The sequence below is a fragment of the Pleurodeles waltl genome, chromosome 10 (genome assembly GCF_031143425.1).
Source record: "Pleurodeles waltl isolate 20211129_DDA chromosome 10, aPleWal1.hap1.20221129, whole genome shotgun sequence".
NCBI lineage: Eukaryota > Metazoa > Chordata > Amphibia > Caudata > Salamandridae > Pleurodeles > Pleurodeles waltl.
In genome coordinates this window covers 307,996,542-308,140,720 of record NC_090449.1, presented here as the reverse complement: position 1 = coordinate 308,140,720, position 144,179 = coordinate 307,996,542, and positions in this window count along the sequence as shown.

Below are 144,179 nucleotides of genomic sequence, written 5' to 3'. Positions count from 1 at the left end.
TTTGGTGCCCCCCTGGGATCACTTGAGGCCCCCCAGTTTGAAGACCTCTGTGTTAGACACACAGTAATCCTTAGGGACAACCCCAGACAACTAGTCACACTGTATAGGGTCCATGTCCTCACCTAATAGCCACACACTGTGCCTCTGGAGTTTCCCCATCACATAAGCTATTCCTCAGAATGTTAGCGTCATGCACTGAGCCAGGAAACTTGGCATTCACATGGGAGATGTACTGGTCGGCCAAACACACCATCTGCACATTCATAGAATGGTAACTCTTCCGGTTTCTGTACACCTGTTCACTCCTGTGTGGGGGGGGACCAAGGCCACATGTGTCCCATCAATGGCACCTATGATGTTGGGGATGTGTCCCAGACAATGGAAGTCACCTTTCACTGTAGGCAAATCCTCCACCCGAGGGAACACGAGGTAGCTGCGCATGTGTTTCAGCAGGGCAGACAACACTCTGGACAACACGTTTGAGAACATAGGCTGGGGCATCCCTGATGCAATGGCCACTGTACTTTGAAAAGACCCACTTGCCAGGAAATGGAGTACTGACAGGACCTGCACTAGAGGGGGATACCTGTGGGATGGCAGATAGCTGACATCAGGTCTGGCTCCAACTGGGCACACAGTTCATGGATTGTGGCACGATCAAGTCTGTAGGTCACAATTACATGTCGCTCTTCCATTGTTGACAGGTCCACCAACAGTCTGTACACCGGAGGATGCCGCCATCTCCTCACCTGCCCCGGCGGACGTGCTCTATGGATAAGAACAGCGAGCAGAGGGTCATCCAACTCTGAGGTACGAAAACACAACTTTATTGCTCACATTTGTCAATCTGCTATGTGCCTGTCTTAGTGTGTATGTAAGGCCTAGATATGTGTGACGCATTTAAAAATAATGGCATGTGGTCCCCTGAAATGGCGGCTGCCTGACCTGTAAGGTGGGACAATGGGATATGAGGTAACTGTGCTGGCGTTGTACACCGTCGCGGTAGGTGGTCAAAGACTGCGGCGCAATCCTGCTTTGGTTAACATTGGACCCTATGGGTCCCAGGAGCCAAGGACGCCATTTTCTCTTTGTTCACTCACTTGATACCTGATTTTTGACAGGAGAGGACCTACACTGCAAGTGCTGCTGTGACCTCAGTCTGGAAGCAACAATGGCTCATCTGCCTGGGGAAAGGGCCCCTGCCTGCACATCGGAGGAGTTGGACAAACTAGTGGATGGGGTCTTTCCCCAGTACACGCTCACCTGTGAGCATGCTGTATTGGCAATGCCTGTTTGGAGTGGTGTGGATCCGATGGGAGATAGGGTGGGGGGAATAGGCGTGCATGAAACGACGGTGAGTGTATGTGCGTCAGGGCAAGGATGGGAATGTGGGCCAATGACTGTGATGGTCCGGACGGTTATAGTTTCTCCTTTTCCCCTGAACTATTCCTGTAGGTCAGCGCCCACCAGAAGAAGCATATTTGGCATGCCATCGCTAAGGAAGTACAGACCCTGGGGGTCCACCACAGATGGAGCACCCACTGCCGTAACCGATGGGAGGACATTCGCCGCTGGAGCAAGAAGTTGGCGGAGGCCCAGCCGGGGATGGCCTCCCAACGTGGGAGGGATGCCCGTCGCACCCTGATGTTCCGGATCCTGGCAGTGGCGTATCCAGAGTTGGATGGGCTCTTGAGGGCATCACAGCAGCCACAAGGAGGTGAGTACACACTCATTCAGCTGATTCTGCGCGCATGGGAGGTGTCTGGGTGGGGGCGGTGGGCAGTGGGTTACCCTAGGCCAGGGCGAGTTTTGCAGGCAAGGTCCCTTCGTGAGGCAGGCTATGTGGCACTCCACCACACAAGTGTTAAGAGCCATCTACCCCTACTCAGGCTCCTGTGACTTCCATGTGTGCAGCAATCGGGCATAGGCCTTGTACCCCATGTCCCTGTGATTAATTAGGGAACTCTAAGTGCATGGCGTAGTGTAGAGGGCTGCTGTGTCTGTAGTGTCCGCCAATGGTAGCGGTATAGCATGTCCTGAACATGTCCTTCTACTTTCTTTCCCCCCCTTTTTGTGGTCTCCCTGTTCTTGTGTGCATTAGCATCATCAGGCGTAGGAGCTGTGCCACCGGAGCAGGAGGGAGCTGCATCCCACATTGCCCTGGAGGGCGAGACTACAGACTCCAAATTCACCAGTGCGACGGAGGGCGAGGGGAGCTCCACGGCGGGGACAGGAGCTGAGACCAGCAATACTGACTCCTCCTCTGATGGGAGCTCCCTTATGGTGGCAGGCCCCTCTGTGCCCACCACATCTACAGGTACAGCCACCACTCCCCCTACCAGCACCGCCCTCCCAGCAGCCCCTCAGCGTATGTCCTTTGGCTGCTCACCCAGGAGGGTGGCATCTCCTTCGCCCCAGGCACCTCAGCCCCTGCCCCTGTCAGCCCTGCTGCCCTCCTTGAGGAGGCCATTGACCTCCTCAGATCCCTCACTGTTGGGCAGTCTGCCATTCTGAATGCCATCCAGGGTGTAGAGTGGCAGTTGCAACAGACAAATGCATACCTGGAGGGCATTCATTCTGGTCAGGCAGCCCAACAGCAAGCTTTTCAGACTCTGGCCTCAGCACTGATGGAAGCCATTGTCCCTGTGTCCAGCCTCCCCCCCCAACTTCCTCTACCCAGACCCAATCCCCCGTACCTCAGCCTATCCCAAGCACACCATCAGACCAGCATGCACACACCTCAACACACAAGGGTAGCTCTGGTAAACATAAGCACCACATATCCCACAGGCACTCACACAAGCATCATACCCATGCACACATACCAACAGCCACTTCCTCCACTGTGTCCCCCTCCTCCACGTCTCCTTCCTCCCTCCCTGTCACGTCTCCACTCACACCTGCATGCACTACATCTTCAGCCACTACGTCCATCACCAGCACACCCATCACCACACACCGCTCATGTGCACTCACCACCCCAACACCATTCACACATCCCCTGTGTCCTCTCCCAGTGTGTCTGTGAGCTTACCTCCCAAACTACACACACTCAGTCCCACACCCACCCAGCAGCCATCCACCTCACGACAGCCTCCAGCCCATGCACCTTCACCCAAAGTCAGCAAATGAACACTTCCTACAACCACTACCTCTTCCTCCACTCCCAAACCCCCCCATCTACCCATCCCAGTGTGTTTAAAAAACTTTTCCTGTCCAACCTTGACCTCCTCCCTACACCTCCCCCACCCCTTCCATCCCATAGGGCCCACCTTTCCAGGTCCCAACCCGGCACCTCAGCCACCACATCACCGGGAACAGTGGTGCCAGCAGTAACCAGCTTCTGGAGTGCGCCAAGCAGCAGATCAGCCAGTGTGCCCAGGAGCCAGCCCAAGGACATTCCCCCACCTCAAAAACTAAAGAAGTTGGCCACAGCCTGGAGGGAGAAGGCCAAAACACCTGCCACCAAGGGCTCTCCCAGCACTACAGTAGTGAGTGGCAAGACAGCTGCACCACCATCCAAGGTGGGGAAGGGCCAGAGGAAGAAAGGGAAGTCGCCGCCAACCTGCACGACAGAGAAGACCGCCACCGGCACCCCTGCCCAGGACACCGCCGCTAGCAGCACGCTCACTGAGCCACCCACCAACACCGTTGCCCAGTACACCACCACCAGTAGCACACTCACTGAGCCACCCACCAACACCTCTGCCCAGGACACCGCCGCCAGCACCACGCTCACTGAGTCACCCACCAGCACTGCTGCCCAATGAGCGCCGCAAGCACCGCCGCTACTGAGGCCGCTGCCAGCACCGCCAGCGGCCACACCACATCCTGTGCCAGTGGCACCACAGCAGACATGGCTGCCCTCCCCAGTGGTCATTCGTAGCTGGCTGGTGGTAAGTTCCAGGGGCCTCGACAGCTTCCATGTTGGCCCACCATCAGTGGAGTATCACATCCACTACCTCAGTCCTTGGCAGGATGAAGCACTCTGGGCACAAAGCACCCTCCAGAACCAGTGGAGAAAGGCATCCACTACCTCAGTCCTTGGCAGGATGAAGCACTCTGGGCACAAAGCACCCTCTAGAACCAGTGGAGACTGTTATCCACTTGAGAGACTGTGGCTTTGCACTCCCCAGGATGCAGCAGTGGGCAAACCACCCACTGGAGAGACTTGAGAGACTGTGGCTTTGCACTCCCCATGATGCAGCAGTGGGCAAACCACCCACTGGAAACACTTGAGAGACTGTGGCTTTGCACTCCCCAGGATGCAGCAGTGGGCAAACCACCCACTGGAGAGACTTGAGAGACTGTGGCTTTGCACTCCCCAGGATACATCAATGGGCATGGAGCCCCCTCGTGGAGCTGGCGTTGTGCACTCATCCGGCTGAGGTGCCCCCCCTTCCCTTCCCCCTGAGATGCCTATTTTTTTTCGATCTGATGCCCCAGCAGTGTTCTCTCCGTTTGGATCGGGTATCTTGTGTGGGCCTCGCCCATGCATTTTGAGCCCAGTGATCCACGAACTATGTAGGTGCAGTACATGGACTTGAAATCTTGGTGTATATATTTGTTAATATGTAGATATATTTTTGACTAATGGATTTTTCCTGATTACAATTGTTCAAATCATTTCCTTTTGTCCTTGCGTTCTTCCAGGGGGGTGGAGGGGTGTAAATGTAATGTTGCTGCATGTATTTGTGTGTATGGTGTTGTGGGTGAGGCTGGGGGTGGGGGTGTTGCGTGTTGCGTGGGGGTGTCACTCTCTTTTCCCTCCCCCCTGTGTCGTAGGTGCAGTACTCACGTTGGTGGTCACCGCCGTCAGTCGTGCTCCTGGTAGAGGAGCAGGAAGAGAATGGCAGGTAGAATTTGGAGTTCCAGCTCCATGGGGTCCTGGTTCCTTGTGGGGTGTGTAGAGGTGAGCATTTTCCCTTCCAAGTCCAGTTTCCGCTGGGTTTTTGTTCGCATTGAATCCGCCCTGGAAAAGGTGGCGGGTTGGCCTCTCATAATGGTGTGGGCAGTACATTGTCTTCCGCCTGTCTGTTGGCGGTGACCGCCATGCTGTTTGTTTGTACTGCCGTGGCGGTCGGAGTGTTAAAGTGGCTGTCTATGTTGGCGGTTTCCGCCATGGTCGTGATTCCATTTTTTTTCCACCGCCTGTTGGCGGTCTTACCGCCGCTTTACCACCGACCACCAGGGTTGTAATGAGGGCCTTAATCTTATTTGGCATCACTAAGTGACCCAGTATGGATGTCAATAACATAGCTTAAAAGATAAATAGCCAAATAAATAGTCTATTTTAACCTCTTCTTTATTTATGACGTCTTAGAGCTGTCCTCAGCTACCATGCCCATGTTCTTATGATGGCACCCGGCTGTTCTTGGATGACCCAGGTCTGGAGCACTGGCGATCCTTGCAAAACCCCTCACAACATTTCTCCATTAGGGGTGGCAGCGGAAGCGCTTCCACTGCCACCCGCCCCCCCCCTCAATGACCTGATGACATCAGTGCATGTATGGCGTGCCGACATCATCAAAAACTGCCAGGGATCCTCTGGAAGCCATTTGCTTCCAGTGTTTTGGTAGAGAAGGTGAGTCCTTCTCAGGGTGGGAGGTGGGGAGCGCAGGAGGACAGAGACAGGGGAGAGGAATTCGTTTTTCCTTTCCCCGTGTTTGTCTTTAATGGATTCCTGCTCCACGATTGCGGGTGGGGCCACGATCATGGAGCAGGAATCCAGAACCCTAGACCACTAGGGCATTTTCTTTGTTGGGGGAATGGCCCTTAGAGCAAGGGTTACACCCCTTTGGAGGGCACTTTGATTTGTGTTTCACTCCCCCCACCCCGCTCACCCCCACCACCAGGCTAGTTTGGTTGTTTTTTTGCTGATCTGCCCCAGGGGGGTTAAAACCCATTAGTTGCCAATTTAATTGTGGGAATCGGCCACTTGGGCAAGGGTCGCTCCCTTTGGGGATAATTATTTTTGGGGAATTCCACCCTCCGGGAGGTCAGATCAGCCATTTGTGGGCTGATCTGCCCCCTGGGTTAAGGAAGCCACTAGACACCAGGGTAGTTTGTTTTGAAGGGGTTGGACCTCAATGGCAAGGATAGCTCCCCTAGGGGGCATTATTTTATGTATTCCGCCCACCCGGAGGGCAGATCAAGCATTTTTAGGACGGACTGCCCTCTAAGGGTGGAAGGCTCCTTGGCGGCCACTTTTTTTCATTCTACCCCACCCCGTGGGCAGATCAGCCTGTGCCAAGCGGGGGGCCCAAGTCGGGCCCTCTGGTGGCACTTTAATAAAAAAAATAATTACTTACCTATACTTACCCTACTTACCGGGGATGGGGTCCCCCATCCTCTGGTGTCCTTCTGGTGTGGGTGGGGTTGTTCCTGGGGCTTGAGAAGGGCACCTGTGAACCCATTCCATGGTGTTTAACCATGGAAATGGGTCCACAGGTCCCTTAACGCCTTGTGTGACCCAGGCGTTAAATAATGGTGAAAAGCAAGCTTTGCACCATTATTTAGCTCCTCTTCCCATCCGTGCATCATTTTAGCACAGGGATAAATATGGGTCTATGGGATTAGCACTATTTTTTTGATAGAATGCCTAACTTGCATCTCATTACGCAAGGTAGGGACACCCGTCTAAAAAATGGTGCAAACTTTTTTGACGTTAGATGGGTCTAATTTCAAAATATAAATATGGAGTTGGTTTTGCACCAAATTTGGCCCAAAAAAATGATGCGAATCAGAACAAATGGGGTATAAATATGCCCCTTAGAATGGTAGCATACCCTTGGGGGCCATATTTTTAGTTTTTTTGTTTTTTGGTCTTTTTTGAGTGGATTGGGCCTTAGGGTGGGTGATAACACTTGAGTCACTTGGGAATATGGTTATGCATGTGGGGGGAATCTGCTTTTGGGGCAAGGTTTGCTTCCATCTGGTAGTGTCTTTTTTGCCCTTACATTGCCTCCTTTCAGGGAAGTATCAGTGACTTTTGATTGATATTTTGTTATCATTTTTATTTGTGTTTTAATTTCTTTTTTTTATTGTAGAGCCAATAGTTTCTATTGTCTTGAATATAAATCTTGTTTGCGAGTGCAGCTTTGGCAGGTCTGTTTGTGGTGTTGTGGTTGATAAGCAACTCGTTTGTAATCTTTTCATCTAATGTGTATCCTTGGCCTGTTTATATAATTGACTGCTGTACCAATGTTTGAATCTTTTGCTTTTTGTGTGAGTCTTTCAAAGTAACATATTAATGTTTTTTTTTTAACTTTCCAGTGGGACTTATTTGGTGTTTCCTGTGTAGGTGCAGTTGATCCTCCACCTTGCTGTATCTGGCAAGTAAAATTATACTGTTTTTCAGTATATAGACGTTTGTGTGCTTTGTATTGATTGCCTTTTCCTTCCATATCACTTAGTTTTACTTTCTGTTTGATAAAGCCGCAGTTTGTTATAACTTATTTTGCATGGTGTTTGTTATTGTTGACTTATTTGTTGTATTACTTTCATTAGTAGGGATTATAGTTAACCACAGGATTACCACTCAAAAGATTGTTGGTTTGTTTTTTTAATCTTCATCTGACCATAGTTCTGAAACTGACTCTACATCTGAGGCAAAGGAGGAAGTTCAAGATTCTGGAAGTGAATTTTCTGTCTGTGAGGAACCATCTGATTATGAAGCCACTATCAGTGCAGAGGAAGTACTTCTTTTAGAGGACGACACTGATATGCTGATAGTGCAGCAAAAGGTATCTGGTTGGCAGCCTGTGGTTGAACTCTAGGTTGCCTCAAACACGGTGCAGTTTGTGTTGCCTGCCTTAAGTGGTATTGCAGGGTGTAGAGTCTAGACTGAAACGTTTTTACTTATAAATTGCTTTTTAGTTGGACAACGTATTTTTGGATGAGACTGCTAACCAGACTAATTTGTGTGCTGAACAATACTTGAAGGACAACAGTGCCAGATTAAAGCCCCACTCTAGAGCTAGTGGGTGGGCTCCCACAAATCTGGATGAGTTGAAGAAGTTCTTGGGTTAAGATTTTTTGATGGGATTGATATGGAGGCTGTTGCTGTTTTCATATTAGTCTACTGGTCCCTTGATGGCAACAGCTATATTTACTGCAACCAGGAGTCGTGATTTGTATTTGTTTCTGCTTTGGATACTGCATTTGGTAGATAATGCTTCAGCATTGTCACTGGACTACCCAGATTGTGACTGCCTTTTAAGAGTTTACCAGTCCTTAATCATTTTGTAGATCGTTTTTTAGAGATGTATGTTCCAGGGAAAGAAATAGCTGTGGACGAGTCTTTGGGCCTGTTCAATGCAATACATTCCTAGCAAGAAGGCAGGTTATGGAATTAAGATGTATGTGCTATCTGAGAGAAGTACTGGGTATTTCTGTAATTTAAAGGTGTACATAGGTAGGAATTGTTCTATTGACCCTCCTGGTTTGTCCATCCACTTTTGAAGTCAGTGAGAAGATTGCGTCTGAAATTGTTAGAGGACTTTTTAACAATGGTCACCATTTCTAAGTAGATAACTTCTACACTGGTATGCAATTTTCAAGGAATTGTTCAAAGTGAACTCTGTTGCATGTGGTACAATCCACCCAACCATAAAGGTTACCCTAAAGAGATTGTATGCAAAACACGACAAAGAGAAAAGTGCAATGCTGTGCATAGTGATGAACTTCTAGCTGTGAAATTTTCAGACAGGAGTGATGTCCACATACTGACAACAATTTAGGATGAAAGTATTTAATCTGTGACTGTTTGAGGTCAGGTTGCTGAAGTAGTACGCAACACTGTGTGCATTGTAGACTACAATAAGCACACGGGTGGTGTAGATTGAGTAGGTCAAAGGTTGGTGTCTTACAGTGCTGTTCATAAGGCATTCATTTGGTTTAAGAAGTTGGCTGTACAATATTTTCATTTGGCAAACCTTCAATATTTATTTTTGTATTCAATGAATTTTCTCCAGATTAAAAAATGCCTTTTGTTCAGTTTCAGCAGACTGTAAGAGACAGTCTTGTTGTAGTTGATAAGGTACATTTTCCTAGAGTTGGAGTGGTGGAGGATGTGGCTAGATTGAAAGATCACAGCTTCCCTGATTACATTCCTCCCACAATCCAAAACAAATTTTGCCTGTATGAGATGTAGAGTCTGTGTACGAAGTGGCGTGCAACAGGAAAGTTATATGTACTGCCCTGAGTGGCCTTCTAATCCTGAGCTATGTATGTCCAAATGTTTTAAATCGTACCACATGCAACGGATTTATTAGGAGCAACTGTGAGATTAAAAATAAACTGACTGGTCTGTATCATTTAATATTTTTTGGTTAGTTTCACGGTTGGCAGTAGCTTTATGTAATTAGTTAGACCTATTGTATTTGTAGTCATAGTTGGTTTTAGTCTCCTTCAAATTTGTTGTGTTTTCTTTTTTGTTAAAAAATTGTGATGGCTATGTGTGTGGATTGGCAGTTGGCTAGTGGTGTGTGTAGACTGGTGCTTGGCTGGTGGTGTGTGTAAACTGGCAGTGTGTGGATTGATGCTTTTCTTGTGGTGTGTGTGGACTGGCGCTTTTCATGTGGTATGTATGGACTGATGCTTGGCTAGCAGTGTGCATAGACTAGCACTTGGCTGGTGGTGTGTTTGAGCTGGCACTCACTCCGTCAGCTGCCATGTGGTGTGATTGCTGTGTCAGCCTTGTAGGCATATGATAGACAGATAGATATAGATAGATAGATAGATAGATAGATAGATAGATAGATAGATAGATAGATAGATAGATAGATAGATAGATAGATAGATAGATAGATAACTTACCATAATTATACTTAGCTTGCATGGTAAAGGCACGCTTTGTAAAGTCATCCATACTATAAACAGCCAGGGAATGGAGGGCATGGAGAGAGGTGAAGGTGCAAATGGCTTCGGCCGTAGTTCACTGGGGGTCTTCATTGCCACTCAAAGGAAAAAATAAAGAGAACATTGCCTGGGAGCCTCAAATTTCTTGCCAGACAGATTTCCCATATATCTCCCGATACAAATTCTACTTCACCTGTGTGGGTGGTCCAACTGCCCGCAAAAATGTGGGGTCCGAAGCGCAATGTGCCAACATCAACAAAATCAGTAGCTGCAGGCTTTGGGCCTTGGTTCGCCAGCCACACAGGAAAATCTACCAAGCCCTGGCATTTCTGAAAGCTAGACACCCAGGGCAGTACATGGTGGTGTGCCTGCAGTTGATCCCACAAATTTTCTTACCCACGATGCCCTGCAAACCACAAAATGTGAAACAAATCGCATATTTCATTTTCCTTGCCTATCTGTGACAAATTCTTCCAGAATCAAAAGGAATCCAGAAACTCCCAGAGAATCCAGTGAATCCCCACTTGTCCAAACAAAAATGCAGCCCCACTTGTGTGGTTGGGCCTAGTGCTCCAGGGAGGAATGGATTAAACTAACATCTATGAGAGTCCTCGAAAAGAGACACTCATTGACCTTAGTTTGATTTGCTCCTGTCGCGGGCCCTATGTCCAGCTTCATAAGTGAGGTACCATTTTTATCAGGAGACTTGGAGTAATTGTATGTGGTAGAAATATAGTTGCTACCTGCAGAATCCAGGGCTTTCCATCACAGAAATTTGAAGAAAATTTGATTTTTAGTCAAAGTTTGAGGTTTGGCAGGACTTCTAGGTAAGAAAACTTGGTGAGAGCCACACAAGTCACCCCACCCTGGATTTCCCTATATGTCTAGTTTTCAAACATGTGCAGGTTTTCTAGAATTCCCTTGGTGCTGGCTAAGCAAGGGTCTAAAATCAACAGCTAGCCACATTGCAAAAAAAGGGTCAGATTTCAGTGGAAAAATGAGATGTGTCCCTGTTGCGTTTTTGCGCCTTTCTGGTTGCGGCCACTAGCCCTACCCACACAAGTGAGGTCCAATTTTTATTGGGGGACATAGAGGGAAGATGGTGGCAGGAAATTAGTTGCTACCTGCAGATTCCATGACAGAAAGATGAGGGAGGTGTGTTTTTTCAGTCAAAGTTTGAGGTTTGCTAGGGCTTCTGGGTAAAAAAACATGATGACAGCCACACATGTCACCCCTTCCTTGATTTCTCAAGGTGTCTAGTATTCAAAAATGTGCAGTTTGCTAGGTTTCCCTAGCTAAGCTAGTGCCCAAAGGTCCACAGCTAGCCACATTGCAAAAAAATGGTCAGTTGTCAGTGGAAAAAGTGACGTGGCCATGTCGCGTTTTGGTGCCTTTCCTGTTATGGCATTAGCCCTACAGACAGAAGCGAGGTACCATTTTTATCGTAGGACTTGGGGGAATGGAGATTGGTAGGAAATTAGTTGCTCTCTGCAGAGTCCAGAACTTTCAATCACAGAAATGTGAGGAAAATGTGTTTTTTAGTCAAAGTTTGAGGTTTGCCAGGGCTTCTGGGTAAGAAAACCTGGAGAGAGCCAATAAATTCACTTCCCCCATATTCCTCCGGGTCTCTAATTTTCAAAAATGTGCAGGCTTGCTTGTTCTCCCTAGGTGCTGCCTGAGCGAGGGCCCAAAATACACAGCTAGACACATTGAAAAATAGGGTCTATTTTTTATGAAAAAATGTGATGTGTCCATGTTTCCTGTCACGGCCACTAGCTCTACACACTTAAGTGAGGTACCACTTTTATCGGGAGACATAGAGAAACATAGAATAGTACTAATTGTATCTCTCTACATTTGTGCCTTTGAAATCTAAGCCAGTGTGTAAGAAAGAAGATATTTTGAGAAGTGCCTGTGCCTGTTCATATAACCACTGCTTCTAAACTCCATATCTTGTGCCCGTTTCAGAAATATGTAGGTTTCCTTGATACCTATTTTTCAGTGTTTATATTTTACCCTAAGTATTGCTCTATACTTGGATTAAAAAGGAAAAACTATTTCAAGGTGCAGCTCAGTTATTGGCTATGGTATCTTGAGTTCTTAGAAAACACATACTCCCTATACATCTCCACAACCAGAAGGGTATAGCAGATGTAATGGTATATGTTAGACCAGGCATCTTTGGCGTAGTCTCCCCTGTCTTTTTGCCTCTGCTTCCTGTATTTTTGACTGTGTGCTGGACTTTGTTTTTGTTGGTTTTGGTATTCTGGGCACTTTACCACTGCTGACCAGTGGTAAAGTGCAAGTGCTCCCTGTATAAATTGTGATTATGATTGGTTATCCATGATTGGCATGTTTGATTTACTAGTAAGTCTCTAGTAAGGTGCACTAGAGGTTTCCCTGGCCTGTAAATCAACTGCTACGAGTGGGCCTGCAACACTGCTTGTGCCACCCACATGAGTAGCCCTGGAAACATGTCTCAGACCTGCCACTACTGTGTCTGTGTGTTCAGTTTTGCACTGCCAATTTGACCTGGCAAGTGTTCCCACTTGCCAGCCCAAACCTTCCCTTTTACTATATGTGAGTCACCCCTAAGGCAGGCCCTTGGTAGCTCCATGGGCAGGGTACAGTGTATCTAAAAGGTAGGACATGAACTGATGTGTTTTACATGTCCTGATAGTGAAATACTGCCAAATTCAGTTTTCAATATTGCAAGGCCTATCCCTCCCATAGGTTAACATGGGGACTGCCTTTTAATATCTTTTTATCTTGTATTATCTTTTAAGTGCAGTTTCCAGTTGGGAGCAGATAGGTATGGGGAGTTTGGGGTCTCTGAATTCACAATTTAAAAATACATCTTTTGGTAGAGTTGGTTTTTAAATTGTCTGTTTGAAAATGCCACTTTTAGAAAGTGGGCCTTTTCTAGCTTAACCCTTCTGTGTCCATGTCTGCCTGTGGAATCCACGTCTGGGTCAGACTGACAGTTGGGCTGTTTGTGAATTCCCTCGACACAGTAACACAGAGGGAGCTGAGGCATGTCATGCATGTCCTGATGAGTCTCCTGGGCTAGATTGGGGAGGGAGGAGCTGACACCTGCACCTGAAAGGGCAGTGCCTGTCCTCCCACATGCAAACTCCAACCCCCTGTAGTTTGTCTGGGGCCATACCTGGGCAAGGCAGGCTCTTTTGAACCACAGAAACGTTCCTTTGAAGTATGTCTACTTCAAAGGCAGAAATGAGTATAAGTAGTGGACCCAAAACCCCTTACTTTCAGAATACTTCCGGATCAAGAGGAACCTCTGCCAAGGAGAAGAGCTGAAGAGGAGGAGGAGTACTGCCCCTTTGCTGTGTGTGCTTTGCTGGGTTGGCCTGCAGTTGCTGCTTCTGACTTAAAGAGGACAGGTGGGAAAATTGACATAGTGCCTGCACCAGGGCTGAAAAATCAATATATTGTCGGTAAAATCAACGCATCGCGAGCTCAGCATGGATTTATCGCAGCTGTGCGTCAGGATGATTTTCTACACATCATCCCTGTTCATCAAAACCTGCAACATCGACGCACAGACCTGAGGCTGCTTGTCCGGAAATCAATGCATCTCTTCCCTGTGAGGAAAGAATTGATGCATCGCTTGCCGGGCGGAGAAAAAATTGCCGCACGGCCCTACTTGCGAGTAAAAAATCAACACGCCGCTTGCTTTTCCGACACACACTTGCCAGTGCGGCTTTATTTTTGACGCGTACCAGGTACTTTGTGCTAAAACAACGCATTCATTGATTTCTATGGATTAAGACTGTTTTTACTTTAAAAATACATATCCTTGCTTGTGAATGTTGGATTTTTGTTGTTTTGGTCTTGTTTTATTTAGATAAATTTAGGCTATTTTTCTAAACTGGTGTAGAGTCCTTTTGCAGTGTTTACGCAGTGTTACTGTGTGTGTTGGTACAAATACTTTACACATTGCCTCTGAGATAAGACTGACTGCTTGTACCAAGCTATCAAGAGGGTGAGCAGGGGTTATCCTAGGTGTGTAGCTCCCTGCCCTGAATAGAGTGAGGGTCCCTGCTTGGACAGAGAGCAAACTGACTGCCAACAAGAGACCTCATTTCTAACAGTATATTTGCTCTTATTACTTGGCCATCGTGATGTAATATTACAAAATAAAATGTCTTCACTGATTAAAAAAATTTCCTACTAATTTTCAATATTTTTTAATTTCAACACATAGGCCTGATTTAGAATTTGGTGGACGGGTTACTCTGCATCAAATTTGATGGTATTACGGTTACATAGGATATAATGGGATTGTAATACGACATACAGGATATCCATCACGCTTGTGACGGAATAACCCCATCCGCCAGGCTCTACACACAAATGACTAATTGCTGAATTTAAAATGTTATCTAGTTGTCAGAAATGTAGTGCCTTCAGGGATCCACCATGGTTTTCACACCTGTTTCCACCACAAACTGAAAGAAGGGTGAAAGCGCAAAAAAAGGAAAAATGGGCTATACCCCAGTAAAATGACAAAACTCTGGTTAAAAAAATTTGCTGTCTGAATCAGTCCTGCCTGTTCCTGAAAGCTGGGAAGATGGTGACTTTCGCACTGCAAGCCTTTCATTAATGTTATTTGCAGGAAAAAAAAAACACTTGCTTGTACAGCACTTTCTCCCACTTTCCCCCAAAAAACAAAATAGGCCTATATTTTGGCCAATTTCTTGGTCCTCACCAGAGGAATTCACAAACCCTGGGTACCATTAGGATGCTCAGAATGTTGGAAAAAAGGCCGCAAATTTGGCCTGGTGTGCTTATGTGGGGAAAACATTATGGATGCCTAAGCACAAACCATCCAAAAAGGCTAAGCACATGGTGGAGGGTTAAAGCTGTGCTAAGGTGATTACATTAGTCATATTGAACAGAAGAGATAGGTAAAGGTCTCACAAATATTGATTTCCTTGCTCATTGTTAGCTGATTGTTTCCAGATTAGCACATGATAAAAATTCCAGAACACTGCAGAAAATGAATTTAATGGCATCACTGTAGTGAAAAGTATGCAACATGGTATAGCAAAATAAAGTTTAGTTCAAGTACATATAGCATTTCATTTTTATTTGAAAGCTTTATAAATCACAGGTCAGAACTCAAAAAGAGAACAGTGTTCTGCAGAAACAGAGCAAAGCATGTATTGTAGACAAGCAAATTTGCCTCCGTGTGAGGCTTAATCAAAGAAGGGTTAAAATCACCTCTGCACTGAAATGGCTGCATAAATTGGGTTTTTAGAGGCCTCAAACGTATACATCATTTGATTTATTCCTTTCATTTGGATCTTGAAGTGCTGCTTTTATGAAGGAAAAAATGAAAAGTCATGTTCCAAAATGCAAGGAAATAACAGCAGGATGAACTACTTACATGTGGTTTAAAGAAGCAACTTGAAAGTTCCTCTGGTGAAAGTCTGGGCAGGTAAACGTTACAATTGTTACATTAATCCCTTTTATTGTGACTGGAAATGAAAGTTTGATGATGCACTTATTTTAGAACTGTTAATGAAGCCATTTGTCAGGTTAACACTGTGGACAGCTATGGTGTAATTGTGTTCACACAAGAGCGTTTGTTGTTGTTATTGCAGTATTCCAGTGCTGTTTATTCCTGCCACTTCAATGAGGGTTCAGACCTTTGCATCATCTGAGCAGAGAAACAACATCAGCAATTAGGCTTTGCTTAACCCCTTGTAAGCCACGGACGTAATGGTTACGTCTGTGGCTGCACCGCTCAGGCGCCATGGACGATACCATCACATCTGTGTACCGGCCCTCGAGGGAAGCGCTAGCGCTCCCCCCGAGGTCCACCTCAACCCCTCCAGGTCAGGGTTGGAAGGGGAATCGCTTCCCCTTCCACCCTCGACCCCCACCCCCTGTGGCGTCTGATGACGTCAACGCACATGATCGCGCACTGACCTCATCAGAGGTCTGCCCCTCAGCGCGGATCGGAAGAGAAATGCTTTTGCATTTCTCTTCTGATCACTGGAGGGCCCAAGAAAGTCATGAAAGAAGAGGAAAGGCCTTTCCTCTCCTTTAATGTCTCTCTCAGCATTTCTGCTGCCCAATCGCGATGCGATTGGGCAGCAGAAATGCCCACTAGACACCCGGGAATTTCTTTTTTGTATGGGAATTGTCATGAGGGGAGCGGCCCCTTGGAGGCCCCTCTCCAGGGGCCAATTTTTTTTAGGCCATTTCGGCCAATTAGGCCGATCTTTTCCTCGGTGGAGGCACAAAAGCGCTAGACACCAGGGATACATTTTTTTTTTTTTATGTGTGGGGAGTGACTCCTTAGGCAAGGACGCTCCCCAGGGGGGCAAATTATTTTTAGGCCACTTCTTCCCCCGCAGGGGCAGATCGGCCTAATATAATTAGGCCGACACCAGGGATTTTTTAAAATCATAATTACGCCTAAAGGGAGCAGGGTCTTCGGCCAAATTATTTTAAGCCCATTTCTGTCCCCCTGGGGGCAGAAAACCCCTAGACACCAGGGATCATTTTTTTGTTCATTTTTATTTTGTTTTGTTATGTGGGGAGCAACCACTCAGGCAAGGGTCGCTCCCCGGGGGGCCAAATTATTTTTAAGCCATTTCTGCACCCCCGAGGAGCAGATCGACCTAATAGAATTTTTTTTTTATCATAATTACGCATAAAGGGAGCAGCCCCTTGGGCCAAATTATTTTAAGCCCACTTCTGCCCCCCTGGGGGCAGAAACCACTAGACACCAGGGAATTTTTAATTTTTTCATACTTACTCATAAGGGGAGAGGCAAGGACCATTTCCCAGGAGTGGCAAAATATGTTTAGGCCATTTCTGCCCCCCTGGAGGGGGCATACCCCCACCCCAAATAAATGGGGCCAAAGTTGTTCGGCCCACCAGTGGGCAGATTGGGCAATTACCCCTGATCCACACCCCGGGTGGTCAGAAAGTCTACTAGATGCCGGGAAATAAAAAAAATAAAAAAAAATAGTGGTGGCTACCAACCAGTATGGGCCTGGTTGTGCCCCCACCCCAACTGAATGGGGTAACAGTCTCTCAGCTCTCCCCCGCACACTAAAACATCTTATCCTACGGCAAGTAATAGGACATTTGATTATTTTGGGTTTTGGTTTTACATTTGGGCCATGAGAGCTTAGCTAACTCTCAAACTTGTCCCACTTGGAATGGTGAGGGCTGCACTTTTTGGACATTGGGATGCTGCCATGTAGAAAAATCCACAAGACCTAGACACATCTGAAAACTAAACATCTGGCTGATTCCAGGGTGGTGTGCGTCACATGCATCTTGCACCATTTTCTTACCCACAATGCCCTGCAAACCTCTAACTTTGCTAGAAAGCACACATTTTTCCCACATTTTTGTGATGGAACCTTCCGGAATCTGCAGGAATGCACAAAATTCCTACCACCCAACATTGTCTCATCTATACCAATAAAAACTCTGTTGCACTTGTCAGCCTAAAAATGTTTTTTTTCAAACTGCCCTTTGTACCCTCTTTGGTTCCCCCTCAATTTCAACGTGTTATTGGCTCTTCCATGTCACAGGCACTTGGCCCACCTACACAAGTGAGGTATCATTTTTACCAGGAGACTGAGGAGAATGTGGGTGGTAGGAAATTTGGCCCGATACGGTGATCCCACCCAGAAATGTGGGAAAAATTTGATTTATTGGCTAAATTTGAGGTTTGCTGAGGATTCTGGGTAAGAAAAGATTGGGGAATTCACGCTCCCTGGACTCCCTCGGGTGTCTAGTTTTCAGAAATGTCTGGATTTGGTAGGCTTCCCTTGATGGCTGCTGAGCCGAGTACCAAAAATGCAGGTCCCCCCCTCAAAAACAGGTAGTTTTGTATTTCATAATTTTGATGTGTCCAGATAGTGTTTTGGGGCATTTCCTGTCGTGAGTGCTAGGCCTACCCACACAAGTGAGGTACCATTTTTATCAGGAGACTTGGGGGAACACTGGGTGGAAGGAACTTTGTGGCTCCTCTCAGATGTTTTTTGGCCAAATTTTGAGGTTTGCAAAGGATTCTGGGTAACAGAACCTGGTGAGAGCCACACAAGTCACCCCATCCTGGATTCCCCTAGGTGTCTAGTTTTCAAAAATGCGCAGGTTTGGTAGGTTTCCCTAGGTGCCGGCTGAGCTAGAGGCCAAAATCCACAGCTAGGCACCTTGCAAAAAGCAAAGCAGATAGCAGATATCAGGTCAGGCTCCAATTGGGCACACAGCGCTGTAATTGTGGCCCTGTCCAGTCTATAGGTAAGGATAATGTGCCTGTCCCCATTCCTGCCAAGCCCACCGGGGGTCTGTACACGGGGGATGTCTCCATCTTCTATTCATCTGCAGCGTTTGCATTCTATGGGGTAGAAGTGTGAGCAGCTGGTCAATATCTGTACATTGTAACCACTGCAGTTCAATGCATATTGTGATTGTTACAATATTTTGGTGACATATGTCCAGATTGTATAATTGTGAACTGTGATGCAGTTAGGATCCATGGCCTGCCCCGCCCCCCCCCCCCAAAATGGCGTCCGCCTGTCCAGAATGGAGGGACAGGTGGAAATGAGGTAATTCCGCTGACGTTGTGCGCCGTTGCTGGAGGCGGTCGAGAACCACAGTGCAAATCCTCATTGGTTATCATTGGGCCCTGTGGTGTACAGTGGCCAATAGTGATGTACGCCGATGGTGGCGGTACGCACCTCCGCGGACGTGACCGCCATTTCTATCTGTTCCCTCACTTGCAACCTGACCTTCAACTGGAGAGGACCTACACTGCGTGTGCTGGTGTGACCTGTGTCTGGAACCTATTATGGCGTTTGTGACTTGAGAAGGGCCCCTGCCTTCACCTCGGCGGAGTTAGAGAGATTAGTGGATGGGGTCCTACCCCAGTACTGACTGCTGTATGGGCCTCCAGACCAACAGGTGAGTACACTGTGAGTACGATGCATGGGGCATAAATGCATGGAGTGCTGTGTGTGAAGGTCTTGTGTGGGGGGTTGGTGGATGGGCCCTGGGTAGTGTGCAGCATGTATGCTGGACCATGTCTGTGCTAATGGGGATGGGAAGGGGCATGGTGGGCCACGTGTGTAACAGGCAGGACGGTCAGACTAATACCTTTCCCTGTGTGTATTTCTCTGCAGGTCAGCACCCATCAAAAGAAGGGTATATGGCGTGCCATCGCCAAGGACATTCAGACCCTGGGGGTCTACATCAGGAGGGGCACCCACTGTTGGAAACGGTGGGAGGGCCTGAGATGCTGGGCACAGAAGATGACGGAGGCCCAGCTGGGGATGGCCTCCCAACAAAGAAGGGGTGCCCGTCGAACCCTGACCCCCCTGATGGCCCACATACTGGTGGTGGCCTATCCAGAGCTGGATGGCCGCTTGGGGGCATCACAGCAGCAACAAGGGGGAGAGTACAGTGCCCTTCATTACTACTTATGCCTGGTGGGGTGGTATCCGGGTGGGGGATCTGGGCCTGTGGGTGCCCCTATGCCAGGCCTGACATTGCAGAGTAGGTCCCATGTTGGGCAGGGTTCTGATGTGAAATTCCTCCTACCTAGCTAGTAGGCATCCACTACTGGACAGGGGAGTGTGGGTCTCAGGTAAGCTGCAGTTGGCGGTATGTGTCCCTACCCATGGCCTAGTGACTAGCATTGTCACTGGTAGTGCATTGCCTAGTGTGTAGGTCTGTTTTCTGTGTGTAAGTGTGTTATGTACGTCAGCCGTGGTGTTGGTGCCGCCATTGACCACGTGTATCCTTTGTATCTTCCTCCCCATTTTGTTTTGTCATCCTGTCCTTATGTGAATTAGCATCATCTGGCAGAGGAGCAGGGGCACCGGCGACGGAGGGAGCTGCATCCCACAGGACCCATCAGGTCGAGTCCACCGATGGTCCACCGACGGACCACCGTCCAGAGGACGAGGGGAGCACCGCGGCGGAGCCTGGAGGGGACAGTTCGGACATGGATACCTCGACCGATGGAAGCTCCCTGGTGGTGGTGGATACCTCTGTGCCCAACCCAGATACAGGTACAGCCGCCACCCCGTACCAGCACCGCCCTCCCAGCAGCCCCTCAGCGAGTTTCCCATGCCTGCTCACCCACGAGGGTGGGCATCTCCCCTATGCCCCAGGCACCTGAGGCCCTGCCCCAGCTAGCCCTGCTGCCCTGAGTGAGGAGGCTATCGACCTCCTGCGATCCATCTTTGTTGGGCAGTCAACCATTGTGAATGCAATCAAGGGGCTGGCAGCCCAAATGCAACAGTCCAATCCATTTCTGGAGGGCATTCACACTGGCTTGGTGGCCCAACAGAGATCAATCCAGGCTCTGGCCTCCTCTCTGATGGCAGCCATTGTCTCTGTTACCACCCTCCAACTTCCTCTACCCAATCCCATTCCCCTCAACCCCAACCTATCCCAAGCACACAGGCAGACGAGCATGCACACAGGCCAACACACAAGAGTGGACATGGCAAACACAAGCACCACACTTCATCTCACAGGCACTCACACAAACACCATCCAGATGCAGACACACCAACATCCACTTCCTCTACTGTGGCCCCCTCCACCTTGTCGTCCACCTCCCTCCCAGTTGTGTCTCCACTCACACATCCATACACTACATCCTCATCCACTACTACCATCACCAGCACACCTCTCAGAACACACACCTCACTGGCTGTCACCACCCCACATCCATGCCTACGTCCCATGTTTCCTCACCCACTGTGTCTGTGCCCCCTCCTCAGAAAGGACACAAATGCAAGCACTCAGACACCCAACAGCCATCCACCTTACAACAGCACCCAGCCCATGCACCTGCTTCCAAACACAGCAGACTGACACCTCCTACAACCACTCCCTCTTTCTCCACTCCCAAACCATCTCCCACTTCTCACCCCAATGTCCATAAGAAGCTTTTCCTCTCCACCATTGACTTCTTCCCTACCCCTCCCCCCAAAATCCTTCACGTAAGGCCAAGGTTGCCAAAACCCAGGCAAGCACCTCAGCCACCCAGTCCACCGGCACAGTAGTGTCCCCAGCAACTCCAGGTGGGAAAGGATCCCGGCCACCAGCCAGGCAGATGGAAAGGGTGCCTGCCCCAAGTGCTGCAGGAAGGAAGGGCAAGGACCCAGCTCCAAGTGCTGCAGGAAGGAAGGGCAAGGAGCCATCCCCAGCTGCTGGCAGGAAGGGCAAGGGGCCTGCACCAGCAGGCAGTAAGGACAAGGGCCCTGGTGCTGGGACTCGTTTGGAGCCCCCACCACCAACCATGGTGGTGCAGCCATCCGATGCTGTAGGGAATGGGCTGGAGCCTCCGCCCACCACCACCAGCTCCACCAGCAGCACCGCCACCAGCAGAAGCAGCAGCAGCAGCACCACCAGTGGACAGCCATCCAAGGCTGCAGGGAATGGGCAGGAGCTTCCCCTCACCACCAGCACCACCAGCAGCACCAGTGGGCAGCCGTCCGAGTGTGCAGGAGGCTGGAGCTTTCCCCCACCACCAGCAGCAGCACTGCCACCACTGAACAGCTGTCACCTCCGGCAGACATTCTGTAGACCTGCGCCCATGGGCTGCTGTGCGGCCTACTCCCTGCAGATCCTGTGGGAATGACACCCAGCTGAGAGACTGTGACCTTGCACTCCCTAAGATCTGCATCACAGGGCACGATGTCCCCTCCTGAACCAGTGAAGATGCCATCCACTCACCCCATCCTCCCCAGGATGAAGATCACTGGGCACGATTCCCCCTCCAGAACCAGTGGAGATGCCATCCACTCACCCCATCCTCCCCAGGATGAAGATCACAGGGCACGATGGCCCCTCCAGAACCAGTGGGCAAGACACCCACTTGAGAGACTGTGGCCATGCACTCCCCAGGACAAAGGGTACAGGGCATGTTGCCCCCTCCAGGACCAGTGGCATTATACCATCTTCCAGCTGAGGTGCCCACCCGTTCCCTTTTCGACCTGATGCCCCTGCAGTGTTCTCTCCGTGTTGTTGCAGGTGTAAAGTGGGGCCTTGGACATTGTAACGTGGCCCTGTGGCCCATGGACATTGAGGACTGGGCTATGTCCCTACATTTGTAAATATGTATATACTGTTTGATTTGGATGCAAGTATTGCTACTATTTTAATTTATTACACCCTTTTTACTCTATTGTAGTTGTGCTTGTACTATTCCTGAAGGGTATGGGCTAAATCCGTTTTATTGCTGCAGCTGTATGTGTGTATGGTGTTGGGGTGGGGGTGTTGCGTGTTGTGTCACTCTCCTTTTCCTTCCTCCCTCCCCTGTGTGCTAGGCGGCTGTACTCACCATCGTCGTCTTTGCTGTTGTTCGCAGTGGAGCAGCACGTAGAAGAGCATGGGGAAGACTTGCAGCTTGGGCTCCATGGCGGCGTGGTTAATCCCTGAGTCTCCCCAGGTGAGTCATTACCCTTCTGTGCAGTGTTTCTGCCAGACTTTTCCCCCCTGGTCATAATTTGGTGGTATTTACCGCCAGCCTGTTGACAGTATTACCACCACTTTATCACCAACTGCCAGGGTTGTAATGAGGGCCTATGTGTGTGTCAGCAAGTGGGACTTAAAATAGGGAGTTAGACTTTGTTTATGGGGTCTTTGCAGAGAGCTACACTGACTGAGGTCACAATGGAGCTTTACCCTACAGCTGTCTTGAAAAGGGCACTGGGGATGCACTAATACACAAATTATTTTGGACACCTTGCCTATTGCTACGAAAATATAAATCTGAAGCACAGCTCATAGCACTATAAGATTCTCTCTAGAGCCTTACACTTAAAACAAACCATATTACAATTTACAATTTCTGGTGCACCATTCGAATAGCAATTGGGTGTCACTCAAAATGTCATAAGTATGATGTAGAGCTGCCGCACTTAAACACAGCAATCACAGAAATGTCACACATAGGCATGAGAGTAGACAGAAAATAAAAATACCCCCCACTTTAAACCAAAGCTCTTATAGCAGCAGGCAAGCGAAGCAAGTCATTGCAACCCTCCCCAGAAAAACTCTCTTGCCTCTTCTATCCAACGATCTATCTTTCTTTCATCCTTCCATCCACCCATTGATATCTAGCATTTCACCGTTACATTTTGTCATCTATTCATCTTTCATCCATCATTCAAACTTTCACCATTCTGTCTGTCCATCCGTACGACCATTCATATCTTAAACTCATCCATCATTTCACTCATCCATCCCTCTATCCACCCTTTCACTCATCCATCCAGCCATAAATTCAATCATCCCTCCATCCTATCACTCACCCACCAACATTTTCACTTTACCCTTTGTCTAATCCATCCATCCATTTACCTTTTTACCCTTCTATCTATCCTTTCACTTACTCATCCGTTCATTCAACTGTCAATACATCCACCCTTTCACTCATCCATCCATACTGTTTTCCATGCCTCCACCCTCCCTTTCACTCATCTACCCATTCTCTCACTCATCCACCTTACATCCATCATTTCACTCATCCATGCATCCACCGTTTTACTCCGCCCATTCACCCTTTCACCTAAACATCCATCCTCCTTTTCACTCATCAATTCATCCTTTCATACAGCCATTCATCCTCTCACTATTCCTTCTGCACTTCCATCCATCCAACCATTCATCCACTCACCCTTCCATTTACCCTTTCACTCATCCACCCTTTCATTCACCCATCAATCCAACCATTCTCTCATCATCCATCCACTATTTCACTCATCCATCCATCCATTCACCCTTAAACTCATCCATCCATCCTTTCACCCCTCCGCCCTCCCTCTCCCTCATACATCCATTCTTTCACTCATCCATCCTTACATCCATCCTTTCACCCAGCCATCCACCCTTCCACACATCCATTCAGCAGGGGGTTCATGAGACATGCATGGTGCACAGTGCCAGGGTATGAGGTGACGTGACTGTGACATGGCATTGTGGTTACTTTTTTGAAGTTTTACAAGGCACACATTCCGCCCAAGGTCGTTGGAGCGCTTCCCACGAGTAGCAATAACATTACAAAAGGTCAGGGTTTTTTTAGATTTGGGGAGGTATATTGATTTGCTGAGAATCAGATTGATTTGCTCAGGATGAAGAGCTAACTCCAAGAATTGTAGCTGGTTCCCCACGTTCATCCCCTGGATTTCACAGCACTAGTGTTCCGCTGAAGCAAAGGAGAGAGCACCCATTGCCCTGAGCCTCGCAGCACTGGATAATGGTTGCAAGGCCCAGGGTAGTGGGCACCATACATGGACCTTGCAGTATGATGCAGCGCTTCATGGTTCATGGGAGTGCACGTAGCTAAACATTGCCATGCCATTCCAGTCTTTTCTGGCTGCTCCCTCCCCACCTGCTAATGTGTGGCTGGTCCTTGGAACAAAGGGGCCCTTCTGTTGCCTAGCAACGCAAAGCAGAAAGGGCAGAAAAGTCTTCAGGGCCGGTTTTTAAGAGCGGTGCTGCCCCACCCCTGACGCAGTGAGCCAACATAATTGTGGCTTTGCTGCTGCCTACTTCCCGACTCACTGTGTTCCTTCCCCCACCCCTGCAACTCCAGAAATGCCACCATGCTCATCGATCAGGGTGGTCAAGACATCTCATTTCAAAAAAAATAATTGTAATGTGATCGGATGGTGGAGGGGGCACTGGTGGTGCAGGTTGGCTGTCAGTGTGGCATTTCACAAAGAATCGGTGCTCCATGTTTTCTACCTAAGCCCGGGGCCCTGGCCAGCTGCCCAGACTTCCCATGACTGGCGCCGACCCTAAAGAGAAAAGTGGAGGAACCTCTCCACAACAAGAGTAGTTTTTGAAGTTGTAGTGAAGTAAGAGCAGAGCCAAGTGCAGCTGAACCGCACAGTGCAACGTCCCAACTGACTCTATAAGAGTGCCACATTCCACCTAGAATGGTCCTATGTTTTGTTATCATTGAAGTAAACTCTCCACCAGAATTCAACTAAAAGCTTAATAAACAAATAGTGACTGGTGACAGTAGGGAATATATAATATCCTCCCATTGCATAGCATTGAGGTCGCAGATTATATTTTTATGTGCCTCTCAGAATACTAAAACTTTGCCTAGCACCCAACATCGGTTAGTTAGCTCTACTGGTCAGAAGGGAGAGAGACATTATGGTATTACAGTGCGCCTGCGAAAATGTTTTTGTAGGTATAACAGTTACTGGAGGGCATTGATGAATGGAGGGTATGAACAACCCAGTGCATACCATTTGTTACCAGGGCGGAGGGGAGTCAGTATGACATGCCCCCGTGAGTTTTTGGGCAAGTGGCACAGCTGAGAATAGACCAGGTAGGGATAGGCCAAACGGAATTGGAGCAGGGCTCGAATATATTTAGGTTCATGTTGGGACGAGGATTGGCCTTTTCCTGACAATCATTATTTGGTAGTGTTGGGTTGGATGTACTAGTCAGCATGCAGCTTAGTGTAGTTTAGCATTCAGTGGATTAGGTGGTAAAATCATAACACTGATAGTAACATGACTGTGAGTGAGGCATTGTGCATTTTGTGCCATGCTCATTGAGAGGAGCTCATTAAAAATGGGGTCCTGGCACAAACCTCCGTTGGCCTCGCCAAAAGTGTTCTTTTAAAGATTTTTGGGGCCCAGGCCAGAAATAATTTGGGGGCCCTGAATGTAACAACTTTGAATTTTATGATCCACGTTTTGTCCTAATTGGAGCCCACATGATGGCAGACAAAGTTCTGGAAACTGGTTTTGCCCAAAAACAGTTCAAATATATCTTTCCATGAGCCCCCAAAATCCTTAAGCTGACAAAGGGAGACAGTGGTAGTGTTAAACAGAGAGAACTACAGAGGTTCAGACATTGAAATAGGCAGAGGTGAGCTAAAGAGAAAGAGAAAATGTTTCTTCCCATGGGGCACCTTGGAAGGGTGGGCCCTGGACATTTGCCCACTTTGCCGATGCCTTAAAACGTCTCTGTTGGCCAGGTCTAAGAGAGATGCGGTGGTGGAATGATTAGGTCATGAGGTGCCATTGGTAGGAAGTGAGTAGTGAAGGTGTGCCATCGCATGTCACTGTTGGCTGAATGGGGAGGTGCGGACTGTGCCTTGCCTGATGGTGCACTGCTGCATGAGGCCCGAGGGCCCTGTCAGCGGGCCAAAGAAGATGGTAGAGGTGGTAAGGGGGTGATGAGGGTCATCCAGTACTGCCTTGGTGCCACCCAGGGTGAGGGTGACTTCCCTGATTGTGTGTGTTTGGTGCGGGCAGCAGCGTTGCGACTTTTAGTTTAAAAAAAAGTGTGGGCCTAATCAACGCGAGTCCACAACAAAGCAGTGTGACAGGCTGGCCAGTAGAGGGTGCCAGAGTGCACGCTTGGTAAAGATTCTGATTTGATTTTACTGTTGCTCTGCTGGCACTACAAGAAGGCATATGAGACTGAAAAGAGGGGATGTTTTCTAATGGTGTCACAAAATGTTAGATGCTAGGCTAGTATGCAGCTGATATGGATAAAATTAGTGAAGCTCCATTAAGAAAACCAGCTGAGCGAGTGACGTCTGCCAGATATACAGGAACGTGTTAAGGAGGGAGTTGGCTAGACTGGGACCCAGGCAGGAAATGGAACTGTTGGTAGTAGACTGGGCTGTCTGGTGTTCCCTAAACCACTGGATTTAGGTTAGTCTGGCTGATGAGAGTTAATACCCCAAAACTGGTCTCAGGATGGTTGTTTCTGGTCACAAAAGGACCTGGCTTAGCAGTTCAGTTGGACTGTTCCCATTGGGAGCAGGGTCAAGACTGATGTTCCTATGGCTGGGTCTAAACTAGGGTGGCATTGTGGGCAAAAAAACAATGGATTAAACCCAGATCTTTGTGAATGGGGGTGAATGTTTGCATTGTTCAGCATTGCGTCCACCATCTTTCTATTTGTAGTTGTCTAGATTACAACACTATTTTTAAGGGCAACCATGTGCTAGGTCTGGACAATAACATTGCTGTTGCTTTATGTTGTTTACAGTAGTCAATAATATTTTATGGGGCTGGCACCGAGAGCTGATATGGAGAAGACCAAGGTTCCTCAGAATGTGTAGTCAATGGGTTCTGGGTTTGGTTAAAAAGTCACTGGTAGTGTTGCCCAAGAAAGCATATAAGCTAACCTCGGGTGAGTTTTTGGAGAGTGGTACTGTAAAGCGTAGGTGTGCAGGGAAAGACCTAGAGAACAGATAGGAAGATTTTGTGCATTTCATCATGGGTATTGTAGAAATGGGGTCTTTAGTAGGCAGTCAGGTTACGCCCTGTCCAAGCAAGGACCCTCACTCTAGTCAGGGTAAAGGAGAATCACCCTGAGTGAACCCCCACTCTCCCCCTTGGTAGCTTGGCCCAAGCAGACAGGCTTAACTTCAGAGGCTAGGTTTAAAGTATTTGTGCCAACACATACAGTAACTCAGTGAAAACACTACAAAATGACACAACACAGGTTTAAAAAAATAGGAAATATTTATCTGAACAAAACAAGACCAAAATGACATAAATCCAACATACACAAGTCAAGTTATTAATTTTAAAAGCAAAAAGAGTCTTAAATCCTTTTGTAAACAGGAAAAACACTGTTAGCATTGAAAAGTACCTCAGTAGGGTTAAAATAACACACACGGGCGAGTGTGCGTCGAAAAAGGTTAGCGATGCTTCGATTTCTCACCCGCAAGCGAGCCAATGCGTCGTTTCTCCTTCTACGGGAGGGTCAGCGTGCTTCGTGTCGATCCTCGCAAGCACTTGGGTCCGGGCAGGCGTTGCGTTGTTTTTCCGTGCCCAGCAAGGTTTGCGTCAAAATTCCTGCCACATGGTATCAGCAGAACCGCGCAATTTGGGTTGCGACGTTATCAGCCTTCGTCAGCGGGTGTTGCGTGTCGTTTCTCCAGCTGCTTGCATCGATCTTCCAGCTGCGATGCCGGTGGAACGTCAATTTCTGCTGCGAAGCCGGCAGCGCGTTGTTTATCAGCCACGTCTCAGAAGGGGTGTCGATATTTTCCCTGCATGACGATCTGTGCGTGACTTTTCAGTCTTGGTCTGCCAGCTTCACCTTCCAAGGTCCCAGGAACTGGATAGGGCAGCACTTGGCATGGGAGGAGTCTCAGCAGAGAGTACAGGTGCTGGCAGGAGAAGTCTTTGATGGCCCTGAGACTTCAACAACAGGAGGCAAGCTCAGGACAAGACCTTGGAGATTTCTTCTCAAGCAGGCACAACAAAGTCCAGTCTCTATCCCCTTGCACAGGCAGAAGCAGTAACTGCAGGAAAGCTCCACAAAGCACAGTCACAGGCAGGGCAGCACTTCTCCTCAGCTCTTCAGCTCTTCTCCAGGCAGAGGTTCCTCTTGATGCCCAGAAGTGATCTAAAGTCTGTGGTTTTGGGGGCCTTTCTTATACCCGTTTTGGCCTTTGAAGTAGGCTTACTTCAAAGGAAAGTCTCTCTTGTTTGTGAAATCCTGCCTTGCCCAGGCCCCAGACACACACCAGGGGGTTGGAGACTGCATTGTGTGACGGCAGGCACAGCCCTTTCAGGTGTGAGTGACCACTCCTCCCCTCCCTCCTAGCACAGATGGCTCATCAGGATATGGAGGCTACACCACAACTCCCTTTGTGTCAGTGTCTAGAGAGAGGTGCAAACAGCCCAACTGTCAAACTGACCCAGACAGGGAATCCACAAACAGGCAGATTCACAGAATGGTTTAAGAAAGAAAATGCCCACTTTCTAAGAGGCATTTTCAAACACACAATCTTAAAACCAACTTTACTAAAAGATATATTTTTAAATTGTGAGCTCAGAGACCCCAAACTCCACATGTGTATCTGCTCCCAAAGGAAAGCTACGCTTTACTCATATTTAAAAGTAGCCCCCATGTTAACCTATGAGAGAGATAGGCCTTGCAACAGTGAAAACCGAATTTGGCAGTATTTCACTGTCAGGACATATAAAACACATTAGTATATATCCTACCTTAAACATACACTGCACCTTCCCTATGGGTCTACCTAGGCCTACCTTAGGGGTGTCTTACATGTAAGAAAAGGGAAGGTTTTGGTCTGGCTTATGGGTACACTTGCCAAGTCGAATTGACAGTTAAAACCTGCAAACACAGACACTGCAGTGGCAAGTCTGAGCCATGTTTACAAGGCTACTAATGTGGGTGGCACAACCAGTGCTGCAGGCCGAGTAGCAGCATTTGATTTACTGGCCCTGGTCACCTCTAGTGCACTGTAAAAGGGGCTTACCAGTAAATCAAATATGCCAATCATGGAAAGTCAATTACATACACATTTTACACAGGAGCACTTGCACTTTAGCACTGGATAGCAGTGGTAAAGTGCCCAAAGTAACAAAAACAGCAAAAACAGAGTCCAACACACATCAACAACCTGGGGAACAGAGGCAAGAAGTTAGGGGAGACCACACCAAGGATGAAAAGTTTAACAGGTATGATTGAGAAAAACACATTGGCAATCACCATAGCTTATAAATTGGCCAATGTGCTTTTTATGGGAAGTATTTTTGGGGTTAGGAACCTTCGGCAGGAGAATTGGTTAGGAGAAATTTGAGAGGGTCGGTGGGAGAGAGCGGGTTTGTGAGATTTCAGAGGAGGCTTGTAATGGATGGTTTGTTAGTAGACATAGAAGGTCAACTTTGGAACATATATTTGTCAATGACTAATGTAGAAATTATTCTGATATGACTTTTTTGGGGAGCTTTCCGAGTGTTAGATTGAAGTGTAGAAGGGGATTTTGTTCAAGAAAGTTCTTGTTACCACATTCAGGGGCATGGCCAAAAAGATAACCGACTCACAACAATTTCTGCGAGCTCCGATAGCTCGATAATAATCGCTTATGTAGCCTGCTCTTCACAGGCCATCCTGCCTAGAACATGACACCCCCAGAGGTGGAGGGGGGCGGTGAAAGTTAGGGGACCCACTTCTTCAGATGAAGAGATGCCCAACTTCATTGAAGAGGCAGCGGCGGTTGGATCTGCTCTTGTAAAGATGGCAGCAGCAGGCTGGCGCAACAGAAAGTGATCCACACCAGTGCTAAGGTGGAGCAAAGGCAGTTGCAGCGGCAGCCAATGGAGAGGTTTGGGGCTGCATTGAGGCCAACCCTGCTGCCTGTGCTGTCAATGGTGCAGCGATGAGCTGTGCATGACCGGAGTGATGCTGGGTGAAGACTTGTCTGCTGGAGCCAGGGCCCTCTCGGCACCATGGCCAGAACACATGCATGTACGGTCGACAGGCACCTGCGGTGTCACTGTTTGGGACATACCTTAACTAAGAGAGGGGTCCCTCTCTCTTCCCCTACACGTACGATCCCATAAGACAAGGCATGCTCAGAGCCTGAGGGAGAGCCCTGGTCCACCCAAGAAAGAGACTGCTCAGACTAAGGACAACAGCAGTGCCTGGGGTGGCCAGGGGGATGCAGATTGGGGTCCCATTTCTCTCCTTTACCACATCTGCTCCAGAGACTGTGGAGAAGAGCTTGGGCTTCACAAGGCCTACAGCAGGTAGGACCGGGAGGTCCTGGTGGGGAACTTCCCTGCTCACCAGCAGGCACAACTTTGTGGTGCTTGCAGGTACCCACAACACTAGACTCCACCACCACACCTGACAAGATGGGGGAGCTGTGGTCCCTCAGATCATTCCCCCCCACGGCCCTGAGAAGGTTCCATATGTACGAGAGGGGGCTTTGGTTTTGGCAGCATTAAGTCCTTCAAGAAGAATACACCCCAACATCACTCGGTCTTGTGCGTCTGGCCTCCTAGTGGAGTTACAGATATTGTGAAGGAGAGCCTGATTAGTGGGTGCTCACAAGAGAGATCGGCACAAGTGGGCTTTAAGACTGCCTTGGAAATAACAAAGGGGCAAAGGACTACTCTGGAGGCGATGGCCTATACCTGGTGTCATCTGCCTTGCTGTGCCTCCTCATGCTTACCCAGTGCAACTAAAGCCTGCATTATGGCCAAGTACAAGGATCCCAAACCCCTCAAACAGGGGAAAATGGACCGCTACCCAAGGACATTGACTGAACAGGCCGTGGCAGAGGTGGACACACTGGCTATGCCAGAAAGCGTAGCATTCCTGATGGCAAGCTTGTCCTCCCAGGAGGCTCTAGAGAGAAGGATTGGAGAGGTGCACTCAAAGGTCTACCTTCTGAGGCAAGACCTTTGGAATGTGTCTGAGAGGGTTACGACTGCAGAGAACAGAATCTCTGAGGTGGAGGCCACTGTCCAGAGTCATTGAAAAGAAATGACAGACCTCGCAGCTATGATGAAAGAGCCAATCTAGAGAGTAGAGGACTCAGAAAACCATGCATGAAGACATAATTTGCGCTTTGTGGGCTTTCTGGAGGGGTTTGAGGGTTTAACATGGGCACCATCCTTGACAAATGGCTGGGGACCGCTCTCCAAATGGACCAATTATCATATTTTTGTCATAGAATGAAAGCAGCTGGTTCTGAGTACAAAGCCGCATGGGGGGGCCCCTCCATAACCAGGATTGCATCATTCCTGAGCTTCCTAGGTAGGGATGTGATATTGAGGGAAGTCTGCTGCATGTGTGGAATCTGTCATAAAAACTCGAAAATAACTGTGTCCCCGGACTACACAAGCAAGGTGAAAAAGCAGAAACGGACCTTCGGTTCTGAAAAAACGGAACTGTGAGCCCTCCAACTACAGTATATGTTGTTTCTGGTGAAGATCAGGGTCCTTTACGAGGGCAAGAAACTGTTTTTCCACTCACCCGAGAAGGCCTGGCCTTGGCGGGAGGAGGGTCCGCCTCAGAGGACAGATGGTTAGTATGCTCTGGCCTGAGTGCTTCCTTGATGGAGAGAGCAAGATCCAAGACCTAGTGGCTTTGGAAGAAAGATCCAATTCACTCTCTTGTGCAGTGGCACAGGAGTGCCCCACAGAAAGCCCAGAGGTAAGAACAAAAGCCAGGGAACTCCCTGGACGTAGAAAACGAGTTACAATCAGTGTCCAAAATGACTAAACACAACCAAACAGAGGATGATGTAGCCTCGGACATGTTGGAGAGGGACGTGTCATCAGACTCCAACACTACACTCCCATTAAAGGTGGAAATAGCTAACCTGGGAAACAAGCAAACAGGTAGTGTCCCTCCTGAGAATGCTTTGAATCGGAAACAGGAATGATCTGGCAGCTGAAGGGTGATGGTGACCCATGACAGTTGAGCAGAGAATAACTAGATATTATTTTTCCTACCCTCCCACCTCCCTGAGACTCTCAGAGACTACTGAGAGTGTGTTTTCTTTTTTTGTTCTCTTTGCAGTTTTCTATTTTGTTATTTTCATCATTTGGGGTTACTGAATACAGGTGGGTGGGGGCTATAGACCGCTCATCCTCTCTTTATGCATAGTTTGGATCAGGTAATGTGGGTCAGTGCTATGGGAAGACACTGGGGTGGGTTAGGGGACTGTCATTGGAGGGAAGGGGGGTTGTTGAGTTTTATTGTTGCTTATTTTGGTGTTCACGGAGGCACACAGTCAAGATTATGGTTTTGTAGGCACACAGACAGTCACTCGGATATCTGACTAATGTATCATATGGGATGGCACATTCAAGTTTGTTAGAAGAGCCACCCCTTAAGATATTAACGTGGAAGGTAAATGGCCTTGGCAAAAAAATTAGGAGGGGCCTGTTGGTGCAATACATTAAATGGCTACAACCTGACATAGTTCTCTTCCAAGAAACATACCTCAAGGGGACCCATTGTCGATTCCTAGGCAAGGGAGCATATTCCACATTGGCACATGCAGAATTCACGAGTATGGCCAGATGGTGGTCATACTGGGGACAAAAAGCCCCCCACATGGGGAAGTAAAACTTAGAAAGACTCCGATGGCACACTGATACATTGATGTGCAGGGTTACTGGGGATGAACTGAAATCACCATAATGAGTGTTTACACCCCCCGACTGCAGGCACTACCCTGGCCAAAGTAACAGATTTTCCTTCTGGAGTCTACCTCCACACTGCACATGGTGAGAGGGATTACAGTGACGTTATGGCCACAGGTCCATTTTGGGACCCAAACATCAACCCCTCAGGTGACAACACTCACACAGTTCGCTGAGAGGCTTTGTCTAACTGATCTATGGCGCTGCTTACACCCCACTGAGAGAATAAATATTCATACTGTTCAGGAGCCCAAAGAGTCTACTCGAGGCTCGACTATGTCTTTGCACTCCCAGGGTGAAATAGGAGAGATTGCCCAAGCGGACTGTCATGCAAGAACTATCTGATTGCTCACCCCTACTGGTCCAAGTGGGAAGACTATGGGACAGGTGGACCACAGGTGAAAGGTAAATGCATGGGACCTGAAGTTTCAGGAGGTGGTACGAGGTCTTGGTGTGGACACCGAGCTATATTTTAGCAAAAATGAGGGATCAGTGGCATCTAGGTAGTGCTGTGGGAAGCGTTTAAGACTGTGCACCATGATATGGCCCAGAAATAGATTGCACAGAAGAGAAGGGAAGTGGTGGAGCTCTAAGAGCTGGAGAATAAAATTCTGCAGCTGAAAGGGTCTCCAGGATATGTGTCAGACCCCCTGGTGCATAGACAGATCGCAACACATCAGGCATTATACAAGGACTTTGCGTAGGAAGGGGCCAAAAAAACAGATGATTTCCACACTGCACCATTTATACAGGTTTAGGGACACAGCTAGTAGATTACTTGCGTGGGTGAGAAGACAGGAACAGGAAGCTCGATGAGTGCATAATATTAGCAACCAACCAGGGGCCAACTATGACACGGCTTCCTCAATTGTAAACAAATTTGCTCGTTACTACAAGCAGATCTACAAGACTAAACCACTCTCTGATCTAGATACCAAAGCAAAATATTTGGACGCAGTCTCCACTCCGGTGTTAGGCGGGGGATGCGCAGGAGACTGTGGAGGAAGACTTAACTCTGACTGAGATTTACGCTCCCCTAGTCAAGTTGAGACTGGGGAAAACCCCCAGGCCAATGGCATTCATGCCTAGTTCTATACGTTTTATGTGAACTTAGTGGACCCCATCCACTGAATCTGTTCCAAGAGGTGGGGGAACAGGGAGAACTACTCCCACACCATCGGAAAGCAACTATTACAGTACTCCCTAAGGAAAGGAAACCCAGAGATCGGTGTGACAATTATTGCCCCATCTCGTTACTTGAAGTCGAGACTAAACTGGTGGCCACTATCATGGCCACGCATCTCCTACAAGTTATCACACCTCTAATACACCCTGACCAGGTGGGTTTTATATCCGACAGATCAACCCGCCTGAATCTGAGACGCACTTACAACTGGCTGACAACAGTGGAGGCCCGCTCGATGCCACATGTCTTCCTCTCCCTAGACGTCAAAAAGGCGTTTGACGCAGTCCATTGGTCTTTTCTTGAGCAGATGCTGCAAAAATCTGGCTTTGGCCCACGATTCAGAAAGTGGGTTGAGGTGCTGCATAGAAACCCGACTACAGTGGTTAGGGTAAATGGAAAGCTGTCAGCTGAGTTCCTGATATGATGAGGAACTAAACAGAGCTGCCCCCTGTCCCCGCTCCTGTTTGTCCTCCCGGTAGAATCTTTAACAATTAAGGTGAGGCTAACCCTGGAGTGGATGGGTTCCAATTCTCAACAGTGGATGAGACAGAGGAAAAAATATTTTTATATGATGCCGATATACTCCTTTATATCACAAACCCGGTGACCACCTTTCAGGAACATTTACAGATACTGGGGGAATATGGAGCCCACTCTGGATACAGGATTAATTGGGATAAATCGGTCCTCTATACTCCGCAGGGGTTGTAAGACCTACCTCTGCTACCACAGGGACTTCAGGTAACTGAGGGTGGCTTTATGCACACAATCTGGGATTGAGCCCAGATACAAAACCACTACAATGCAATTATGCAAGAACTTTCCACTATACTGGAGGGCGCCCACCCACTTGAACCAAGATAGTTTCTGTTAGGAATCCCATATGACATTTATATCCCACACTTTAAGTGCTCTGGCCTAGTGGAGGCCCAAAGAGATGTGGCCAGGGACTGGGGAGTGGCAGAAACATCCACCATACACGAGGGGAGACTACTGTAGTAAAGGCTGTCCCTGCAAATTCTACCTGATCTTGAGGTGTGGAGGGCATAAAATGGATTTGAGTCTGCTGAGGGTGGCCTTGACACAAGAATTGGATAGACTACTAGATAGATTTGAGAGACTGGAGGGTGCAATAAAATGCCTTTTTTATACCACTGCATATCAACTGAATGTCTTTGGGCCTGATTCTAACTTTGGAGGACGGTGTTAAACCGTCCCAAAAGTGGCGGATATACCACCTACCGTATTACGAGTCCATTATATCCTATGGAACTCGTAATACGGTAGGTGGTATATCCGCCACTTTTGGGACGGTTTAACACCGTCCTCCAAAGTTAGAATCAGGCCCTTTGTGTCTTAAGCTGTGTAATGCACATTCTTTCCATGAAACTGTGCACTTTCATCTTGTATGCGTGGGTGATGGCACACTTTGCACATGACTGTTTGACCTCTCTATGGTCTATGATTAAACATGAAATTAAAATACGTTTAAAAAAAGAAAGTTCTTGTGAGAAGTGGAAATTTGTGGTTGTGTTTGAGAAAGGCGGATAATTGCAGAAAAGGCAAGCAAAACTGAAAGGAGTTAAGGACAGTCTTTTTGCCTGATTGTGGCTTGGAAGCAATTGTTGCTGCTATGCGCAAGGCATCAACGTTGTTGGATTTAGTGGTGGAGCCGTTTGGCTCACATTCTTTTTGGATGAATACAGTCCCTAAAGCAGACAGACTTGGTGTATCTAGAGCAAACATTTGGAGATTCAGCAGGTGGGGCTTTTATTGCTCTGATTGCTGCAAAATGTAATCTAAACCCAAGGCACCAGTGATGCAGCACTGCTTTAATTAGTAATTAGAGTTAATTTGCAGGTTATGTTTGCAGGCCACTTTTGGCTCTTACGACAATAAGGATGATTGGTCATTTTCTGGTTAACTGGGCAGCCAATCAAGCAGAGATGAGTCACTTCAGGAGATCCTTAGAACTGAAGAACAATGCGTTTGCAGTTCATTAGTGTGAAAAAGTGGTGTGAGGTGGGAATAGTTGTTGCTGTGGTTGGCTAAGTTGGCATTGGGCAGATGTTGCCAAGATTTGTTACTGTTTCGAGTATATGATCAGGTTTGTCGTTGAATGTCATGAAAGAGGATCCTGTTTTTAGTTTTTCTTTGAAAACTGTACAGTTTTATTATTTCATGAATTTTAATTGTATTATGGGTTTAGCTTGTGGGATGTTGCATGCCTTTAATGTTACTGTCGTTGAATTCGTATGATCTAATATTGTTTTATTAAGATGATTGCGCTTTTGTCACTCTGTGAATTGATTTATTCATTGTGCTTTTACAGCCTTTTCTAGGCCAAATAAAGTTTGTTTGACTGACTGAGTGCCTTCTGTAAATCTCAGAGCAAAAGGGTCATGCACTCTGGATACATTACGCAGGACGATTTGAGCAGTTTTGGAGCTTTGGGGGAATTAAGAGAGATTAGGGAATTTTAGCCAAAGATTCCTGCTGTAATGGTATTAGTAATTAGTAATATGGTTAACAGTCTGTTTAAGTGACTGCCTGGTGTAAGCCTTTGAAGTATTAGCGGTGAGGTGTATATATATTTATGCATTCGTAGTGTGAAGTTGGCTTACGCACTTGTTTTAATAAAACAGCCTTTTACACTTTGGCCCTCATTCTGACCTTGGCGGTCTTTTCGCGAGACCGCCGAGTTACCGCCGCGGTGAAGACCGCCGACCGCGGCGGTATGCCGCTGTGCGCATTCCGACCGCTGGGAGCGTTCCGCCGGGAAACCGCCAGCAGCCACACTGGCGGTCGGCGGAAAAGTGGAGACTGGTCAACCTCCACCGCCACGCCAGCAGAACACCGCCCACAGAATTACGACCCACATATCTGTGTGGCGGTCTTCTGTTGGCGGTGTTCTGTTGGCGGTCACCTCCCCATGGCTCCCGTCGCCTCCCGGAGGACCAACGCACAAGGTAAGATGACCGTCCGTGAGGGGAGGGGGAGGGGGTGTGTTGTGTGATGTGGGCGTGCATGGGGGTGTGCGTGTGAGTGTGTAGAGGGGGTGTGTGAGTGCGTGTATGCGGGCGGGGGGTGCTGCTGTGTCTATGGGTAATGTGTGCTGTTCGGCAGGTGCGCATGTCTGCATGTATGTGTGCGGGTATGTGTCCCCGTTGTGTATGTGTGTGTAGGGGGTGTGTATATGTGCATGTTGGGGGTGTGTGCATGTCGGGGTGCATGTATGTGCATGTCGGGGTGGGGGTGGGGAGGGGGTTCGTACCACCTCTGGGGGGTAGCAGGGGGGTGGAGGGTGTGGGGGGAGGACTCGGTGGGTAGTGGGGGGTGGGGGAGACCCCTATCAGTGCCAGGGAAGGAATTCCCTGGCCCCGATAGTGCCTACCGCCATGGTTCGCATGGCGGTTCCCGACCGCAAGAAACCGCGGCGGTAGGCAGGGTCATGATACCGTTGGCGGTCTTGGGACGACCGCCGGGCCGGAGTGCGCAAACTCCAGCCCGGCGGTCATGACCGCCGTGGCGGTCGGAGTGGGGAAGTGGCGGTCGATCGCGGCGGTGACCGCCGCGGTCAGAATGCCATTTTTCTGACCGCCGGTCTGTTCGCGGTCCGACCGCCGCCTCTCCGCCGACCGCCAAGGTCAGAATGAGGGCCTTTATCTGTTGGTCTATATTCTGTGCGCTGTCTCGCCCGAAGATGCTTGTACGATCGACTTGTTAATGAGATGCTTTCAGCAAATAGGAACATTCGAGACCTCTGTGTAGTCAGTTACTAAAGTGAAAAGGATAATTTCATTCCAAGATATGTAAGAAGTCAGGCGATGAGGTCATTGAGAAACTCAGAGAAAGGAGTTAGTCACCCAGTGTTTTACATGAATCTTTACATATGGCTAATCAAAAGATGAAGGTTTCTTATTGTGTATATTACAAAGAATGAATCCAACTGACAAGGTATTTTTGTTAAAATATGCTCTTCAGAGATATAAAACTAATTGATCACGATCCAGGCCATAGTGAACCATCTCCTGCTGTAGCCGATTTAGCACACAATAAAAGACATGATATCAGAGCTGTACTAAAGCTGGTTTCCTAAAAAAGACATAGGGGGTCATTACAACCCTGGCGGACGGTGTTAAAGGTGCAGAAATACCGCAAACAGGCCGGCGGATAAAAAAAGGGAATTACGACCCTGGCGGAAACTGCCAACAAAGACAGCCATTTTAACACACCGCCCGCCACGGCGGTACAGACAAACAGCCTGGCGGTCACGGCCAACAGACAGGCAGGAGACAATGTACCGCCCACACTATGACAACACACCAATCCGCCACCTTTTCCGGGGCGGATTCTCCGTAGATAAAAACACGGCAGAAACAGCTTTTGCTATGGGAAAACGCTCACCTGAACACACTCCACGAGGAACGACGACTCCATGGACCCGGAACTCCAAATCCTACCTGCCCTTGTCTTTCTGCTCCTCTACGACCAACAGCAACGTAGGCGCAGAAGATACCGGTGAGTACTGCATCTACAGCACGGGGAGGAGGGAGGCAAAAGTTAGGGGGACACCCACCAAACACCCCCAAACCCACCCTCGCATATTACAACATACACACCAATGCATTCACAAAAATCACAGTAACAACCCACAATCCCCCCAGAAGAATGCAAAGACAAAGCGAATTGCGGTCAAACATTGTAATGTGCCAATATACATGTCATACAAAAATATACTGATATATATCTCGAAATCTGTCATAATTATATATACAATACAAGAAGTAGTGCAGATATGTACACAACAATGTCCGTGCACCAACAGTCCAAAAATGCATGGGCGAGGCCCACAATAGATACCTGGTCAAAATCGGAGAGAACACTGCCGGGGCATCAGATAGAAACACTGCAGGCACCTCAGGGGGAAGGGAAGGGGGGGCACCTCAGCCGGATTACTGTAAAGCCAGATCCACGACGGGGCTCCATGCCCATTGATGTATCCTGGGGAGTGCAAAGCCACAGTCTCACAAGTCTTTACAGTGGGTGGGTTGCCCACTGTGCCATCCTAGGGAGTGCAAAGCCACAGTCACCTCAAGTCTCTACAGTGGGTGGTTTGCCCACTGTGCCATCCTGGGGAGTGCAAAACCACAGTCACCTCAAGTCTCTAAAGTGGTTGGTTTGCCCACTGTGCCATCCTGGGGAGTGCAAAGCCACAGTCACCTCAAGTCTCTACAGTGGGTGGGTTGCCCACTGTGCCATCCTGGGGAGTGCAAAGCCACAGTCTCTCAAGTAGATGCAGGTCTCCACTGGTTCTGGAGGGGGACTGTTGCCCAGACTGGATGAGTCCCCCTGTGAAAGTTCATGTCCTGTCACTGTCCCACCTGCACATGGGAGAAGGATGCCTGATGTGGAGGCCTATTCATACCCACACGGTGTTTGCCTTGTTCAGCGGTCTTCACCATGGCGGTCTTTGCCCTGTTCAGCGGTGCTTTGACATGGCGGTCTTTGCCCTGTTCAGCGGTGCTTAGCCATGGCAGTCTTTGCCCTGTTCAGCGGTGCTTTGACATGGCAGTCTTTGCCTTGTTCAGCGGTCTTCACCATGGCGGTCTTTGCCCTGTTCAGCGGTCTTCACCATGGCGGTCTTTGCCCTGTTCAGCGGTGCTTTGACATGGCGGTCTTTGCCCTGTTCAGCGGTGCTCTGACATGGCGGTTCGGATACTGACATTGGTGTGTGGCATGACCATCTCCATAATGGACATTGGTGTGTGGCATGACGAACTCCAACCTGGACATTGGTGTGTGGCATGACGATCTCCACACTGGACATTGGTGTGTGGCATGATGTTCCATCATTGGCCAGCGGGGCTGTGGGATCCTGGTCCCTCCTGGGCTGTGACTCCGGCGGTGGTCTCCTGACCAGTAACGATACTTGTGTCCTCCTGGGCTGTGACTCCGGCGGTGGTCTCCTGACCAGTAACAATACTTGGGCCCTCCTGGGCTGTGACTCCGGCGGTGGTCTCCTGACCAGTAACGATACTTGGGCCCTCCTGGGCTGTGACTCCGGCGGGGGTCTCCTGACCAGTAACGATACTTGCTGTGACTCCGGCGGTGGTCTCCTGACCAGTAACAATACTTGGGCCCTCCTGGGTTGTGACTCCGGCGGTGGTCTCCTGACCAGTAACGACGGTGCTGGCGGTTGTGTCTGGACCGCCGGAAAATGATGGCGCACTTCTCCGCGTTGACACTCACAACAGGTTGGGGAGACTTCCTCGGGAAGGAAGCTGACTCACCAATCGCCTTGGATCCCATTTCAGTTGTTGTCCCACCAGGAGTCTTGACACGGTCCCGTCGCCCACTCTCCAATTTCAGAGCCTTTACAGGGGGTGGGCTGACAGTGCCTTGGCTCCGGGTCCTACTGCCTGCCCTGGTGGACGGTGCACTCCAAAAACCTGGAACACGCACCACTGGTACTAGAGGCTTTTTGGCTGAGGCGCTGCGACGGGACTGATGAATTGGAGGGGGGGGGTGGGGGCAAAAAGGTCAATTTGACATAGGGACAGTTTCTGACGGACACTGGAATGGGTAGCTGGAGGGGGTCTGGGAGTGGAGGAAGAGGAGGTGGTTGTAGGAGGTGTCACTTTAGGTGTTTTGGGTGCAGGTACTGGAGGCTGTCGTGAGGTGGATGGATGTTGGGTGAGTGATTGCCGGCGTTTGTGTACTTTCGGAGGGGGCGTCACAGACACACTGGGAGAGGACACAGGGGACGTGTAAATGGCAGTGGAGGTGGTGAGTGCAGGTGAGTGGCTTGTGGTGCTGGGTATCCTGGGGCGAGTCCTAGTGCCTGTAGATGTGGTGCATGTAGGTGTGTGTGTAGACGACACTGGGAGGGAGGAGGGAGAAGAGGAGGAGGTGGACACAGTGGAGACAGTGGATGTTGCTGTGTCTGTATGGGTGTGATGCTTGTGTGAGTGCATGTGGTGTGTGTGGTGCCTATGTTTGCTTGAGCTACTTTTGGGTGTTGACTTGTGTGCATGCTGGTCTGTAGGTGTGCTTGGGATGGGCTGGGGTACAGGGGATTAGGTCTGGGTGGAGGAAGTTGGAGGGGGGAGGCTGGACACTGGGACAATGGCTGCCATCAGTGCTGAGGCCAGAGATTGCAGGGTTTGCTGAAGGACAGCCTGACCAGAATGAATGCCTTCCAGGAATGCATTACCGTGTTTCAACTCTCGTTCTACACCCTGGATGGCATTCACAATGGTAGACTGCCCAACAGTGAGTGACCTGAGGAGGTCAATGGCCTCCTCACTGAGGGCAGCAGGGGTGACTGGGGCAGGGGCTGGGGCTGAGGTGCCTGGGGCGAAGGTGATGCCCACCCTCCTGGGTGAGCGGGCACGGGGCGAACGCTGAGGGGCTGCTGGGAGGGCGGCGCTGTTAGGGGAGGTGGCGGCTGTACCTGTAGAAGTGGGGCACACAGATGGTGCTGCCACCACAGGGGAGCTCACATCGGCGGACGAGTCAGTGTCGCTGGTTGGTGATCCTGTGGCCGACGTGAAGCTCCCCTGGCCCTCCGTCCCACTGGTGCATTCAGAGTCTGTGGTGTGGCCCTCCATGGCTATGTGGGATGCAGCTCCCTCGTGCTCCGGTGCCACTGTACCTCCGCCTGATGATGCTGATGTACAAAAGGACAGGGAGAGCAGGAAAAGGGGGGAGACAGAAGAAAGAGAGTTTTAGTGCATGGCATACCGCTACCGTTGGCGGACAAGACAGACGCAGCAGCCCCATGCATTACACCGTGCTCCTGGCCTCTCCACATGCAATTTCTGGGATATGGCCTACATGGCAATGGTAGAAATCTGCACACATGGATGGCAAAGGGGCAACTATACCTCAACTTGCCACTGTTCTGAGCTGGGGTAGAGTCCCACATGGCCTACATTACGGAGGGGCCTTGCCTACCTACCTCGCCCTGGCCTAGGGACACCCACAGCCCACCTCCCCCACCCAGACACCTCCACTGCACGCAAAGTCCACAGAATGAGGTTGTACTCACCCCCTTGTGTCTGCTGTGATGTCCTTAAGCGCCCATCCAACTCCGGGTAGGCCACCGCCAGGATCCGGAACATCAGGGGGGGTCATGATGCGACGGGCACCCCTCCCACGTTGGGAGGCCATCCCCAGCTGAGCCTCTGCCGTCTTCTTGCTGCAGCGGCGAATGTCCTCCCATCTCTTCCGGCAGTGGGTGCCCCGTCTCTGGTGGGCCCCCAGGGTCCAGACTTCCTTGGCGATGGCACGCCAAATGTCACTCTTCTGGTGGGCGCTGACCTACATGACATGCACAAGGAAAGAGGAACAGTCATTACCTACTGCACCGTCAATGTGAGTGGCCCCCTCCCAACTCTGCACATGTGGCCCATTCATCCCCATGCATTTCTGTTCTTAGAACTCTGCCCCCTTCCCTCTCCCACCCAGCCCTGTCCACCCAGGCCTAGCCCATCCAACGTGCTCCCTGTGTACTGACCTGTTGGTCTGGAGGACCGTAGAGTAGCATGTACTGGGGGAGGACCCCATCCACAAGTTTCTCCAACTCCTGTGCAGTGAAGGCAGGGGCCCTTTCCCCAGACGCAGTAGCCATCGTCGCTTCCAGACCGAGGTCACAGCAACACTGGCAGTGTAGGTCCTCTCCTGTCGAAGGTCAGGTATCTAGTGATTGAACAGATAGAAAATGGCAGTGACATCCGCGGCGGTGACGTCCGCGGCGGGGCGCATCATCACCGCCGGCGCACCTGTTCATTGGCTTCTGCGACTACCTACTGCGACGGTGTCCAACGCAAGCGCAGTTACCCCACAATTCCATTGTCCCAGTTTAGAGGTCAGGCAGCCGCCAATTCAGAGGCCCACATGGCTTCATTTACTACTGCGTCACACATACGGAAGCCTACACTCAAAACATATCCCAGAAGGGTTAATTGTCTATAGTAGTCGTGTGTATGACTGTGGGTACATACCTGGAGGAATGGTGACTGTTTCTTCGCTGTTGTCCTTCTTAGACACCGTCATTTGGGACATATGGGAAGATGGCGGAAACCGCCAGTGGACCTGTTGACAATGGAAGAGAGACATTTGATCGTGACCTACCGGTTTGACCGTGCCACAATCCAGGAACTATGTACCCAGTTGGAGCCAGACCTGATGTCACCAATCCGCCATCCGACTGGAATCCCCCCTGACGTTCAGGTGCTGTCAGTGCTCCATTTCCTTGCAAGTGGGTCATTTCAGACTACTGTGGCCATGGCATCAGGGATGTCCCAGCCTATGTTTTCCAACATTTTGTCCAGAGTGTTGTCTGCCCTGCTGAAACACGTAAGGAGATACATCATTTTCCCTCAGGTGGAGGATTTGCCTACAGTTAAAGGAGACTTCTATGCCCTTGGACATATCCCCAACGTCATAGGTGCCATTGATGGGACCCATGTAGCTCTGGTCCCCCCCGCAGGAGTGAACAGGTGTACAGGAACAGGACGAGTTATCATTCCATGAATGTCCAGATGGTCTGTTTGGCAGACCAGTACATTTCGCAGGTAAATGCTATGTTCCTTGGCTCTGTGCATGACGCCTACATCCTGAGGAATAGCAGCATCCCTGATATGATGGGTCAACTCCAGAGGCACCGTGTATGGCTATTGGGGGACTCTGGTTACCCCAACCTTTCCTGGCTATTGACCCCAGTGAGGAATCCCAGGACTAGGGCAGAGGAACGGTATAATGATGCCCATGGGTGGACTAGGAGGGTGATCGAACGCACCTTCGGCCTCCTGAAGGCCAGGTTCAGGTGCCTCCATATGACAGGTGGGTCCCTATTCTACTCACCGAAGAAGGTGTGCAACATCCTCATCGGTGTTGTAGCAGCGGTAGAGCCTGTGGAGCCTGTGGACAGTGATGAGGATGAATCTGAGGAAGAAGAAAACGACAACAGGGAGTCAGTTATACAGCAATATTTCCAGTGAAACACAGGTGAGAACATTTTCAGGTTTCACATTACATTAACTTTCACACGTCTACCTCTATCCTGTACCTACATTTCACTCACTATTTGTTAACTGAGTTGTCCCGTTCCATTTCAGTTTCACAAATGTGGTAACCTACGTGTCAACAGCTTGCACCCTTGAAGGGCTTGTGATGTGTGACATTGGTATGTTGGCCTTCCAATGGGTAATCCTTTTTGACAGTGTAATTGACAATACAAAGTTCAAAATCATAGACTGACTCCAGTTTTATTACTGTTTCAAGGGTGTTTATTTAAGTGCATAAACATGAAGGGGGGTTGTGAAATGGGGATGGGTTATGGTGGAAGAATGTCCATGGCAGAGTCCAGTCTATTAGTCTGACAGGTACATTGCACATATGGCCATTGGAAGTGGAGCTGGGGCAGTTCCAATCTGGACAGGGTAACCCAGTGGGACAGTGGGGGGACAATCAGGTTAGTCTTATTTCCTGGCGGGGGTCTTGCCATCTTGCTCTGTCCTGTTCCTGGATCTCAGGGACCGCTTTTGTGGTGGTTGCCCGTCTGCAGGGGGTGGGGTGCTGGTGTGTTGGTCCTGTGGCGGGGCGTCCTGTCCACTAGCGCCGGCGGAGGTGGTGGGCATTTCATCGTCCTGACTAGTGTCAGGGGCCCCTTGGAGTGCCACGGTGTCCCTCAAGGTCTTTTAAATGTCCGTCAGCACCCCTACGATGGTGCCCAGGGCGGAGCCGATGGTCCTGAGCTCCTCCCTGAACCCCAAATACTGCTCCTCCTGCAGACGCAGGGTCTCCTGCAACTTGTCCAGGACCGTTGCCATCGTCTCCTGGGAGTGGTGGTAGGCTCCCATGATGGAGGAGAGGGCCTCGTTGAGAGTAGGTTCCCTTGGCCTGTCCTCCCTCTGTCGCACAGCAGCCCTCCCAGTTCCCCTATGTTCCTGTGCCTCCGTCCCCTGGACCGTGTGCCCACTACCACTGCCCCCAGGTCCCTGTTGTTGTTGGGGTGGTGGGTTACCCTGGGTTCCCTGTAGTGGTGGACACACCGCTGATTGACCTGTCCTGGGTTGGGAGTTATGGGCCCACTGGGTGGGTGCTGTGCTGGTGTTACCAGAGGGTGGCAGCTCAGTGTTGGGCTGTGGCTGGGCAAGGGGAACCGACTGTCCTGAGGCCCACGATGGTCCGGGGTGGTCATCAAGATCCAGTAGGGCAGGGCTGCTGTCGTCACTGTGGGCCTCTTCTGGGGGTGGAGTGGTGTTGTCTGGACCCTCTGGTGTGGTGACGTTCCTTCGGGTTCCTGCGGGGGTATAAGTACATGATTATTGCATGTGTGTGTTTCATGGTGTGCAATGGTTGGGTGTGCGTGTACACCAGTGCTAGCATTCCTGTGTGGGGGCTTGTGTGCTGATGGTTGGGGGGTGTTCTGGGTCTGTGCAGTGGGCATGCTTTAGTGATGGGTATCCATGCTTAGTTGTGTCATGCAGGTCTTGGGGTTGGGATGGGTGGTTGGTGTTATGGGTAGATTAGTGAGGAGTTGGGGTGTTAGGGGAGGGTGTGAGGGTGGGGGTGTGTGATGGCATGCAGGTAGGGTGGGGGATATGATAGTTAAGATTTGACTTACCAGTGTCCGTTCCTCCAATGACTCCTCCGAGGCCCTCAGGATGCAAGATGGACAAGACTTGCTCCTTCCATGTTGTTAGTTGTGGGGGAGGAGGTGGGGGTCGCCGCCAGTCCGCTGTACCGCGATGTGGTGTCTGGATACCGTGGAACGCACCTTCCCCCGTAGGTCGTTCCACCTCTTCCTGATGTTCTCCCTATTTCTTGGGTGCTGTCCCACAGCGTTGACCCTGTCAACTATTCTTTGCCATAGCTCCATCTTCCTAGCTATGGATGTGTGCTGTACCTGTGAGCCAAATAGCTGTGGCTCTACCCGTAGGATTTCCTCCACCATGACCCTGAGCTCCTCCTCAGAGAAGCGGGGGTGTCTTTGGCGTGACATGGGGTGGTGTGTGTGAGGTGTGGGGTGGTGTATGTGGTGATGAGTGTGGTGAGTGTAGTGGTATGTGGTGTTTTGTGCGTGGATGTTGTGTGGGTGATGGTGTAGTGTGCCTCTGTGTGACGGGGTTCTCTATTCTGTGCTGTCTCTCTCTGGCCTTCTCTCTGATTTTGGGTCATAGGGGTTTGTGGGTGATGTGGGTGTGTGTTTTATATTGTATTGGGTGTGTGGGAGTGTTGTTTGTATGTGTATCAGGTGTGTGTATTTGTAATTGTCCAATGTGGCGGTGTTTTGGAGCTGTGTGTGTATTTTGAGCGCGGCGGTGTGTTTCGCCAATGGAATACCGCGGTTGAAAGACCGCCGCGTGGATTTGTGGGTCATAATGGCATGGGCGTGTTTCTGTTGGCCTGGAGGTGGAGGATTTGTTTCTGCATGTTTAGCGCTGACCTTTGGTGTGGCGGTATTGTGTGGGTGTCTGAATTTCGGCGGATTCCGTGATGTGTGTCATAATAGCTGTGCCGGGCTCCCGCTGCCGCGGCTGTGTGTTGGCGGTCTTCTGCACGGCGGTAAGCACCTTTTACCGCCAATGTTGTAATGACCCCCATAATTTCCAGATATATATGGGGGTTCAAACAGAGGAGTCTAGGTACTCGCTGTAACAAAGGAGAAGGAGGAAAACACCTGATAACAGGTAAAATATGAAGCTAAAAAATAAGCAAATTGTGATCATGGTTTTAGTGTGTCTGTTTGCTTTTCCAGAAAGTAATGTGTAGAGGAAACCACTCACAAAGGAATATTCATACTGGGGAGTAAAAATTACACACACACATGAACAGCAGCAAACCAGCAGCTGCTAGGCTTTTTATAGCTATACGCCTCAGAATGTTCAAGTTCAGTATTCATATATAGGTACCGATAATCCATTACATGAAAACACAAGAAGCATATTGGATATATGAATTACAAAGCTTCCACCAGGGGGCTTTACAAATCTTTTGACCTTCTGTATTTTTATGAGAAGGTACCATTAGAAAATAAAACTGCGTTTCTATGTGGTGAAGTATGTGATAATGCAGGCTTAGGTGGTATGGAACAGCTTCCATGTAATACCCTGATGATATTGGGGGCTGTGGGAGGAGAAAAAGAGGGGAGACACCTTGTGAATTTGTGACTTTTAAACTGACAGGCTTCTCCCATGAGAACCCACTTATGCTGTTTTAAATTATCTGTAAATTGTGCAGGTCAGGTTTGTACCAAACAGTGGTAAAGGCGTCAATGTGAGTGTGGGGCAGAGGGTAAGAAAAGCTGGTTTGTTTGTAATATTTGGTATTTAATAGGTGAAGCAAAAATTTGACAATATTTTTAATGTTTTTTCTGGATTACTGCATTGTACATTTTGGATCGTCACACATCCGTCAGTGAGGTGACTCAAAGTAAAGTTCCACGTCAAGTGTCTCTGTAGAACCAGAAATATTGTGTCCGCAATCCCTGGATCTTATAATTCCAAGTCTTAAGACATCGGATCTCACTTAGTTGCTGCAGGGTTTGTAGGATCTGGACATCTGAACAACGCGTCCAGCTAAACTCTTGCAGAAGCATTTAGGAGCAGATAATGGCCCCTTCAGACAGATAGATGCCAACCTTTAACCCCTGAACTCCCACCCCAGCCGCTCACCTCCCTTGGCCCTGTAGTCTCTTTCTATCTGCTCAGAAGGGTGTAGCTTGTTCAGTTTGACTGGGGGTTTGTGAGCTTCAGATTTGCCAACAATCACTCTGACACATGGGGGTCTGATTACGACCTTGGCCGAGGGGATTATTCTGTCCCAGGTGTGACGGCTATCCCGTCCTCCGTATTACAAGTTCAATTATATCCTGTAGAACTTGTAACATGGCGGACGGGATATCCATCACATTTGGAACAGAGTAATCCCCTCCGCCAAGGTTGTAATCAGGCCCATAATGTTGAAATACATTATTGGACAAGCAAGGCGCACTAGAGTGGCTTAAAGTGCAGTGGAAAGAGATTGGAATGTGGATTGGTAGGGGTTCTAAGTGAGACAAAAATTATTATTAGGTAAAATAACCAAAAATTTTAAGTCTTTACAAACAGGGAGAAGGAAAGAGTGTGTGCCTGCATTTTTGTTTTTGTGTAAAAAATTCCTGGTGAAATCCGACTGAAAGCACTTGGAACCAACTATCCATCATTTATTAGGGGGTATAACATCCCAAACACCCCCGTGAAGCTATGCCTTTGCAGAGCAGATGGGGAAAAGCTCAGAATAGGCAGTTTATGGGGCAGAAATAGTGGTCAGAATAAGAGATACACCTCCTCTTCTTTATCCCCCCTCCAAAATCAACCTTCAGAAAGAATGGCACACTAATATTCTGGACCTGCTATTCCATATCATAATATGTACTGTGCACCTTTTCGCATTTGGAAGGTTACAAAGTCATTCAAATTGAAAATCTTGAATGGCAATTGAAGATGAAACAGTAGGCCAGAGGTTTCAAACTATTTTGCATTCACAAACAGTGCGTATCGCAAAATTCTACCATTTGTGAATGCAAAATAGCCTTTCATGCTTTATGAAAGGCATTCACATCATGCATCACAAACCCCGCCCCCTCACTCCAGCCTCCCTCTCTGACACTTGGTGCAGTAGAGAGGAGGACTCCAGTTCCTCTGTGTACCATGGAGACCGGTTTAAGATTCCAGCTTTGGCCTTTTACCGTCTGGGGTCCGTGAGGGGGTTTGATGTATATTAATTTATTTTTGCACGGGCATCCAGCTTTACCAGCAGGAACCGTCAATGATTCCTCGGTGACCAGAGTGGAGGGCGGCCTGACTTGCCAGGTCAGTACTCCAGAGTGGGACTACATATCCAAGACTGCTTTGTGGCCCCAGAAGGTGGTCATTTTCACCAGCACCTGCATCCACTTGACCAGACCAACAAGCGCTATAAAGCACGCGGAGGCACATCGCAGCACGGAATGCGCGGACCTCCAGAGTGGGACTACATATCCCAGACTGCTTTGTGGCACAAGGAGGCGGCCATTTTCACCTGCACCTGCATCCACTTGACCAGACAAACGAGCACTATAAAGCGCCTCAGGGCACTTCGCATCGCTGGACGTTCCGAACTCCAGAGTGGGACTACATATCCCAGACTCGCACCTTTTTACTATTGTACCCTCCTGCAGATAGTATCATTGAACTAATGTTCTATAGAACACTTATCCACTAATTCCAGTCATTTGATGGGTAAAAGGAAAGCAACAGAGGGTGGGGCAGCGGCGGTGTTAAAAACCATGCGGAAAGGACATACGAATGTGGCTAATAACTGTGTTATGGACATAATTGACAACCTTCTGGATGAATGTGAAGAAATTGTAACCTCTTCCCTGGATAGTGGCTCCAACAAAACTAGGGGCAACTGCTCCCCAGTCAGGAAGGGGGCGAGTCACAAGAAAATTGTTGACATATTTGTAAAATGTGGTCAACAGGTCACAGCCACTTTAGGGCAGGGGGAGGGTAGGAATGTCATCACCCCTGCTCCCTCATTACCAATGAATGAGCCATCACTAGATCTTAGTGACACTCTTCAGTGTACCGACCGCTTTAGCCCTTTAATCAATATTTTAGGCCCACATGACGACCCTAACCCATACATCAGGGTGGGTGGGTCAGTAGATGTAAATGTGAATTTAGCCCAGACAAATGCATTGTACATCTTATGCATACAAGATTTAAAGAGCGAGGTGTCAGAACTCAAGTCTATGGTTAATTCCTTAATCGCAATAGTCAAGCAGCTAATTCCTTCAGATGCCACGGCCATCATGAATCATATCTGTGGCCCAATGCCAAATCCATGAGGTACCCCAATGAAGTTGCCCAAATTGCCACTGACTAGTTGTGCAGGCCAACCTTTAGTGGGTGCTAAGATCAAGAACTCTTATCAGCCTCCCCCACACAACAGTTTAGGTGCAGGAAAGGCATCTGGTGTCTGTTATCAAATCCCTAAATCTACAAGCGGCACTGTCCCTAAATGCACTGCACAGCCTGCCATTGACTGGTTCCACTTTAATAACACTATTTTAATGGTCAACGTTCCCAAACTACACCCAGTGGCACAAAGGGAAGGGGGAGATTCTGTCAGAAATAAGGCAATTCATTGGATTTGCCATGTGAGAGGCTGCTACTCTAATATGTGAGAATACAATTGATGCAGTTAAAAGGCCTGACCCAGACACACACTTTGATATGTTACAGTTGACATTTAGGGGCAGGAACATGATGGATAATCTGGTGGCCCTAGACGCAAGGACAAGTGCCCTAGGGAAATCCTGTATCCAGTTCAAATAATCTAGGCCACCTGCGCACTATGGGGTTCAACCTACCCATTGTCCAGCAGGTAACCTATCTGCTCTCAGTGAGAAAGATTGGATGAAGTACCATCCAAAACACATGTTGAACTACCCTCCGAGTCATATAAAACAATTGTCTCTGGTCTGGCTGTTGTTCTGGTCTGGCTGTTGTTCCCAACATTGATACCACAAGCACCCACGTTCCTCTTCCTAACAGATTCCATCAGACCGCCCGGGACCCATTGAACAACCGTGATAACATTGTACTTTCTTTTCCCACTGAACATCACTTGCCAATCCAGGAACAGATAGGTAGGCATGAGAACGTTACACCTATGGTTAGGCTAGCTCCCCTAGATGGATACCACCAGTCAACCCAGGACCCACCGGAAAATAGTGATAATGACCCCCCATCCCCTCAACCAACTCCACCTGCCAAACCAATGTCTGGCAGCGAACCCTTCAAATATCACATCAGTGGACAGGGTGGCCCCTCTAATCACTGGGTTACTGTCAGGAATCCCCAAGGTGCCTTCTGCGTTATCTGTCAGCATCCCCAGGGATTAGGGTTAAATCATATCTCTGTTCTTGGTTAAACCTTCATGTTTCTAAGTAAACATAATGTGCTGTGTTACACAATTGGTTTTATCAATGCTTGTTTTTACCAATGCTTGTTTGCTAATGTGAGCAGGAGTAGACATGTGCTTCTAATTGGGTGTGGTGTAAACATGTCCTTCTAATTGGGTGTGGTGACTCATCCACATGTGGAAACTCAACTGCTTTCCTGATTGGCTATAAATAGCAGAGTGAAGCATGCCTTCCTGCTTGGCTTAGTTTTGCTTCCTGATCTCAGCATCTGATTTGGCAGTCCAGCCCCTGCTGTCATCCTCGTATTTAGGACTTTTGAGGCAATTGTTTTCTTCGTTCCTGCTGACACCAGGCATTCCTCCAGCACTCCGGAATAGACCGCAGCTAAGTGACTAGTATTCTCCAGGGAGTTTGTTCTTTGAGTGGCGCGCTTTCCTAGAACAGCTGGTGTATTTCAGACCTCATATTTTGGCATAGTGCTTATATTAAAGCGACAAATGCATTTCTGAACATTCTACATTTTCATTCTAGTTACTTGCCTAAATGTGCTTCAGGAAATCCGTTTGAGCTCAAGTACTACAAAAAGTGACAGTGCAATTTTGAAAGAGCATTTATATGACTTTTCTTTCTCTAACAGCATAACCCAATTTAAATTGTGTCATTCATGCCTGTGTTTCAGGTTTGAGGAATTTGCTTTTGAAGGGTTTTTCACACACACAGTGAAACCAAATCAAACTGTGCCACCCTAACTTTTTAAACCTAGAGTGGAAATTTGTATTTCTTGGATTGTTTTTATTCCTTTTAGTTTAACCCTATGCATGTCTTTCTTGTGCATGATAAGTGCAACCACAGTTCTAATTGTAGTGTGCAACAGTGAATCTCTGTGAAGCCAGCCCTAGTGCTGCAGTACTTATTTTTATGGTACTCAGTTTGGGTTTTTGGTAATGCAGTGTTAGCAATTGGGCCAACAGTTATTATTATCCAAGAAAAGTGCTGGAGTGCATGGTCTTCTTCTACCACTCCCATGCCCATATCAGAAAGAGAGATTCAGTTTCAAGGAAGTTGAGTGCACTAACTCTACTATCACTCTGTCAACAACGACCTGCCCCTCCGAAGATACAGGGTGCCTGGCTGGACCAGCAAGACATGGCAGTGTTTTGTCTCTTTCTCTTCCACTCCCCCTTTCCTTTTGGGACACCTGCCAGGGTTTCTGTGTCCACCAGGAAGTGCCGAGAGGTGTTCCAGGAGGTCGGGGGCTTACCATCGCCCTGGCAGACATCCTGCTTTTCAGGTGAGTGGCCCCATCTCGACAGGTATGACTTGTCTCATGGAATGTGGCAGGTTTTAGATCTGTCCTCCCCTTCCCGCCTTTACCTCCTTTTTTGAGGAACATGACATATGTCTTCTTCGGGAGACATGGTCGATTGATCCACTTTTTCGGACTGGCTGCTCAAATTTTCATATCCCTGCTTTGCCCAGTACCAGGGGTAGTCCTTCAGGGGGCTTAACAATTTGGGCTACAACATCTCTAAACTGTTGCATATCACAGCTGTCCATTGATTCCCCCGACCTATTAGGTCTTCGCCTATCATTCGGTACAGACACAGTTGTGATCATTTTTAACATCTATACTAGAGAGGTCAGGGGGGTCGGGTCTCCAAAACCCTCTGTGTTCTAGAGACATTTTTGCAAAATTGTCCCCGGCATCACTCTGGACTAGGATGATTTTGGGTTTACCCACGAGGAGGATCGGGCATGGTCTATCCCTGCCTTGGAAATCCCGCACATCAAAAGGTGGACGCAGGTTGCTGTCCAAGTAAAATCATTGACTGTGGAAGTTGGATTCAGGGCACTTAACAATAGGACTAAATCTTATGCAAAGGGTTGCCATACATATAACAAAGTCAACCACACTAGTAGAATTGATTATTGTCTATTCAACATAAGATTATGGCCCCTAGTCATCGAAATGATGGTTATTAAGAGATATGAAAGTGACCATAACCCTCTTTCAGTCCATATGTCTGCTTTGTGTAATCACTTTTCCATGATTAACACCCCAGTAACAGCACCAGAGGGAATTAGTTTGGTTAATGAGAAACGTCACCTAAAGTAGAATAAGGTTTTGGCTCAACCAACCCTCATTAATGCTGCTAACAACACAGTGAAAACCACGTTGATGGGTTTAGAGGCGGGTCCCGCAATCCCAAATGATAAAATAAGCTTAACTCACACCTCATGCTTCGAGGGCATTGCGGCCCACTTCTCAGTAGATATAGTTCCTAATGGCAAGAGGTTTAAGAGTAGGCATCGCTGGTTTAATAAAGAGTGTCAGTCCTCAAACAAGCATTTAATCCAAGCTATTAAATCTAAGGAGGTAAACGCCATTTACTCAGCTAGAAAGTCATACCAATCAGTTGTCTGCAAAGCTAAGCGTGAACAAGATGACAAGTGGTGGGCTGCACTTAATGACACTGCACGAGAGAGGAACTATAGTGAGTTCTGGTCCTTGGCAGTGAGTGGCCCAGGAAATAGTGCACTGAACATTACAACTAATATTGCTCCAAAGGACTGGGTAGACCATTTTAGTGGGTTGTAGGCCTATGACCATGATAGTATAACCTCTGAACATAAGGCCTCTTGCTCAAATATCATTCTAACACCCACCCCTTCGGTGCAGCAACTGTTCTCCCATGCGGTTATAGCATATTCCTTAGATACTCTAAAGCGTGGTAGGGCACCTGGCTTGAATGGTGTTCCAGCAGACCTATTCTTAACCGACATTGAAATCTGATCAAGATATATCACCATCATATCAAATGCCATAGCATCTGGAGTACCAATCCCAAGACCTGGAAGGGTGCCATTGTAGTCCCGATTTTTAAAAAGGGTGACAGAGCCCTTCCCGTAATTATAGGCCAATTTGCTTAATAGACTGGGTGCAGGAAGTGTTCTGTCACTGCCTTTTGGGGAAGATTCAAGACTGGATGGTTGAACACGACATTCTTACTCCTCTTCAGGCAGGTTTTTGTAAAAAAATATCCACCATTGAGCAAACCCTCCGGTTTTTGCTTTTATACTGGAAGACAGTTTTTATTGGCAAAGGGAATCTGTATGTTGCTTTTGTGGATCTAAAATCTGCATTCGATCTAGTACCCCATAACAAGCTGTGGGAAGTTCTTTCCCTAATGGGAATCACCGAGCACATTCTTGCACTATTAATTTGGCTTCATGAGGGTAATTATGCACGTGTCAGGTGGGATGATAAGGGGCAGCTAACTGACAGAATCCAGGTGTCAAGGGGTGTATGGCAAGGGTGTGTCCTTGCCCCCACCTTTTCTCTTTGTACGTTAATGATATTGTCTCCTCTCTACTCAGAGTGGAGGCTGCTGCACCATCATTAGGCACACAAAAAATTCCGGTCTTGCTCTTTGCAGACGACACACTCCTGATATCCAAGACCCCAAGCGGATTACAGAAACTCCTCACGTGCTTTGAGGAATTTTGTTCCACGTGGGGACTTGATGCCTCCAAAACTAAATTAATGATGCCCAATCCCTACAGATCCTTCAGAGAGAAGTTTATCCTCGAGGGTACCCCACTTGAAAAGGTGGGTACATTTAGTTACCTGGGCCTAATGTTAACTGAAAAAATGTCTTGGAAATCACATATTGCAAAGCAGGCACTAAAACTAAAGCAAACAAAAGGGTTTTAATAAAGGATTTTAATCTCTTGCATACCAAACCAATATGCCCTGCAACCCAGATGTATGAAGCCAAGGCTGTGAGCTCGGCTCTTTACGGGGCTGAACTATGGCGCTATGCCAAAGCTCAAGAAATAACGATCTCTGAAATCAACCTAAAAAAATTGTATTGGCAAACAGTAGACTCAGAAGATCTGGGGGTTGCACTCCACTCCACACCATCATGTGAATTTACCAACTTAAAAGAGATGTGCAAATATGAGGCCTTCTGGACTTTATCACCTTGAGGAAGTAAATTGTATTTCCAGTTCCGCATAGGCACCTTGCCACTAAGATCATTTACCAGTCGCTGGTCATATGAAGAAGCAACAGTCTGCCCAGCTTGGAAAGCAACTATTGAAACCTCCCTCATGTTTTATTTGTTTGCCCTGCATATGCTGTCTCTTGTAGGAAATGGTTGGCCCTGGCTTGTAGACTGCTGGGAGTACGCAGGTCCAACATAGCCCTTCGAATTCCTAGATCAGACACTCGCTCAACGTTTGTGATTGCTGTTGCCAAATTCCTTGGGGCTAGTTGATTGTTAGAAGAAAACTTTTATCTTTATAATGGTTTTAGTAAGAATGTATGAATTCACTCTGGGAGTGCACTTAATTTTATTATTTTTATTTAGTTATATGTACTTTACATATTTTATATAACCTTGTGTATTTATTTATTGATGCTATGTGCTTTTATGGCCCCTGTGGCCGAAATAAAGTTCTCTTGACTGACTGAAAGGCATTCACAGTGCAATTTGAAGGAATTGCTAAATTAGCGATTCCCTTAAATTGCGACTCAATTGTGCGGATCGCAAAATGTGATTCGCAAATAAGGAATTGCAATTTAAATGTATGATCCAGTTGCAAATTGCAAATGGTCGCAAAACAGGAATTTTGCATGTGAAATTTACCATTAACTCAAGTCAGGTGGTAATCAGGTGCAACCAATAAAAAGAGGCCCGGAGTGCATCAGCCCTTTTCATCAATGGCTACACTCCACATCATGACGAGGAGGATGAGGATCCTGGCAGGTTTGAGGAGAGGGAGGAGGAGACAGGAGCACGTGTTCAGAATGTGCATTACTCTGTTTGACCAAAGAGAGGAGGAGATATTTGATAAGTATAGGTTGAATTCTGCCATGATATTAGACCTAAAAGCGGATTTACGACCACAACTGGAGCGACACACGCGCACACAGAACCAATGCCATACCCACCCATGTGCAGGAATTATGCTCCCTGCACCTCTTAGCCTCAGGAAGCTATCAGGGGGTTATAAAAGCAGCTGGAGGTGTGTCTCAAAGTGTGCTCTCACACTTCTTCAATGCATTCCTCAATACAATGTTATTTAAAGTAAAATAGGCACATCAAATTCCCCAACACCACACAGGACTTGCAGCATACAAAATATTTTTTTTACCATGTAGCCCAATTCCCACGTCATTGGCTGCATTGATGGGACCCATGGCAATCTGTCCACGATCTGAAACTGAGTACGTATACAGGAATAGAAAAAATAGCCATTCCATAAACATACAGGTCATCTGCGATGCCTCACACATCATTACTGATTTAGTCACCAGTTTCCCGGGTAACACACAAGAGTTGTGCATCTTCAGACATAGTGAAATGTACACACAGCTTCTTGCTGGAGAGTTTAGAGAAGGATACCTACTTGGTAATGTAACAGAGAACAATGTAGCATATCGTACAGGTGAGGTCAGAGATGACAATGACTTAATTTTCACTCCTGTCGTTGTAGGAGACAGTGCAAATACAGTGTGATCCTTCATCCTAACACGATACCTCAATCCAGCCACACCGAGTGAACGGCATTACAATGCAGCACATAGGAGAATGCGAAGTGTTATTGAGAGGGCCTTTGGCCTGCTGAAGAGTTGCTTTTGGTTTCTGCACAAAAGTGGGGGTGCCCTACAACACAGTCCAGAAACCTGCTGTAATATTGTGACCCCATGTACTATGTTGCACAACATCGCAACACAAGAGGCATATGACTGGAACCCACAGAATCAGACTCAGAGGAGGATGATGACCCATTGCCACCCCTTCACCCAGCAGACCGATCCTGGGCAGCAGACAGCAGGCAAAGACGTGATGAGATTCTGCGCAACTATTTCTGATGTAAGTAATGACAACACCACGTCTTGTTTTTTTTTTGCTACAGGTATCACATTTATTGCCTTAACCTCAGGTCAAGTATGTGGGCATAGAACATAGGTACTCCAGAAGCACTATCTGTACTCAAATTAAATGTTATACTGTTAACATCATATTATCAATGCAATGTCACAAACTATGCAAGGCCTAGCACATGTCCACATTACTTTTTGCATCCATGCACTCCAGTAGAACGCTCAGAGGGCTCAAAGGCATCTCTTGTGGGTTCTGAGACAGTACTGTGTCTGGAACAGCAACGCCAAGGATCCATTACAGGGGCTGTGACACTACTGAGGCTAGAGGGTGCCTCACTATCTCCACCACACACCTTGCTGTTTGCAGTACTCTCGGTTGTCTGCATGGTCCCCAATGCATTGGTAACCTGCACCAATCACCGTGCAACGTCCACACTGCAATGTGCCATTTCCACTTGCATGCTTACAGCATGTCGTGACCTCAAAGCAGTTGCATTAGTGAGATGATTTACAGATCTGCTGAACCCATCCAACCTACGTATCAATTGGTAATGGCACCTACTGTGGGTGACATGGTCCTGCTGCATTACAGTGCAGAGTGCCTTAATTGCATTTGTCATCTCCCTTGGATTTTCTACTGTAGATTTCTGAACTTCCTGCACTGATGCATTCAGCTGGCACATGTTGTGATTGATAGACACCAACTGTTCATTGATTTCATCTGCTTGTATTGTAGGCACTGCATCTTTAACATGGATGCCTCCAGACCACCAAACAGAGACGGGCCCTCACCTTCCTCTGAGTTCCATCTGACATCTGCTCAATGCCTCCCGAGGGGGGTATACTGGTGCTGAAAAAGGGACTGATGTCTGTGGGTGCATCTACCATCAGAAGGTGGTGTGTGTATGCCTTCTTGCATGTAATCAGTGTCCTGAGTATATTCGGGGAGTGGTTCCACTGTTGCCCTGCGTCTGGGTGGTGCTGGTGTAATGGAATTGATGATGTCCGTCTCAGACCCTGGCTGGCTTTCCTCATTTCTCCCTTTTTCTGTTTCTGCTGCATCTGGTGCAGTAACATCTGCAACATCAATGTGCAGCATATCAGTCATAAAGTACTTTTTTTCATTTCTCATTTCACAGTTAAAAATTTTAGTAAACATTTTCCTTGGCATAGTGTCTCTAATTTTCTTTTGTATTGTCTCCCTGTTTGTGTTACACAAAACTGCAATGTTTATTCTTGATGCACTGTTGGTGGTGTGTACTTCCACTCCCATAAGGCATTGTTGGGTAGCATGGAAAATGTGGTGTGGACTATTTTTCACAGTGCATGGTAACATTGCGTTAATCTAAGGGACAATTCTACATGCACATATGGTGATTCAATTAATTACTGCCCTTATCTTTGCTGGTGCCTGGTGTGCCTCAGGTGTCTATGTCAGTGACACCAACTACTGCTTCAGGCTGCAGTGTTGACTCCACCATGTCCTCCAAGGGGGTGGATGGTGTCTGGGTGGTAGGGCCCCTGCCAGTGCTCCTTGCCTCCTTCAGCCTGCTTACTACTTTCTCCTTTGCAGGTGACCATAAGTCGTATCAGCGCCTGCGAGTCTCCTCAGTCGTACGCTGCGCAACAACCACTGTGCCGTTTTTGCCTGGATGTCACTCCACATTTTTCTCTTCTCACTTTCCGGTTCATGCAATGAGTTTTTACCAAATAACATAACATAGTTCTTGACCACCTCTTCCGTGAGCACCTCTAATTCCTGCTCACTGAACTTGAGCTTTCTCTCTCTTCCTCCTGTGTCCTTGCAATTCCCTTCAGTGGCCATTGTGTCTTATGGTCCTGGCTGACTCTCCTGAGTGCCTCCCTTGTGCTGTGCTAGGTATGTCTGCCTGCTCCTGTGGCGGAGGCTTCTGGAAACAGTATGCACTGACTCACTTCCTGGTTGTGATGTCATCATGCTGCTCCAGAATGCAAAACTCGCAATTTGCGATAATCTATTTGCTATTTTATTGAATCGCTATTTGGTAATCGCTATTTGCGATTGCGATTTTTTAGTAATCAAAAAATATTTTGTGATTGCCTTGTTAGATTGCATTTTGTGAATACCAAATAGCGATTCGGTAAAAATTGGTATTTGTGATTCACAAATGTGGGGTTTCATACATATGGCCCAACATGTTTTAAACAACAAGCTTCCAAAGCATGACGCTTCTAGGACTGAAAAAAAAAATCCTACCAAGAGTAAGAATTCTATTTTGCAGAGCCAGACAAATCAGCTCCACGCTGCAGGAGGTCATTACTAGCCTGATGCAATTGTCCATTGTTAGGTCTTGGCAGCCCATCCTGCTCCCAAAGTAGCCTCCTTGCCTGCTGCAGCCTACAGGGGACATGCCAGAGAGTCAGACTGGCCTGTCTAGCCCTGTTTTTTTCCGATGCAGAGAAAGGTTTCTAATAGCAGGCGAGTGCCGGCTTCTATGTACATTATCATAGACATATTGTATAGCATTGATACTACTCTTAAAGGGGGCATTCACAGCAGATACAAAAATCAGGTTTCCTTCTTTAGTCCTGCGTCCAACAACCACCAACAATAAGCAGCCCAAAATGTTCCTTTGTTCAATGACGTCTGCTTGGGTTTTGAGACAGTTTGGCCCCTTTTAATCCAACCTGTTCCTCCCACGCACAACCACTTGACCTGCACTCAACAATCATTTTCATGCTCAATCAGATCCTGAAGACTATCATTGCTATCATCTTCTCAGAAGGCACCAAGGACTCTAAAGGGTTCAGTACCTTGAAAGCTTTTCCTTTTTTTCTTACAAACCTATGATAAAAGTGCCAAAAAGAGGTTTTGAATCTACCAGGACTTTGATATGCACAACCTGACGAGTTATCTTGTCATCCAGGCTCGACTTACCCATGTTATCTCAGCTTGGCCTTCCCTTTGGAGCATTGTTTTGTCCCATAAGCGTGATATAAAAACATTCAAGTAAAACAAACAAAAATTTGAACAAATGCCCTCTTCCTGATAACATTTCCTTGAGGTGGCTTAAGATAACATGATGTTCACCCATAAAACATTAGTAAATGAAAAGGCCATTTTTCTCTTGGTGAAAAAAGAGAGCTAGAGTAACTGGAAGGTTTTGCAAGGCATTAAACCACATCATAACTCCCATTTAGGAGCCAATAACAAGCCAGGCGGAGTAAAATTCCTGCATGGGATTTAGCTTATTCTGATTCTGAGTTAGTAGGCTTTTTCACGTTGGTTTTTCTAGTGGTGGGGGAACCAGACCTATTCTTTCTGGATAAATATTCCAGTTATTAAAATCTTATGGGCCCTTGGCTGCAGCAGCATTTTTGTTACTGGTGTTGTTCAACTAGCACCAGTTTACATGTACTCGAAGCTAGAGTGTGCACCATTGTTCACAGCTTGTATTTCTCGATCTAGTGATACTCTGTGCCAAGTGTCAGACTCTTCAGGGCTCCGAGAACTCTCTCTAAGCATTGCTGCTTATCAAGATGGCTATCCAATCCTCCTGCAGCTTTACGTAGGTACAAACTGATGCTGGTTCATTCATAGTCCATGTGCTGGAAGGAGTGATATCACAATATCATTGTCAGAATATCAGCTTACAGTAATATTGTGTTCTAAATATTGCCTACAAAAATAGTCCCCCAATAAAGATCAGAGAAACCTACTTCCAAAGGGGTGAAATTGCCATTGTAATTACATATTTAGGACATGATATTTATGTCAGGCTTTATGATCTATTCTGACTTACTAAAATATAAGTATACCATTGATGTAGCATACTATGGAGGTTATTACAACTTTGGCGGGCGGCGCCGCACTCCCGCGGTGCCCATTTGGACATCTCCGCTGGGCTGGCGGGGATGGGGGCCGCAACATGGGAGCCGGCTCCAAATGGAGCCGGCGGTGTTGCGGCCGTGCGACGGGTGCAGTTGCACCCGTCGCGCTTTTCACTGTCTGCATGGCAGACAGTGAAAAGCCGCATGGGGCCCTGTCAGGAGGCCCCTGCACTGCCCATGCCAGTGGCATGGGCAGTGCAGGGGCCCCCAGCGGCCCCATGACTCCCCGTACCGCCAGCCTTTTCCTGGCGGTTCATACCACCAGAAAAAGGCTGGCGGTCGGGGACTCGTAATCCCCTGGGCAGCGCTGCCCAGGCGGATTGTCACCGCCGGGGCTAAAGTGGCGGTATACCGCCGGCCCCGGCGGTGCGACCGCAGCGCTTCGGCCGCGGTCGTAATAGGGCAGGAAGCACCGCCAGCCTGTTGGCGGTGCTTCTGTCATTTTAGCCCTGGCGGTCTTGGACCACCAGGGTCAAAATGACCCCTTTTGTTTGGATTGTACTCTTGCCATTTTGGCTCTGTTCTCATCTGCAATGTTTTCTCACTACTTCTACATGTAACGATCCATATACAAATGTTCATCTCTTCCGTTTGAGAGAATTGTCACCAAATGACTACAGACTAAGGGGGTTATTACAACTTTGGAGGAGGTGTTAATCCGTCCCAAAAGTGACGGTAAAGTGACGGATATACCACCAGCCGTATTACGAGTTCCATAGGATATAATGGACTCGTAATACGGCTGGTGGTATATCTGTCACTTTACCATCAGTTTTGGGATGGATTAACACCTCCTCCAAAGTTGTAATAACCCCCTTAATGTGAAATACACGTATCCTTTGGCATTGGGGCTGATTTGTATAAATTAATTTCTTCCTCAAAGATAGCTGTAACGCAAGGGAGTGTTGGTATGCCTCATCCGAGGTGCACATTTTATACTTAACTGGAAATAATCGCTGTTTAACCCTCACTGGTTAATGTGAAACTGCAAATACTCTAAAACGACAAAGTTGCACCATTGCAAGGCATATGCCCTGCGATACTGAAAGCTGTTCCTCAAAATATTCTATGCAACCATCTGCAAATGATCATTTTTGGGGCCACCACAAAGCGTGGGGCACCGATATTATTCTAGAACTAAAACCATTAAATAAATTAACCTGGTATCAAACCATGAACAGAATTCCAAATTACATTGAAAACTCCGAATTTAGGGCCAGATGTAGGAAGCGTTTTGCATGGTGCAAACAGCGAATTTCGCTGTTTGCACCATGCAAAGCGCGCATCGCGATGCTCATTCCCATTTTGCGAGTCGGTAACCTGGTTACCGACTCGCAAAATGGGAATGCGACTCGCAAATAGGAAGGGTTGTTCCTAGTAAAATGGCACTTCTGAAACATAAATAAAAAAATTAAAATAAACTGATAGCAGAAATAAAAGCAGAGTCTGACCTTCCAGCCTTGGAACTAATAAAGGAATACCTTCTTGGCAGATGCACACATGTGCAAGAACAAAATGCTGTCACTCACAGTGAAGAGCGATTGGAGTGGAGTGACCCATTGCCCTATATATATGCCGTGGTATGCAGAAGTGAAATGTGAATGAGACTTGAACTGACCAATAAATGGATAGTGTTGACGAAAGGCCCGTCTATGTTTACATGTACAAGTATTTTATTTTGCTTTTTTGGAAAACATTAGGCTGGCGAAACAGCTAAAGCCGTCTTTAGATCAGCCCTTAAAATTGAGGGCCATGACAGTATGTCAGGGTGGGAAAACCAGGACCTGTCAAGGAATTGGGCTAATAGAGAACATCATGACTCCAGTCAGGCAAAGTAGAGACTATTTTCATAGGCCCTCTGCTGCCCTTTCACAAACTAGGACCGTTCCCTGCACCAGCTGACAAATGAAATGGGGCTTTTCAGGGAAGTAATTAAGATTCTCCAAGTTGGGTCTCTCTGCTTTCCGTAAAGTTCTTGCTTGAGCACAAAGGCTGAGGCCATATATGACCATGAGATGTGGGTTCTGCTTTATAGAAGCCAGGCACACTAAGGAGGGTTACACTTTCTTCAGGCAGATTTAAGAGCAAATCAGCTAAGGCAGCCACATATAACGTTTTATATACATCTGAAGCCTTGACAAAGTCTTGAAGACGAAACACGTGTTGGCTGTTTTACTGTATGGACTTATTGTTACATTCAAACATCCTATTGTAACTTTGACCATTTATCACCATCTGGCTGCTCTGGACACATGGTCATTTTGTACAACGCAGTCTTTTGATTGAGATTTCTACTTTCTACATGCACTTATAATAAATATCTACACATCATCTTACAAGAACAAACTTTCTATTTATTCTTGAACATTATCAGGATAGGATTCATGCTACTGGTGTGCCCTGGCCACTCTTCTTTCACTGAGCTGAATGGTGACTGCTGTGGGCGTGTCCAGCCTTACATTTCTTTTGATATTTTATTTAAAAGGTGATATTTATAGGGTAACCATCAAGTACCCTTAGAGGTCGACACAAATCTTTGGACTCAGATAGGAGTGTGATAATGTCCTAGCAATCAACATTAACAATATCAAATCAATAAACATCACTTTTAATTTAGAGTCAGTAATGTAGATTTTCCAAGTATTTTATGATGGAAAGTCTTAATTTTATTAAAGACACGGAGGCGAGTATTATGCTTTCTTTTCCTGCTTTATTTTAATAGCAGCCAAGAGGAAAACACCAATCCCAGAGGTTTGCGCAACAAGCAACCAATGGGAGGTAAGAACAATAACATTAACCAATCAGTACACAGTATTAGATAACCTATACCAATCCTGACTGCAGGCAGCCCTCTTTTCGATTGCGAGACAGTCAAGAAACAGATTTGAATAAAGGCACTATACAACAAATTAAACATATTGCCAGGATTAGAGCAAAAAAGTCTTGAATTCTGTCCAAGTTAGGAGAATAGGACGGCTTGACGGAACGATGGATGCAGGAATCTGAGATCAATGGAAGTTGTGGCGAACGAGTCCTGCGACGAGAAGAGGCATCCAATGAATTAGGTTGAAGAGGATGCTGGAGCGTTGGTATTAACTAGAGAGGGTGGGAGAGAACAATGTTAGTACAATAAGCGGTGGGATAATACTCGCCTCCGTGTCTTTAATAAAATTAAGACTTTCCATCATAAAATACTTGGAAAATCTACATTTTATGACAAGACCGGAGGCTCCTATTATGCTTGTTTAAAGCATGTTCACTACAATAGAAGTTGCTGAACTAACAGGTTTACAATAAAAAGTGCGAAAAGTAGAATCATTTGACCAATCTGCCGATCTTAGAATATCTTCCAATCGTGAACCAGCCCAAAAGGCTTTTGATGCCATGGCACCTCTAGCAGAATGGGCGCCAAATTTTGAAGTATCAATGCCCGCTAGGGACATCACCCATTTGACCCAACGCGCCAAGGTAGGGGAAGATACAGGTTTATAGGGTTTCCTAAAGGAAAATTAAGAGTTGGGAAGCAGAAGATGTTCTAAGATCGGCCGTTTTCTGTTCATAGACCTTTAAACAGTTTCCCACACAAAGTTTTGGCTGGTTTGGAAAAAAGGGATAGAACACAGAAGTAATATTGGTTTTGGTACGACGAGACACATTGAACAGAATACCAGTAGGAGTGAAGTGACGAGCTGAGATATCTAGGGCTTTGACATCTGACAAACGTTTGATAGAGACAAGACAAAGTTACATTGTTAGTTTGGCTGAAAGCATTTTCAAAGATAAGGAGTCATTATCCTGCCAAGAGACAAACATTTGGAGGACTAGGTTCACATCCCATAACATGGAGTATTTGGGAATTGGGGGATTGGAGAATTTTATTCCTTTTAAAAGACGACAAATAATAGGATGTTCTCCTACGGGTTTCCCGTTTATAAACGGGTGATGTAGGGATATCGCTGATCTATATAGGTTGATGGTTCTGTAAGATTTGCCAGCGCTAGCTTGAGAGGCAAGAAAATTAGCTATCAAAGTTAGATCCGCTGAAAAGGGATCACATGCTTTTCCCAAACACCAGCTAGACCAGATGGACCAAGTTGATTTATAAGCCTTGGAAGTGCCTGGAGCCCAGGAATTGTTGATGTAGGTTGAAGCCTCGAGTGAAATTCCTGGATAAGATGAGGAAGACCTGATACTTTCCAGGCGGATAGGAGAAGGGTTTTGTTGAGAATGAGGTCGTGGGGAAGACCTTGCGGATTGAGAAGAAGGGAGGGGAAGGAGGGCAGAAGGACAGGGAAGTCGACAGCTAATTCTAGGAGAGTGGGATACCACACTTGTGCTTGCCACAACGGGACTACTAAAACTACTGTGGCTTCTTGACGTCGGAGATGGGAGAGGACTCTGTTTATCATGATGAACGGAGGGAATGCATAATGCGTTGCGTGATGCCACTGTTGAAGAAACGCATCGGTCGCTAGAGCGTGAGGGTCTGGTCTCCAGCTGAAGAAACGAGGAAGCTGTGTGTTCAGACGGGATGCGAACAGGTCTGTATGGAAGGGACCCCATTTGCGATGTATAGAATTGAAGACTGAAGAGTGAAGCTTCCAGTCGCTGTAATCGGAAAGATGACGAGAAAACCAGTCTGCAACTGAGTTGAGAGAACCTGGCAAGTATTCTGCTTGAACTGAAATTTTTCGGTGAAGGCAAAATTCCCAAAAGCTCTTTGCTAGTTCTGCTAGCGGTTTGGATTTGGTACCGCCAAGGTGATTGATGTATTTTACTGCTGTGAGGTTGTCCATACGAAGAAGTACGGAACAAGAGACTCTGTTTTTGGTGAAAGTTTTTATTGCAAAGGAGCCTGCAAGCATCTCTAAATAATTGATGTGCAATGAAGACTCCTGTCGAGACCATGTGCCTCCAGTCGATATCTGCCCACATCTTGCGCCCCAGCCTGTTAGGCTTGCATCGGATTCTAATACAAGATCTGGGACTGAGGCAAAGATGGTCCTGCCATTCCAGGCTTCGAGATGGTCGAGCCACCATTGAAGTTCTGTACGGGATTCGAGGTCGAGGGGGATGAAATCTGAATAAGCAAGACCTTTGCGTAGATGACAAATTTTTAATCTCTGAAGAGCCCGATAGTGAAGAGGGCCTGGAAAAATTGCCTGGATCGATGAAGAAAGAAGACCTACAATCCTTGCAAGAGACCTGAGGGAGAGAGAAGTCTGCTGTGAAGATAGGGTTATCTCTGATTTGATATTTTTTATTTTTGAGATCGGGAGTTGAAGAAGACCTTGAGAGGAATTGATCAGGAATCCTAAGAATTCCATTGTCTGTGACGGGGTAAACATCGATTTCTCTTTGTTGACTAGAAAGCCTAGATCCGAAAGAAGAGAGATTGCGTAAGAGAGTTGGGATCGAAGGGTAGAAATGTCTTGATGCATTAGAAGAATATCGTCTAAATAGATTATCATTCTGAAGCCTTGAGATCGAAGAAGGGCTACGATAGGTTTCATTAGCTTGGTGAAGCACCAGGGGGCTGATGAAAGACCGAAGGGTAGACAGGTAAATTGATAGGTGCGGTGATTCCAATGAAATTGGAGAAACTTTCTGTGAGAGTAATGTACGGGAACAGTTAGGTACGCGTCTTTGAGATCTAGACGGACCATCCAGTCGTTGAGAAGGAGCGAATCTCTTAGATGGAGAATCGTTTCCATCTTGAAGTGTCGGTAGACAACAAATTGATTGAATTGTCTGAGGTTGATGACTGGTCTGATTTTCTTGTTTTTTCTTATCACTAAAAACAGTGGGCTTATCCTGAGGGAAGGGGACACGCTGGTTGAATAGCATGTTTTCGAAGAAGCTCTTGTATTTCTGTAGAAATGAGATTTGACATTTCTTTTGAAAATTTGAGGGTAAGAAGGGGGGAGGGTTGAAAGGGAGTTTCGTAAAATTCTATTAAATAACCTTTGATTGTGTTGAGAACCCAGGGGTCTGAGGTAATCTCCATCCATTTGTGGAGAACATTTTTTAGACGACCTCCTATAGAAAGATGGCCAAAAGGTTGGCTTACCTGAATTGTTATAGGACCTGCGTTGATTCCTCCCTCTGAATCCTCTGGAACGCTGGGGGTAGAACTGTGGTCGAAAGTCTTGTTGCTGTTGCTGTTGGTAACTATAGGAGCCTCTGAAGCCTTGGTTTCTGAAGGACCGGCCGGTGGAGCGGCTTCTTCCTCTACCGGCCCTGGCAAAAACCCGTGAGTTAAAAACTTTTTTAAGTGACTGCTGGGCTTTGTTGATAGAAGCAAAGGTGGTGACGTATTTGCTTAATTCTTTAATGAAGTTATCTCCAAATAGTAAGCCATCAGCTTTAGCTCCTGGATCCTTAGATGCCAGATTTGCAAGCTTAGGATCTAGCTTGAGCAAAAGTCCTTTACGACGTTCGTGAGTCATGGCTGAGTTCGCATTACCCAGTAAACAGAATGCTCTCTGAGTCCAGAGTGACAGTTCTTCAGGATCAATTGATTCGTCATTGGTTCTAGCGGATTCAGCTAGGTCAAAAATGCGGGATAAGGGACCGACCAAATCAAGGACTTTGTCTTGACACAGAGCCCAGGCTCTGTCTACCCCTTTACGGGGATCTTTACCAAAATTGGAGAAGAAGGTTAGGAGGGACGGATCTATGGCAGGGGTAGCGTGTTGTTTTAGATTTTTTAGGGGGAGGGCCAATCCAAAAATTGGAGGAGTTATCATCCTCAATGTCCGAGGAGGAAGAATTGGTATCACCATCATCATCGGTGTCCTTAATGTCCTCAATCACAATTTTTTGGGTCTTAGACACGTTTTTTGTTTTGTTTTTACTTTTAGTACCCACATTTTTATTCCCCTCCGTAGTAGGAGGCCTTTGAGGAGCTTCGTCCTCTACCATGAGTGAGTTTGACTCACCATCCATAAGCGCAGACGAGGCGTTAGCCTGGTTTAAAGAAGCCTCCGAGGCTTTGCGCTTTCTGCTTTCCCCCGCAGAATGGGCCACTTGTGATTGGGATAAACAGGACGATACGGTGGAATGAATTTGTTTAGAAATTTTTCCCATAGAAGCAGAAACTGCTTTTTTAACTGAGGATTGAATGAAATTATTTAAAGTATAAGAAAAATCATCTTCAGAATCATCATTCGATTTGAAATATTCTGAGAAATCCATAGCTATGGAGAAGAAGAGAAAGAACTGGTAAAAAAGGAGTTAATTTGGGAGAACAAGCTTTAAATTTTGATGGGCGTGAGACTCACCAAACAAATGATAAAAGAAACGTCAGCAAGACGAAGGGCGGCTCGCTAAATGTCTTGAAAGCTGAGCGCCGGTTTCCTGGGGAGGAGAAGCTAATTAAAGCAATAAAAGCTTTTAAAATGCGAGCGTTAGACCGGAATGCGGTTAGGAATGCGCTCGGAATGCGAAGACCGGGCTAATGAAGGTCACGTCAGCCGGCGTTCAGAATAGAACATTCACGGCGGCGCGAATCCAAAGACGAGGTAGGATTTCCCTTCACGCGCAAATGAAAGAATTAAAGAGCGGTTGGGGCCGCAAAGGCACGCGAATATCAGGTAAACATAGGTAACACAAAACGTTAATAAAATATGAACATAGAATAGTAAAACACATTGAAATGAGAGTAAATGTATGGAGCAACGAAAGATATACTTATCTTGACTGCGAGCAGCAAGAAAAAGAGAGGGCTGCCTGCAGTCAGGATTGGTATAGGTTATCGAATACTGTGTACTGATTGGTTAATGTTATTGTTCTTACCTCCCATTGGTTGCTTGTTGCGCAAACCTCTGGGATTGGTGTTTTCCTCTTGGCTGCTATTAAAATAAAGCAGGAAAAGAAAGCATAATAGGAGCCTCCGGTCTTGTCATAAAATTTATAAGCATGCTAGCACAGGTTTTTTAATAAAAAAAGATTAATGAGAGTTCATGTATTCTGAGTAATGGATTTGTGTAGAAAATGTAATAACCTAGAAAAATAATGCATGCATTTGAGAATGTGATCACAATTAGTGGCCTCCAATGTTCATGAAGTATACTTATTAATAGTTTAATAATATAAAAACATTGAGCATGTGTTAGATTTATGTAGTAATATTTCATATTAAGGGTTGTGCATCATGTATTAGCTTTATTAATTGTAGGCCTTAACTTAGCGAAGGTCTTGGGCTAGTTGCCCGGCCTCATGTCAAGCTGTATTTCTTAACGTTTAATAAAATGGCTGTCTTAGAGAATTAAACTGTGATTTTCCATTGTACTGCCTAAATGTGCTCATAGCTAAACGTTTTCTCTTGAGAACCGCTGGCTAGAAGATGCTGTTCTTGCTCAAATGTAACATTATGAGTGTAATGTGTATAAGTCTGACTTTCTCAGGAGGAGAACAATGGAGACACTGACTGGAGTATAAGCTGCAACAATATTGTTACCTGACGAGCCGGATGATGAGAACATTACAGGAGAAGCCAATCAGCGACATGTGAATGGAGTAGTGGTAGAATTCATAGATTTGAAGTTTTAGTTTTATTGGACAAAGTAGGAACATACGATCCCTTGACCAATAGGGACTTGGGAAGTAGTTTTGGAGAATTTAACTTAACTGGACTGCACTGAGAAGAAGCATACCATTGCGCATTTTGCCATTCTGTAAAAGCCATTCTCTCTTTTCTTCTTGACAGTTTACCTCTATTCTTTCAAGTTGTTTGAAGACTTTGCATTTTCTGAACTTTGGTGCTGAATCCTGATGCCTTGCTGACTGAACTGATGTCCTGATGATGAAGATTATTTTAGCTTGGTGATCCAGTTGAGGAGAGGTATTCTTGTACTCATGCGTTTGTGATGCTTATTTTCTTTTTCCTTCTAGGTACCAACTGCACTGTTTGATGGAGCCATAGTTAGATGTTTTCAAAATTTGTGTTTGCTAAATTGTTTTGCATGAAGCCCAACATGCTGATGCTAGTCTGATGTTAGTTAAGGATTCTCACTAATGAAAGTCTGCAATAGGTAATAACGTTTGATGCATTTCTTTGTTGAATCTAAATGTATGTGATATCATTTGCTCAATTGTTCTTGTTATTAATTTTCACTGTAACCTTAGAATGCAATGTTGTTCAAGCTTTGATTAGATTGCATTTCTTTTGCAGGTTTAGACAGCCAGTGTTGTTTCTGTATGTGTACAATTTAAGTTTTTAGATTATCATACGTGACTTTAGTATTGTTAACATATGAAAATAAACATTCTAACTTTTAGTAAAGGTGTGGTTATTCATGGCTGAGAGGTTATGGTATGTGACAGTTACTGACTCCATTGATTACTAATGTTATTGATTGTCATTGATTGTTGGTGATATTGATTAATTATTGATTATTGATCTGCATGTACTGGAGTTATGGTGGGAACATCTTAATTGCGAGTCAAAAGTTACATTGACCTATTTGCGTTCCCTTGTAAGTTTACTTCTTAAGGCACTAATTGTAGGCACTGCACCTTTAACAAGGATGCCTCCAGACCACCCAACAGAGATGGGCCCTCACCCTCCTCTCAGTTCCATCTAACATCTGCTCTACCCTCCTGAGGGGAGTATCCTGGTGCAGGAAAGGGACTGATGTCTGTGGGTTCGTCTACCATCAGAAGGTGTTGTGTGTATGTCTTCTCGCAAGTAATCAGTGTCCTGAGTAAATTCAGGGAGTGGTTCCACTGTTGCCCTGTGTCTGGGTGCTGCTGGTGTAATGGAGTCGATGATGTCCGTCCCAGACCCTGGCTGGCTTTCCTCATTCCTCCCTTTTTCTGTTTCTGCTGCATCTGGTGCAGAAACATCTGCAACATCACATCTGCAACATCAATGTCAGTCATAAAGTACTTTTTTTCATTTCTCATTTCACAGTTATAATTTTTGTAAACATTTTCCCTGGCATAGTGTCTCTAATTTTCTATTGTATTGTCTCCCTGTTTGGTTTCACACAAAACTGCAATGTTTATTCTTGATGCACTGTTGGGGGGGGTGGACTTCCACTCCCATAGGGCATTTTTGGGTAGTTGGAAAATGTGACATGGACTATTTTTCACAGTGCATGGTAACATTGCGGTAATCGAAGGGACAATTATACATGCACATATGGTGATTCAATTAATTACAGCCCTTATCTTTGCTGGTGCCTGGTGTGCCTCCGGTGTCTATGTCAGTGACACCAACTACTGCTTCAGGCTGCAGTGTTGACTCCAGTATATCCTCCAAGGGGGTGGATGGTGTCTAGGTGAATGACCCTCTGCCAGTGCTCCTTGCCTCCTTCAGCCTGCTTACTATTTTCTCCTTTACACATGACCATAGGTTGTATCAGCGCCTGCGAGTCTCCTCATTCGTATGCTGCGCAACAACCACTGTGTTGATTTTGCCTGGATGTCACTCCACATTTTTCTCTTCTCACTTTCCGGTACATATAGTGAGTTGTACCAAATAACATAACATAGTTCTTGACCACCTCTTCTGTGAGCACCTCTAATTCCTGCTCACTGAACTTGAGTTCTCTCTCTCTTCCTCCTGTGTCCTTGCCATTCCCTTCAGTCGCCATTGTATCCTGTGGTGCTGGCTGACTCTCCTGAGTGCCTCCCTTGTGCTGTGCTAGGTATGTCTGCCTGCTCCTGTGGATGAGGCTTCTGGATACAGTATGCACTGACTCACTTCCTGGTTGTGATGTGATCATGCTGCTCCAGAATGCAAAACTCACAATTTGCGATAACCTATTCGCTATTTTATCAAATCGCTATTTGGTAATCACTATTTGCGATTGCGATTTTTTGGTAATCGCAAAATATTTTGCGATTGCCTTGTTAAATTGCATTTTTCGAATCGCAAATATCGATTTGGTAAAAATCGGTATTTGTGATTCGCAAATGCAGAGCTTCATACATATGGCCCAACATGTTTTAAACAAGCTTCCAAAGCATGATGCTTCTAGGACTGAAAACAAAAGTCGTAGCAAGAGTAAGAATTCTATGTTTCAGAACCAGACTGGGATCAAAACTTGGCAAAAATTATTCAAATCAGCCCCACACTGCAGGAGGCCATTAACAGACTGAGGCCATTGAACATTGTTAGGTCTTGGCAGTCCACCCTGCTCCCAAAGTAGCCTCCTTTCTTGCTGCAGCCTACAGGGGACATGCCAGAGAGTCAGACTGGCCTGTATAGCCCTGTTCTTTTCCGATGCAGGGAAAGGTTTCTAATAACAGGCGAGTGCCGGCTTCTATGTACAGTATCATAGACATATTGTATAGCATTGATACTACTCTTAAAGGGGGCATTCACAGCAGAGACAAAAATCAGGTTTCCTTCTTTAGTCCTGCGTCTCTGACAATCATCAACAATAAGCATCCCAAAATTTTCCTTTTTTCGATGACGTCTGCTTGGGTTTTGAGACAGTTTGGCCTCTTTAAATCCAACCTGTTCCTCTCCACGCACAACCACTTGACCTGCACTCAACAATCATTTTCATGCTCAATCAGATCCTGAAGACTATCTTTGCTATCATCTTCTCAGAAGGCACCAAGGACTCTAAAGGGTTCAGTACCTTGAAAGCATTTCCTTTTTTTTCTACAAATGTTGGAGTATGTCTTTTAAAAGCAATATTAATACGTAAAGCTTGCAATATTTTGTGTGATGAAGCCGTATAGAAAATAATGCACATGTTTGAATTGTGTCTATGGGGAGTGGCTACCAATGTATATGAAGACTAATGAAAAAGGCTTATTAATTCTGAATTATTATGCCATAATGTTTTGAATTTGTTTTAGTATATAATAATTAGTGTTATATGTTAAGAGTTTGCTTTATTAAAACGAAGGGCTTTAGCTTAGCAAGGGTTTGGGCCTAGCTGCCTGGCCTCATATTAAACTGTATTTTCTAACGTGTAATGTGCTGTTTTCCTGAAGGACACGAAGCTGTACTTTTCCAAGAGTTATCTGTGTGTAGCTGTAGTAAATTCTTTCTCATGAGAAACGGCTTGCTCAAGGCGATGTTCTTGCTAGATGCAACAGTGTAATACGTAACAGGTGCAAGGTTAACCGTACTAGGAGAAGACAATGAAGACACTGACTGGAGCGCAAATTGTAACATTTTCTACCTGACATTCCAACCGTCGATGATGTCAATAACATGGACCAATCCGTGACATGGGAACTGTGAACTGTGGAAAATTCTAGCAAGGTGCTTACCAAATTATTGGACAGAGATAACGACACACCAAACTTCATCCAATGAGGAATTAGGGAATAGTTTGACAGTTTTGACTTAACGTCTCTGCGCAAGGAGAAATCAGGTAATTTTTCCATTTTCCCCCTTTTTGAGCTACTGACCCACTTCTTCGAACTATTATTCTTTCAGCGGTTGCTCTGATACTTTAAACCATCCTCTACCCCATTCTTGCCCGATGCTAACTTCTCCTCTATCTAAGGGAAGTAATGTTCCTTAACTATGCTATCTTGAGACTTTGCCCCGTCCTATCTTTGCTGATGCAGACGAACCGATGTCCTGAGGACGAAGACTGACGCTGCTTGCTGATCAGTTGGATTGGTAACTATCTGATGCAAATTTTGATTGTCTATTTGCCTTTTCTTTCTAGATACTAACTTCTACTTTTGATAGAGGCCTTAGTATAGATGTTTTCTAAATTCGTGTTCACTAAAATGTTTTCCATGAAGCCCAACATGCTAATGCTAATTTGAGGTTAGTTAAAGTGTTCACTAATATCTTATGCAAATAGACAAATGACTGAATTCTTGTTTTGTTGAATCATGCACTAATGAGACTCTGCTAAATTGATTCATATTAATGATGTGCCTGAGTATATACAAAAAGCCCATGCATTGACTTAGTTGTGCCCTTATTGCTAATTAGTAGTGCTTCTGATGTGGCCTATTGATATTGAGATTAACAGACGTGATATTAGATTGTTACTAATAGGAAAATAAATATCATAACACTTAACTAAACTGGTGTGGTTATTTATGACTGAAAGGTCATGGTGTGTTCAATTATTGATTCTTATTGATTGATTACTGATTAGTGATTGTAATTATTGATTGCATATTGATTTGTTGATTGATTATGCCAAGAAAATATTTCATACTGGGAAGTCCCCAAACATGGTCCAAAGGTTTGTCGACCTAAACGCGTCTCCTTGTAAGTTTACTTATTAAGGCTCTGATGCGCTAACAGTTTTGGTAGCAGAGGATGGTCCGGCCCTTTGGGGCCCCAGTATGAAAGATCACGGTTTGATAACAGTTTTGTAGCAGTGCAGTTGGTTTGGCTCTTGGGAGCCCTGGTACGAAAGATCAACAGTTTTGGTAAAGACTGATGGGGTTGGTCCTTTGAGGTCCTGGTACGGAGGGTACAAGGTGAAGTGGTTTGGTGGTAGGCAAGGTGTACCGAATAAATTGGGTTTTGTGGGTTTTCTTTTCTTTTCCAAATGATGCAAATTGGAGGGATGATGTGTTCCTAAGTCCTAAATGACTTTCCCGGAATCTTGGAGCTTGCTGAAGGGAGTTTGAGTAGGTTTTTGGCGTGCTAGTGATAGTGTGAATGAAGTAGGGTTTGCGCTTGCACAGCTTATGCATATCGCAGGTGAATTGTGAGGTTTGTGAAGATTTTAGGCCAGATGATGATGTTTTATTAGGAGTGGGCGTACTCCGCAGTATAAGAGTAGGGAAGTCGGCGAACTTCACGGGAGTGTGGCGCTTTGTGCTAAAATAATGTCCACGTGGTTGTTGGTGATGTACGGACCCTGCGTGGTCTAAGACTCCGGAGTATATTGATAAGTGCATGAGGCACTTGGTTTATGTTGTAATTTGTGTGGTTTAATAGGTCGATAGTGAAGTCGACAAGTCCAGTTTGAGTCAAGGTGAGTGAATGAAAACTTCAATGGAGATTTGGTGAGTTCTAAAGTGCACTAGAACAATAATCCATTGACAAGTCGAGAGTAGAATTTGCGGGTCAAATTTTGCTTGCGAGTGCCGGATCTTAGATGGAGAGAGTAACGGCTGAGCCTAAGCGAAATCTCTGTAAAGTTCTGAAACGATTGTGTTACCCTTTCCTGTAGTAAACCGTAAATATTACCTTTTTCAAGGCTTTAAAGAGCGCTGCGAGGGGAGATGTATACATTACCGCGAGTGTAGGGGAGGTTACACGGCCAGAGGGTACACCGGCTTATATTGTGATGGAGGAAAAGGGTGTTGCGCCATGTCTTTGGTTAAAGCAATGGTGCAAAGCCACAGAGAAAGAGGGGTGCTTAGCGTTTCCTGAATACAGAACGTTCAATTAGAGGGTTTTAGAAAATTTGCGGAGGGTGCTAGATGATCTGAAGCCACCTCCGAGACCAGCACAGTTTGAGGCGTAAGCAATTTGGGAACTAATGGTAATACGGCAACAGCAACAGAAATTTGAGAGAAGAATGAGGAAAGCAAGAAGACACTAGCGGAGGCTAGATGGGATAGTGCACAGAGAGTTTGGAGGATAGAGACAATGGATGGAGTTATGCTGTTTCCAGCGATAAGCCCAGAGGTTGAAGACAAAGGGAAGAAAGCTTCTCGTAAGACCGACAAAAGTCCTTCCAGAGACAAAGAGGTTAGAAAGCCCTCTATAGGGACAGAGGACTCAGATGATGATGAATTCCTCACTCAGTTACTGAATGATCGACCACCGCCATATGAGATAGACGAAAATAGACCGAGTACCAGTACATGTCCTACAGGTTTGACACAAGAGAAGGTGACAATAAATCCCACACAGGTTAGTCCTGTCCCGACACAAGTCCCAATGCAGAGCAGTTTTGGGGTGGCCACCACTCAGGTTATGCAACCTTAGCTGCAACTGCCACTGATTCAGAGGAGTTATCCTGATGTACCCATTTGAGAGACTACCACTAATCTGATGGTGCCGACAGAGCCATTACACTGGAGACCAAAGTTGATTCAGACTGAGCCAACTCCACCTTTATTGCCCCAGGTGCAGCCACAAATGATCCCGAGATATACTTCGGTCAGAGGACCGCAGTCAGACATGACACCAGTGATGAGCCAGAATATGGGAGTTAGGCCCTCATTCCGAACCGCCAGGGTGGAGGGCAGAGGAAGCACCGCCAACAGGCTGGCGGTGCTTCCCGGGCCATTCTGACCGCGGCGGTAAAGCCGCGGTCAGAAAAGGGGAACCGGCGGTTTCCCGCCGGTTTTCCCCTGGCCCAGGGAATCCTCCATGGCGGCGCTGCTTGCAGCGCCGCCATGGGGATTCCGACCCCCGTCCCGCCAGCCTGTTCCTGGCGGTTTACACCGCCAGGAACAGGCTGGCAGGAACGGGTGTCGTGGGGCCCCTGGGGGCCCCTGCACTGCCCATGCCAATGGCATGGGCAGTGCAGGGGCCCCCTAACAGGGCCCCACAAAGATTTTCAGTGTCTGCTTTGCAGACACTGAAAATCGCGATGGGTGCCACTGCACCCGTCGCACCCCTGCAAATCCGCCGGCTCCATTCGGAGCCGGCTTCCTCTTTGCAGGGGTTTTCCCGCTGGGCGATCTTTTGGAGATCTCCCGCCGGCCCAGCGGGAAAGTTGTAATGACCCCCGCGGTCATTTGACCGCGGTACGGTCTTTTGGAGGTTTCCGCCCGCCAGGGTCGGAATGACCCCCTTAGTCTTCCACAGGTTTTGGGAAACAGACAGACACCAGATGCCATATCTTTGTCTATTACGGTTGGTCCACCAGTACCACTGTATGCGCAGGCGAAGCCTAGTGTATGCGATCAAGGGGTGATGACACAGAATATGACAAGAGGAGGGTTCGTAGGAAGTTCCCAAGGGACGACACCAGTGGAACCGACATTTGAAGGATCTAGATCCCTGTTAGATTTCCATCCGATTGGGGATTCTCCAGATGCCATGAGACAGTCATGTTCGAGACTACTGACACCGCAGATCCCGAATGCGAATGTACCACAGACACATTTAGTGCAGGCTGGGAATATCTCATTGCAAGGTTTAACAGCACAACAGCTGCCCGACTGGTTAGGCAAGCTTAATACTCCACAGACTACACCTGTAGCAGCAGGGAGAGTGTAAGGAGAAGTGTACTTAAACCATGTGAGGTTGGGTATGGAACTTGTTGAAGGGAGCATGGGTGTGAACAGGCTTGAGTCATACACGGAAGCAGAATTGAGGTACTTGTGCCCAAAGATAAATAGAAAAAGTGAGCAGGGTGCACCAGAGGTTGGTAAATTTGACAGAAAAGTATGGCGTAGATTTAGAGAATACCAAACATTTGAAGAGAAGTTACAGATTAGATTTTGAGCCAAAGGATTTTGAACACATGAGGTCTACTGGAATGAAAGCGCACTGCAAGGAGATACTACAAAGTGCATAGGTTTGGGGAGCCTTAGAGAAGTGGCAAGGCAGATGGGTGAAGAAAAGAGACAAGAGGAAGAGTGATTGCATAGAGCAGTTGGCTAAAACATTACCGGATACGAGCACGGTAAAGATGTTACCAATGAGAGAGACTGCCGGAGGGGTTCTTGTCCATGTACCGTGGACTAGAGGTGACATTCTGTCATTCCCTAATGATTTCCCCAGGCTGAGGGAGAAACCAATAGAGTGGTATCAGCAGACAGACAGGTTTGTGAAGCTTGCGAGTGTCTTTGGGAAGACCTGCATACTCTCTTTGAGATCATAGTTCCAGCCGATTTGTGGATTGAGTGCAAAAGGAACGTAGATTGGCCGAATGAGGAACCGGCAAGAAACAGAAGCAGAGGGGCACCGTCTCCTGATGTGATGAAGTATTATTATAAGGTGATTGAGTTTCTGAAAACTAGAGTTTCGCCTAAGAATATTGATTGGCAAAGGATTGATCGAACAGCTCAGGAAGTGAAGGAGTCGATACATGCCTATTATGAGAGGTTGTTGAAGGTGTTTAAACATTACAGTGCTGCAGAGGTTATTGAGGCGAAGGACATGAATCACCTTGTGTTCAGATTTGTGGAAGGGCTGAGATTGGCCAGATGATTAAGAATCATTTGATTTGCTGGCAAGCAAAGCCGATTGATGAGGTGTTGCAGTATGCAAAGTACTGTAGCGATGAGATTGAGATGAAGCAGAGAAAGTTGAAGGAGAAAGTGATGGTGATGCAAATTAAGGCGGCACAGAGAGGAATGCAGGGAGGTTTTCTCCAGCTGATGGTGCAGCAGCTGCACGGAAACGGGATATTTCAAGTGCAAGTGAGAGGTAGAGGTCGAAGAGGTTATGTGAACCGCAGTCCAGACTTGAACACTGTAGTAGTTCAAATCGATGCACAGGGAATGAAGAAGATGTTACCTTGTCATGCTTGCGGGTTCGTTGGACACTGGAAGCGGGAGTGCCCAGTGATGGTGCAGGATGGCGTTATTCAACAAAGCAATGATGTCAGTACATTCCAAAATGTGAAAGGACCAAGATTGAGAGGTCCGAATCCAAATTTTCAGAACAATGTAAATCAAATGCAAGATTGTCAATCCATGCAGCAGGTGCAGATGCCAAATATACAGCCAATACAGTTACAACAGATGCAACAGCAGGTTCCCATGTTACCTAGAAAGCAAATGCAAGTGCCTTTAGCCCCAATGGAACAGCAACAGGTGATGCTTCCTCAACAGGTCACGGGTCAAAGAATGAGTCTGAATAACACAGTGCAATGGTACCCATTGCGTGGTGAGAATGGAATAAACAATGTAAGGTCGGATGACTGGCCCTGGACTGGATCGCCTCCTTCCTCGCTAACCGCTCCCAAAGAGTTTACCTCCCTCCGTTTCGCTCAGAACCCACCAAGATCATCTGCGGCGTACCTCAAGGCTCATCGCTCAGCCCGACACTCTTCAATGTCTACATGAGCCCCCTCGCCGACATCGTACGCAAGCACGACATCATCATCACCTCCTACGCCGACGACACCCAACTTGTACTCTCCCTCACCAAGGACCCCGCCAGCGCCAAGACCAACCTACAAGAGGGTATGAAGGACGTCGCAGATTGGATGAGGCTCAGCCGCCTAAAGCTGAACTCTGAAAAAACGGAAGTCCTCATCCTCGGCAACACCCCGTCCGCCTGGGACGACTCCTGGTGGCCCACGGCCCTCGGCACCGCACCGACCCCCGCAGACCACGCCCGCAACCTCGGCTTCATCTTGGACCCTCTTCTCACCATGACCAAGCAAGTCAACGCCGTGTCCTCCGCCTGCTTCCTCACTCTCCGCATGCTCCGCAAGATCTTCCGCTGGATCCCCGCCGACACCAGAAAAACCGTGACCCACGCCCTTGTCACGAGTCGCCTGGACTACGGCAACACCCTCTACGCCGGGACCACCGCCAAACTCCAAAACCGCCTGCAACGCATCCAAAACGCCTCGGCCCGCCTCATCCTCGACGTACCCCGCAACAGCCACATCTCCGCACACCTGAGACACCTGCATTGGCTCCCAGTCAGCAAAAGGATCACCTTCCGTCTTCTCACCCACGCACACAAAGCCCTCCACAACAAGGGACCGGAATACCTCAACAGACGCCTCAGCTTCTACGTCCCCACCCGCCCCCTCCGCTCCGCTGGCCTCGCACTTGCTGCCGTCCCTCGCACCCGCCGCTCCACGGCGGGTGGGAGATCTTTCTCCTTCCTGGCGGCCAAGACCTGGAACTCCCTCCCCACCAGCCTCAGGACCACCCAGGACCACTCCGCTTTCCGGAGACTCCTAAAGACTTGGCTGTTCGAGCAGCGATAACCCCCCCTTTCCCCCCTAGCGCCTTGAGACCCGCACGGGTGAGTAGCGCGCTTTATAAATGTTAATGATTTGATTTGATTTGATGAGAGTTCAGATGGAGAAGAGTGCAGGCTTCAGCATCCTTAGAGGTAGACCAGGTAGAGGACCCTATGTTCAGGGGAAGGTTATGGGTTCATTCTTGGTTGACACAGGAGCTACACCCTCCACAGTCAGAAGTGCAGAGGTTCAGAAATTGCCCCTTTCAGGATAGGCAGTTAAGGTAGTAGGAGTAGCAAACCAACTCCTGACTAACCCGATTACAGATCCGGTTCAGGTTGAGCTTGGCACTTTCCAAGAATTGCACAGATTTGGGGTTTGCGATTCAAGTCCCGTATCCCTATTGGGAAGAGACTTAGGCGGTCATTGCAACATTGGCGGTAAAAGCCGCTTACCGCCGTGCAGAAGACCTTCAACACACCGCCGCGGCAGTGGAAATCCTCCACAGCTATTATGACCCACAGCACGGAATCCGCCAAAATTCAGTCACCCACACAAGTCCGCCACACCAAAGGTCAGTGATAAACTGGCAAAAACAAAACCTCCATCGTCACGCCAACAGAAATACGCCAACACTATCACAACCCACTAATCCACGCGGTGGTCTTTCAACCGCAGTATTCCAATGGCGGTACACACCGTTGCGCTCAAAATACACACACTCTTACAAAACACATCCACATTAGACAAATCGAAATACACACACCTGATACACATACACAGACCACTCCCACACACCCAATACAATATAAAACACACACCCACATCACCCACAAAGCCCTATGACCACAATTACCGAGAGAAGGCCAGAGAGAGACACCACCATCAACAATACTAGCATACACAGGCACACAACACCATCACCCCCATAACTTCTACGCACCTCACACTACACACCACTACATATCAGCACACTTACCACCCCACACACCACCCCACACATCACCTACACCACCTCATGGCACGGCAAACACACCCCAGGTTCTCGGAGGAGGAGCTCAGGGTCATGGTGGAGGAAATCGTCCGGGTAGAGCCACAGCCATTCGGATCACAGGTGCAGCACACCTCAATTGCAATCAAGATGGAGCTATGGCGAAGAATAGTGGACAGGGTCAACACAGTGGGACAGCACCCAAGAAATCGGGAGGACATCAGGAAGAGGTGGAACGACCTACGGGGAAGGTGCAATCCGTTGTCTCAAGACACCACCTTGTGGTTCAGCGGACTGGTGGGGGACCCCCACCTCCTCCCCCACAACTAACAACATGGGAGGAACAGGTCTTGGCGATTCTGCATCCTGAGGGCCTCGCAGGAGTAGGTGGAGGAATGGACTCTGGTAAGCTACATCTTACCTATTACATCCCCTACCCTACATGCACGCCAGCACATACCCCCACCCTCACCCTCACCTCCATCACTCTAACTCCTCACAAATGTCCCAACATCACAAACCACACATCCTAACACCAAGCCCTGCATGCAACAACAAAGCATGGACACCCATCACTAAAGCATGCCCACTGCACATACCCATACACCCCCCTAAACCATCATCACACAAGGTCCGACACAGGAATGCAAGCACTAGGGTACAAGGTCACCCACCCCTTGCACACCATGGCACACAGATGTAATAAACATCCTTTTATACCCCTTCAGGGCCCCTACCCAACGTCACCGGACAGGAGGGTCCACACATGTCCACACCACCAACAGAAGAGGCCCACAGTGATGACAGCACCTCTGTCCAACTGGATCTAGATGACCAGCCCGGCCCATCGGGAACCTCGGGACAGTTGGTTCCCCTCACCCACTCACAGGCCACCACAGAGCTTCCCCCCTCTGGAAACACCGGCACAGCACCCACCCAGCGGGCCCATACCTCCGTTCCCAGGACACGTCAATCAGCAGTGTGTCCACCACTACAGGGAACCCAGGCTAACCCACCACCCCAACAACAACAGGGACCTGGGGCAGTGGTAGTGGGCACAGGGTCCAGGGGACGGAGGCCCAGGAACACAGGGGAACTGGGAGGGCTGCTGTGTGACAGGGGGCGGACAGGACCAGGGAACCCACTCTCCACGATGTCCTCGCCAACATCATAGGAGCCTAACACCACGCCCAGGAGATGATGGCAACGGTACTGGCCATGTTTCAGGAACACCCAGCGCCTGCAGGAGGAACAGTATTTGTCCTTCAGGGAGGAACTCAGAGCCATAAATTCCACCCTGGGCACCATTGTAGGGGTGCTGAAGGAAGAATTCAACACCAGGAGGGACACTGTGGCACTACAAGGGGCCCCTGACACTAGCCTGGATGATGAACTGCCCACCACCTCCACCGGCGCTAGTGGACAGGAGGCACCGCCACAGGACCACCACACCAGCACCCTACCCCCTGGGAGAACCACCTCGCAAACGGTCCCTGAGATCCAGGTCAAAGACAGAGAACGATGCCAAGACCCCCGCCAAGAAATGAGACCACCCTGAATGTCATCCTACTGTCCCACTTTGTCACCCTGTCCATCCTTAAACTGCCCCAGCTCCACTTCCTATGCCCATTAGGGCAATGCACCTGTGAGACTAATACTCTGGACTCTGCCATGGACATTCCTCCGCCATCACCCCTCACCATTTTGCTACCCCGCTCCAAAATTGAGCACTAAAATAAACACCCTTAAAGCACAAAACAATCTGGAGTCAGTCTGTGATTTTGGAATACTGTATTAGCAATTACTGTGGCAAAAAGCTCTTTCATTTGTAATGGCAACATACCTATGTCACACAGCTGTAGTCCATGAGGAATCAAAGCAGATGTCACACATTGGGACCCACATCTGTGAAATCGTAAGGGAAAGTGACAACTCAGTGACCATACACTGGGTGAAAACGACAGACAGTAGAGAGGTAGTAGTGTTTAAGTACTTGTAGTAGGCAGGTTTGTATTCTTGCCTGTGTTTCACTGGAAATATTACTGGATCAGTGAGTCCCTGTTGTCCATGTCTTCTTCTTCTGCTTCCTCGTCTTCACTGTCCACAGGCTCCACAGGCTGCAACAACACCGCCATTTGGACCATCCTCCTGCAGAAAAGGCACCTATCGTCGCAAAGTCAAGTTGTGAAGCATACAGCAGGCCACGATGATCTGGCACACCTTCTTTGGTGACTAGAATAGGGAACCACCTGTCATATGGAGGCAGCTGAACCTGGCCTTCAGGAGGCCGAAGGTCCGCTCGATCACCCTCCTAGTTCGCCCATGGGCCTCATTGTAGCGTTCCTCTGCCCTTGTCCTGGGATTTCTCAGTATCCATGACAGGTTGAGGTAACCAGAGTCACCTGCAAATGGCGAGGGACAACTGTTAGACACACACTAACCTGTAGGGATATCCCCAGACCCAGACAACCATTCCCACTGTCTTGCTTCCAGGTGCTCACCTAATAGCCACACACGGTGCCTCTGGAGTTGACATAAGGGATGCTGCTATTCCGCAGGATGTAGGCGTCATGCACTGAGCCAGGGAACTTGCCATTCACATGGGAGATGTACTGGTCTGCCAAACATACCATCTGTACATTCATAGAATGATAACGCTTCCTGTTTCTGTACACATGTTAACTCCTGTGGGGGGGGCCAAAGCCACATGTGTCCCCTCAGTTGCACCTATGATGTTGGGGATATGTCCCAGGGCATAGAAATCGCCTTTCACTGTAGGCAAACCCTCCACCTAAGGGAAAACGATGTAGCTCCGCATGTGTTTCAGCAGGGCAGACAACACTCTGGACAACACGTTGGAAAACATAGGCTGGGACATCCCTGATGCTATGCCCACTGTTGTTTGAAATGACCCACTTGCAAGGAAATGGAGCACTGACAGCACCTGCACTTGAGGGGGGATTCCTGTGGGATGGCGGATAGCTGACATCAGGTCTGGCTCCAGCTGGGTACACAGTTCCTGGATTGTGGCACGGTCAAGCCTGTAGGTGATGATCACATATCTTTACTCCATTGTTGACAGGTCCACCAACGGTCGGTACACCGGAGGATGCCGCCATCTCCTCACATGTCCCAGCGGTCAGTGCCTATGAAGGACAACAGCGAGCACAGAGTCAAACAACTCAGAGGTACGTACCCACAGCTCACACAGAACACCAATCATAATCTAAAAAGTGGCCTGTATGTGTGTACAGTCTAGGCCTCGGTATGTGTATCGCAGTTAAAAATGAAGCCATATGGGCCCCTGAAATGGCGGCTGCCTGACCTCTAAGGTGGGACAATTGGATGTGAGGTAACTGCGCTGGCGTTGTACACCGACGCGGTAGGCGGTCGAAGACCGCAGCGCAATACTGCATTGGTTAACATTGGACCCTATGGGTCCCAGGAGCCAATGACAATGTTCGCCGGCGGTGACGGTACGCACCGCCGCGGACGTGACCGCCATTTTCTATCTGTTTAATCACTTGATACCTGATCTTCGACAGGAGAGGACCTACACTGCAAGTGCTGCTGTGACCTCGGTCTGGAAGAGACAATGGCTCGAGTGTCTGAGGAAAGGGCCCCTGCCTTCACATCGGAGGAGTTGGAGAAACTCGTGGATGGGGTCCTCCCCCAGTACACGCTACTCTACGGTCCTCTAGACAAACAGGTAAGTACACTGGGAGCATGCTGTATGGGCTAAGCCTGTGTGGAGAGGGGTGGATGTAAGAAGGAAGGGGGGAGAGTGTTGCGTGCATGACACGACGGTGAGTGCAAGTGCCACATGGCAAGGGTAGGGATGGGGGCCAATGACTGTGACGGTGCAGTTGGTAATAAGTTTCTCTTCCCCCTGTATAGATCACGTAGGTCAGCGCCCACCAGTAAAAAGATATTTGGTGTGCCATCGCCAAGAACATCTGGACCCTGGGGGTATACCACAGACGGAGCGCCCACTGCCGGAAAAGATGGGAGGACATTCGCCGCTGGAGCAAGAAGATGGCGGAGGCTCAGCTGGGGATGGCCTCCCAACGTGGGAGGAGTGCCTGCCGCACCATGACCCCCCTCATGTTCAGGATCCTGGCGGTGGCGTACCCGGAGTTGGATGGGCGCTTGAGGGCATCACAGACGCCACAAGGGGGTGATTACACTCTCATCCTGCTGATTTTGCGCGCAGTGGAGGTGTCTGGGTGGGGGAGGTGGGCTGTGGGTTTTCCTAGGCCAGGGAGAGTTCCGTAGGCAAGGTCCCTCCGTAAGGCAGGCCATGTGGCACCCCACTGCACCTCTGTAGAGTGCCAAGTACACCTAGTCATGCCCCTGTGCAATCCATGTGTGCAGATGTCGTCCATAGCCTAGTAGGCCATTTCCCTGGAATTGAACAGTGGAGCCAAAGAGCGCGGCGTAGTGCAGGGGGCTTCTATGTCTGTTGTGTCCGCCAACGGTAGCGGTAATGCATGCACTCAACATGTCTTTCTTCTGTCGTCCCCCCTTTTGTGGTCTCCCTGTTCTTGTGTGCATTAGCATCATCAGGCGGAGGAGCAGTGGCACCGGAGCATGAGGGGGCTGCATCCCACGTGGCCATGGAGGGCCACACTATGGACTCAGGCTTCACCAGTGGGACGGAGGGCGAGGGGAGCTCCAGGGCGGGGACAGGAGCTGAGACCAGCGACACAGACTCGTCCTCTGATGGGAGCTCCCTTGTGGTGGCAGCAACATCTGTGCCCCCCCATCTACAGGTACAGCTGCCACCCCCCCTTCCAGCACCGCCCTCCCAGCAGCCCCTCAGCCTTTGCCCCGTGCCCGCTCATCCGGGAGGGTGGGCATCACCTTCGCCCCAGGCACCTCAGGCCAATCCCCCAGTCACCCCTGCTGCCCTCAGTGAGGAGGCCATTGACCTCCTCAGGTCCCTCACTGTTGGGCAGTTTACCATTTTGAATGCCATCCAGGGTGTCGAAAGCCAGTTGCAACAAACCAATGCATTCCTGGAGGGCATTCATTCTGGTCAGGCGGCCCTTCAGCGAGCTTTTCAGACTCCCCCCTCCAACTTCCTCCACCCAGACCCAATCCCCTGTACCCCAGCCTATCCCAAGCACACCTCTAGACCAGCATGCACACACTTCAACACACAAGGGAAGCTCAGGCAAACATAAGCACCACACATCCCACAGGCACTCACGCAAGCATCACACACATGCAGACACAGCAACATCCACTGCCTCCACTGTGTCCCCCTCCTCCTCGTCTCCCTCCTCCCTCCCAGTCTCATCTACACTCACACCTGCATGCACTAAATGTGCAGCCACTTCTGCCATCACCAGCACACCCACCACCACACCCCGCTCACGTGCAGTCACCACCCCTACTACCATTCACACGTCCCCTGTGTCCTCTCCGAGTGTGTTTGTGACGCCACCTCCCAAGATACACAAATGCAGGCACACACCCACCCAACAGCCATCCACCTCACGACAGCCTTCAGCACATGCACCTTCACCCAAAGTCAGCAAACGAACACCTCCTACAACCACAACCTCTTCCTCCACTCCCAGACACCCAAGTGTCTCCCAAAAATGTTTCCTGTCCAGCCTTGACCTCTTTCCCACACCTCCCCCACCCCGTCCGTCTCCTAGGTCCCGAGCCAGCACCTCAGCCACAACATCTCCGGGACCAGTGGTGTCTGTAGTCACCGGGATATGGAGTGCACCGGCCACCAGGGCAGCCAGTGTGGCTCGGAGCCACAGTGCAGACAGTCCCCCACCTGTGAAGCATCAGAAGTTGGCCAGTGCTCGGCGGGAGAGGGGGAAGACTCCAGCCACCAAAGCCACTCCCAGGGGTCCCGGTGGGAGTGTGAAGTCAGCTGTGACACCTTCCAAGGTGGGGAAGGGCCACAAGAAAGCAGGAAAGTCTGGGAAGAGCAGCACGGCGGAGGAGACCGCCATCATCCCCGCTGCCCAGGAGGCCACAGCCGTCATCCCTGGTGGCCAGGATGCCACAGCCATCATCCCCGCTGACCAGGAGGACACAGCCATCATCCCCGCTGGGCCAGAGAGGACCGCCAGCACAAGCCCCGCTGGGCTAGAGAGGACCGCCAGCACAAGCCCCTCTGGGCCAGAGAGGACCGCCAGCACAAGCCCCACTGGGCTAGAGAGGAACACCAGCACAAGCCCCGCTGGGCTAGAGAGGACCGCCAGCACAAGACCCGCTGGGACAGAGAGGACCGCCAGCAGCTGAGGCACTGCAAAGGAGCCTGCCACTCCAAACACCGCTGAACAGGGCACCGCTGTCTCAAGCACCGCTGAACAGGGCACCGCTGAACAGGGCACCGCCGTCTCAAGCACCACTGAACAGGGCACCGCAGTCTCAAGCACCTCTGAACACGGCACCGCCGCCTCAAGCACCGCTCAACAGGGCACCGCCGTCTCAAACACCGCTGAACAGGGCACCACCGTCTCCTGCACGGCTGAACAGGGCACCGCCGCCTCAAGCAACTCTTGCCCATGAGCGCCAAGGGCACTGACGCAACTGAGTCCGTCATGGGCAGAATGAAGTGGAGAGATACATCCACTACCTCTGTCCTTAACAGGATGAAGCACTCTGGGCACCAAGCCCCCTCCAGAACCAGTGGAGAGACACATCCACTACCTCTGTCCTTAGCAGGATGAAGCACTCTGGGCACCATGCCCCCTCCAGAACCAGTGGAGAGATACATCCACTACCTCTGTCCCTAGCAGGATGAAGCACTCTGGGCACAAAGCCCCCTCCAGAACCAGTGGAAAGATACATCCACTACCTCTGTCCTTAGCAGGATGAAGCACTCTGGGCACAAAGCCCCCTCCAGAACCAGTGGAGACTGTTATCCACTTGAGAGACTGTAGCTTTCTACTCCCCAGGATGGAACAGTGGGCAACCCACCCACTGTATAGACTTGAGAGACTGTGGCTTTGCACTCCCCAGGATTGAACAGTCGGCAACCCACCCACTGTACAGACTTGAGAGACTGTGGCTTTGTACTCCCAGGATATGGCAGTGGGCAATCCACCCACTGTAGAGACTTGAGAGACTGTGGCTTTGCACTCCCCAGGATATGGCAGTGGGCAACCCACCCACTGTAGAGACTTGAGAGACTGTGGCTTTGCACTCCCCAGGATGTAACAGTGGGCATGTGTCCCTCTCGTGGATTTGGCATCATGCACTCAACCGGCTGAGATGCCCCCCTTTCCCTCCCTCTGGGGTGCCTGTTTTCTTGCACTCTGATGCCCCTGCAGTGTTCTCTCCGTAATGGTCGGGAATCTTGTGTGGGCCTCGCCCATACCGTGTGGGCCCAGTGTTCCACGGACTTAATTGGAGCACTACCTGGGCTACTATGCTTGGTGTATATATATATTTTTGCATACTTGATTTTAATATATTACAATGGTTACACTCATTTACTTTTGTCTTTGCATTCTTCTGAGGGTTTGGGGGTGTAACTGTAATGTGTCATGCTGTATTAGTGTGTGTGTTGTAGTGGGTGAGGGTGGGGGTGTTGCGTATGTGCGTCCCTGTTTTTTTCCCTCCCCCCTTCTCTGTGTCGTAGGTGCAGTACTCACCGTGGTCTTCGTGCTCCTGGTAGAGGAGCAGGAAGACTATCGCAGGGAGAATTTGGAGTTCCGGCTCCATGGTGTCCTAGTTCCTCGTGGGGTGTGTAGAGGTGAGCATTTTCATTTCAGAATCCTGTTTCTGCCGTGTTTTTCTATCCGGGGTGAATCCGCCCTTGGAAAAGGTGGCGGATTGGCCTGTTGTGATACTGTGGGCGGTACTTTGTCCTCTGCCTGTCTGTTGGCGGTGTCCGCCGATCTGTTTGTTTGTACCGCCGTGGCGGTCGGAGTGTTAAAGTGGCTGTCTTTGTTGGCGGTTTCCGCCACGGTCGTAATTGCAAAATGTTTACCGCTGGCCTCTTGGCGGTCTTACCGCCGCTTTAACAACGACCGCCAGGGTTGTATTGACCGCCTTATTCTGCAAGACGAGGTGTTCAATCACCTGTTCCAATGAGGGAATTGAGGTCCAGACAAACAGTGATGATGAAGGGGAGGAACAGGGTTCAGGGCCTGAAACTGAGATCACAGATGAGGAATATCCCCTGATTAACTTCTTTCCGATGTTCACAGTGGCTGAGCTCCCGGCAGACTTGCAGGGAACAGTTCAAGAAAAGGTGTGGGATTTGACAGGGAAAGAAGTAGGGCTGATAAAAGGAGTAGAGCCAGTCAATGTCAACGTGAAGCGAAACGCTGCGTTTCCCCAGATACCGCATTATCATATGGCGCAAGATGTCTTTATAAAGGTTGCACAATTAATTGCAGATTTTGTGAAACAGGGAGTCTTGAAAGAGGTGTTGAGCAGTCCATGTAATTCACCAATAATGGGACTGAGAAAGCTTTGAGGGAAGGTTCGGATTGTCCAAGATTTGAGGAAAATCAATGACATAGTGGTGAAATGTTGTCCAGTGGTGCCAAATCCGGCTGTGATTATGTTTCAGATTCTATGTGATGCAGAATGGTTCACAATAATTGATCTGTCCCAATCGTTCTTTTCCGTGCCTCTTCATGAGGACATTCAATTTCTCTTCAGTTTTAAGTTTTTGGACAAGATCTACAGTATTGAATTCCTCAAGGGTTTTCGGAATCACCTTCCATATTCAATCAGATACTGAAGAAGAATTTGGAGTAATTGGAGCTGCCTTTCCAATCAACTCTAGTGCAGTACATTGATGATCTATTGATTGCGTCCAAAACAAGGGACGAGTGCAAGTATGATTCGATTGCCTTACTGAATCACTTGGAAAAGAATGGGCACAAGGTGTTCCCAAAGAAATTGCAATATTGTCAGAAAGAGGTGAAGTATTTTGGTCATCAAATTGAGAAAGGGTCGAGGAAGTTATCCAGAGAAAGAATGACTGCATTATTACAAATGAATCCCCCAACAACACGGAGAGATGTTAGGGTGTTCCTAGGAATGGTGGGATACTATTGTCATTGGATCCCGAATTTCTCAGTCATCTCCAAACCACTGGTGAGGCTGACGGTCAAAGAGGGGCCTGATGCTATAGTGTTGGGAGAGAAGGAAATGAGAGCGTTTACCGAGTTAAGAGAGAGCATGTGCAGGGCTCCAGCTTTGGGTATGAGTGATTACACAAAGTCTTTTGATCTGTTTTGTCATGAACGTGATGCATGTTCTTTGTCTGTCTTTACACAGGTCCATGGAGGTGTAAACCGACCAGTAGCGTATTTTCCAGTTACTTTGGACCCAGTTGCAGCAGTCTTACCGGGTTGTCTGCGTGCAGTAGCAGCAGTTGGACAAAGCCTCACACAGTGTGAAGGCATAGTGATGGGACATCCTTTAACAGTCATGGTCCCTCACTCAGTTGAGATCCTCCTGACACGTTCTAAAACGCAGCACATGACAAATGCAAGATTGACCAAATATGAAATTATTATATTGGGGTCACCAAATGTAACATTAAAAAGATGTACAGTGTTGAACCCATCAACTTTGCTTCCAAGGGAAAATACAGAGGTTGAAAATCTGGAAGATGTAGAACATGATTGTCTTGAGGTAACAGAAATGTGGACCTAACCAAGGCCTGATATTAAAGATGCCCAATTGGAAGAAAATTACCAAATTATCTTTTTTGATGATTCATGTTTGAGAGACTCAGTAGGAGTGCTGAGAGCCGCATATGCTGCATGCACGATTTCTGGTATCCTGGAAGCGTCCTGGCTTCAAGGAGTGTATTCCGCTCAAGTGGCTGAGCTGGTAGCTCTTACCAGGGCTTGCCATGTCTCTGCTCAGATAAGAGTCAGTATACTGATAGTCGATACAGATTTGGAATTGTTCATGATTTTGGCCAACTATGGTCACAGAAGGGTTATTTGACCTCTTCTGGTTCGCCAGTGAAAAATGGTGAAAGAATTAAGGAGTTGTTACATGTGATTCCGTTACCTCATGAAATTGCCGTGGTAAAATGCAGTTCACACCTGAAGTCACAAGACTTTGTTTCAATGGGAAATGGATATGCGGATCAAGTCGCAAGATTTTGTGTATTGAACTGTATATCTTTCGAGGATCCATGGGAATTGTTACCTGAACAAGAAAATGAGACATGCATGCGTAACGCATTGAGGGTGATTGACACATTAGAAGAGTTAAGATTGTTGCAGGGACATGCTAGCAAAGATGAGAAGTGTTCTTGGGTTAGGATGCAATGCGTACAAAGACCAGAGGATTTGTGGGTTTCAGACGAAGGGAAAATGGTCTTGCCGAACAGTCTTTTGTCACAGTTTGCAAGGTTTTATCATGACCAAGCACACATTGGGAGGGATGACATGATCAGGTTGTTCAAGATTGACTGGTTTAACCCAAAGTTTAGACAAGCTGCAGAGGTGATTTGCCATTGTTGCGTCATCTGCCAACAGATGAACGCGGGGAAAGGGACAGTGGTGAATTTGACCCACATCGGAAGAGCTGGAGGTCCATTTAGCAGAATCCAATTGGATTTCATTGCGATGCCTGTGTGTGGAGGTTTGAGGTATGTGCTTGTGATTGTGTGTATCTTTAGTCATTGGATTGAAGCATACCCTACACGCATAAATGACAGCCTCACAGTAGTGAATCTGCTGCTTAGGGAACTGATACCACGTTTCGGGTTTCTGATCTCTTTAGAATCAGATAGAAGAAGTCACTTCTACAATGAGGTGGTTAAGTTACTGTGTGCAGCATTGAACATTGAGCAGAAGTTGCATTGTAGCTACCGCCCTGCAGCATCAGGACTAGTGGAACAGATGAATGGTACCCTGAAGTCGAGAATGGCGAAAATGTGTGCAGCCACGAATTTGAAATGGCCCGATGCATTACCTTTAGTGTTAATGTCAATGAGAAATACACCTAACACAGGACTGTTTCCACATGAGATTCTCATGGGTTGAGCTATGAGACTGCCCGCAGTGCCTGCGAATGCTCTTGTAAATATCACGGATGATATGGTGTTGGACTACTGCAAGGGTCTGGCTGATGTGGTCCGCTCTTTTTCTCACCAGGTGGAAGCTACCACCCTGCCACCGATTCATGATCCAGGGCACAATCTGAGAGCTGGTGATTGGGTTGTCATCAAGAAACATGTAAGGAAGTCTTGCTTGGAGGCACGCTGGAAGGGACCCTACCAAGTGATACTAACGACTACCACTGCAGTGAAGTGTGCAGGAGTTACGAACTGGATTCATGCCAGTCACACAAAAAAGGTGACGTGTCCAACTGATGAGGAAGTTGAGTTGTTGAAAGTACCAACAACCGACAAGGAAGGCTCAGGGCCGGAGAGTGATCGAAGGGGAACTGAGACAGAAGGAGAGCCCGTTGAGGACAGCTTGGTTACTCGCGTAAGAGATGAAGGAGGATAGATCCAGAGGGGTAATGGTGAGCCTATCTCAACTGAGGCAGCAGGAGAGCCTAGTCAGAGGGAGGTTCTCCCAGAAGTAGACGATTATGAGAATGAGCACTTGACAGACCTAGAAGGTGAAGGAGTTGAGGCGGAAGAGAGTCAAAGTGTCCAGACTCCTCCTGAGCAGATTGCAGGTCCATCAAGCAAAAACACTATAGAGCCAAGAGAGAAAGAAGGGTTGCCACAGGAAAGATCAAAGACTAAAGAGACACTGAAAGGATACAAGTGGCCAGAGATACAAGTAAGAAGGGAAGAAGTGGTTGTCGAAGATGCAATAGAGGAAGAAGTTGACACCACAAGGAGAGAAGATCTAAGTGAAGGAGAGTTGCAAGGTGATCACAAGTTGAAAAGGAAGAGAGTAGCAAATAGAAGGTACGCAGGTCCTGAATGGGTGTATGCAACTATAGCTGAATGGCAACAGGAATTCTTGGTGTTTTGTTTTGATCGAGAAGTCCCAGATCAATACTTTGGTACCTGAGTCTGGCTGAAGAGACTGAAATTGGTATAAAGATATGAGCAAAAATTGAAATTGAGAAAGAAACTGAAAATTTACCAGATGAGACTTTGAGAACCTGAATTGACTTTTGAAAACCGATTTTGACAAGCTGCTAACCTGAATTGACAAAGGATCCTGGGAGTGAAACTGAAAGCTGTAAATAACTGCTGAAAGAAGATTTTGCTTGTTTTGACTTTCCTGCGAGAGAGAGTGAAAAAATATTTTTAACCATCCTCTGTAGTTGTTGTTTTGAATTAACCATCCTCCACTTTATGATTCTTTACAGATCATGGCTAACGCTAGGCAGGAGAATAGAGGGAGTAGGCGTTATAAATATTTGTGTGTTGGTTTAGGTACTGCGTGTGTCATATTGATTATGGTTGTGATTGTGGGTATGACACTAATGGTTAAGAGTGGGATTAACAATGCTTCAGTTCCTGAGACTACTACTGGATGAGAGATACTTACATGAGGGAACTAATGCAATGCAAAAGGGGAACTTTCTACTAACGTTTTCTACCGCTTGTTGAGTGAGTATGTTGAGACAATGGAAGCGAAGGATTGCTTTGTGTGTACACAAATTCCTGTTTCGGTACAAGAAGGGGTTACCTATCATAGCTTGCCACTAACCAATGGGATAAGTTGTAGTCTGTTACTAACAAGGTTTTATAACCAGGAGGAGATTCAATACTTCTATTCAAATCATGACCTTGTGTTTTCTTATGTGCTTATAATAGAGGATTTGAGTGGTGTAGCTAGATACTATAGTGTAAAGTTAGTTAATGGATTCTTCGAGGTGACATTGACAATAAGTACATCTTATGCTCGCCACAATAATTTGACATGCTTGCTTACACCTGTAGAGAAAAGCGTTTTAGATCACATGGATGATAGAAGGAGGGCATTAAAGGGTAAACTAGAAAAAGGATTGCAGCAGCAAGCTTTTGCTTGTAATGAAGGGTATGGTGCAATTAGAGAGCAAGGGAAGTTAGCTTTAGATGCATTACACGTAGGGAAGCTTTGTATATCTAGGCTGAAATCATATTATGACAATGTGTTTGTGGGAATGAGTGAATGTAAGCATGTGTTTTTGTTTCGAGTAAATGGAAGTTCATGTTAAGTGGACAGGATCTGGCAATCCCACGGATTTACTATACATGTGGGCTTAATGCTTATTACCGCCTTCCAAAGGGATGGTATGGGACATGTTATTTGGGGATAGTTTTCCCAAAGATATACCAACTAGACGACTTAAAGAAGTTTCCGAGATTGTCTGAATTACATCGTACTAGACAGAAGAGAGAGACTGCTGCTGGTGTAGTGGGAGAGATATTCGGGGCGATAATTCCTTCAGTGGGAGTTATCTTGAATTCAATAAAGATTCAAAAGTTGTCTACTATTGTGGATAACACGCCGACAAATGTTTCAGGAGCTATACTCCTAATGAATACTGAACTTGCTGCGGAGAGGGCTATGACTCCTCAAAACAGGCTTGCTTTAGACCGTCTTTTAGCAAAAAAATGGCAGAGTTTGTAGGATGCTTAATGAGCTTCATTGTTGTGCATATATACCATATAATAGTAATGAGATTAGAACTATGCTTACTAACTTGACTAAAGATAGTACAGACTTGAAGGAACTGAAAGAACCTGGTGTTTGGGAAAAGGTTGGAGGAGGTTTTGCATCAGTGATGAATTGGCTTAGCAACATTTGGCATGGGATATTGTCTAAAATAATACAGGGGATATTGATTGTCATAGCTTGTCTATTTGGATTGTGGGTGGCATGCAAAATTAGCAAAAGAATAAAATCGAATAAGCCGAAAAAGAATAAGAGGAGGTAAGAAAAAGAAAGGGAAAAATTGTTTAGAGAAAAATCAAAGGGGAAGCCAATAAGGGAAGAGATTGAAATGACAGAATTTTTACTGAAGTAAAATTTGTGGGGAAAGGTTTGTATGACGACAAGAGTCATCAGAGGAGGGATTGTTGGAGTGTGTCTTTTAAAAGCAATATTAATACAAAAAGCTTGCAATATATTGTGTGATGAAGCCGTGTAGAAAATGTGTTAAAATAGAAAATAATGCATGCGTTTGAATTGTGTCCACGGGGCGTGGCTACCAGTGTATACGAAGACTAATGAAAAAGGCTTATTAATTCTGAATTATTATGCAATAATGTTTTGAATTTGTATAAGTGTATCATAATTAGTGTTATATGTTAAGAGTTTGCTTTATTAAAATGTAGGGCTTTAGCTTAGCAAGGGTTTGGGCCTAGCTGCCTGTATTAAACTGTATTTTCTAACGCGTAATGTGCTGTTTTCCTGAAGGACACGAAGTAGTACTTTTCCAAGAGTTATGTGTGTGTAGCCGTAGTAAAGGCAATGTTCTTGCTAGATGCAACAGTGTAATTCGTAACAGGTTCAAGGTTAACCATACTAGGAGAAGACAATGAAGACTGACTGGAGTGCAAAGTGTAACATTTTCTACCTGACATTCCAACCGTCGAAGACGTCAATAACATGGACCAATCTGCGACATGGGAACTGTGAACTGTGGACAATTCTAGCAAGGTGCTTACCAAATTATTGGACAGAGATAACGACACACCAAACTTCATCCAATGAGGAATTAGGGAATAGTTTGACAGTTTTGACTTAATGTCTCTGCGCAAGGAGAAATCAGGTAATTTTTCCATTTTCCCCCTTTTTGAGCTACTGACCCACTTCTTCGAACTATTATTCTTTCAGCGGTTGCTCTGATACTTTAAACCATCCTCTACCCCATTCTTTCCCGATGCTAACTTCTCCTCTATCTGAGGGAAGTAATGTTCCTTAACTATGCTCTCTTGAGACTTTGCCCCATTCTATCTTTGCTGATGCTGACAAACCGATGTCCTGAGGACGAAGACTGACGCTGCTTGATGATCTGTTGGATTGGTAACTATCTGATGCAAATTATGATTGTCTATTTGCCTTTACTTTCTAGGCACCAACTGCTACTTTTGATCGAGGCCTTAGGATAGATGTTTTCTAAATTTGTGTTCACTAAAATGTTTTGCATGAAGCCCAACATGCTAATGCTAATTTGAGGTTAGTTAAAGTGTTCACTGATATCTTTAGCAAATAGACAAATGACTGAATTCTTGCTTTGTTGAATCATGTACTAATGAGACTCTGCTATATTGATTCATATTAATGATGTGCCTAAATATTAAATGAATAGTCTATGCATTGACTAAGTTGTGCCCTGATTGCTAATTAGTAGTGCTTCTGATGTGGTCTATTGATATTGAGATTAACAGACATGATATGAGATTGTTACGAATAGGGAAATAAATATCCTAACACTTAACTAAACTGGTGTGGTTATTCATGACTGAAAGGTGATGGTGTGTTCAATTATTGATTCTTATTGATTAATGATTAGTGATTGTAATTATTGATTGCATATTGATTTGTTGATTGATTATGCCAAGAAAATATTTCGTACTGGGAAGTCCCTAAACGTGGTCCAAAGGTTTGTCAACCTAAACGCGTCTCCTTGTAAGTTTACTTATTAAGGCTCCGACGTGCTAACACAAACCTATAAAGTGCCAAGAAGAGGTTTTGGATCTACCAGGACTTTGATATGCACAACCTGACGAGTTATCTTGTCATCCAGGCTTGACTTACCCACTTTATCTCAGCTTGTCCTTCCCCTTGGAGCATTGTTTTGTCCTATAAGCGTGATATAAAAACATTCAAGTAAAACAAAGAAACATTTGACCAAATACCCTCTCCCTGATAAAATTTCATTGAGGTTGCCTAAGATAACATGATGTTCACCCATAAAACATTAGTAAATAAAAAGGCAATTTTTCTCTTGGTGAAAAAAGAGAGCTAGAGTAAATGGAAATTGCTAGGTTTTGCAAGGCATTAAACCACATCATAACTCTCATTAGGAGCCAATAACAAGCCAGATGGAGTAAAATTCCTGCATGGGATTTAGCTCATTCTGATTCTGAGTTAGTAGGCTTTTTCACGTTGGTTTTTCTGATGGTGGGGGAACCAGACCCATTTTTTCTGGATAAATATTCCAGTTATTAAAATCTTATGGGCCCTTGGCTGCAGCAGCATTTTTGTTATTGGTGTTGTTCATCTATCAACAGTTTACACTTACTCGCAGATAGAGTGTGCACCATTGTTCACAGCTTTTCTTTCTCGATCTGGTGATACTCTGTGCCAAGTGTCAGACTCTTAGGGCCTCCGAGAACTCTATCTATGCATTTCTGCTTATCGAGATGGCTATCCAATCCTCCTGCAGCTTTACGTAGGTACAAACTGATGCTGGTTCATTCATAGTCCATGTGCTGGAAGGTGTGATATCACAATATCATTGTCAGAATATCATCTTACAATAATATTGTGTTCTAAATATTGTCTACAAAAATAGTCCCCCAATGAAGATCATAGAATACCTACTTCCAAAGGGGTGAAATTACTATTGTAATTACATATTTAGGACATGATATTTATGTCAGGCTTTATGATCTATTCTGACTTACTACAAGTATACCATTGATGTAGCATACTTTGTTTGGATTGTACTCTTGCCATTTTGGCTCTGTTCTCATCTGCAATGTTTTCTCACTACTTCTACATGTAACGATCCATATACAAATGTTCTTACGCATCTCTTCTGTTTGAGAGAATTGTCACCAAATGACTACAGACTTCATGAGAAATACACGTATCCTATGACACTGGGGCTTATTTGTATAGATTCATTTCTTCCTCAAAGATATCTGTAACGCAAGGGAGTGTTGGTGTGCCTCATCCGAGGTGCACATTTCATACTTTACTGGAAATAATCGCTGTTTAACCCTCACTGGTTAATGTGAAACTGCAAATACTCTAAAACGACAAAGTTGCACCGGTCACAAGGCATATGCCCTGCAATACTGAAAGCTGTTCCTCAAAATATTCTATGCAATCATCTGAAAATGATCAATTTTGGGTCCACCACGAAGCGTGGGGCTCCGATTTAATTCTAGAACTAAAACCAATAAATAAATTAACCTGGTATCAGACCATGAACAGAATTCCAAATTACATTGAAAATTGCAAATTTAATCTGATTTGTAATCTGAAGCCACCCAAGCTCAAAATGTACGTTAAAACGTAATCATTTTTTTCAACTAGTGCAAACAGTTTCGAATAATGAAATTTTGGACAAATGATATTACAACTGTCACCCTCTTGTTGGTATCAGCTCTGGTCCTGGATCAGCCATTTGAGACTAGTCATGTAAACAACTTATGATATTTATAACAATGTGGCTATCTACTCCAATCCATATATATTAATATGATGTTCACTTCGCTGCACTGTCATGGCAAAAAATCGCATTCGGTCATAATGTCATTTCATCAAACTTCAAAATGCCAGATAGGCCATCATATTAAGACTGTTACATAACAAATGCATAAAAGTCATTCAATGAGGATATACATCCCTTAATAATGATTATAAAATAGTTCCCAGTGTTGAATAGATGATGCACCAGTTTTTTTTTACATTCCACTAACTCACCATAGATCTTTAACATCAGACCTTTGCTTTCTGGGGTGATATTACTCCTACGTTGACGCTGTTCAAGAGCTCAATGTACTAATCATATGTGTGATACACCTCTGGCATTGCTATATGTAGCATGTTTTTACAAGGTACTTTCTTTGCTCTGGTTGATGAATGTGGTAATTTCTGTACCCACACTTGTGTAGGGTGGATTTACTATTTTGAAGTGCAACACAGCCCGGCAACCACTGGTGTGAGTTGTACTGCATGAGAAGTAGAGAGCAGGCCAGTGCCATAACTACAAAGATATGAATATATAGTGATGCTAGTCTCTTCTCTTCTCTTCTCCCAAGCTGGTGTTGTGTTGTGCTGGCCTAGCATCACACACCTTTGCACCACAGTACAGAGGTGTGTGTGCGCTGCCTAGTATAGATGTTTAATGGAAGGCCTTCCTTCCATTACAAAATACTATGCACAGATGTACTTTAAACTTTTCCCACTTTCTATATGTTGGCATGCAGTGCTGTAAGTGCAGCACACACACACAAATATTGAAAAGCGTGAAGGAAAGAAACCTTTTTCCTTCCTTGCGCCTGCCTTTTTGGTGAAAATCCTGTCTGCAAATGTTAGTAGATTGGGCTTTGCATCATAAAGGTGGATGGTAGCATGGTAACGTCCATGTACCACCCAAGGGACGCCACCTTAATGCAGTTTTACTTTGAAGTACAGAAGAGCCATTACATAGATTGATAAGTCACACAGATGCATTGATCCTTGTGCCACTCCGGAGGGGCCATTTCCTTGCTGTGCACCAGGCATTACTGCTTACTCTTCTTCCTTGACAGGTCATAGCAGAAGGGCTTCCTTCTCGGACCTAAAATTACTATCAGCTTTGGGGGAAACAGCAGCTTCTAGAGTCCTGTACAAGGTTAGACATTCCTCCGCACTTGTGATGCAGTGTTTACCCTATGACTAATAGGATGAAGTCTACTGGCTGAAGACAGAGCATTTATTAACAAGTATAGGTAAATCTACTAGGCACATCATTGGCAAGTTGAGAATGTTAATTTTCTTTGCAAAATATACAATGGATTTGAAATGTGTAAAAGTAATTAAACTAAACATGCCACCATCCAAAGGTGGTGTGCCTATGTTTGCAAAAAATAAAGTTACTAGAAAATGGCACTTCTGAAACATAAATAAAAAAAATAAAAATAAACTGATAACAGAAATAAAAGCAGAGTCTGACCATCCAGCCCTGGAACTTATAAAGGAATACCTTCTAGGCAGATGCACACATGTGCAAGAACAAAATGCTGTCACTCGCAGTGAAGAGCGATTGGCGTGGAGTGACCCATTGCCCTATATATATACTGTGGTATGCAGAAGTGAAATGTGAATAAGACTTGAACTGACCAATAGATGGATAGTGTTGACCCAAGGCCCGTCTATGTCTACATGTACATGTATTTCATTTTGCTTTTTTGGAAAACATTAGGCTGGCGAAACAGCTAAAGCTGTCTTTAGATCAGCCCTTAAAATGGAGGCCATGACAGTAAGTCAGGGTGGGAAACCAGGACCAGTCAAGGAATTGGGCTAGTAGAGAACTTCATGACTCCAGTCAGGCAAAGTAGAGACTATTTTCATGGCACTTCTGTTGCCCTTTCACAAACTAGGGCCGTTCCCTGCACCAGCTGACAAGTGAAATGGGGCTTTTCAGGGAAGTAATTAAGATTCTCCAAGTTGGGTCTCTCTGCTTTCCGTAAAGTTCTTGCTTGAGCACAAAGGCGGAGGCCATATATGACCATGAGATGTGGGTTGTGCTTTATAGAAGCCAGACTCACTAAGGAGGGTTACACTTTCTTCAGGCAGATTTAAGAGCAAATCAGCTAAGACAGTCACCCCACGTTAAGTATGTCTTTGGGCTTTAGGTCAGGCACTGAGCTGAATGGTGACTGCTGTGAGCGTGTCCAGCCTTAAATTTCTTTTGATATTTTATTTATAAGGTGACACGCATGGGGTAACTGTCAATTAACCTTAGAGGTCGACACAAATCTCTGGACTCAGATAAGAGTGTGATAGTATCCTAGCAATCAACATTAACAATATCAAATCAATAAACATCACTTTCAATTTTGAGTCAGTAATTCATACGCATGCTAGCGCAGGTTTTTAATAACAATTTATTAATGAGAGTTCATGTATTCTAAGTAATGGATTTGTGTAGAAAATTTAATAACCTAGAAAAATAATGCATGAATTTGAGAATGTGTTTACGATGAGTGGCCGCCAATGTTCATGAAGTATACTTATTAATAGTTTATTAATATGAAAACATTGAGCAGGTGTTAGATTAATGTAGTTATGTGTCATATTAAGGGTCATGCATTAGATTTATTAATTGTAGGCCTTAACTTAGCGAAGGTCTTGGGCTAGTTGCCCGGATTCATGTCAAGCTGTATTTCTTAACGTTTAATTAAATGGCTGTCTTAGAGAATTAAACTGTGATTTTACTGTCTAAATGTGCTCGTAGCTAAACGTTTTCTCTTGAGAACTGCTGGCTAGAAGATGCTGTTCTTGCTCAAATGTAACATTATGAGTGTAATGTGTATAATTTTCACTTTCTCAGGAGGAGAACAATGGAGACACTGACTGGAGTATAAGCTGCAACAATATTGTTACCTGACGAGCTGGATGATGAGGACGTTACAGGAGAAGCCAATCAGCGACATGTGAACGGAGTAGTGGTAGAATTCATAGATTTGAAGTTTTAGTTTTATTGGACAAAGTATGAACACACGATCCCTTGACCAAAAGGGACTTGGGAAGTAGTTTTAGAGAATTTAACTTAACCGGACTGCACTAAGAAGAAGCATAGCATTGCGCATTTTGCCATTGTGCAAAAGCCATTCTCTGTATTCTTCTTGATGGTTTACCTCTATTCTTTCAAGTTACTTAAAGACCTTGCGCTTTCTGTTCTTTGGCGCTGAATCCTGATGCCTTGCTGACTGAACTGATGTCCTGATGACGAAGATTATTTTAGCTTGCTGATCTAATTGAGGAGAGGTATTCTTGTACATGCGTTTGTGATGCCTATTTGCTTTTTCTTTCTTGGTACCAACCGCACTGTTTGATAGAGCCACAGTTAGATGATTTCCAAATTTGTGTTTGCTAAATAGTTTTGCATGAAGCCCAACATGCAAATGCTAATCTGATGTTAGTTAAGGATTCTCACTAATGAAAGTCTGCGATAGGGAATAACATTTAATGCTTTTCTTTGTTGAATCTAAATGTATGTGATATCATTTGCGCAATTGTTCTTGTTATTAATTTGCACTGTAACCTTAGAATGCATAGTATTTCAAGCTTTGATTGGATTGCATTTCTTTCACAGGTTTGGACAGCCAGGGTTGTTTTTGTATGTGTACCATTTGATTTTGAGATTATTTTATGTGACTTTAACCTTGTTAATGTAGGAAAATAAAAATTCTAACTTTTACTAAAGGTGTGATAATTCATGACTGAGTGGTCATTGTGTGACAATTACTGACTCCATTGATTACTAATGCTATTGATTATCATTGATTGTTGATGATATTGATTAATTATTGTTTATTGATCTGCATGTCTTGGAGTTATGGTGGGAACATCTTAATTGCGAGTCAAAAGATTAATCGACCTATTCGTGTCCCCTTGTAATTTTACTTATTATGGTCAGACACGCAAACAGCGATGGTAGCAGAGACGGATGGTTTGTCTCTTTAAGAGCCCATCATAGACGTCCGGTACAGAGTAACAGGTACTAACAGAGAAGATAGCAGAGACTGATGGTTCATCTCCTTAAGAGCCCATCATAAGTGTTCCCAGAGATGGTAGTAGCTTGATGATTTGGTCTTTTGAGAGTTCATTATTTGGTTTTATTTTTCAGTGATGTTAACTGGGGAGAAAATGTTCCCTTAAGTCCAGAAATGACTTTCCCAGAATCTCGGATCTTGCTAATGGTTGTTTGAGGATGTTCTCCTTGTTCTAGTGATGGTGTGAATGAAGCAGGGGTTTGCGCTGGCACAGCTGATGCAAAGTGCAGGTGAATTGGGAGGATGTGAGGGTTTAGGGAGTTTGCGTACTCAAAATGATTATGTAGAAGGAGTTGCGTACTCTGCAGTGTGAGAGTAGGGAAGCGTTCAAACTTCACATGTGTGTGGCGCTTTGTGCAGAAATATTGTCCACGTGGTTGTTGATGTACGGACCCTGCGTGGTTTAAGACTCCGGAGTACATTGAAAAGTGTACGAGAGTCTTGGATTTATGTTGTAATTTGTCTGGTTTAGTACGTAGAACGGGCATGGTCAACAAGTCGGAGTATGAGTCAACTGAGTGAAATAATTTTTCGACTGAGGTCTGGCGAGTCCTATGTGCACCAGGACAGACCCTCTGATCAGTTGAGAGTAAAATTTGCGGGTCAAATTTTGCTTGTAAATCAGGGAAACTGAGAAAGAAGGACTAGCTGTTAGAGTGAGAGCCATCAGTGAAAAATCCGTAAAGTTTTTGAAGAGATTGTGTTACCTTTCCTGTAGTAAACCAGTAGATTTAGTTTTTTGATTTTGATTAGTGCTCGCAATCTTTGCATTAGTTTTCTGTGAATCGAAGTTTGGGAAGGCAAGCCGCAAGACTTTGTCAGCCACAGTACATGTGAGAAGGGCCGTGCATGGATTGGCAGCTGTCCGTGAGAGACAATTGGTTGAGAAAGTGGGTGAAGAGAATTCTGAGATTGAAAGTCATTTCCTGATTTGATTTTGAATAACAAAAAGGTCGATAAGATGACAGTTTTCAAAGCTTTAAAGAGTGCTTTAAGGGGAGATACGCACATTACAGCAAGTATAGGCGAGGCTACACCACCAGAAGGTACACCAGCTTTGATTGTAAGGGAAGAGAAGGGTGTTGCTCCATGTCTTTGGCTAAAGCAATTGTGAAAAGTGACAGAGAAAGATGGAAACTTAGCATTTCCTACAAATGGAACTTCAATTTGAGGGTTTTAGAGCATTTAAGGATTTTGCTATATGAGTTGAAGCCCCTTCCGACATCAGCACAGTTCGAGGCATTAGCAATTTGTGAGTTAGTAGCCAGACAGCAGCAACACCAGAAATTCAAGAGGAGAATGAGAAAGGCAGAAAAGACATTGACAGAGGCTAGGTGGGATAGTGCTCAGAGAGTTTGGAGGATGGAGACTTTGCATGGAATTAAGTTGTTTCCAGCGAATACGCAGGACGATGAAAAGGAAGGAAGGAAAGCTACTAGAAAGACTAACAGAAGCCTGTCTGAAAGTAGGGAGACTAGAAAGTGTTCAACAGTGGAGGAGGAATCAGATGATGATGAGTTCATTTCACAGTTATTGAGAAATCGTCCACCGCCATAAGCAGCACATGAGAGAGATCCAAGAATCAGTGCTGATTCTTCAGCTCTGACACAGGTTAATGGGATGGCGAGTCCAGTGAGGGTAATTCTAGCCTGACACAGAGTATGATGAGGGGTAGTCTTAAAGCGCCTACTACTCCGGTAGTAGAAAATCTGGTGCAGCCGCCACAGGTTCAGAGAATTTACCCTGATATACCCAGTATGGAAATGACTTCAAACTTAATGGTGCTTATGGAACAGATTTACCCGAGACCGATGTTGGTTCAGACAGAGCCAACTCCACTTTTACTGCCCCAAGTGTATCCACAAGTCATGCCGAGATTCACTCCACTAACGGGGACACAGTCAGATATGACTCCAATGATGAATCAAAACATGGGAGTTACTCTCCCACAGAACTTAAGTACCAGAGCAACCCCAGATGCTATATCTCTACCTATTACTGTTGGTCCAGCCGTACCCTTATTTGCACCGAAGAAGCAAGTGTAGGTGAACAGGGTATAATGACACAGAATATAATGGGAGGAGGACATAACAAAAATACTCAAGTAGTCTCTCATATGGGACAGACTTTTGACGGATAAAAGTCCATTCAGAGTACTTCCAAATACTATGGCAGAGTCAAACATTACCCAGAGCTTGAAATTGTTGACACTGCAGACTCCGAATGCAGTTGCACAGCAGGTGCCACTGGTCCAAGCCAGTAACATCTCGTTGCAAGGGTTCACAGCTCAGCAGTTGACTGAATGGTTAGACAAGCTGAATACCCTGCAGAGTGCTCCTAAGGGAGAGGAGTGTTTTAACTATGCTAGGCTGAGCATGGAAGCAGGTGAGCTCATTGAGGGAACTATGGGTATGAACAGGTTAGAATCCTACACAGAAGCAGAGTTGAGATATTTGTGCCCGAATCTTACAAAGGAGGTGAGCAACGTGCATCAGAAGATAGCAGACCTGGTAGTATGTACGGCATAGAAATAGAGAAAACAATGCATTTGAAAAGGAGTTACAGATTAGATTTCGAGACTAAAGATTTTGAACACATGAGATCTGCTTGAAAGAAGGCACATCTTAGGGAATTGCCCAGACCTTGAGAGCATTAGACAAATGGAAAGGCAGATGGGTAAAGAAAAGAGACAAAAGAAAAGAGATTTTGTGAAGCTGACTGCAAATGTGCAGCAAGGTCAAGATCCAGTGAAGGTTTTGCCAATGAGAGAGGTTCCAGGAGGGAATTGTATTCATGTCCCTTGGAGCAGATGTGACATTCTGTCATTATGAATAAGTATCCAAAATTGAAAGAGAAGCCAGTGGAGTGGTATCAGTAGACAGACAGGTTTGTGATACTTGCAAAGTGCCTGTGGGAGGACTTGAACACCTTATTGGAGATAGTGGTCCCAGCTGATCTTTGGATATAGTGTAAAAGGAGTGTCGATTGTCCAACAAGTGAACCAAAGAGAGATAAAAATACAGGTGCACCGTCTCCCAAAGTAATGAAATATTACCATAAGGTGATTGAATTTTTGAAAATGAGAATTTCGCTTAAGAATATTGATTGGCAGAGAAATGACAGAGCGGCTCAGAAAGCAAAGGAGTTGATACATGTGTATTTTGAGAGATTGTTACAGGCGTTCAAGCATTACAGTGGTACTGAGACAATAGAGGAAAAGGACATGATTCATTTTGTGTTCAGATTTGTGGAAGGATAGAGACCTGAAATTAGCCAGATGAATAAGGGACAAGTGCAAGTATGACACAATTGCCTTACTGAACCATTTGGGAAAGAATGTTCATAAAGTGCCCCCGCTTAATTTGCAATACTGTCAAAAAGAAGTGAAATACTTGGGTCATCAGACTGAGAAAGGATTGAGAAAGATACCCAGAGAAAGGGTATACCATATTGCAGATGAATCCCCCGACCACACAGAGAGATGTTAGGATGTTTCTAGGGATGGTAGGTTATTGTCACCAATGGATTCCACATTTTTCAGTCGTGTTGAGACCATTGCAGAAGCTGACTCACAAGGAAGTCACTAATCCCATAGTGTTAGACCAGGCTGGAATGAAGGTGTTCACTGAATTGAGAGAGAGTCTGTGCAAGGTTCCAGCTTTGGGTATGCCTGACTACATGAAACTTTTTTTTTTTTTTTTCATGAGCGTGATGCATGTTCTTTGTCTGTCTTGACGCAGGTCCATGGAGGTGTAAACCACCCAGTAGCATATTTTTCAGCTACTTTGGACCCAATTGCAGCAGCCTTTCCAGGTTGTTTGTGTGCAGTTGCAGCGGTTGGTCAGAGCCTTACACAGTGTGAGGGCATTGAGATGGGATATCCTTTGACTATAATGGTCCCTCACTCTATTGAGATCTTACTTACAAAGACGTAAACCCAATATTTGACTGGTACAAGATTGACCAGATATGAAATATTCTATGGTCACCAAATGTGTAATTGAAAAGATGTACAGTGCTGAACCCGGCAACTTTACTTTCAAATGAGAATGTTGAAATTGAGAAATTGGAAGACATTGAGTATGATTGTCTTGAAGAAACTGACTTGTGCACAAAACCGAGACCTGACATTAGAGATACTCGATTGGAAGAGAATGACCGAATTAACTTTGTTGATGGGTCTTGCGTAAGAGCAATAGAGGGATACTGAGAGTGGGATATGCTGTGGGCACAATTACTGGTATCCTGGAAGCTTCTTGACTTTGAGGAGTGTATTCTGCCCAAGTAGTGAAACAGGTAGCCCTTGCTAGAGCGTGCCATGTTTCTGCTGAACTGAAAGTTACCATCTATACAGATAGCCAGTATGGATGTGGAATAGTCCATGATTTTGGACAGTTATGGTCACAGAGAGGTTTCATTACCTCTTCTGGTTCCCCAGTGAGAAATGGTGGAAGAATTAAAGAACTGTTAAATGTTATCCAAATGCCTGAAAAGATTGCTGTGGTGAAATGCAGTGCACATCTGAAGTCGCTGGACATTGTGTCATTGGGAAATGGATATGCGGATCAAGTCGCAAGGTTTTGCACATTTAACTGTATATCGTTCAAAGATAAGTGGTAACTCTTACCTGAAGAAGACAAAACATGTCTAAGTTTTGCACTGAAAGTAATTGACACCCTGGAGGAATTGAAAATGTTGCAAAATAATGTTGACAGGGAGGGCAAGATGCATTGTGGGTTTCAGAAGAGCGTCAGATGGTTTTGCCTAATAGTCTGTTGTCTCAAATGACTAGGTATTATCATGGTCAAGCACATGTCAAGCACATGTTGGGAGGGATGCCATCATTTGATTGTTTAAACATGATTGGTTCAACCCAAGGTTTAGACAGGTTGCGGAAGCAGTTTGCCATTGTTGTGTCATTTGAACGTGGGGAAAGGGACAGTGATTAATTTGAGCCACACTGGAAGAGCAGAATGTCCATTCAGCAGAATGCAGATTGATTTTATTGAGATGCCTATGTGTGGAGGTTTGAGATATGTGTTGGTGATTGTTATTATCTTTAGGCGCTGGATTGAAGCTTACCATACACGGTGGAATGACAGCCTCACAGTAGCAAAACTACTGCTTAGGGAACCAAAACCAAGTTTCTGCTTTCGGATCTCTTTAGAATCAGATAGGGGAAGTCACTTCAACAATGATATAATTAAATTACTGTGTGCAGCATTGAACATTGAGCAGAAGTTGCATTGTAGTTACCGCCCTGAAGCATCAGGACTAGTGGAACAAATGAATGGTACCTTGAAGTCAAGAGTTGCAAAGATGTGTGCATCCACGAATTTGAAATGGCTTGACACATTGCCTTTAGTTTTGATGACAATGAGAAACACACCAGACAAGAAGACAGTATTGTCGCAGCATGAGATCCTTATGGGCCGAGCCATGAGGTTGCCAGCGGTGCCGGCAAATACACTTGTCAACATTACAGATGATATTGTGTTGGACTACTGCAAAGGTCTGGCTGATGTGGTTTGCTCTTTCAGCAGGTGGAGGCTACCACACTGCCACCGATACATGACCAAGGGCACAATCTGAGGGTCTGTGACTGGGTTGTGGTCCAGAAACAAGTGAGGAAAATGTGTTTGGAGCCTCGTTGGAAAGAACAGTTTCAGGTAGTTCTGACAACTACCACAGCGATAAAGTGCGCTGGAGTTCCGGAATGGATCCATGCCAATCACACGAAGAAAGTGGCATGTCTACTGGATCATGAACCTATCTCAATTGAGGTAGCAGGGAGCCTAGTCAGAGAAAGGCTTTCCAGAAGCAGATGATCTTGACAGACAGACAGAGCAATTGCCAGACCCCGAGTTGAGGCGGATCGAAGTCACTGTGGTCTGACTCCTCCTGAACCATTGCAGGTCCATAAAGAGAAAACACTATAGAGCAAGGAGAAGTTACAAGTTTGACTCTGAAAAGAACATTGACCAAAGGTCCACTGAAAGGAGATAAGTGTCCAGAGTCACAAGCAAAGAGAAAGGACTGAGTTGTTGGCACAACAATTGAGGAAGAAGAGGATACAATAAGGAGAGAAGATCTAAGTGAAGGAGAATTGAATGGTGATCGAAAATTGAAAAGAAAGAGAATTGCAAGTCTAAGATATGCAGGTCCTGAATGGGCGTATGCAACTACGAGTGAATAGCATCAAAACGTTTTGGGGGTCATTCTTACTTTGGCGGGCGGCGGAGGCCGCCCGCCAAAGTAACTCCGTCAGAACACCGCACCGCGGTCGAAAGACCGCTGCGGTGATTCTGAGATTTACCCTGGGCTGGCCGCCCGCCAGCCCAGGGCAAATCAACCTTCCCACGAGGATGCCGGCTCAGAATTGAGCCGGCGTAGTGGGAAGGTGCGACGGGTGCAGTGGCACCCGTCGCGTATTTCAGTGTCTGCATAGCAGACACTGAAATACTTTGCGGGGCCCTCTTACGGGGGCCCCTGCAGTGCCCATGCCATTGGCATGGGCACTGCAGGGGCCCCCAGGGGCCCCGCGGCACCCCCTACCGCCATCCTGTTCATGGCGGGTTTCCCGCCATGAACAGGATGGCGGTAGGGGGTGTCTGAATCCCCATGGCGGCGGAGCGCGCTCCGCCGCCATGGAGGATTCAGAAGGGCAGCGGTAAACCGGCGGGTGACCGCCGGTTTACCCTTTCTGACCGCGGCTGAACCGCTGCGGTCAGAATGCCCTTCGGAGCACCGCCGGTCTGTCGGCGGTGCTCCCGTGGCCGGTGACCCTGGCGGTCACCGGCCGCCAGGGTCAGAATCAGGCCCTTTGTCTGTTTGTTTTGATAGAGACATTTAGGGTCTCTTGAATGAAGCTGATGAATTGAACTGTTGAAACGATGTGAGAGAAATGTTTTAGAGAAAGAGACTGTTGAAAGTAACTGGAAAAGACTTTGATAGCCCGATTTGACTTGTTGAAACCTGATTTTGACAAGCTGGTTACCGATTTTGACAAGGGATCCTGGAAGCGAACCTGAGAGCTGTAAATAACTGCTGAAAGAAGATTTTTGTTTTGATTTTTGCTGCAGTTTTTCAAGATTTCTCTTATGTTTTTCTGATTTTTTACAGATCATGAGTAACAGTAGCCAGCAGGGTAGGAGCAATAGGTGCTGTAAATATCTGAATATTGGTTGTATGTGGGATATTGTTTGTGGTATTGATTGTGGGTATGTGTGCTCTTGATAAGAGTGAAACCAACCATACTTCTGCTTTTGAGATGACTACAGTACTAACAGCAATAGAGAAGTTTAGGTTAAATGAGGGCCTTTTTGTTTTCTGAACTTTGGTGCTGAATCCTGATGCCTTGTTGACTGAACTGATGTCAAAGATTATTTTAGCTTGCTGATCCAGGATCAGAGGTAGGTATTCTTGAACCTGTGTGTGTTATGCCTATTTGCTTTTTCTTTCTAGGTACCAACTGCACTGTTTGATAGAGCCATAGTTCGATGTTTTTCAGATTTGTGTTTGCTAAATTGTTTTGCATGAAGCCCAACATGCTGATGCTAATCTGATGTTAGTTAAGGATTCTCACTAAGGAAAGTCTGCAATAGGTAATAACGTTTGATTCTTTGTTGAATCTAAATGTATGTGATATCATTTGCGCAATTGTTCTCATTATTCATTTTCACTGTAACCTTAGAATGTGTTGTAGTTCAAGCTTTGATTAGATTGCATTTCTTTTGCAGGTTTGGACAGCCAGTGTTGTTTCTCTATGTGTACCATTTGATTTTTTAGATCATTTTACGTGACTTTAACATTGTTAATATATGAAAATAAACATTATAACTTTTAGTGAAGGTGTGGTTATTCATGGGTGAGAGGTTATGGTGTGTGACAATTACTGACTCCATTGATTACTAATGTTATTGATTATCATTGATTGTTAGTGATATTGATTAATTATTGATTATTGATCTACATGTACTGGAGTTATGGTGTAAACATCTTAATTGCGAGTCAAAAGTTTCATTGACCTATTTGCGTCCCCTTGTAAGTTTAGTTATTAAGGTCAGACGCGCTAACACGCACCATGACCTATGTGGCCATAAATCACCACACCAGTTTAATAAAGTTCAAACACTTATTGCCCTTTAGATTAACAATGCTCAGATCACGTAAACCAAACGCAAAACCAAATGATAAAAATACAGAAACAATACAGGCTGACCAAATCTTCTGAAGAATCTTAGCCTAGACAAGCTATTTATTATTAAACATTCAAGAACCACAATGTATAATAACAATAATAACAAATTAATGATAGAAAGAGAATACCTTTAGTTAGTTTACAAATTATACAAAACAGTCGATATAGGATTTGACAATTTAACTATAATTCCAATTTGACAAGCATGCGTAAAAAGAAAAGAAGAAAAAAATTAATTTGGAAAACATCTGACTCTGTTGCTCCTCAAAAATGGCGGTTGGGTTTTTAAAAGAGAGAAAACGTAAAAATCAGTATGAAAGACAAATGCAAATTTGGTCATACTTCTCCCAAATGGATCAGCAAGCAGCGATGTCTTCATCAGTGAAGCATCTCCTGGTCTTCTTCATTGGGGAATGACATAGTAGGGAACAGTTCAGTAATGTTTGGCCTTAATGCATCTGAACTGAAAGAATCATAGACAAAGAGCTAAAGAACATAACACATCATTTCACTTGTTTAGAAAGAAAGAATCTGAGCTTACATCACCTAAACTTTGCTATATTAAAACCCTAGAGAGCAACTAGCTTAGTTTCTATTGGTTAGATTATGTGGTGTTTTAGTGTTCAACCAATAACTTATGATCCACGTTTCAAAAGTATCTTTCCTTCATTTTTTACATCCACAATTGACTCTTCTTCTCTGCTCCTGGGCACCAGTTTCCACAGTAGAATACAATTGTTACAGGTTAAACATGAGCACTGAAGGCTATTGTTCCTGAGTATACATTATCTCATCCCAGGAAGACAGACAAATCATAGAATAGAAGAACATAACTTTTCCACAGTGAGCAAGTCACACAGAATGCTTAGAGAAACATAATTTTGCAGAGTAAACACTTTTAAAACATTGCCTCTGGAAAATTACTAAAACGTGAGGCCTTTTAAAACCAGTGCTAAAACATGAAGAATAAAACGTTTCATAATATTTAAATCATTTATTCTTTTAGTACATATCAATACTCATTTTTTAGTACATTTAATTAATTTGAAACAAATACAGTTTCATTAGTCATCATTTTCTCATGTTTATACATATTGTTTATGGTGTCCACTATATCAGCTGCACATTTTTATTTATTAATACATGATTTCAATCAAGCCTTTTAATGTGTGTTATTTCACACAATATCTTAAGTGACACATTTTTTATTAATAATGTTTGCACTCCAACACTGCTTTACAACATCAGACACTGATGCAACTAACATGGGGTCTCTGAATTGTCTCGTTTTATTCCAGGACAGGGCAGCCAGGAACACCATTCATTTCGCACAGAGTCTCCATAAACTTCATTTATAAGCCAAAATTCATAGAACACTTATGGAGAAACAAGGCATATTTTACAAGTGGACTCTCAGAAAACACTTCTTTGAGGGGCTCAGGTAAAATACTCCATGTCCATTACTAGAATCTCATTTGGCACCAACCATCAATATCCACACTTATGAGTTTTAAGGAGCAGTACCCTCACTCAAATAGGTGGACATACAGTTCGAGGGTACCAACCGGCCAGCATGGCCCTTGGGCTCTTTTGTGGATGGTTGAATGACATGATGCACTCTCTGTGAGATCACTGAATGAGCTGCCCCTTGTTGTTTTTCTGACATTTACCAGAGGGTCTCTTACAATGGGGAGAAAAGAAGGCTGCAAAAGGTGCCATGTGCTTAACTTTAAGCAAGGAAAATTGAACCTTTTCATTTCTTTTTCAGGAGTAAACTGCAGTAATACTCAGGTTGATGTGGCACCTCAGGCCTTTGGTCCCAGTGCCACTGCACCTACTGCACCATTGAGAGCCATGGTCACGAAGAGAGCCAATACAAAGCCCTGACATCGAAATAAAATTTCAGAGATCTTGAGCAGTAGTTGTTTTCCCAGGAGACCTAAGAGTCTTCAAATTTAAATTCCATTGTAAATAAAGGAGATCACGATTTAACACATATTTGTGAAAAAGCATTGGCTTTAGAAATGTATTCTGGCTTCCACAGAAAATCAGCTACAAACTACTCTCTTCTGGCATCACTTTCTACCTTACACCATTACTGTCTAAGTAACTTGACACAGAGACAGCGCAGTGGTTTTAAATCCATCAGTGAAGATGATGAATTTAAAACCACTCTTAACTTACTGCCTATTGCTGACCAGTGCAACCTACATTTTAAGTTGATGGTGAGGTAGAATGGCGATTCTCGAATTAACATGCAGAGAGAATCATGATTTAATTAAAGACAACAGAGGCTAACATTATGCAACAACGTTTGATTGCTGCCCCAACATGCAGCCCTTTGAAGAATACAAATACATCAAAAAGTATTAGAATGTTCAGTGAGAATAAATATCTAGCGCAGGCAACCAACATTCCAGAGAATAGCATCTATCAGATATTTCTAGAGGTTTAATGTCCGAAACCCTCCTAAATTAAATTAAACAGAGTAAAGTTGCTAACTTCAAGGACATTTGTTTAAGAGAAAGGTAATCATTACCTGGCCATGAATTAAAAGCTTGAAAATCAAGCTAATGTTCCAGAGAGACTCATAACGAGTCCTGGGAGGTCTCCTTAGTCTCACACCCTTCATAACTTGTCTTATTAGAGGGTCGTTCCCACTTGCAAAATTATTAACCAAAGCAGGACTTGCGGATGTAGCAGATCTATTAATTGTCCTATATAAAAGGCCTGAGTTAAACAATTCCGCTTGATAGTTGGCTACTTCGGGCATAGGAGCCTGCAGAGGATCGAAGCCCCTTTCCACGCACTGACTACACCATTTCTTCCTAACACCTCAGTTACTTTTTCTTGTACCCACTGCCCAAGACTCATCCAGTAGTCCTTTAGCTTCCCCTGAAAGACCTGAATATCTGCTTGTACCCCTGAAATCTTCCAGACAAGAAGGTTAATTTTCCACTCTAAATCCAAACAATGCTCTTCTCTGTTTGAATCCTGCAGAAGACCCAAGGATACCGTACCAACCTAGGTTTGGCGACTGTGTGTTCCATAACCCGAATCAATGTGCCCAAGCTCGTCAATGACTTCCTAATGCTCAATAAAGCATTCAGACATCTAACATTTCTGAACAATTAATATGAAGGGACTGTTTTTTCCTTATACCATTTACCACCTGTTTCTAAGTCGTTCAGGCGATCTCCCCAGCCCAAATAGCTGACATTTGTTTCCAAAACTAGGTCAGGAACATTCCTAAAGATGGCCTTGCCTTTCCAAGCCTCGAGGTTCCTCAACCACTATTCTAGATCATCTTGAGCATCCATAGATAGGTGAAGAGAGTCTGCACACCATAGGCCTTTTTTCAGTCCCCAAGATGTTAGCCTCTGGAGGCCCCTGTAATGTAAGGGGCTGGGAGAAATTGCCTGAATTGAGGATGACAGAAGCCCCAAAAACCCGTGCAAGATACCTCCTTTGATAACACTGTTCTTACTTCCTTCTTTATTTTTGTTACTTTTTTCTGAGGGAGAATTAACTGAGATAGTAAAGTATCTACCTGGAAACCCCAAAATTCAAGATTCTGAGTTGGAACAATGACAGATTTCTCAGTTTTCAGTATGAAACCCAGACTTTCCAGATGCTCAATTGTTGATACCAAGTGATAAAAGTTACAACCTGTCCTGGACATTAGTAAAATGTTGTTCAAGTAAATAATTAGCTGAACTCCCCTCTATCTAAGGAAGGCTACCACTGGACACAGCACCTTGATGAAACACCACAGAGCCCAAAGTGGAGGCAGAGGAACTTGTAAAGAGCACCTCTCCAGCTGAAACACATATACTTTTGACTGTCCTCATCCATGATTATCGTGAAATAAGCGTGTCTGAGATCTAACTTCACTTAGCAATCTTTCAACTGCAATATGTCTCTCAAAAGATGGATAGCTTCCATCTTGAAGTGTCTGTAGATCAGAAATTTCTTCAACTCACTTAAATTTATCACAGGACCCTTGTTATTTTTCTTTACTAGGAAAATTGTGCTCACAAAGCCACCTGATTTTTCTTGATCTGGAACACGAATCAGTGCCCCTTCCTCCAACATCTGGGCCACCTCTGAATCTATCAGAGACATCTTCTCTGCATCTAATGTCAAATCTTTGGATTGTTTGACCTGAACTGGCATTTCCCAAAACTCTTTCCTGAAACCAACAATGGTTTCTAAAACCAAAGTATCTCCTGTAATTTTTTACCCAATTGTGGACAAAAACATTTAATCTTACCCCTTCCTTCACCTGGGAAGAACCAACACTCCTCACCTTGTGATCTGGATCCTGAAGGTCTAGATCTTCCACCATGAGATCTCGAGCCTCTCCCTCTCTGGGGGTAGAAATTTGAACTGGGGGGGGGGTAGCCTCTGCCATAGTCACCACAGTTCCTTGGTTCTTGTTTATACAATTGGGACTTGAAGGCACCACGAATATTATATTGTTTGGAGAACAACTGATGTTTTTTGGCCAAGTGCTCCCACTGAAATGTACTAGAACCATTTAACTTGTTGAGAAGGTGAAGATGTATCCAAGGTTGTGACCCCCTCTAAGTGAGGGTGAGTTTGGTGATGGGAAATCAGTGCGCTCAACCCATTTCTTGCACTAACTCATGTCTGTTTCTGACAAAAGATTGCAACTTGAGCACAGAGTGCACCTACAGGGTTGCTTATTTGCTGGGGATTAACATGCACTTCTGCCATTCTAAGGACAAAAACATTTAAGTAGCTGTGCAACCGCTAAATACCGAACCCCTAGTAATCAATATTAAATGGATCCATAGTTTGCGCCCTGGAGCCTGTGCAAGTCGAGGCCAATTTATGCTCAGTCCCCAAAGTTGTTTTGAGGCCATCTGTGCACCACCCAAAAGCACACACAATAATTTGGAGAGGACGTATAGTGGACCATCAGAGACTGCCCCAAATCTCCAGTAATTTATAGAGTGCTTCTTCTTCACCTGAGCTCTGTAAATTACAGGTGCTACTGTAACCCAATTTATTGTTACTCAATTTACTCACCCCCGATGAATAGAAAGCTGAGTGGGCCTTGCTGGGATTTGAGATCGTGACCTGCAGGTCACCACATGTTTCAGTGTTGACTGTTCTGCCAATAACTCTATTGATCGTCTGCTGTAAGATGATGAATAACTCCTTAGCTGACTTCAGGTTTGAAGCATCTATGCTTTCGCGCAAGCCAGAAAGGGGTATCCAGAACCCTAAGAAAAACCTCTCTTGCGAAACAGCACACTCTCCATTTTTACTTAGCCAACAACACTATCTAATGCATTCTTCTACCCGGAACTGTCTATGGAATTTGTCCTCAAGTAGTCACCACAGTTACTGCACTTGTGCAAGTACCTACTGTATGACCCTACACTGACAGGTAGCTGGACAGGAGATTGTTTGCTCTGATGTCATCTTGGAGTTCAGGGTAGACTGTTTTTACAATGAGTTTAAAGATGAAGGATAGGTGAATGATGGGCTGATGGTTGGTGAGGACATCACGACATTGTGTGGATCTCCAGAGCAGAGGAAGGATTTGGACTATTTTTAGGGTTTCTGGTGTGATGCCTTGAGTAAGGAGGCATTCACAATGGAGAGTAGAAGTGAGAGAGCTTCTCCAGAGAGAGAGGTTTGTTGAAAAATCAGGGCAGGCCAGCATCTTCATTGTATGTCGTTTACACAAGGGAGTTTAGTATGTCAGTGAGACCACTGAGTAATAGAGCTCTTAAGGATAACCATTGGAGGATGCTATGAGACGTTGTGGGTCTAACAGGAGAAACAGGTTTGGTGCTGTCTATGTGCTGTCAGATGGTCTGTGTTTTTCATAGAAGAAGTTGATAGCAGTGCATTTGTCTGTGGAACATAGGATGGGAGGATAAGGCTGGAGGTTGATGTACTACCTGATTGTTGTTAGCTGAAGTGCTTGGCTTTGGCTGTTGTAGTGAATTGTCTGTATTTTGCACAGAGGGACTTCAGCAACATGAAGTCAGAGGTTCTGTTTTTCTTCCATTTTCTTTCCTGCCTGTGTCTGGATGGAGCATTTGTGATGAGAAGTTCGTTGGAGTACCAGAGTGCTGAAAGTGTGGGTGTTAACATGAGTTTCCATAAAATTACTGAGCTTGTTTAAAATAGTGGACTTGCAGTACAGGAGATGAGTTTTGGGGTTAGGTAGTCAATGAAGACATTTTTAAAGGATCCAAAAGTTTGTTCTCTTTTGAGTTGACCTTGTTGGGTTGGCAGGACATTGAGAAGCAATATGGGATAGCAAGGTGTCAGTCCAGTTGAGGGTTATGGGTAGTTTTCCATTTGATGATAGACGATGACAAGAAGATGAGGTCATGGATGTGAACTTCAGAGTGTGCTGGTTGGGAACCATGCTGTACTAGAGTGTGTCAGTGAGTTGGAGGAGGATGTCTCTTGTTTATTTTGAGCTTACATTGTCTGGGAGGTTGATGTCACTGAAGAGGATGGTGTAGGTGTGTCAGCTGGATTACGTTGAGAGGGGGTCTATGAATTCATCAATTAAGTCCTTGTATTATCCATGAAGCCTGGAGATCCATGGAGGGCAGAGATGGCGAGAGTCAAAAGTGGCATGTGATGCACTGAGAGTTGCTTGCTCATCCACGGTGAAGGTCCAAAATAAGTTATGAATGTCCAGAAGGTCTGCTTCTTATATGTGCAGTATGCATGCTGTAGCCTGTGGGTACAAGGACATTTAGAATGTGGGCTGAGTCAACTTTCTGTCATGAAGATTTTGTCATGCTTTTGATAGTTGATGAGGTAAGGGATGTCTGTAGCATGGAGTACGGCAGATCAGGTGTAGCTGAGCATGAGGTGGAATGTATATTTGCTAGTTTTAGTGTGTGGGATGGTTAATGAGATTGCAATTTAGATTGAGTCAATGCGTTGTGAGGATGCAATCTGAGTGTGAGTGTGGTCTAGGTCTGGATGTAATCTTGAGGGTGGATAGTGTGGCGTGCTTGGGTAAGCACATGATACTGCATTGAAGGTGCTCGCTCCAGTGGCAATGGATCATGAGTTCTGCTGCAATACTCTTCTTGAAGCAACAGGTTCAAACATGCAATGTTTTTGCCTGTGTCTGCATTTTGCTGCTGGGAAATGCAATGATGTAATTTGCTGCAAAGTGAATACTGGAAAAGAGGTCTCGCTGTCTGGCTTCTTCTTTTAAGATGTTTTTAGATGGCAACCAGTAATGTCTGCCCCTGAAACGGTGAATGTTGAGAAATGAGTGATGAAACTTTCTTTAGAAGTAGATGATGGGATGCTAAAAGGTGAGGAGCACTGCTCCAGATTCTTCTTATAGATGTTTTTTACTGGAAGCCGGTCAAATTTGTTCTGGAAGAGAATGCAGTGATGTCACTTTTTGTAGAAGTAGCACCATGGCATATGAGGTCCATCTTGGTTCTCTAGGGCCATCCATGGGTTTCCAAATTATAATCCTATCTTCTCCGCCTCATCCAGCAGTAATGGGAACATTATAAGATGGTCAGTATTTTTGTTCATCCTAATTCTGTGTTAGAATATACTGCATCCTGCACACCTGACTTGTTTGCCCACTTAGAACTCGATATTAAAGTGTATACATTGTCCCCTTTAAGCCAAATATTTTCATTATAACTATGCAATGCGATGTAGAAATTACCTTTGTTAATAATATGCGTCTGTCTAACTTCCATCAAGTTTATTGAGCAGTACCATCATACACAATAGCACCTACATGCTTCCTACATCCATGTAAACAATCTTGAATTATAGCCCTGGACTCACACATGCTGTTTAGAGTAGGTTAGAGTTAAACAAGTACCTTACATATACGCCTTTCTTCTATCCCACAAATCTGTCTGATCACATCATTCCTCAGGCATCTCTCAACATCACACAAATACATAAGGTAATTTATTTTTGAAGAATATTGTATCCCAACACCGACCGTGCAGCCTGCAATCTATGCGCAAGGGATAGCCATAATATATATAGTATATGTAAATATATGTAAATATATATATATATATATATATATATATATATATATATATATATATATATATATATTTTTTTTTTTTTCACTTACAAAACCAAATGTTACAGGGATGTTAGAATTAGACTCACATTTTAAATGTACAAAACCATAGAAATTCAGCTGTTAGAGTTATTTCAAGTAGTTAAAACTCATGTCTTCAGGTAACTACAACTCGTGCCCCTGCTATTCAGTTTTTTTCTCAAAAATATTATTGCAAATATGACATTGATATTATCAATGATGTTATCAATGATTTCGTGAGTGTTCTAATATGTGGGGTAGAAAGCAGTGCATTGAGAATGTGTGAGTTATAGTTACTTTACGGCACAAGTAATAGCTACTTGAAATAACTCTAACTATAACAGCTGAATTTCTATGGTTTTGTATTTTTAAAATGTTAGTCTAACTATAGCATCCGTTTAAAAAAAAAAAAAAATTAAATTTCCTAACTATAATGTCCATGCAGCCTTTGGTTTTTTTCAGTGAATTTCCATGATTTTTAATTTTTAAATAGAGTAATTTTAATTACTATACGTTAATCCAACTACCTCTACACACCACTTCGGCTGTGCGCAGCAGAGTTTGGCTGTAGGGCATGGCCTACGACCAGGTCCTGCAGCCAACACCCTCTAACCACCCAACCTTGAGCCATGCATGGCCAAAGGTTGCACATGGCGGGGGTGGGCCACAGGGTCTGCGCTAACCCCCTTTAACCATTCAACTGCACGCCACAGATGGCCAAAGGTTGTGTGTGGCGCGGGGTTTGGAATTTAAGAAAGGCAACACTTGGGCCCATATTTACAAGGAGCTTGCATTGTTGCTGTGTCATTTTCTTGATGCAACAATGGCATAGGCTGATGTCCCATATCTACAAGACCACGCAAAGCCACTTTGCAAGGCTTTACATGGCCTTGTAGATATGGAGTAATGCAACACAGAGCGTTGCCTTACTTTGCACCAGGGAGGCGGTTCCATGGGTGTTGCATGGGTGTTCCACGCAGCATCCATGGATTTTGACGTATTCCCATATTTACAAGGTTTTGTAAACCTGGGAATGTGTCAAAAATCTACGCCACACCAGGGTTGGCGTACGACTGATGCAACAGGAAGAAATATCTTTATTTCTATCGTTTTTTCCACTTTCTATGTGTGCTGCATTCTTCAGCACACATGGAAAGAGGAAATCAACTCACTCCAATGATTGTTATTGTGCAGGAAGGTGTCCCTTCCTGCACTAAAACAATCATCCCCACAAAACAGGCAGCAATTTCTGCACCAGCGCGGGGGAGAGGACAGAATTGCACCATATCTTGTAGATAAAGTGTAGTTCTGCCCTTTCCCGGTGGCGCTCGCTGCGCTGCCCTGCAGTATGGGGCCTTGTAAATATGGCCATTAATATATATATTTAGGGGGTGCAAGGAAACCCCCATGACCCGGAGACCGCCACCTCCCCGGGGCAACATAATAACAATTGTTAGAGGAGGCCACGGGTACCCCGCAGGCTTGGGGACCACCACCTCCCCATGGCTACATTAAAATAATATAAGTGGGGGTGCACAGACCCCCCGGGATGACCACCTCCCCAGGGCTACAACATTACAATTACAATAAAGCAGTGGGGCCATGCGAAACCCACCAGACCCCAGCGACCACCACCTCCCCAGGGCTACAAGATTAAAATAAAGCAGGGGGGCCGTGCAGACCCCCTATGCCCAGGGGACCACCACCCCCCTGGGCTACAACAATAAAACAAAGAGGGGGGGGCGTGTGGACCTAGGCCGATTTCTGCCCCAGGACCCCGTCCCCCGGGGCCCAGCCTCGTGTTCATGGGTGCCCTGGCCCCACCCAGGGCACCCATTAAATATTTATGGGGACAGTGAAGGGAGCCTCAAGGAGCTGCTGCAAACAGCTGAAATCTCTGCTTTCAGCACGCAGGAACACGTTTAAAGCTCCCACTTGCTGGAAGCAGAGTGTTTGCTTTTGCTTGGCGGAAGCGGTCATATCTCCTGCCAGGCAAAAGCAAACTGATACCCCGCCCGAGGGTGGGCACCTCGAAGGGTAGCAGGAGCTGGCCCTGCCGGTTGGCAGTCACTAAGGCCATATATGGCTCCAGGAGGGGGGCCCTGCAGCCCACCTCCTTTTATTGGCATGTGCCAGCCCCAGAGAGGTGGTGGTCCCCGGGGCTATATATGGCCCACGAGAGTGGCATGCCGCTACATTTTTTAATAAAGTTATTGGCCCCAGGGAGGTGGTGGTTCCTGGGCCCCGGGGTGTCCACACACCCCCATCATATTTTAACTGCAGCCCTGGGGATGTGGTGGTCCCCGTGGCCCGCCGCAGCCCCCCACTTTATTTAGTTATTTATGGCCCCAGGGAGGTGGTCATCGGCCCGCACAAAAGTATAATGTTGCCCCGGGGAGGTGATGGGCCCCAGGGAGGAAGGTCCATGTGGCCTTCCCCAATATTAGTCTCTTCAGTCTAGGGCAGATGGTGGTCCCCAGGGATTCAATAAGCCCCTCTTTATTATTGGGAATGGCAATCACATTTTTTTTTAATCCAGCCACAGATTTCTCTGTGATTTAAAAAACCATTACTTTTAAGCCCTCATGGGGTTCCATGGGTACTCCTGGACCAAGGCTAGGGGGTTAGGGTATACATCCCTGCTCACTTTCATTTTTTTAAATGTTTTTACATATTTTGTGGGACTCAAGCCAAGTCCCAAAATGGCTGCCAACACTTATTGTTTGAAGTGTTGGCAGCCAATCAGATCTCAGCAGGAGATCTCCCAGGATCCGCAGCCTTAGATATACAAATGTAATTTTCCTTTAATTATTTGAAAACAACTGAACGGATTTAGACCAAATAATAAAAGCGTGATATCCAGATCAAAAGCTACCTTTTTGCCAAATTTGGTGTAATTCCGTCCAGAGCTTCGGGCTGCAGGCGTGTCTAACTTGAGAAAGTGACTTTTTTTGACACCTCCTTTTTTCTCGGCCCCCGCTTGATGAATCATCCCAAAACTTTCCATGCACAGCCAGACCATAGACGGCACTTTTTTGGGAAAATTTTGTGAAGATTCGTTAAATGGCGGCAAAGATATAGGCAAGTCAAAAACACTTTTTTTAAATGGAAACTAGGTCCTAACTATAACTACCTTGTGGTGAATACCAGATGGCAATATATATATTTATATTTACTGAAAAAAACAAAGGTTACAGGGACGTTATAGTTAGGAAATAGAATTCAAAAACCCATACAAGTTCACCGAAAAAAACAAAGGTTACAGGGACGTTATGGTTAGGTTCTGGATTTACTCGTACAAAACTATAGAAATGTAGCAGTTATAGTTAGAGTTATATCAATTGACTATAACTCGCACCCTACGGTAACTATAACTCGTGCCCACTTTAAGGTTCGTTTAGTAGTGTGGGGTTTGGGGCATTTATTGAAGGTATCATAAAAAGATGTATTGAATGTTTTAGCAGGATAAAATCATTGTTCCAAGGTCTGCAGTACAATAGATTGCACAATTCATAGACAACAGAGAATTGTAATATACTATGAAGCAAACCAGAGAATCTATTTAAAAGCCTCTGATTACAGACACTAGAATGAATAACAGAATAATGAACAAATGTTGATATGGTCACACGTTTCATATGAGACCTTCAGAATAAAACTTCTAACAGATCTACAGATTCTGAAGCCAAGCAGTTCTTACTCATGTTATTATAAAGTGAATTTTACAATTTCAAGACTCAGATTAGGAGTCAGGCAAAGCAGAATTACCATATGGAATTCCTTTCTCCTTGACGTATGTGAGCAGGCATTTCCACCTCATTTTTCTCTGGTATTCGAACAACAGACCATATTTGACTGAATATTAACTAATCCCGGTAAAATCGAATGAGGCTTCTGCTGCAGCAGCCAACCCTTGCCCCTCAATTTCTTCTTTTGGCAGATGTGAGCAAGCAGAGGGGAGCATTCAGTCTCTCATCCCTTCCATACTCCACTCCCACACGCCCCTCCCTTTATCTCCACCCAACAAAGAGGCCTCCATATACATTTACAACGTGCTCAGAGCATGCATGTACCACCTTTGTATGTAGATTCACCAGCCTACCAGTAATGTGCAGCTCGTAATCAGGTCGAAAGAATATAATTAATTGATATCAAACATTGCTGTTTTGGGAAAAACTAAAATTGTGTGCAGAGATCCTACAAAAGGGAAAATCGAGGGAGGAGGGCAACATAAATCCCATAAAGAGGTGTAATAAACGTTTTCTAAGATAATTGTTTGCTACACCATTTAAGCAGGGCAAAAGAACAATGACCATTTTAATACAGACACAAGAACGCACAGAAGTCTTTGAGCTTGATTAAGAGTTTGGTGGAAAGGATGCTCCATCATAAAGGTAACAAAGTACCCTGCCTGCCAAATCCTTTGTCGGCCTGCTGTATTTTGCGTTAGGCAGGCCATCAGTTTTCTGCGCGCAGTGCCCCCGCTGGCTCTAGCATTGTAAAACGTACTCCAAGAGAGTACGGGCATTAGACAACCTGCCCTATTTAGAGTTGACAATTTGATGTCCCTCACCGCCAGGTGAAAAAGTTAAAGAAAATAATGACCCTACACTCTGAAAGAAAACTCCCATTTTTGTTTCTTTTTGTACAACTAAAAGGTTTGATGGGCAGTGCCTAAAAGACAGTGGCTGTGCACCAGGCTTTAAGTGCATTCTCAGGAGCTGCCATAGGGGTGGCTCTTGTGAATGCACAAAGTTCATTTCAGGACTAGTAATGAACCTAAAATGGCAGTCTTCTGTCTGTCAGAGTAGTAGACGTTGGGCCGAATTTAAGAAAAATGGCACTGCCTCCATTACTGCGGTACTTTTCTTGCGCCCTCCTGTGCCCTCCTAACGCCACCATGTGTGCGCCGTATTTAGGATATGGTGCACCATGGCGGTAGTTAGAACAATAGCATCCAAGTTTTCGACGTTATTGTGGTGCTCTGCTACACTAGCATCCAAAATGTTGACGCTAGTGTAGCAAAGTGCAAGAAGGCCCATTGATTTAAATTGGTGCATCCCTTTAACGCCTGCTCTGAGCAAGAGAAAAGAAATGTGGAACCAAAGATGCAAAGATGTATGCATGCATATGGTATTCCTATAGCACAAACCTAGCCAAAAGGAAGGAGGACAATGTACAAGTACAAGCATAAATATAATTAGAAATAATAGAGTTAGCTGAGTGGTGGACAGTTAATTCATTGCGATGTACTGCTTTAAAGCAGTGAGGGGTCAATTATTTCTTAAACTGTACAAGCTTGGAAAAGCCGTCCTGATGGACACAGGAATGGGGCGGGCAGAGAAAGAACGCAAGGAATTTGGACCCAGATAAAAAGAAAGTAGTTTGGAAACAGAAATTTAAGGAATGAATGTAAAAATAGAACACAAGATGAGAAAGGCTAAATAAAAGGAAAGAGAAAGGGAAGGTGCAAAAAAAGGAAAAAGAAGCCAATAAGAATTACACTACAGGAACATGGCAGGAAAGAAGGGGAAGATAACAGCAAGGAGGAAAGAGTAACATGGAAAGAGGACGATCAAAGAAAGTCTGAGGTGGAAAGAAGTGAAACGAAAAACTGACATCTAAAGAGGGTAAAAGACAAAGAAGAAAACAAACTAGAAAATGGCAATGGGTTGAAGTGAAAATAAAATAAAGTAGATATGATGGTCGGCAAGAGTGTGTGGAGGAACGCTAGCAGAAGTGCATGGGTTTGGTGAGAAAGGGTGGAAACAGGTGAGAAGTAAGATATGAGTAAGATATGAGAAGGAAAATAGGGAGAACACGGATATGTTAAAGTCTGAGACAGATTGCAATGGGAAGCATACAAAGAAATAGGGTGGACAGTGTGGCAGGAACAGTTGATTGAGAATGATACTTGGGAAACTGAGAGATAGATGAGGGGTAGCTATTTAGGAAACCAACAAGCTTGGAAAACGGGTGAGTGAAACTAAAAAAATAGAGTTGACTAACTGAGAGGAGGTGGAGATTGGTGTGACATGTATACTTTCAGAGATGGAGGTGAGCAATCAGGGCATTATGCTGAACTTCCTTTCCATTCTGTTGACATCCAAGGCAATATGGTGGCCTTAATTAAAGTGACCCTCATTGACATATTGTGAGCATCCAAAGCATCATGGTGGTCACAAGGGGCACAATGGTGCCCTAACACATCTAACATAAGTATCTTTGCATAACATCACCATCCTTGACAATATTATGGACATCACAAGAAAATATGTCCACACATAACCTCTTCAGTCCATCTTTGCAAAAGCTGACCATCTAAAACACACGGAGGCTACCACCAACATATAATAGTTATCCTGGCATTTAATTTTTATAGATAGGCATGTGAGGCAGATTCTGTTCTCATGAGCCATTTGAGCATATGTGTACTTTATGAAACTGGCAAGCTGGCATTTTAGACCCAATCCATGGATTGACTAAAAATGAGAGCTGTTTTTTATGTGACAAAATGTTATTTCTCTATAGCATACACACTTTTCTTGAAGAGACTCTAATTTCTTCAGGCAAAATAAAAACCATGTATTTGGAGAAAAAAAATGGTTAGCTGCAAAAAATATTAAACTGATGCTATGGGACAAGGTTATCATTTTTTTGTAATATATGTAGAAATGATTTTGAGTGTAATTAATTATTTTGTAATTTATTTATTAGTGTGTTTGGTTAGTTAAAACCATTACACATTACCATTACAGGCTCGGTTTTAAGTTATAATTTTCAGCTGGATTGCGGAGGGTTACAGAGTTGTATGCTGACTACTTGGACTCTTGGAGTTGACGCCCTAATTTGTCCTGGGATTTTACCAGCCTGCAGCTAAGCTGCACATCGTCCCCTTTAGATCCATCCACAATTGCTGGTCTGCACCTGCGCAGCCCTCTTTGAAGCCAAACTGGTCATAGAAGCTTTTTACGGTCCATCGTAGTGCTGTTGCAGATACATATCTGGTGGACCAGTGCTTCCGGAGCCAGCCCGCAGAGTTTACAGGTACCCGTTATCTTACCTTGCGTCCACCTGGGGAGATGGTGGTTTGATGGAAGGCAGCCCATTCGATATTTCATAAAAGGTGCTTTAGCCTGTGGGTTGACTGCTGTCCCCAGGTAGGATTGTGGAAAAGGAGTATTGTATGATGACAAGATGAGCCAAGCGTGGCTTCATTTCGATTAGACTTCTTTATCCAGTTGCTGTGAGAGAGACTTGACTCTTGCTTTTGTCACATACTTGATGAGCTGGAGTGAGCTGAGTTGAGGCAGTTGGTCTACCAAGTCCAATGCCGTCAGAGAGGCCTTGAGATAAAAACAAAAGGAGAGTTGGAGTCCGCAGCCATTTCAGCCCTGATAAGGGAACTTGAAGAGACTTCCCTTGCTGCCTTCAGTTAGTAGCACAGCTTAATAAATGCCCCTTTCCTTGCTAGAGACTGTCTGACCAGGCTAAATTCTAGGCGGACCTGGGCTGGTGAAGCACGATTTGGTAAGCTGAACAGCCTCTTTAAAAGCTTGAAGATCATTTTGTCAGAGATGATCTTCACCTCTGCCCCTCAAAGCTTTGCTGCCATATGTGATTGATGGAATTAATTTGGTTTGGATGACCTTTAATAGCAGCAGGTAGGTTGAAGAGCCAGTTGCTTTTTTAAAGCGGTTAAATGCAAATGTGAACGAGATGGATTTCCAGCTGAGGCATTCCAGGTGGGGCTTAAAGGAGCTGTTGCAATCAAGAAGAACCCCTAGGTATTTATATTCGCACAGTGTTTCAATTTTGTTGTTTCCCAGGTCCCACTGGTGCCGCAGACGCGTGGTTGTCCTAAAGGACATGATTTTTGATTTGCTGAGGTTAATGAGTAAAGCATTTTCTTCTGAAAATTTGGCTGTTGCGATAAGTAGCCTCTGCAGACCTATTCTGGTATGGCTAAAAAGAATGAGATCATCGGCGTACATCAAGCATGCTATAGCAGTTTGCCCCAACCTTGGTGGTGCGAGTTCACCTTGTCTAGTCCTGCTGGTAAATCAGCCAAAAAAAGATTGAAAAGAAGAGGTTCAAGCGCATATCCTTGCCGCAGTCCCTGAGAAGTAGGGATTTTCCTGGAGAGGTGCGTCCCTTCACCTCATTTAACCCTCACCCAAGTATCTATGTGGAGAAGGGCTATTGCTTTCAACAGGTGGGCCAGAACGCCCCATTTCGCAAGCTTAGGCCATAATTTACCTTTGTCTACTCAATCAAATGCTGCTTTATATTCTATGAAGGAAAGAAAGAGGAACTTCTTGGCGCACTGATATTGGTTGAATAGTAGTGCTACAGCCATAAGATTGGCAGTCGTGTCTACCCTTTTAAAGAACTCGGTTTGGTTGAATGGGGTCAGGTTATTGGCATCAGCCCAGCTTTCTAGCTCTTCTAAGAGAATCCCTGCAAAGATTTTGGACCCGACATCTAAAAGTGCAATCAGTCTGTAGTTTGCGGGATCATTAGTCATGCCACATTTGAAGATAGGGGTGATGATTGAGCCTCTCCATGCTTGCAGAATGGTGTTAGTGGTGAGTATGCAGTTGTAAAGTGCCGAGAGGTGTTTTGCCCAAAGATCTGGGTCCTCTTTGCACAAGGCGGCAGCTATACCATTGGGTCCTGTTGCTCACTTGCTCCAATACTTAATGATTCTGTTCCTCGTTGTTTCTGAGAGAGTCAGAAAGCAGCCACATGGATGGTTTGTAGAGCCGATGGGAACGTGAGTTTGAGTGTGTGTTTTTTCTGGGGGCTGGAGGCACTCACCTACGGGGCCCTCGGTCAGGAGACCAAAATGGCAGGAGAGATATAGACACCAAGAGGACTCAGAGTTGTTAATTGTGGAGCGGGTGTGTATTGCAGAACTTAGGCTGTCTGTATGCTTCCAGAACTGTGCATGCCTGTTTGTCTTTGATGCGTGCAGGAGTTTTCCTGCTAGCCCGGCTACCTTGTCTCTGTGGTGCACCCACAGGTGAACCCTGTAGGCAGAGCTGGAGGTGGAGATCAGCGCTCTCAAGGCCTCGTTTCTAGGGTCTTTCTGAAGAAGGTTAAGGGTGGTGTTTAAATTCCATTTAAGTGTCTGTGCGCATTCCAGATGTAAGTTTTTGCAGATTGTAAGATCTTGTGCCTTGTGACTGCTGTTGACAGGATGCCAGAAATTCTGCTACAAACTCGTCTCAGGCTGCTTGTGCTGTATGCTCGGGCCTGCGAAGTCCAGTTTATGGGTCCACTTTCGCTTAGCCTTTTCTGATAGAGCAGGTGTGGTCTCTGAAGTCCATTTAATTCACCTCCTGTTTGCTGCAACGCATCTGTAGGATTGTGGTGTTCAATTGGGTGAGTGAAGTACAGCCCCTGCGGTAAGTGACCGCTCTGCCCTCTGCTTTCTACCTGGGATTTTGATATTCATCCGAACAAGGACAGTGATAGAATTGTGAAGTCTATTAGTGTTCTAGCTTTTTGGTTAAAAAATGTGAATGAAGGAGGTAGATCCGCGCTGTAGTGGCCGTTAGTTGATCGAAGACCCATTGCTTTGAGATCTTTTATTAGTTGTTTTCCTAAGCTGTTCCTTTTGTAAATTCCAGATGGGGTTTGGTCCAGAATCTGCCAGAAGGTGTTCTGCGCTGTGATAGCTTCTTCAGAGAGCTCCGTTCCCAGTAGATTCATATTGAAGTCGCCACTTAGGATCAGTTCAGGGCAAGGAACATTGTTAAGTAGTTCTTCAATGTTCTTTTTCAGCAGCCGTGCAGCCTCCAGTTTGCAAGTTTTCTCCGGAGGGATGTAGATATTCATTAGGACTTGGCGGAGTGTAGAAGACCCTTGTGTCATAGAAAGAAAAACTGTCATCAAGTTTTTGCATGTGGCTGAGGGCATGTAGTGGTGCCCCTTCATTGATGCGCTTAGATGTTACGACTGTGTCGTCCCATTTCTGGGGGCACTGTAAGGGGACTGTCGTTAGCCTGGGAATCACCTTGAACACTTATCTAGAGTCCCTTGCTGACCCTCGTTTGTTTCTCTTTTCCCCATGGTATGCTTTTGTAGCATTACATTTGCTTCCTGGGACTGCAAATCCCATAATGCACAGCCTGGTAGTCATGAACGCCTGGATTCTGTTTTACATTGTTTTCAATAGGAGAAGTCCAGTTGCTCCTTTTCACCGGATCCTCTCCTCCAGGACGTGCGAGTGTCTGAAACTACACACACCTGAGACGTCTCCTGTGCAGCCCAGTCATGTGATTCCACCTGGGGTTTTCTACAGCTTGGAACTGCTTATAAGCAACCATTTCCTCAAGATCCTCGTGGTGCATTGGAGTTCGATTCCTTTGTGTTACAGACCCTTTATTGGATAGTGTTCCAGTCTTGTTCGTGTTCTGTTCTAGCTTGAACCTGTTTCCTGTTTCTCTGCCCTGCTCCTGATTGTTCCTACCAGAGTCTGCTCCCTATCTCTTAGCCTTGAACCTGTTTGTTTCTTCCAGAGCTTGCTCCCTGTTTCTCTGTCCTGATCCTGCCTTGTTTCAGCCTGAACCTGCTCTCTGTTTCCAAGTCCAGTTTTCTGCTTATTCCTACTCCCTGTATTCCAGCCCTGTCCTTGCTTGTTCCAGCCAGAGCCTGCTCTATGTTTCCCAGACCTGTCTCTGTTTGTTCCAGCCAGAAGTTTGCACCCTGTTTTCCAGTCCTGCCTTTGCTTCAGCCTGAGCCTGTTCCCAGTTCCTGTCTTTGTCTCTTAGTTTGTTCCTTCTGTTTCCGTTTCCTCTTTGTATTTGTGTCTGGTAAGTATTTTATCAGTCTTCACCAGTTTTTGCACTGGGGTTGGCTCCTGGTTTTCAGGAGGCAATTCCAGCCCCCATCCTTGTCTAGTGTTATACGTTATCTTTCGTGCCCAACAGTGACAGTGTGCTATTGCTATTTTTCCAGCGAGTCGCCACTGTGTTTCCAGCTGGACCCACAAGAGTTTGTCTTGTGTATTTAAGTACTATCCTTGTTTGTGCTCTAGGGTCCAGAGACAGAATCACTTCTGCTGCCTCCTTTCTATGGGGCTGGCAGGGTGACTATCTATAAGAGCAAACTGTACAGAGGCACTGACATTCCCTGTCACTGTGGGAGGTTCTGCGCCCTACCCTGTGTACAACCCCAGAGTGTTTGTCCATTAGTAATCCGTTTCCTGTTTGTTCTCACAAGGGTTGCTCTGCTTTTACTTTCCTGTTTCCTGTAACTGTCCATAGTTGTCCTTTCCTGTGTATGCCTTTAGCTCCTCTTCTGCCCCAGTACACTACCGCTTTAGGATATTCGGTGACCTCAAGGGGTGTCCAAATCAGAGTCCCGATCAGACCCACCCGAAACCGTGACATGGGATATGTAATGAGGCCACCGCTCAGAAGCCCAAAACGGGCCCTCCTCGTTGCTGGGACGTGATAACTCAAGAATCTCGGGATTGTAGGTGGAGATTCCATCCAGGTCTCCTGCAGCATTATTATTTGGAATTACGTTAGGTAGTTAAGTAGGCTCCCGTCCTCCAGTTTGTCCAGCAGCCCGTTAATGTTCCAGGAGCATACTGTAAGATTGGATTCATCCTTCTGGTTGCCGGTATTTGGCCTGTTCCAACATGATTGTCCTGGTCCTATTCTCAGGGTGCTGGATAGCTAGCTCCAGTCGCTAGGGAAGGTGGAGGCTCTGGAGCAGGGTGAGGGCGCTATGTTTGGCCGTGCTCCCCAGGGGGAGAGCATCTTGTTATGAGAGTTCCTTGTAGTTTTGTTAAAGGCTCAGGGCAATGGTTGAGGCCCCCTGTCAGCCTTTTGAGTCAATAGAAGATGCGGGTAAGCAGGGTGTGTTACAGGACTTACGTATATCCCCCAGCTCCTGAAGGACCCGTCAACTCCAAGAACTAGCTCTGCTACCTCAGCTGAGGTTGAGGTCACTTTGGTTACTTTGTTCTTCTGGGGTGCCAAGGGTGGTATAAATTCTGCTGAGATCATATCCGCTGAGGAAAGATTTGCGGTCTCAGGAAGCTGTCCTAGCAGACATAAGATGTTTCCTCGATTCAGCAGTCCGAATGTACCTCTCGATTTATATTCTGGATACATCAGAGTTGCTGTAGAGCTTGGTCCATAGTTGAGCAGGGTCAGTAGAGGAGTCCCGGGGGTGGCTTGTGGAAAGGGCTTTGTGGTGCAAGACCTTTTTTGAGGTCTGATGGCCTCATGGGTTGTTGGCACTGTCGGTGTGTAATTGCTCCCCTGCTCTTTCCCCCTGAGATTTTCCTGATTTGGCGGGTTCTGGAACAGTTTGACCTGGTGGGATCTTTTGTCGAAGTTTGTTTGTGACAGTGTGGGGCGCATGTGGTGAAACATAGTTATCGGCATCCAGAGAGGCAGTCCAGGAAGTGGTGTTGTTCCTGAATTCTCCATCAGAGGAGCCTACTGGTGATTGGTCTGGTAAGGAAGTGGAGCTAGGATGGGTCGATGGTCTGGAGGGGTTGGGCGACCCGTCCTTAGTTCCTGCTTGGGGAATATGTGCTTCGGGTCTGAGGCCCTGAGGAGGAGCAAATCAGTATGTTGAGTATTTTGAGGCCCGCTGCCTAATTACTGAACAAGGAGACAATCGTATTCTTCTCAATTGATTTTAGCCTATGCTTCCTCCCTTTCCGTCTGCACTTCTTCCAGGGAGTGGGTGGCAAGACTCCGCATAGAGTTTCTGGTAGAGATCCTAGTTTATCCAAGAGTGGAGAACATGTACAGGGACAGGCAGGTAGCCAGGAGTCAGAGGAGTTCTGAGCTCTAACTATCAGATTGTTAAGATCTGCAATTTTTGAGTCAATTCCTGAAGTGAAAACTGCTCATGTATTTGGCAGCTTGATTTGAGTGTCCATTTTAGTGGACTGGGAGTTCAAGACTTCAATGGTGAGCTGGAGAGTGCCCTGTATAATGTTCAAAACTGTTGGTAAATCTGGATCTGTGGCAGTCTCAAAAGGTGTAGTGGTGCCCGGTCGGAGCCTGGTGTCGGAGTAAGATACTGCAGGCAAGTGCGGGGTAGAGCAGGATTGGTTCTGCCCCAAGGCGCCGTCTCTGTCTCCTTATATTGCCACCATTGCCTCCCATTCCAGGGAGGTGAGTGATGAGGGATTCTGCTGTGTGCAACTTGCTGGTTTATCCATGGGCACAGAGCTGGCAAAGGAGGGGTAGGGTGAGACAAGATCGGTCCGTTGGATACTTTGGTGAGTGCCGACCTGACACTGGGTCTGCTCAGACTACGCATAGGGTGGTATCACTGGTACAGAGAATTGATGGACAGTTCAGATTTGAGCTTGATGAGCCCCGTGAACAAGATTGAGCTTAATTAACATACTGAAATACCTGCATTGATGCTGACGATAGCAGAGAGGAGGAGAAAAAGTAATCGGGTTCTGCTAAGTTAGATTTGTCTGCGTGGTCGTCGCAGCAGTCGGTTTCACCTGTGGGCAGGAACTCCATTCCAGGGCCGTGTGAGTGCACCTGTGTCACTGTAAAGGATTTAGTTGTCATTTGTAGGGCAGAAGGCTCCGGTGGCTCCGGTGGCATGAGCGCTGGTGGACTTGGCTTAGGGGTGCGTGCTGAATTTGAAGGTAGGCCAAGGGCGGCTGCTAGACGGATGATAGTTGGTTCCAGGGGAGATGGTAAGCCTGGGATGCTTCAGTTTGCAGATGGTTGAAGCTGGGTCGTTAAGAAGAAGAAATTTGGCGTTGATTTTGGACTGGCGTTTTGTAGCTGTGAGAATGTCTTGCACAGTCCTGGGGCCTGCCGGATTAGTCCTGCTGTGGGGCCCTGTTTGGCTGATTGGGTTTGAGTTACTATCCTGCAGGGGTCCTGATGGATCAGTGATGTCAATAACATTGACTAGGGTCTTGGGTGTATCGATCCTCCCTCCCTAGCTTTGCTTCTTCCTCTGACGAGACTTAAGGGGAGCTCTAGTTCTTCTGGAGCACTTCTTGACCTTGCTGCTCTCTTGGTCTTGCTGCTATCTTACTGTGCTAATAGGTAGCAGGATGGCTGGGTTGGCTGCATGTAATGAGTGATGGGTGGCAGGTGGGGCAGGTAGTAACTTTGTTTCCTGCAGTTTCTTGGCGTGTATCCTGAGTAGGGCCGGGAATGGCACAAAAAGGCAGTTAAGGGGGCGATTGAAGAGGATGGACTATGAGCGGGTCTCACCGGGGTCCCACAAGCCGCATCCAGGACTAGCTGGGCTGCTTCCGTGAGAAACCTGTGGCACACACTCAGCGGCAGCCTACTGTGGCTGCCGCGCTCATGGGCCTCCTTTTTGGCATGGAGTGGGCAATTGTCTCCAGGATTCTTCGGCAGGCAAGATTCGCAAAGTGAGGAGTGACTGCAAGCAGGAAGTGGGGAGCAGAGACCAAAGAGCTCAGTGGGGGCCAGTAGGTGCTGGTGAAAGCACTAATGCAGCAGTGGGAGGTGTTAGGTGGCAAGAAGTGGCTGGCACTGGCACTGGCAGCAGGGGGCAAGGCGTAGGGGCGGGGGCTGGAGGTGGTGAGAGGGAGAAGTCAGGGGGATGGCAGGGTGGGGGCAGGGGGCAGGGGCCAGGCCGGCAGTCTGTGCTCAACCCCTGTGCTCCACCATGCCTACCGTAACCCTGATGCCACCTCGGCCTCAACTACCACTCTCAACACTCACCTTGCGACCTCTATGACCCTGCTGGGCTGTTGCCTCAGCCCAGCAGTCCAGCAGCATAGCAGCCTCCCCGTGGTCCTTGCAGCCTGGCCTCGACACTCCACCACTCCACGCCGCTATGTTTTCTCCCCCGCTTTTCCCACTCTGCCCTGCTGCTTACATCGGGGCTTCAGGTCCTCTGCCCCTACCTTCCACTCTCTCCTCTGACCCATCGCGGCAGCTCATGGCGGCACCAGCTCACAGCAGCTCACGGGCGACTGCGGCTCTATCCCAGCTCTGGCTTGATTGCTCGTGTCTTGCTCTCACTTCTCTCTGACTCCAGAAAACTAGATTTTGAGTGGTAATTCATGATGAGTTGGGGATGTCAGGGACTTCAAACCTGAACCTGTTCGACTTCTGCAGGAGCTAGGCGGTTCCCGCCAATGGTGTACAATACTATCAAAACCAATCAAGTTAATCTTTGACCTGTGCCAGTTGTGAAGCTGGGGAAAGGAGGTGGGGACGAGAGGAAGCAGAGTAGTTGTGTGGAAAAAGAGATCATGGAAATTACTCACTCCCTTGTGATTCTTCCTATCATCAGAGGATAGTTTAAGACCAGCACATCCCTCAAATTTGGAATCCAGAATGGGACCACGCCTCATGGTTCCAGCTCCCCAAGACAGCAGTAGGGAGATTAAAAATATGAAAAAATACTTGCAAAATAATAAGCCCGCTCTGCATACAACACAAGACCCAATACAGAGCAGGAAAATATATGCAGCAAATATGGAAAAAATAAACATAACAAACAGTAATAATATTTTGGGGCAAGTCGGGAAAACTAGCACCATCACGTCAACAGCAAGGAGGCTGAGAATATAAGAAATCAGAAAAAATAGTATCAGAGACGTATGCACAGGTCAAGGTCCTTGCACATAAGGAAAATGCACTACATTGCAATAAAAAATGCAGGAAAAGATGGGTAATATCTCAGATATGCACTCTTTCTCACCCCTTCATATCTTCTTCTGTATCTGGCTCCAACCTTGCAGCCACCAAGGACAGAAACTGTTTGCGTTCATGATTAAATAGCTTCACCATTCATTTCAGAGAGGATAGCCTAATGGCAAAGGTTTAAGTCTCTCTGTGTAATTGGTCTCTTAAGCACTTAAAGATTAGTCTTTCTGAAAATTATTGAATTAGCCTTCCAACGAGTAAAGCTGAAATACTGCCAGAGTGCCCCGACCTATCCAGATACTTTGTCACTTGGTTATAGATAGAAAGTTGAGATAAAAAGAGGCACCTTTTATCAAACACCAGATGTAAAGTGCTTTTCTCCCAGGAAACAGCTGTTTGAAAGAAAGCAACCGTACCCATTAACAAAATACCTCCCCCTGCCCTCGCTCTCTTTCTTTCCCCTGGCCCAGAGTCTCCGTCCTTCCCTCTCTCTTCCTCCTTGACATTTCATGTTCTGACACGTATATCCAGGAGTTTAGAGACTTGTGAAGGCATGCATGGCTTTTACATTTTCTGATAGTTTGTCACAGTGCTTAATTGTGCTTGTTTCCGGTGCGGAGTACTAGCACTTTTTTTTGAGGGCCGGCGATTATTTTTCTGCCTCAAAATTTACTGCGAGCAAAAGACACATACGGGAAAGACAGAGGAAGATAAAAACGAAAAATTGTCAGAATGGGAAAAAGCAGAAAGCGCGAGCTGAAGGGGCAGGGAGTGGCTTTAAATGGATTGAAGATGCCCGAGATGGCTTCAGGATCCTCAGTATTCCGTGTTCGCACATTTAATTGCAGCAGCCACGTGTTTTAGAGCAGGGCTTTGGACACCTGCACGTTTTTATTGACAAATTAATCATTGGGTTGACATGGCTTTTACACACACTAAAGGGGCTGTTCTTGTGGTTTAATAGCTAACTTGTCTGGCCTCATGGGTGTGCATCCATAGCTTTTTGTAGCCTTGGCTGGCTGCATGTTCAAAGATCTGTTCATTCATGAAGTACTTGAAAATATATTTTTTATATGTCATGTTTGAGAGTCCCCTGTTGCACCTGTATCGCAACAGTTATACCCAACGTACCCCTCAAAATGCATTACTAATTCTATGTCAGGACCGGAGGCTCAGATTATGCTTCTCTTTCCATGCTTTATTTTAACAGCAGCCAATGAAAACCATGGAAAACAAAAACTACATATCCCAACACTTGATTTGACACGTGATAACCATAGAGGAGGAAGCCTATAAAGTGTTGCTTCACACCCAGCCACTCCTCTTTCTTTGCTGCTTCGCAGCCAGTTAAGTGATTATTTGTGTTACTTCATGTGTTATTGTAATTGTGTCTGGGAGCGGTGTTTCCCTCCCTTTAAGCGGCCGCTCGGCTCACTTTCACGTTGTGGAGTCGGGAGCAGGGGAGAGAGGACTTGCGCGTCTACGCGCAGTCCTCTTTTTATTGCCGGTATTTTTTAACTTTAACAAGCTCTCTGCGTGAGCCTCGGTCTCCAGATTCCGCGCAGCAGCTTCGAGCGTGTCTCTGTGCCGGCTCCAGAGAGTGTTGCACTTGCCCTGAAGGCAAAATTATTCACTGCTTCCCAAGCCGAGCCAGCAGTGTTTATTTAGCCCCAGCGGGCTTAATTTGATTAGCCCTCGTGTCCCGAGTGTCTTTTTGAACCGGGCCGAGCTTCGTCAACAGTTATAATTACACGCTCGTTCTCAGGAGCGTTTTATCTTTGGGAGTAGATAAGTTCCTTGAATTACACGCTTGCAGCTGGAGTGTTTATTGACTCATATGTAAAGGATTTACACCGGCTTAGCTCCCCACCTACACCCCAGTGCATGTACCCTGGGGTTGCAATAAATTAATTATTAAGGCTGGGCCTGCACTAAGAATGTTTTTTTCATCACAGGGCAGCTCCCTCCAAGTTCTTATCAGCAAAAAAAATTGTTTTCTTGCCCTGTTACTATTATTGATACTACTCCTTTGGAGTTCATCTTCTGTTTCACACTTTGGCTGGCTATGATGACCAAGCCGAAGATTTGTAATATCTGGATGAACTGGCTGTTTCCTTTGATCAAGACTTGGTATATGCTCTTGACGCAGGTGTGCGTCATACAGTTAATCAGGCTTTAGCTCAAGCTATTCAGCCCATTAAGCACCATCTATTGGGTTTTGTAGAACAACAAGGCTGGGTAGCCCCGTCGGGCATCCAACCCATTGGGGAAACTCCCCTTCCGGCGAATACCCAAGCTTCTAAGCAGAGTACTAATCCGCAATTCTGTGGACTTTGAATCCCTTCTCAGAAATATGGCAAGGGAGCATGATTATAATTCTGGATCACAAAAGAAAGCTGTAAGTGACCCGGCTTCTTCTTCTTCTGATCAATCCTCCGAGCATGGAGATGATCCCCCGCGCAGGCGCAAGAAGAAGGTTCATCATCAAGAAGCACCTACCCCTAAGGTCCTGACCTTCGAACCGGAGGACATTGTACATCCTAGGTCCTCGCTTTGGTTACCACCTCCTGAAGTGGCAGATTATGTGGAATCCCACATTAGACACAGTTTTGATAAGGAGTTTCGCTCTAGGCTGAGGTCTGAATGCCCCAGACCGGATTTTCCTTCCAAGGTGACTGAGACCCACTAATTAGACCCTACTCTTGTCACGTTTCTCAAAAAATCAGCAAAGGACCCTAAGAAGGGTATAGATCGCGCCTGGCGTGGATGTCAGGATAAGCTGTTGGACATCTCTGGTCCATTAACAAAGATTTTGGAGCTGGCCTTTCAGGCCAAAGAGTCTGGTGAGCCCATCAACTCTGACATTCTAGTGGGTTGGGCACAAAGAGCACTTTGTTTCCTGGGCAATGCCAACTTCGCCATTTCTTCTGAACGCCGCAGATCAGTGTTGATGAAGCTAGACCCCAAATTAGCAGACCTCGCTACCTCTGAATCAGGCCTGTGGCCCAAGGTTTGCTGTTTGGTTCCCCTTTCATGAAGGAACTTTCAAAATTTGTTTCTACTTACGCCAGTTTGGACAAGGCTCAGGGCTCCATCAGAAGGGTGCTACGTCCACTTTTAAGAGGGGCCGGACACTAAAGAGGGCGTGCCTTCGGCCGCTTCAACCAACAAGGTCCTCAGTGTGGCTACTACCATCAAGGAAGAGGTGGTTTTCAGGCGTATGACTCCTCCTCTGCTACCTTCTATCCATTGAGACCACGATCTGGTCGGGGCAGATTCCGCAGGGGGAGATCCAAAGGCCATCAATCTTTCTCCCAGGAGTCGGGAGCCACAGATGAGATTGACTGTATGTTCAGATGTAATGTTGGGGGGCAGAACTCTAGACGACATCCTGATCATGGCCCAGAATCAAGACCTGCTGATTTCTCATCTGGAATGCACAGTATCTCTGCTTCAGAGTCTGGGTTTTATAATCAATGCCCAGAAGTCCATTCTGATTCCCTCTCAACAGATGGATTTTCTGGGATTCCGGATAGATTCGGTACAATCTCAATTGGTTCTTCCCCCCGGGAAGATTCATTCGATCAAGAGAGAGTTGAGGTTCTATTATCCAAACAGACTGTATCATTGAGGGCGATTGCCCGCATGGTGGGCCTTGCTTTCTTCTTCGATTCAAGCAATTTTTCTGTGTCCTCTACACTACCGAGCCCTTCAACGTTTAAAGATCTCCCATCTTCAGAGAGGTCTCAGTTATGCGGATCAGGTTCTCCTTTCAGAGGAATCTTATGCAGAGATGAATTGGTGGTTGGAACATATGGAAGCCTGGAACGGCAGAGCTATTTTTAGTTCTTACCCGGATGTAGTGATAGAGTCCGACGCCAGTCGTTGGGGCTGGGGAGCCTGTTGCGGATCAGTGTTCACGGGAGGCAGATGGTCCAACACGGAGCTGAACCTTCACATCAATTGTTTGGAACTCCTAGCCGGCTCATTTGCGATCAAGAGTCTCTCTCCTCTCAGGGCGAACTGTTGTGTTCTCTTTCACATGGACAATATCTCAGCGGTGAGATATGTCAACAAGCTGGGGAGAACTTGTTCCCGCATTTTGGCAGAGATAGCCAAGGAGTTTTGGCTCTTTTGCCTTCAGCACAGGATCTCAGTGGTCGCGGAGAACCTTCCAGGGGCTAGCAACATGGTGGCAGACTGGAATTCGCATCACCTGAGAGACTACAGTGATTGGAGGTTACTCCCCAGAGTTTTCCAGGCACTTTCTGTTTGGTGGGGTCCCTTCTCTATAGACCTGTTTGTGTCTCGTCACAATCGGCAGATCAAACGTTTTTTCAGTTGGAGGCCAGATCCGGAAGCAACAAACACGGATGCCTTTCTTTCAGGGAAAGATGGTGCATCTCAGGACTTTCGCAAGAGTCTTCTGAGTTCATTGCAGGTTCCTGGTCCTCCAGTACTCACAAGAGATACGCTTCGGCTTGGACGCGCTGGAGTTCTTGGTGTAGTTCTAGGGGTGCGGATCCTTCTTCAGCAGATTGCTGTCTGGTCCTAATTTTTCTATCTTCTTTAGCGGCATCAGGTCTAGCTTGTCGTTCTTTTAATAATTATCGGTCTGCTATTTCTGCAGGGTATTTACCAGTGGAAGGCAAACCCATTGGGGAGTCTCCCATTGTTTGTAAATTAAAGAGAGGTATCAGATTGGCTAATCCTCCTCGCCCTCACTATTCTTCCATTTGGGATGTGAACATTGTTCTTCGTTTTCTGGAATCTTGGCCTTCCAATAGATTTTTGTCTAGGAAACAACTTTCAGCTAAACTCCCGATGTTGTTATGTTTAATTTCATGTAAGAGAGTTTCTGATGTTAGAGCTCTGGATTTGGCTGGGAGAGTATTTTCCCCTGAAGGGGTTACTTTTTCTATTTCACGTAGAACTAAATGCAATCTGAAGTCCGTTTCTTATCCCTGTTTTGTGGACAACCCCAAACGTTGTGTTGTGCAGTGCCTTAGAGCTTACGAGGTGAGTACAGAAGAGTTTTGTTCTGATATGGGGGTTCAATTGCTCATTTCCTTGGTTAAGCCTTACCATCCTGTTTCATCAGCCACCCTCGCTAGATGGATGCAATGGTTACTGAATGAAGCAGGCATTGATGTATCTAGATTTGGGGCTCACTCTTCCAGAGGGGCTATGGCTTCAAAGTCTTTTGCTTTGGGTTCTCGTTTGGAAGACATTCTAAGGGCAGCAGACTGGTCTTCTCCTTCGACTTTTAAAACTTTCTATTGTAAACCTACTGTAGATATTGCATCGGTGGTTGTGAATCAGCTTTGAACAAGCATAATTTGAGCCTCCGGTCCTGACATAGAATAAAAATATTTCTAGCATTCGCGTTAAGAATTTTTCAATTCTATTAAGGACACGGAGGCAAGGATTATCCCACCGCACTGTTGTATATGTTATTTGGTGGTACATAATATTAATATGTAGTTCATTTACAAATTTACTGTATTTCAGTGCTAACCAACCCTATTTGGTAGTAGATATAAGTATCATTTTACGATGTTCAGTTTTTATGGCCTGAATTTTCTTTTTTTCCTAGGAAATGACGAGAAGTAATGTTCAGTCCGTTCTGGTACCGTTCAAGTTTCCAGTCAAGTTGGACTACAGTTCTTCCTTTTTTCAGGATTTCATTTGCAAGATTCATGTTTAAGACTATGGGGGTCATTACAACATTGGCGGTATAAGGCGCTTACCGCCGTGCAGAAGACCGCCAATACACCGCCGCGGCCGCGGTAGACCGCCACAGCTATTATGACACACATCACGGAATCCGCCGAAATTCAGACACTCACACAACACCGCCACCCAAAGGTCAGCGATAAACTGGCAGAAACACATCCTCCACCTCCACGCCAACAGAAACACGCCCATGCTATTACGACCCACGAATCCACGCAGCGGTCTTTCAACCGCGGTATTTCATTGGCGGTACACATCGCCGCGCTCAAAATACGCACACATCTACAAAACACCGCCACATTGGACACTTCCAAATACACACACCTGAGACACATACACACACCACTCCCACACACCTAACACAATATAAAACACACACCCACATCACACACAAACCCCTACAACCAGAATTTCTGAGAGAAGGCCAGAGAGACAGCACAGCCATTGACAACCCCATCACAAAGAGGCACACAACACCATCACCCACACTACATCCATGCATAAAACACCACATACCACTACATTCACCACACTCATCAACACATACACCACCCTACACATCACACACACCACCCCATGTCACGCCAAAGACACCCCTGCTTCTCTGAGGAGGAGCTCAGCGTCATGGTGGAGGAAATCGTACGGGTAGAGCCACAGCTATTTGGCTCACAGGTACAGCACACATCAATAGCCAGGAAGATGGAGCTATGGCGCAGAACAGTCGACAGGGTCAACGCCGTGGGACAGCACCCAAGAAATAGGGAGGACATAAGGAAGAGGTGGAACGACCTACGGGGGAAGGTGCGTTCCACGGTCTCCAGGCACAACATCGCGGTGCAGCGGACTGGCGGCGGACCCCCACCTCCTCCCCCACAACTAACAACATGGGAGGAGCAAGTCTTGACCATCTTGCATCCTGAGGGCCTCGGAGGAGTCGGTGGAGGATGGGACACTGGTAAGTCATATCTTAACTATCACATCCCCCACCCTACCTGCATGCTATCACAAACCCCCACCCTCACACCCTCCCCTATCACCCCAAATCCTCACTAATCTACCCATGACATCAACCATCCATCCCAACCCCAAGCCCTGCATGACAAAACTAAGCATGGGCACCCCTCACTAAAGCATACCCACTGCACATACCCAGAACACCCCCCCAACCATCATCACCTAACCCCCACACAGGAATGCTTGCACTGGGGTACACAAACACCCACCCATTGCACACCATGACACACACAGATGCAATAATCCTGTTCCTATACCCCTGCAGGAACCCGAAGGACCGTCACCACCCCAGAGGGTCCAGGCAACACCACTCCACCCCCAGAAGAGGCCCACAGTGACAACAGCAGCTCTGCCCCACTGGATCCTGATGATCAGCCCGGACCATCGTGGGCCTCAGGACAGTCGGTTCCCCTTGCCCAGCCACAGCCCAACACCGAGCTGCCACCCTCTGGTAACACCAGCACAGCACCCACCCAGCGGGCCCAAACCTCCCTACCCAGGACAGGTCAATCAGCGGTGTGTCCACCACTACAGGGCACCCTGGCTAACCCACCACCCCAACAACAACAGGGACCTGGGGGCAGTGGTAGTGGGCACACGGTCCAGGGGACGGAGGCACAGGAACACAGGGGAACTGGCAGGGCTGCTGTGCGACAGAGGGAGGACAGGCCAAGGGAACCATCTATCCACGAGGCCCTATCCTCCATCATGGGAGCATACAACCACTCCCAGGAGACGATGGCCACGGTCCTTGACAAGTTGCAGGAGACCCTGCGTCTGTAGGACAAACTGTATTTGGGGTTCAGGGAGGAGCTCAGGACCATCAGCTCTGCCCTGGGCACCATCGTAGGGGTGCTGACGGACATACAAAAGACCCTGAGGGACACTGTGGCACTCCAAGGAGCCCCTGACATTAGCCAGGACGACAAACTGCCCACCACCTCCACCGGCGCTAGTGGACAGGACGCCCCACCACAGGACCAACACACCAGCACCCCACCCCCTGCAGACGGACAACCACCACGCAAGCGGGCCCTGAGATCCAGGAACAGGACAGAGCAAGATGGCAAGACCACCGCCAGGAAATGAGACCACCTGATTGTCCCCCCGCTGTCCCACTTTGTCACCCTGTCCATACTTAAACTGCCCCAGTTCCACTTCCAATGCCCAGATGGGCAGTGCACCTGTGAGACTAATAGACTGGACTCTGCCATGGACATTCCTCCACCATCACCCATACCCATTTTACAACCTTCCTTGATTTTTTTTGCACTTAAATAAACACCCTTGAAAGTCCAAAAAATCTGGAGTCAGTCTATGATTTGGAACTTTGTATTATCAATTACAGTGTCATAATGGGTTACCCATTGTAAGACTAACATACCAATGTCACACATCACAAGCCCTTCAAGGATGAAAGCAGTTGACACGTAGGTAACCACACCTGTGAAACTGAAATGGAAGGGTACGACTCAATTAACAAATAGTGAGTGAAATGTTGGTACAGGATAGAGGTAGACGTGTGAAAGTTAATGTAATGTTAAATCAGAAAATGTTCTCACCTGTGTCTCACTGGAAATATTGCTGTATGTCTGAATCCCTGTTGTCGTTTTCTTCATCCTCAGCTTCATCCTCATCACTGTCCACTCGCTCCACAGGCTCCACAGCTGCCACAACACCGTCATCTGGATCATCCTCCTGCAGAAAAGGCACCTGGCATCGCAATGCTAAATTATGGAGCATGGAGCAGGTGATGATGATGTCGCACACCTTCTTCGGTGAGTAGAATAAGGATCCACCTGTCATATGGAGGCACCTGAACCTGGCCTTAAGAAGGCCGAAGGTGCGTTCGATAACCCTCCTAGTCCGCCCATGAGCATCACTGTACCGTTCCTCTGCCCTGGGATTCCTCACTGGGGTCAATAACCAAGAAAGGTTGGGGTAACCAGAGTCCCCCAATAGCCATACATGGTGCCTCTGGAGTTGACCCATCATATCAGGGATGCTGCTATTCCGCAGGATGTAGGCGTCATGCACTGAGCCAGGGAACATTGCATTTACCTGCGAGATGTACTGGTCTGCCAAACAGACCATCTGGACATTCATAGAATGATAATTCTTCCTGTTCCTGTACACCTGTTCACTCCTCCGGGGGGGACCAGAGCTACATGGGTCCCATCAATAGCACCTATGACGTTGGGGTTATGTCCAAGGGCATAGAAGTCACCTTTCACTGTAGGCAAATCCGCCACCTCAGGGAAAATGATGTATCTCCTTACGTGTTTCAGCAGGGCAGACAACACTCTGCACAAGACGTTGGAAAACATAGGCTGGGACATACCTGATGCCATGGCCACTGTTGTCTGAAATGACCCCCTTGCAAGGAAATGGAGCACTGGCAGCACCTGCACGTCAGGGGGGATTCCAGTTGGATGGCGGATTGGTGACATCAGGTCAGGCTCCAACTGGGTACATAGTTCCTGGATTGTGGCACGGTCAAACCGGTAGGTGACGATGATATGTCTTTCTTCATTGTCAACAGGTTCACCAGCGGTCGGTACACCGGAGGATTCCGCCATCTTCTCACATGTCCCAGCTTATGGTGCCTAAGAAGGACAACAGCGAAGAACCAGTCACTATCCCTCCAGGTATGTACCCACTGTTACACACAAGACTACACCAGACAAAAAAGCCTTCCTGTATGTGTGTTGAGTATAGGCCTAGCTATGCGTGACGCAGTGGGAAATGAAGCCATGTGGGCCCCTGAAATGGCGGCTGCCTGACCTCTAAACTGGGACAATGGGATCGTGGGGTAACTGCGCTGGCGTTGCAAACCGTCGCGGTAGGCGGTCGTAGTCCGCGGCACAATGCTGCATTGGTTAACATTGGACCCTATGGGTCCCAGGAACCAATGAACAGGTGCGCCGGCGGTGATGATGCGCACCGCCGCGGACGTCACCGCTGCGGACGTCACCGCCATTTTCTATCTGTTCACTCACTAGATACCTGACCTTCAACAGGAGAGGACCTACACTGCTAGTGCTGCTGTGACCTCGATCTGGAAGCGACGATGGCTGCTGCGTCTGGAGAAAGGGCCCCTGCCTTCACTGCACAGGAGTTGGAGAAACTTGTGGATGGGGTCCTCCCCCAGTACATGCTACTCTATGGTCCTCCAGACCAACAGGTTAGTACACAGGGAGCACGTTCTATGGGCTAGGCCTGGGTGGAGAGGGCTGGGTGGAAGAGGGAAGGGGGCAGAGTTCATAGATCAGTCATGAATGGGAATGAATGGGCCACATGGCCAGAGTAAGGAGGGGGCCACTCACATTGACGGTGCAGTTGGTAATGACTGTTCCTCTTTCCTTGTGCATGTCATGTAGGTCAGCGCCCACCAGAAGAGGGACATTTGGCGTGCCATCGCCAAGGAGGTCTGGCCCCTGGGGGCCCACCAGAGACGGGGCACCCACTGCCGGAAGAGATGGGAGGACATTCGCCGCTTCAGCAAGAAGACGGCGGAGGCTCAGCTGGGGATGGCCTCCCAACGTGGGAGGAGTGCCCG